This window comes from Manacus candei, unplaced genomic scaffold (genome assembly GCF_025592945.1).
Source record: "Manacus candei isolate 608988 ecotype Guabito, Panama unplaced genomic scaffold, ASM2559294v1 h1tg000067l, whole genome shotgun sequence".
In the NCBI taxonomy this organism is placed as follows: Eukaryota; Metazoa; Chordata; class Aves; order Passeriformes; family Pipridae; genus Manacus; species Manacus candei.
Genome location: NW_026138115.1, coordinates 1,787,107 through 1,904,770, shown reverse-complemented (window position 1 = coordinate 1,904,770; position 117,664 = coordinate 1,787,107). Strand labels below are relative to the sequence as shown.

At 41.7% G+C, this 117,664-nt stretch overlaps 1 protein-coding gene, 1 long non-coding RNA gene and 1 other non-coding gene across 11 annotated transcripts; 1 reads left to right on the top strand and 2 right to left on the bottom strand.

The window, feature by feature from the left end:
- The first annotated feature begins 4,408 nt into the window (after positions 1-4,408).
- On the top strand, positions 4,409-35,009 carry LOC127479466 (uncharacterized). 4 transcript variants are annotated; one of them, XR_007907575.1, is made up of 4 exons: positions 4,409-4,706; positions 10,691-10,749; positions 19,552-19,670; positions 23,185-24,026. It is a non-coding gene; the product is annotated as an uncharacterized LOC127479466 (long non-coding RNA). The 4 variants fall into 4 exon arrangements; XR_007907574.1 differs by lacking the exons at positions 10,691-10,749; positions 23,185-24,026 and adding an exon at positions 34,745-35,009; XR_007907572.1 differs by lacking the exon at positions 10,691-10,749.
- Positions 35,010-35,882: 873 nt separating this feature from the next.
- Positions 35,883-102,700, bottom strand: SYNE3 (spectrin repeat containing nuclear envelope family member 3). 6 transcript variants are annotated; one of them, XM_051806431.1, is made up of 19 exons: positions 91,488-92,469; positions 80,660-80,817; positions 77,475-77,647; positions 76,735-77,044; positions 71,487-71,648; positions 70,395-70,739; positions 69,103-69,239; positions 67,009-67,156; positions 66,066-66,248; positions 65,667-65,810; positions 64,663-64,797; positions 63,547-63,708; positions 62,650-62,813; positions 61,573-61,696; positions 61,245-61,400; positions 60,465-60,614; positions 59,167-59,205; positions 46,555-46,771; positions 35,883-38,855 (listed from the first exon to the last, which is right to left on the bottom strand). In XM_051806431.1, the coding sequence occupies exons 1-18, from the start codon at positions 91,540-91,542 to the stop codon at positions 46,574-46,576; spliced, it is 2,943 nt and encodes a 980-aa protein (XP_051662391.1). In that variant the 5' UTR covers positions 91,543-92,469; the 3' UTR covers positions 35,883-38,855; positions 46,555-46,573. The 6 variants fall into 6 exon arrangements, with proteins under 6 accessions (XP_051662391.1, XP_051662394.1, XP_051662392.1 ...); XM_051806434.1 differs by lacking the exon at positions 91,488-92,469 and adding an exon at positions 102,527-102,700 and having other exon boundaries at positions 35,883-46,771; XM_051806432.1 differs by lacking the exon at positions 91,488-92,469 and adding an exon at positions 101,814-102,450 and having other exon boundaries at positions 35,883-46,771.
- Positions 102,701-116,064: 13,364 nt separating this feature from the next.
- Positions 116,065-116,338, bottom strand: LOC127479593 (small Cajal body-specific RNA 13). The gene has a single exon (XR_007907614.1). It is a non-coding gene; the product is annotated as a small Cajal body-specific RNA 13 (non-coding RNA).
- Between the last annotated feature and the right edge of the window lie 1,326 nt (positions 116,339-117,664).

Here is a 117,664-nt window from a genome sequence, read left to right as displayed (position 1 = left end):
TTCAAGTTGGAAGTGTTTTTGTGATCCCAAGCAAACACTTATTCCACACAACCAGTTGTTTCACCCAGCTCAGGAATGCAGTGCTCTTCCCATAGCCTGCTCTGGTGATTTCTCTATTACTACTCAAAATCAGATGGAGATGGTAAGGAGGCAAAGTCATCCCTTTAACATCTAAGAGGGATTCATCACCACTATAACATGCAGCAGTCAGCTATCCTAAAATGCGGTCTCCAAGAGTGGAGCAGTCTTCAGCTGCTTATATACCCAGACTGGAAAGTTTTGCATAGGTGTAAGGACAGATGGGTGCCACGACGAAGAGTTTATAAACCTGACTGCAAGGAGCAGAAAAAACAGCTTGTGAAAAAGAAAAAGCATCTCAGCTCAGACAGATCTGCAGAAATCACAATGCTGTGCTTTGACTTCATTTTGCACTGGGAGGACCTGTTTGTTCCAGGAGTTGTCTGAGTGGGCTGAATGCATCAGTACCACATTTAGAGGTGGAGCTGGAAATTGAGCCAGTGTGGCTGTGGGAAAAACAGGCGAATGACTTCACAGCATCAGTGAAACAGTCTGCAAGAGGTGGCTGGAGATCCCCAGTACTCACTGCAGCTCGAGGCAGGACTACTGCCAGTGCCATATGGGGACAGCTGAGGCTTTGTCCCATTGTGTGTGGGCACACTCCAGGAGCTGGAGTGTCATGAGCTCTCTAGAGAGCCTGTCCCAGTCTGCACTGGCCTGCTCGTGAGACCTCCCAGTGGCCATTTGCTCTGGTCAACATGCCAGCTGGAGAAAGCAGTATGACATGAGGGGAAGGTAAATGAATGAGGAATAATGAACCAGTGTGCAATCTTCAGCATCAGACTCCACCACTTCTCTGGGTGCCCTGTTCCAATGCTTGACCACCCTTTCAGTAAAGACTTCTTTCCTAATATCCAATCTAAACCTCCCCTGGAACAGCTTGAGAGTATTTCCTCTTATCCTATCACTTGCTACTTGTGAAAAGAGAATGACCCCCACCTGGCTATAACCTCCTTTCAAGTAGTTGTAGAGAGCAATAAGGTCTCCTCTGAGTCGCCTTTTCTCCAGGATAAATACCCCCAGCTCCCTCAGCCGCTCCTCATACAACTTGTGTTCCAGACCCTTCACCAGCAACATTGCCCTTCTCTGGATACACCCCAGCACCTCAATGTCTTTCTTACAGTGAAGGCCACAAAACTGAAGAGGACTCCAGGTGCAGCCACAGCAGTGCCAAGTACAGGAAGACGGTCACTGCCCTGGTCCTGTTGACCACACCGTTTCTGCTGCAACTCCTCACTGCCAGCCCCACCTGGGGTGTGATGTTGCAGCTGTGATTCACTGTTCTTGCATATTTTCCTGGAATTAATTACTGCCTTCACCCTCCTTGCTATCCTCATGCAAGAGCTGCCCAGCTCCCCTGTCATGGTGGCTGAGGGTGCAGCCCATGCCGCTGACATCTCCAGGCCTGCCAGGTGGCTGCATTCGACCCGCACAGCCTGGGTCTCAGAGTCAGGCTGGGTTTAGGATGTAAATGATTAACACTGTAGGCATGGGGAATTTATAACTTCCCCTTAGAGAGAGGAGAAGGGCATTAAACCTTTCTTATCTGGGAAAGCACCTGCTCTATGCTGCCTTGCCCTCTGAAGGCAGGATGGCACAGATTGGTGTGGTCCAGCAGCAGCACAGGCTGGGGCTGCCTGCTCTTCCTACACCAATGGAGGTGAGACTGTCAGCACAGCAGCCACCCCTTCTGCTGTCAGAGAGTCAGGCTGGACCTCAGCAGGGGGTTCAGGTCCATCTGCCAGGTCTGACCACTCTAGTTTCTAGCCCCACACATCAACATAAGCTGCAATGACCTCATCTTAATACACTGGACTGCAAGCTGCTGTGAATGAAAGCCCTGGTCCAGTTTCACTTAGCAGGTGTGCATCTCTGTCCAGGGAGGCAGCAGCCCTGTCACCTGCTTTTGTCAATCCGAGACTTTCAGATGGCTCTTTAGCACCTTCACCAAACTAACTTTGTGGTTAGCAGAAGGCCTCATAGATAGAACCTCCTCCTAGATAATTGTAAAAAAAAATTGCCATATATGCAGAACCAAATGCTCCAAAATGGAAATGTAAGCCTCTAAAATTGTAAGGACATTAAAAAATTGTGAGATCCAAAAGGGCATCCTTTATAAACATTTTTCTTTAATATTTTACATTCTTCCCTGCAAGCTGGGGTCTATGAATCAGCTCAGCAAGAAAGTATGAAATCTGAGATTCTCACATAAAGCCATGTTACTTGTTATAAAATCTGTAAATGCTTGTGGGAAATTATCTGTGAAAATGCTATATGCCTTCTAGGAATTAACTGACTGTATACAGCGAGGAGTAAAGAACTCTTAAACAAAGAGTGATTTCAGATTTTATTAACAAAGTCCACTTGCCTTTTGATGTTTAAGGACTATTCTATAACTGAAAAAGCAGGTTACATTTAATTAAGTCCCTTGGCTCAGACTTGTTACTTAGGGCAACACCGTAAACACTTGGCAGAGACTCTGAACTATAATAACAAGTTTATTAAAAATAGAGTTTGGTCACATATGAGAAGGCAGGGAGTCTGATAGGAAGTTCATGGGGAACCTACCACTGTTCTGCATAACCTTCATCTTTTTTTTTAGTGTATGCAGAATAAAGATGTTAAAAATCTTTTCATTTCCCCCCCTTTGCATATCTTACCTGTGAGTGATTTAATAAGTTGAATTCGCAGTTTGAGAATAAAATCTCTATTTGTAGATTGTGTGATAGTAGGAACAAAACAGCCAAATCCTACAGCTCAGCTTTGTGACTGTCCAGATGGAGGGTGTCTAGTGGCTCCTGCTAAAATGGCAAGGGAAGGTATCTGACACAAAGGACACTATTTCTGAAATTAAGGAAGATATTTATGCCATTGTAGCTAAATTGCTTTGCCTTTATATACAGGGTTCCCCATATGAACACTCATTCCAGGAATGTTTTTTTTTGGGCTTTGTTTAAACCAGTTCCAGACCAATGGTAACCAGAAAAAGATGTTGTCTATCGTGCAATAGGTACACCTGTGTGAAAATATTGTGTATATTTAACCCAAATCTCAGAGAAGTGTAACCTCCTATCCCTAGCCATCCATGACTGCTTTGGCCAAAGAGCTACAAAACCAGGTTCCCACTGATTCTTCCTAGATCTCCCTCTGCCTACAGTCCCAAAACATCCTTGTTGAATGCCACAGGTCTGCGAGGTGCTTCTCTGCCCACGACAAATAGTGTTTTGGGAAAGGTCATGGGCATTTGGGTCCTGCCTGCACTACTGGCATAGTCCTTGAGTCTTTGCATGATCCTATGGCTTGTTAAAGATGCTACAGAGAAGGTGAGAATCTCACTCATTTTTTAATCCTTTTAATCTTCTGAAGTCTTCCAGAAAGAGGATGGAAAAATCTTACCCTATAGCTGAATGAGAAAGAGGGAGGAAAGTTAGAGCTTGTAACACAGGAAAGTAATCCACATTCTTATTTAACTCTCATGTTTTACAGGTACATAACAATCTGAGCTGAGTGGTGACTCATTTTCAAGGCAATATTTATGCCACTATAGGTCTCATCAACACTTTATTTTCCTTGCTTAGCCCATATCTGAAACACCAAGGAGTGCCAGCCATGAGAAAAGACTCATTAGCTCTCCCAGATGAGTAGGTAAGTGAAGATTTCATTTCTATTACCCTGTCTGACAGCAGCCACCCCTTAGTCTGGCTCCTCTGCCCACACACATGTAAACAACGGGAGGGGTACCATGTAAAACAGACTTTCAAAGAAAAGCACCGGAAAAGTCAGGAGAAAAAAAGACAGTCTAATTCAACCAAGTAAACAGGAGACGCTCAGAAAAAGGTGCGAAAGGAACGAGAGGTATTGTAATAAGAGGAGGAAGTCAGGTCATGTACAAAATAACCCCCAAATAAGCTATGAAGTGTAAGTGCTTTATGACTTCTTTAAAGGCAAGAGGGAGTACTCTAAAATGTGCGTTCTACTTCTCCAGCCAAAGTTTGATAACAAGCAATGAATTAATTTATAAAATTTATAAAGTTTATATATATAATCAATAAAATGAAGACCAGCTTAGAATTAGGAGTGCCATGCCCTCTTGATCCCTTTCAGCTGCTAAGAGAGGAAGAGGGGGGTGACTCTTGGCCCTGCCTCAGTATACCACTGAGCATAAGTACAAACTCTGGATGTTGATCAACCTCTCTTCCATTACTCTGTTGTGTCTTCTCCTTCCTTGACTCCCAGAAGTCCACCATGTAGGCCACACTGATGAACCACACTGATTCACAACTGTTGCCAGGTGATGGCAATAAATAGACTATGGGACTTATTGGAAGGTCTCTATGTGCTGTGTATGTTTCATCACACAATCCATCAATAATGCCAGGAGTTACAGTGACTTCTAACTTGGAAGCTGAATTTGTTTTATTTGCTTGCTACCAAGGTAAAGTTTGTTTGAACCAACTTAATAGCAAAATGCACTTGCTATTTTCAAGACTTGGCCTTTTGGGGTGATGGTGTGACATCACAGATACAGCTTCCACATGCAAGAGCTCCGGAAATGAGGTCCTTCTGGTGGGAGCAGGGTTGTATGGATCACTCTCAGTCCTTTCTCTGTTGTTTTTTCATTCGCTTTGGTAAGCATGGTTTATTTTAAGGTGTGATTTATTGAGAACATGAATGCTTTATTTGACAGAGGCAATGGGAAAGGTCCTTCCCTGGCCTTCAGGCTGGTTGTCTTACATTCAGTTTGGTTTTGTGCTGTTCTTTCACTCAGATGGAGGTTGGAAAAAAAGGAGAGTAGTTATGTAAAACTCATTTGAATATTATGTACTTGTGGAGCTGATTTGTTTCTGTTGCCATGAGCATTTCATTCAAAATCTCCTCCCTTACTAGGGCAGAACCCTTCCTTGATTCAGAGAGGACTTGACGTAGCAAAAGCTCCATGCAGTTTTTGGAAACTTGTTTGTTATTTTTCCCCTTTATTCCCCTTCTATTTTTCCTCTGTTTCTGATGGATGCAGGATGCAGTTTTCTCATCCATGTGACAGGATTGTGTAATTCTGCCCCTTTGAGCCTGACTTACTCTCAATCATCTGTGACCAACTGAATTCAGGACCTTCAGATTCCCTTCTGTATGCTCCAGCACGCTATGAAGATTTGTTGCCCCAGTAGATACTGATCAAAGGTTACAATATTTACCAGAAAAGGAATCACTGTTCCATCGCTAGATGTTGTATAGTACCCTGAGGGCGAGGCAAAAGACCCAAGAAGTAAAGCTTTCACCTTGAGAGCATCCGAGTGTCTCCTAGGAGTTTCCATCTCTTCACGACCTGCTCCCATAATGTGAGCTTCATGGTTTCATCCTATCTGATCCCCATGCAAAGGTAGAGATGCCAGCCTGGTGCAAGCAGAGCCTTGAACAATAACCCAAGAAACAGAGGGGCCTATGCTGTGTCAGGGCTTACTGCATGGAAGGAGAGAGGGACAGCAGAGCAGTGACTTGGTGTGATGGGTATCTCTGCAGATCATGATGTCTGACAGTAGGGTCCACAGGGCTGTGTAAGCTGGTAAAGTTGTGCAGGAAGAAACAATCCAGCTGAAACTTGCTCAGGGCCAGCCCTCTCTGTGGCACCATGTTCAGCTTCAAGTGACCCTGGCTAGACAAACTGCCTTCTTCTGCCTGAATTATCTTGATTAGAGAAACTTTCATTGTGTACCCTAGAGATACAAGTCAAGGCCTCTGCAATAATATTCACTGGCAAAGACTATTTCTGAACATAACTACAAATATTTAATATGGGGTAAATTATAAATCAGCCTGCTCCAACACCAACCAGAAGTGAATGCTTCAAGTAGAAAATGGAGATTGCCTGGTCTGTTTTTTACCCCATGAATATTAGGATTGGAAGCAGAGCAGTAGGTAATTATTAGTGTTCAAGCACTGCAGTTGCAGATGCTATAAAAATAATGCTAACATTGCTGGCTTTTATACATAGATTTCCATCTGCAGATTTCAAATCTCTTGTATATTGCAATCTTCTGTAATTTCCTGGTATAACCTGCCTGAAACGAAAACTATAAACCCTGAAATATTATTTGATGTTTTAGAATACAACCAGTATATCTTTGCAATGAAATGTTTGTGGAAGAATGAATTATGTGTGATCTATTCTGTGTACTTCATCATAGTAACAAAATGAATGAGTTTTTTAGAAGCCAGCAAGCAAGAAGTCTCCTTTTGAACTGCCTGACCTCTTTCACAGCACTGGAGATATCAAATATTCTTCAAATGCAACAGTCAGCTAAACTGCCTGTTGATGCAGCACCCTACAGGAGTAATTAAACCTTTCTCCTATTTGTTTGTTACTGTTTGAAGAAGGGGTTTCAATTTTACATCCAGTGTGAAGTCAGCTTGACTTTGAAAGAGATGTGGGAAGAGATTCCTTCCCTGGCCTTCCCAAACAATATTAGCTTTGGAAGTAAAGTAGCAGAAATATATAAATGCTTCAAATGGAGGGCCTGTTCCCTGTAGCTGATAAATAAACTGAATAATTTTTTGCGGTAAGAAGTGGATGACTCTGATCCGTAACCTGCCAGGCAGAGGCTTTTGCAGTATGAGATGCACTAATGATTCCAAGCCCTTTCAGAGCAGGCATTTTCAAACCTTACTTGTATTTCCCTGAATATTTAATGTCACAGTTCTGCCAGAAGCCTCTGAAAATAGGGAGAATTAAAACCCATCGGTTGTTCCATAGCAGCAGGAAGTCGATGATTTAGAAAGTTTCTCTGTACTATATTTCAAAGTGTGACCTTGAGGAGCTCTAGAAATGTCAGACACGTCCTTGTGGTGTCTGTAGAGGCAGTTTAGAAGTCATAGTTAGTGATACTTCACCTGAGCATAGTGAACTGCAAGCATCTGTCAGGGTTTATCAACCTCTGACCAATATGTCATTAAAGACTAATCACTTTAAAAGTCATGTTAGAGAACACATAGTGGAGCTTTTGCTTAACCAAGTTTTGATGTCCTCCTGCTTTGCTGGGGTCAGCAGGGCCCTCAGGATTGGTTTGGAGAGCAGCACTCCAGTGAGGACATGTTTCTAGTGAGAGGTGGCTGCCTGCTTCCTTCTCATCTGTTCTTGTCCCCTTTTCCACATACATTTTCCAAATGAAGATCTGGCTTTCAAACACATTCTTTAAACAGAAATGCCTGGAGATAAAACAAAAAGTGGTCTCTGGCAGGTGTGGGTCACCAAAAAGATCCTTCTGTGCACGGTGTGTAGGTATTTGTGTGTGCACGAGCATAGAAATGCAGGCTGAAGTGATAACTTACCCCTGGTTCAGCATGGGGATTTCATCAAAGTTGCCTCTCCCCACGTCCAACCTTCCCCTGCATCATCCAGTCACACCTGTATCACAGAGATGAGTTGAGGAGCTAAAAGTTGGATGGATTTGTATGTATTTATTCATTGTTTTCCCATGTCTAAGTACTTCCTTGTAAGAATGACCAACAGTTAAAGAGGAAGGCAAGAGTATGAGCAATCATCACTTGGCAAATATTATTAGGTCAGCTTTGATGGAAATATCTATCCTTTGCTTTTGAGAGAGGTTCAGGAATGCATCCATTTATGTTGTAACTCCCTTGACTTGAACTGGCAGGTGATCATAGATATCGTAGTACAAAGTTCAACTGGTGTAATTTGAAAAGAAAGCTCGGAGCTGGAAAACACTCTAATTCTTCTCTTAGAAGAACTGCTAAAAAACCCATTTGGTGCAATCTCCTACCTCTCAAAACCAACACAGTAGTAAGTGATAGGTTTGAACGGAAGTCCCAACAGCAATTACTGTTTCCAATACTGAGAACTGTTGAGGTAAAAATGTGACAAATCTCCTAGTTTTGTTAAGATCTGATAAGGCTGCCAAATCGCCCAAAACTTGAACAATCAAGGATTTTCTTTGGTATAGCTCATGTGTTTTTATACAAGTCAATGGCTTATCCCATTTGATCAAAATGAACTTTTATGGGAGCTTTTCCAGATTCCAGGATGAGGTGAAAGTATGACCACATGTCATCATGCTGGAGAGTTCTGCCTTTTGTATTCAGTGATTTTTACCAGCATTTAAAAATCGTATTGCATTTTATTGCACAATTGGTTTAAAGATATGTATTTTTCCAGGAGCTCTTTCTTATGATCATTGGTGAGACACACCACTGAAGTGTTTCATGAAGAGGCAAAGCATTCAGGGCTCTGCATGCATACAGTTAATTTTCCTCTTAAGAAGAAAACACCAGGCCCCAAGGCTTTTTTAAATGCACTGGGGAAAAGAAAGACAAAAACCAGTGGCCAGAAGCTGAAGCCAAGATGAATCCAAATGAGGAGATTTTAATAGTGAGTCAGTCATCCAGAGAAATGATGATTTGCCAACTCTTAATGTCTTCAGAGAGGGAGCATGCCTTTCTAGAAGATGTGCCATACCCATAGTACAGTGTATTCAAAAGTGGGTTAATTGAGTGAAGTATAATGACTTGTAAAATAAAAGCCATATCAGAGGATCTGTTTAATGGTCCTTTGCCTTTAGTTTTGTGAGGTTTATCTTCTTTTCATTTTTCCAGCTCTTACACAGACTAGCTCAAAGAGTTTTAATTCCATTCCTTACAGATGTCTACCTAGGAAAATGAAGCCATTGAGCAAAGCAAAAGTCATAAGAGCAACTGTGAAGTGATAACAGTATGCAGTTAGTGCTCAGCCAGTGGGAACTAATTCACTCATTCACAAAGCTACAAAGCTGCCGTCAGACGGCATTTTTTGTTGCTATCAAATGGATTGTGATTAGATCCACTGACAAAGGTGAATGGTTTGATAATTATAATTTAATCCTCTTCTATCAATTCAGCAACACATTCACTAAATCATGCAGTCCATTTTTTGTGACGTTATCTGAATTCATAGTCAAAACTACTACCACAATGTTTGAAAATACATGTTGCTAAATATTTTTTGTAGCACAGTTCATACCTCTCTGTGTATCTAACCTGTATGGCCTCTCTGCCACATGTGTGTATAAAATAATCTGTGTATGTACCTATAAATACACATATATAAGGATTTAATGAACATGGGAGTCAACAGAAGTGTCGTTGTTGGAGCATGAACATGTGAACATCTGATTTGTTCAGCGCTGTTTCTGCCAGTCATGCACACCCATGCACAAGAAGCCACTGCCTCGTGTTCCTCTCATGCAACTTCACGAAGACTTGTAACATTGACATGGCATCATGGAGAGGCTCAGGGAGTCAGTGGGTACCCTGCTACCGAGTGATACTTGTCAAGGGCTCATCTTCCTCATTTAGGTGTGTTCTGAGAGTTAAAACACAAATAGTGACACACCTGAAGGATGTTATCATCGTCATCATTCACTCAATTCAGAGCACCTGAATTTGGAAAATCTGGACATTCATTTGTCTTTGGCTGTGGCATAGGGCATACATGATCATGTGTAAGACACTTTATTTCTCTGAATTCAGGACTGAATTTACAGGACTGGATGATCTTCATTTACTGTGCTCTACTTCTACCAGTTCTTATAAGCTGCTGCACTCATATGTCTTCATGTGGAGGAAGTTTCAGGAAAGCCATGTGGTTTCATTATTGCCTGTATAAACAGAAAGCAATGCCTGTATTTTGGCTGGTAAAAGTGAAGTAACAGTGATCAGAGTTTTTATTTGTTCATATTTTGGGGTAGGGTATCAGATGTACCTGTGTTCAATTCTTTTTTATATGTTCTTTTTGAGCAACTCCGTTGGTACTGCACATGCTTAACCCCTCTGCCCTCACCAGGAATGGTTCCAAAGTTCTTAACCAAAGGCCATCAGTAACCTCTCCAGATTATGGAAAGGGTTGCACATCCAGTATCAGAAATGCTCAGGCTTCTTGTCACTGCTCCTGCAAAAGATATTTGCTTAAAAGCCCCTTTTCCTGCTAGGAAGAAAATTTGGGGGAGGGATGAAGTATGTTTTTGCTTCAGCAGTAGTGGAAGAAACCTAATAAAACATGCTTCAGTTGTATCCTAGAGGTGAAAGTGCAAAAATGGAGAGGGGGGATAAAACAAACAAATAAACAAAGTACTGCTTATTGTTTTGAGAAATCTCATCATCTCTGAGCTGACTTCTGTGATTTTTGAGCAGCTGCAGGCACAGGGTTGCTCTGCCTTTCCTGCACAGCTGAACAGATGATACATCAGTTTTAAATCAGTTCCCAGCTGATAGGGAAAGGATTGCAATCTGCTTAATAGTGCCTTTGCTGCAGACAAGTAGAGGACACTCCTGAAAGAAAAATAAAAGGAGCACAGCTATTTTCCGAGATGGAAGGAGACGGGCCTGCAGCCATCAGTTATATTTGGGAGCACCATGTTGTGTGTGTGGATTCCACCCCGGAGCAGTGGCCTTGAGTGCACAGCCACAATCAGTGTCAGCTCTCACCTCATGCATTTTATGTGCTGTAAAAGCCACAGCTTTATTCCCACCCTGGTCCTCAACTTCTAACAGCTCCTCTTTCTCAGAAAGCTGGAGTAGCAGCACACAATGCACAATGTAACACCTCTCTCCCTGTTTCTTCCCACAGACCAGCCATTGAGCACTGGTCAGGAGCCATTAGCACCCAGTTCGAACACAATGTAAATTGTATGAGGACTTATTGTTTTTATAAAGATCGCATGCAATTTGTTGCCAAGCAGCCTCCACAAATATTTAAAGCCTGCCTCTTTCTCCACACAATTTTTCTTAAAAAAACCCAACAAAACAAAAATAACAAGAGCTTTACTTTGTGCCATAAAGGCTGAGACATAATTAACCTCTTCCTGCACAGGAACCAGACACTGGGATGATGGAATTATTGACATATGCATGTGTTCCATGGGGATGATGCTGGAGAGGACTTGACTTGGAGGCTGGCTATGTATAAATATATGTATTATTATTATACATTTTGCCAGTATGAAGTAATCCCCCTTCTCTTGACAGGTAACATTTTTCTGGCTAACGCTGATGTAATTATCTGATTTCTAATGACCACCTTCTCATCACAAATATCTCCAGGGTCCAGGCCCACCTAGGAAGAACAGCCACACTTGATCATGTTTTCCTCTCTCCTTCCATCCCTTCTCCATCCCTTCACATACCCAGCTGCTCTGCTGAATCATCAGACAGGAACAATGTCCATTCTGTCAAAATGTTATAGGAGTGCCAGCTCTAGATTTCTCCATAGAAACTTGGAAGTAGACAACATATTTATAAATACTTGATATTATTTTTACTCCTATCACACTTCAGTTTCACCAATATGAGTTATCAGACAGCTCCCACTGTCTGTGGGAACAGTGTCCAGACACGGAGCTGTCTAGTCACACAAGAATTATCATCAGTATCACACAGGACAGACCTCATGAAAAAACAGACCAAGTATAAATATAAGCAATGGCTCAAATCCCAGCTGCACTTTTTTGTAGGAGCAAGCCTTCATACAGTACATACCTTTGTGTGTGCAACTGCAACACTCAAAAGGAGACAATTCCCAGCCAAATGAAACTTGTGTCAGTGACTCCAGGGTGTGATTGCAAGGAGATGTCTGTGATCTCTGAGGAGTCAGGATTATGAAGGTGACGAGCATGGCCCTAAGAACTTCATCAAAATTTTGCCATTCATTCAAGCCATACATACCTATAACATAAGAGAAAGACTGTTTCCAGGGCATTTTCTGCCCAGCTCTTTCTCACACTTTATTTCTTATGTTCAGGTGTTATTCTGATTTTTGAAACCAAAGTTTCACGCTTAGAGCAGAATCACATAAACGCGATCTGAGTTCCCTGAGCTTGCAATTTTTAATGATACATCTCATGTAAGTTTTAAATCAGTTCCTCCAAAATTATTTCGGAATTGCCTGAAATGCCATTTAGTGTGACCTGACCTATTTTTTGCTAGACAAACTTTAAAACTGGTTGGAAAGTATCCCCATTTTAGCCATGACCTTATTATTTATAATCAGGTCTTGATCCTATAATATCTATTAATTATAATAATTTTCCTCAAAATGCTATTCATCCACACATTCATAAGGACATAATATCCTGCACCTTGCCTAACTGAGGCAAAACTGGAAGATCTTATCATGGCTTCTTATGGTGGCTTTCTATAAAAATGCAAATACCTACAGCTAATGGGTCACAATGGGATTGTCAGGTTGGTAACATTAATTATATGCATAATTGTTTTCTGCATCAAGACATTAGTGTGTAAAAGCACAGACAGTTTTTTAAGATTTTTCTTGCTTTTAACTGTATTTACCAACTGTGATTTACTATTTTTTCTTCTGTGAGAGCAAGAAGCATAGATCATTAGACAGGTTTTTCTTTTGTTGCCAGTTTGCTTCACCTGTGGTTCTCATGCATTGCCAATGAGATCTGCAGTACACACAAATGAAAAGAACCATTTAAACTCACAAGAAGCAGCTGAAAGAAACCAAATAAGAGCTATTTAGAATCATAGAATATATTGGATTGGAAGTGAACTTTAAAGGTCACCTAGTCAAAACTCCCTGCAATGAGCAGGGACATCTTCAACTAGATCAGGTTGCTCAGAGTCTAGTCCAATCTGACCTTGAAGGTTTACAGGAATAGGGCATCCACCCATCTCTCTGGGCAACCTGTGCCAGTGTTTCACCACCCACACTGTAAAAAATTTCTTTCTTATGTCTAATCTAAATCTACCCTCTTTTAGTTTAAAATCATTACCCCTTGTTCTATTACAACAGGCCCTACTAAAAAGTTTATCCTCATCTTTCTTATGAGCCTCCCTTAAGTATAGAAAGGCTGCTATAAGGTCTACCTGAAGCTTTCTCTTCTCAACTTTTTCAGCCCTTCCTCACAGGAAAAGTGCTCCATCCCTCATTGTGGCCCTCCTCTGGACCCACTCCAACAGGTCCATGTCCTTCCTATATTGGGTGCCCCAGATCTGGATGAAATACTCCAGGTGGGGTCTCACAAGAGCAGAGTAGAAGGGTAGAATCCCCTCCTTTGACCTGCTGGCCACACTGCTTTTGATGCAGCCCAGGATACAATGGCTTTCTAGCCTGCAAGCACACATTGTTAATGCAAGTCCAGCACCCCCAAGTACTTCTTGGCAGGGCTGCTCTCAATCCATTCATCCCTCAGCCTGCATTGGTATCAGGGATCCCTGAGGGGCACAACTTGTCACCCATCTCTATCTGGACATTGAGCTGTTGACCATTACCCTCTGGATGTGATCATCCAACCAATTCCTCACTCACTGAACAGTCCATCTAATAAATCCATCTCTCTCCAATTTAGAGAGAAGGATGTTGTGGGGGACTATGTATCACAGGCTTTACAGAAGTCCATGTAGATGACATCCATAGCTCTACATTTGTTCACTGATGTAGTCAGTCCATCTGAGAAGACCATGAAGCTGGTCAGGCAGGACTTGCCCTTGGTAAAGCCATGCTGGCAGTCTCGAACCACCTCCCTGTCCTCCATGTGCCTTAGCACTGTTTCTAGGAGGATTTGTTCCATGGTCTTCCCAGGTACAGAGCTCGCAGGTCTGTAGTTCCCAGGCTCATTCTTTCTACCCCTTTTAAAAATGGGTGCAAGGTTTCCCTTTTTCCAGTCAAGCAGGACTTCACCTGACTGCTATGACTTTTCAAATATCATGGAGAGTGTCTTGGCAACCATGTCAGCCAATTCTCTCAGGACTCTGGGATACATCTTGTCAGGTCTCATAGACAGGTATGTTCAGGTTCCTCAGGTGGTCATGGACCTTGTCTTCCCTTACGGTGGTAGGGCTTTGCTCCCTCAGTCCCCGTCCTTCAGTGCACCCCTTAAGGGATTGGAAAGAGAGATTTCCTGTGAAGGCTGAGGCAAAAAACCTTGTTGAGTACCTCAACCTTTTCCTGATTCATTGTTACTAGATTGCCAGTGCAAAAAAACATACATGGCAGTTTTTCTTCACTATGGAAAATGGAAACACAGAACTGGTCAAATGGGGTCAGCCAGGAGGGGCATCTTGTCCAATGTCCTGTCCTGGAACCATGAGTAGCACTGGGTGAATCAGAAGACTCAAGAACCTCTTGCCAAGCAAACATGAATGAGTCTGCCCTGTGTCAGAAGCCTTCCTGGTTTCTTGAACAAAGATTGGCATAAAAGCTGACACGTTATTTGAATGTTTCTTCTGATTTTTTTTTTTTTTTGTTAATGCTAACTAATGCAATTCTGGGTATTAGTGCTACCTATGCCTTTTCAGGCAAGATGTTCTCTTCTGATATTACATGATGGGAAAAAACAGTTCTCCAGCAACAGCCCTGATCTGTAGTTAGCTTTGTTATATCCACCCTATAACCCTTTGGCTGTCAGCCTGGCCACTTTTCTGGGAGAGTGGTCTTTGTGCTGGCTAAAGATCACTTGTTTTCTCTTTCCCTCCTATATTGCTCCTTTCCCTGCTCTACACATGCACATACACTTTCCCTGGCTGGGAAAGGCCAGGCCAAGCTGGTGGGAGCCCTATGGGGACTAGAGGACATGCTGTCATGAGGAGAATCGTCACACGTCCACTAACTCAGAGGACAGGTCTCCACTGGGCTCTGTGCTGTTTGCGGGCATCACGATCCAAGGCCCGTTTCAGACAAGAGATGGGACTACCTCCCTGTAAAGGTCCCTTCTGGCCCTAAAACCTGCAACTCCTTAAGAAGTGGCTTGTACTGCGATCGGGGGATTGAAGATGAATGCCTGTGTGTGTGATGGTTAATGTGCCGTCTGACCGTCACGGGAAACATGAACCGCAGCCAAGAAGCACATTTAAGCCCCGACGGTCGATAGAGAAAATCTCTTTTAATGCTCGTGTGTGCACACCCTCCCTGGTTCGGGGGCCGGACGAGGGGCGGCTCCGCGGACCCTCCGCAGCCCCCGCACGCTCCGCTCCGCGGGCAGCGCCGAGCCCTGGGCACCGCTGCCCTCTCCTGGCGCCTGCCCGCATCTCGGGATGCTTCGGGTGGCCTGTGCACACTGTAGGATGGAGCACCCGGGAGTGGGTGGAAGTGTGAAAGCCACACCACCAGGGCACACGAGGAACGGCGCAGAATGAGGTTTCCCAGTGAGAACCCAGCTCACCGGTTTACGAATAACTGCAGGTGGATGTTAAAGACAAAGACTGTGGCAATACTCAGAAAGATGGTTTTAGTGCTTCCCTGCCTTAGGGGACTAGTGCCACCTGTGCTCCTCTCCCCACCTTCTTGCCCTCCCCAGCAGGACATGCCAGGGCTACCCACTGTCCTGCACCGAGGAAGGCAGTGAATAGGAGAGCTTTTCATTAGACAGAGCCCCTAATTTGAGGATTGTGTGAAGCATTTCCCCTTCCTGTAGTTAACCCAAAACCTCTAACACATGCACTACCAGTCTCAGTGGAAAACAAATCACATGTTGAGTGTTGTAATGCTTCACTGAGATTTCGGGGAGAATTTGTCAGCCCAGGATCATAGAGATACACAGGGCCTTTTTCTTATCTCAACTTTGAGCAGTCATTTGTGCCTGAGTCAAGAGAGCATAAAGCTCTGCCGCCCATGTTTTCCAGGCACTCGGCACAGGCACCTTTGCCTGTACAAAGTACATGGAACTCAGATCAGGGCACTGCAGATTGGTCCCCTGTGCTCATCCTCTGAAGGGCAGGACTTTGATTTTTACCACATCTCTCCCTTTTCTCATCAGTGTCCATTCCTGAGGAACTTCTGAGGGTACAGGAGTACTGCACACCCGCAAAACAGTTGGTGATTTCTCTACGGTTAAGCCCATCTTCAAGGCTCCTGCCTGGCCTGGGGCAGCTTTTCCTTGCAACACAGGGAATAAAACAAAAAGAGAGACAAAAGTCCCTCATGCCTGGCTCTGGCCAGGGCTGGAACCACAAGAACAGGAGCAGCCTGTGCATTCGAGAAAGATCAGAGGAGAAGGCACGAAAAGTCACAAATACGGTACATGGCTCTTGAGAGCACCTCACACCCCTAACCTGTTGAGTGGTAAAAGAAATGTTCTCCATTCCCTCTGGTTTTATTTTCTTTCTCGGGGAACTTCACATAGCTGGAGGAGGAAAAGAAAAATAACCTTCTTAGATATTATTTCAGTACTTTAATTTCTGTTTCAAAGAATCCAATTTATTAAGCAGCAGTACCTGAGATTATACTCACCAAACAAATTCTCAAAGGAAGCCTCACCATCTAGGTGTATTTTTCATTACACAATAAACTCTGAACTCTACCAAAGGTGTTTTCTCATAATGTTAAACTCAGTGCCTGACAATTATTGTCCAGCTCCATTTGGTGCCAGAAGTGCATTCAGTGAAGAAGTAATAAATCCTTTCATGCTGTTTAATAAAACGAGAAAATGTGTTGCTCACACTTGGATACTAGACTTTATTACACAAACACAGCTAAAAAAATAAATGGAGTATTTCCTGTTTAGAAGTGCCTATAAGTCACATGATGTTGATTTTCTCCAGGTGTCACAATTCTAAATGAAATTTTCACTTAAGTTATTCTTAAAGAAGTGAGTTATTTCAAAATGCAATAATCAACATGTTGTTAAAGGTGCAAAAACCATTGTAAAAAACCCCCAAACATTCAATGTGCTGTAGTGAAATTAGATGTGGAACACTGCGGTTGCCAAATTACACAAGATATTTGTGAGACACTTTGCCATCCACTTGAGTGCTTTTTTGACTTTCCACTGAGAGAAAAAAAAAACAAGGAAAAATCCTATGAGGTCTGAGAAACTCTTTCAAGTCCTCGGTTGATTTTGTCTCTTTGCAGGGAGCTGGGGTTATTCTCTACTCTGGTGGCCTGGCTCTGGTTAGAGGTGCCACTGCCATTGTAAAATAAATGCCTGATATAAATAGATGTCTTCATCAAGGTGCTCAGCACTGAGTGGAAACAGGTCCTTAAGCAGGATTGTCTGTTCCTTCACTTTCACTAATTTAAATGAAAAAGAAGTCAGCCACACATTGTCTTTTAATGGATGAATCCTACAGTTTTGGATGTGTTCCATGCTGCTCATTCTTGCATGGCCCATGTGAACCTCATCCAGTAACGCTTTGAAGAACGTGGTGAATATCTGTCATACATGCTTCATTCCTCCTCTCGCTTGCTTTCCATTTACAGGCTTGTGTGGGTGAATCTTTCCCCTTTGGGGATTCAGGTGGGGGGCATTTAGAGGTGCCCAATAGTCTGTATTTCTGTGGGAGGCAGCAAGATTAAAAAGGGCTCCTAACATTTGTAGCAAGAAATGCTGAGCATTAGGATGGGTCTTAGATCTTGCTGAAGTTTCTCCCACAATTTCTGGACAATGACCAGAGCGAGACTTTTGCCCAGAGCCATTCTATCCACACTGTAAATTCTCTGCAGACCTGAGAAGGAGGGATCTCACTCCAAAACTTCAGAGACATCTAGACACTTTCTGAGCCCCAGGTGTCTGTTATCTCCATCCATGATAATTTTTTTATATACCATTATATGAACTTAGCATTGCCTCTTTTGTATTTAATAGCTGAAATTGTATCTCTCTTCTGTTAACCTCTTGTCCAGATCTTTTCCGGTTTAAAATGGCTTACACCACTGGGGTTAATAGCTCCTGTTGATGTTTCTTAGAGAAAAAAGCAGATCTCTATCATTGGGTAGGTCATGTCTTCTCTGCAGACTAACTGCATCCCTTATAGCCTTAAGAGGCACTGACACTGCACATCTGTGAATCTTCAAAGAACATCATCTCCTTAGATATCCTCCAAAAATCTCTTCTACCTGAAAGAATGACTCAGAGAGCCACAATTTCACACACAATGGAACAGATCAGAAGTGACTGCGAAGACTTTCCAAATGATGGAACTTTGTAACAGGCTTCAGAGCACATGTGGTTTCCCTACCAGCTTGACCAGCTGGTGACTCTGAGCCACCAGAAGAGGTAGGATCACCTCATCCCCTCACATCTCCGTTTTGTGAGCCAGTGCCTGCCACCAGATGAGTCAGGGAACACACCCATCTGAAAATGATTGGGTTTTTGGGGGGATTGTTTTTTCTCTAGATCAGTTTGCTGATGCAGTTGACCAAATGACATGGTTGGTTGCTGTGCTGGGGAAGCATGTCAGGGAAAAGAGGTGGGACATGCCTTTTTAATAACAGTGCAGTCATCAGATGGCTGGAAGGGCTTGTGAAACCATCTAGCATGGTGTGCATCTCCCTGGGTCCTTTCCTCCCAGAAGCCTCAGTTCAACATTGCATTTAAATGACTGAATTTCAAGCTCATGAGTAGTTCCCAAGGTATTTCATATTTAATTTCAATTTAATTATATTCTTAAATTCAGTGATAAGCATTGATTTACTTGCATGTGCAGAGTTAGGCATGTGCTCATGTTCTTCTCAGGAGGAATATCACAATTGCGTGTATAGAAAGTAATTGATTTTTCATAATAGGTGATTCCAGTTATGAATTTATTTGCCTCATTAGTTGAGAACTGATTTATTTACTCTTTCTCTTTACTGACAGCAGCAAGTTTCCTTCCACCTGGGTGTAACTCCAGGACTCAGAACTTTCCATTTAACTCCCTCCACAGATTTAGTCAAACACTCTGTTACCAGAGTTGATTTTACAAGAGGGTTTTTGTTGTTTAAAAATTTCCAACCAGAGTAGGCTCAAATGTAGGCTTTTAAATCTGCATTTCAGCTCCTCCATGTACTTTGGGGTCTGTGAGCTTCCCTCATCATTTCCAATGAGAGATAAAAAAGAAAACCTCTGAAAAACCTCCCTGTGAGTGTAGGGACCAGAAGGGCCATTTCACAGCATTCTTTCCTCCTTGTTGGGCAGTGGGGTCATGGCACAATGCAAAGAACATCCCCGTATCCTTGTGGGGTCAGATGAGCACAAGTGAGATGGGGAATAGTGATAATAATAGAAAAAGAAAGGTGGAAATAGCTGGGATTTAAAACGGATTTCAAAGACACTCCAGGAATACTAACTATTGAGTATTATGCAATTAAGTGAAACCTTCTGCTTGGCTACGATATATTAAAAAAAAATAGGTCTGTCTGAGTTGAAGTGTGATGCCATGCTGCTCACATTATATATGAATAGTAATTGGAAACAGGACATCTGCAGAAATTAACCATTAACTGTTGAGCACTAAAATCTTTAATTGAGTTTGTAAGCCCTTAATGGCACAGGTAACCTCAAACATAGCTCAGTGCACACACTACCTGGTTAACACTGGTTAATAACTCTAACAGCTGATAATATTTCACACCCATGAGAGCACCAGATTAGCAAGAGACTTGGTGGAATGAGCTCAGCTCACCACTCTTTTGGACCACAGACATAACAGCTTAACCTTTCTGAACCTAACCTTTCTGCTGTAACTGGTATTTTTGGGTTTTCTTCTTTCCAGGCCTGCACGTGATGAGAGCACCCCTGCACGTAAGGCTCGGTGAACTGCAGACAGCGCCGTGTCCTTGGAGCACTTCACGGCAAAACAACGGATGGAAGTGATGGATAAATCCACATCAGGTGGGCTGGAAGAAGGGGCTATAACTTGAAGTCTCCTTGGCAGGGAGAGACACTGTAAATTACCCAAGAAGGGCAAAATCTACCCCAAAGTATCTGTGGGAGCTGAGGAGATCAAAGCTGGGAGGAACAGCCCACTACATGCTTGGCTGAAGGTTCATGCGTGCATCTGAACACCACCATCCTCTACCATTAAACCACGTGTCCAGCAAACCCTGGGACTCTGCAGCCCAGGCAGCTCAGCTCAGAAAGGACAATTTCAAAAGTGTAGTTGGTTTAAAGTGATTACTGCAAGGAGCAGAGCTGACAAACATGTGAAAGGACAGTTGTTGAAAAAGCATGTACTTCTTTGTCAGCAATGAAAAGTAAAACTTGACAAGTGGATTCATGGGTCTAACTTAGCACTGTCAGCTTTAGGTTTCCTAATAGGGAGGTGTGTAAACAAAAATACTTTGCTACTGCCAACTTCTAGCACATTTCTAATCAAATTAATTCTGTTCCAGAAGAAGTATATATTTTATTTAAAAACAACAAAACCCCAAAACCTCTAGATGTAGATTGAATCAATTTTTGAAGAGATTCAGAAATCTCAACTGCAGACTTGTGTTATTCATAGCACAAGTATGTGCCACATCTCCTCCAAGGCTGGAATTTTTCTGGAGAAAACAAGGTGATGTTTGCACCTCAGGTTGTCCTGAGGGCATCCCTGCAGAACCCAGGCAGAACTGTCACATGCTGCCCTCGCCCACTGTTGGCAAAAACAGGAGCAGTGATGAGAAAGGTCTGTGGCAGACCTGCCTCTGCAGCAAGGCATGTTGCATTGCCAGCATCCAAGAGGATGTGCTGCTGAGAGGCCAGCCCAGACCTGTCCTGTCAGTGCAGGTTTTCTGTTGGCCAGGCAGGGGTGCAGGCAGCAGCAAAGCCCTAGAGAGCAGGTCCTTGCCTGGCGACAGGCAACTGCTCTTTTATGGTCATGACCTGCAGTGTGTGACTGAAACCAGGAAATGAAAATCACCTTCTTTCTCCATTTTCTCATTTGCTTTAATAAAAAACCTTGCTTGTTCCTACAAACCTTTCTTTTTTAAGATTTTCATTAACAGTACTTAACATGACAATGACTTTGATGATAACAGCCCGTTTTTCTGGCTGCTTTTGTGGTACAAGAAAATTCACGATAAGCAGGCTCAGATTGAACCCTTTGAGTGAGCGGACATCTCTGAAACCACTTTTGCCTATGCACTTGTGATAGAAATTTTCTAGCATTTTTTGTAACTACCAAAAAGTTTTGCTGACCAAGATAAATAAATCAAAAACCACAGCTCTGTGCAATGTGGGGTTTGCATTTAAAATAAATCTCTCTCCAATGCAGAGATTTAGTCCCTCTGAGGCCGCTGTTTTGTCACCTTTTACAGCCTTGTCTCCTAGGCACCCTCAGAGTTTACTGCAGCTGACATGGCTTCCTGTGGACTTTCGCCTACACGCTGCCCTTAGGTACCTGCAGGAGTTGATCACTTTGCAGCCATTACTCTTTTCCTATTTTCCCATGTGTTTTTATGGCAACTTGTGGTGATTTTCTAGACTAGCTGGGGTATCTGGGGCTTCTTTGTGCCTTTGTTAGATGTTTTGTTTTTCTTTCTTTTTCCCCAATGGCAGTTATTTTATTACATCCCAGACTGCGTCTCCAGGCCTTGTGCTCTGGGATTCTTGTTTGGTTTTCTCATGGAGCAGCCTTTTTCCCTTACCATTTCCCTGATGCCTTGTATTGCATTTTTATTACAGCAGAGGCTGTGTCTACAGGTCCTTCAGGCTATTTGTTCTGAGACTTTTATTGGATTCTCAATAAATATGTTTGCCATTGGGGGTCCTTAGCTGGTTTCCTTACCTATTTTTATTGAAGTTGTGCTTCCAGACAAAATGTTAACCAGCTATTTCAACAGCAATCTGGTTTCTCTTCTGAGCCCTCGCACAGTTTCTTACATGTTTGCATTGGCTGAGCTACATCTCCTCTTTTTTTCTTTTTTTTTTTTTTTTTTCTTTTTTAATGTTCCCTCATGTTTAGGACCTTTTGTTGATGCAGTCTGGGTGCTTTTCTGCAGCTGTCTCCATTTTACATGGCAGCACAACTATAACTTTGTGACAGGCAGCAGGTGGAATGAAAACTGTTCTCAGCAAAATCGAAAAATCCTCGGCTTTGGGTAAACAAAGACAAGCAGGTCACATTCCTGCAAAAAGCTGCTCTTTGCTGAATTGACCCGATGGTTTTTGCTTGGGCAAGCCCTGCTCCACTGGGGTATGTCAGGGTGCGTCATCTTCATTAAGAGGGATGGATTTGGTGTCTCACAGGCTGGTGAGTTCGTTGTCCTGGGGAAGGTCCTATGGGGAAACAGTGACATACCCTTGCAGACACATCACCAAGGTACTGACGCTGGAGGCTCCCAGCTGGCCCTGTCATGAGGATTTTGATCCAAATTTTGACAGAAATTCCCATCCAAGACTTGGATTAGTCCCATTTCCATGGTTATTTGTGGTATCAATATATGCAAGTTAGGGAGCAATGGCATTCTCTGGAGAGGCTCATGTAGAAAGAATGATGTGAGAGTTTAGCTACACAGGACAGGAATGGCACTTTTTCCTCCCCAAGGGCAACAACTGCACCCCTGTACTAGTCCTTTGGGAAATGAGGTTGTGGTACAACTACCCAGTATTCACATCACGGAAACCACTGCCAGGGTTGGTGGCTTACCCTGCACTCCATCAGCATGCTGAGGCTGGACAGCCAAATACTGATGGGTAATACTGGAGAGAAAAAAGTCTGTCACCAGCCTAAACTTTATTTTTAAAGTAGGTTTTGAGTATTTCACCAGTTTTCTATTTTTAACTTGGGTGAAAATGCTTATGTAAACACCGTGTATGTGTGTTTTTGTGTCTCTAACTGCCCTTCTCATAGTAACTTTTGAACTCACGGGCTGGTTTCAACCAGATTTGACCAAGAAGAAGAAATCACAAAGATAGGAAGCTCCTGCAATTTCTATACTAAATAAGCAGCTGGGTAGAGGAGAGATACCAGAGAATCCACACAGGAAAGAGCCATTCTAAATACTTTAGCTGCAGGAAAAGTTTAGATCACAGTTAATGCTTTACTAGACATAAAAATCCACCCATCATTTAAGTTGTCTTTCCCAGATGAAGAACATATCCTGTGTGTAGTAAAAGGTAATTCTGATTGAGCTTCTTCCAGTGCTATGGGCATTTGTAAAGTCTTCTCTCACAAACACATGCTGCAGCTTTAACTTAATACAGTTTAAAAAAAACTCCAACAACACGATGTAAATTCACTCAAAACCAGGATCTGCTCCTTATGATAGACATGGATATTTGCCTAGAGCTAGTTATAAGGCTGTTCTATGGCATTTTTTAATCAGTAGTCTCAAAAATATCAATAGATTGTTTTCCATTTAATGTGACACATATATTAATAACCTTATTTTTGAAGGGACTATTTGTATTTTGGGACCAGGGAATTTGTCTCAGAACAGTGAGACACTGATGGAAGAGAAATGAAGACAGGCCACATCAGATGAGTCCAATATCTTACCTGGAAGACCATTTCTCCTTGAGCATGAAGCTGTTTTCCAGGCATAGAGAAAGGTGGAAGTGTCTAATGCTACACTATAATTTACCTCAGAAAGAGAAAACTAGAACACAGTGAGACTGATATCCTTGATGTGCCTGGAGTCTACAGGTGATCTGACTGAACCATTCCCAGGTCAGCAGTGAGACTGGAAGGATCCTGGGGGTCACATCCACCCAGATGAAGCTACTGGGACATTGCCAATAGGAAAGAAACTGGGTAAAAAAATTAGTAATTTATATGCCTATTTTGCAAACAAGAAAAGAAATTTGAACTGATTAACAGAAATTTAAAGAGAAGTTGTAAATGCTTAATTTTTATCCACTGTATTCAGATCAACCAGAACTCTGGATGAGCTGTTGGAGACTGCTTGGCCCAATAAATTAATGGCTCTTCAACATTTTGCCAGAAACCCTGTTTCTGCAGAACCATGGGCTTGATTCCTTTAAGTGAGTCAGAAACTAGGTTTGTTTTGCCCATGTCTGGGGGAGATGTAGTCTGCAGTGCAGCACAGGGGGAGGAGCATTTGGCATCCAGGTGCCATCCCAGGCATTGCTTTTCCTAGAGCATGAACTGCCCATCTTCCTGGGGCAACATTAGCTCAAGAGGGATGCTGGACTCAGGAAAAGCTCTTCCACCCCCAAAACTGGATTTTTTGTGAAGGACCCATCACACCAGCTTGTCATCCTGAGGCCCTTGCACTGCCAGGTAACCCTCTGCAGGGCAGCCTGTGGCTTCTCTTTGTCCCTCTGTAAGTGAGGACAGTGACACAATCCTTGAAGGGGATTTTCTGCAAAAGAACTTTCTGGCCCCATCTGCAAAGAGAAGCTAAGGGCATCCCTAATCATACCAAGGCCCAAATATGTGCTGCTGAAGTGGACTGTTAGTCCACATCAAGCTTAGTTTGTCTAGCCTGTTGAGCAACAGCCTGGACTTGTATTAAAACATGCTCAGATGTTGCCTTCTTTCCATGTGCCAAGAGGGTGGGTGGGAAGTGAGGCTGGAGCTGGGAAGAGCCACGAACTTCAGCCTGGTGATGACACTGGACTTCTTAGGCCAACAAAAGCCTGAAACATCGCATGTGAGTCCATGCAAAACAGAGCAAGTTCAGCTTGCTTTGTGTCAGAATTTGGGGAAACCAGGAAATGACAGTGATAACGTGCCTTTCTCTGGGAGCACGGAGCTCGTGGGACAGCCATTAATGATCCTGGTGCGAACTTGAGACACTCAGTATTTCAGGACGCTGGAGAGGCTACTATAAATCTCAGTTCCTAGCAAGAAACATCTTTAAAAAAATTCACAACATTTTCCTGCATTTCTTGGACTCTTTTATTGCAAACACTTTTTTCTCTTCTTTTGTTGCAAACCTGCAATTGTCTGATAGAAAATGCACCACACATGGATGGCTGGTGTTCCATCCTCCATCAGACTGAAGTACCTGAATACTTTAGAGCAACAATAAACACATGAGTAGCATTATGACTGAATAAAATTTGGGACACAATAATAATAGCAATTTTAATTTTTTCTTAAATGAAAGCAAGTAGCTGTACTCTTAAGGGCACAACTCCAATGTATGAGTTATTTTGAGCAAACAAAAGGCTCACTCTCTTAGCCAAAAATATTGGATATTTCTTTCACTCTTAACAAACTTTTATTGTTGTATCACTTAATGGATCACGAAGCAAAGCCCTCAAATACAGGTTTTGACATCAGAGGCCAACAATATTTACCTGAATTTGTGACTCTGAAATGCATTTTTGCAGTGAAATTTCATATTGTGTGGTCATCTATGTGGACAACTTGTTAGGATGGTCTGTGGCCTGGTTGCAGCTGATGCCAACCAGTGTAGGTGGGCTAGATGGAGGGCTGGTCACGACTGTCCCCTGAAGGCATTGGGATGATGCTGCTTTCAGGTTGCTTCTAACATTTGGGGTTTATTATTTATCAGGCATTATTTTTGTCTGACTTTAACCTAAAGTTATTCTCTATCAGAGACCAAGGTGTCATGCTGTACAAGTTGTGTAGCAGCACAGCTGGCCAGGACAACTTGAGCTATGATGCATTTTTAAATTAGTTTCTAGCTTTTTGAAGTGCTTGTCCCAAATGTTCATTTTCTTTTTTCTGTTGATTCCTTGCAAAAGGACACTTCAGGTGGAGTGAATTAGCACAGTTCTGGAGAGACTTAGTCTCAACAACTATTGTTTTGTGCCTTCATGAAATGCTTCCATGAAATCAAGAGCAAACCTCAAACATATTTTACTGAGAGAAGAAGCAAGCCTAACACATCCCTTACTGGGGAACAGGAAAGCAATTCTCAAAGAACTCTAATTTTTGCTTACTGAAGTAAATTTGACATGAACTACTGAATAAGCAGAGTCCCATGACTAAAGGCATCCTGAAATGTGATAAGGGAGACAGAAGAGAACTTACTGCTTTTCAAAAGAGTACACTGGAACTACACAAGCAGAAAATGTATTACTTGATAATGGATACGCTTTTTGGCAGGAATATCTCACGAGTCTACAAGGTCATTTATGTTCTGCAATAGTTGCTTTATAATGAAGCGGGAGGAAAAAAGAGTATGCTTCAGGAAGGCAAAAGATCCCTCTTTACTGGCAGATTCCAGATTCTTTTATCCTCTTGTGAGTGCCTAAAATCCTCACATTTCTTTTATGTTAAGATTCTTCTCCTCATCCCTTCCACCTTTTCTCTTACAAGAAAATGCACATAGAACTTTTATCTGCTTTTGTCTGAGCTGAGCAACTTGATTTCATTTTTTGTGCTACTGACAGCTGTGCGTGACACTCTGTAGTTTTGGAGTGCATGGAAAATGAGGACTCCATCCCACAGATTATCTGTGACACTCTCAAGAATTAAAGTAAACACTGTTTTGCTTTACTATTTCAAACAAAAGAAGAAATAGCAGCTGGTTTTGGCTGGTTGAAACAGAAGAGGTTTTGCACGATGTGATGGAATTTAAACACAAATGTTTCAGGCTGTGATATAAAAGGGGTGGAGGAAATGGAGCCTGCCATCTTCCCTTGGGAAGCATGTACAGCCTCGTGAGTTCATGTACACACGTGTGCCCCAAAACATCTTTCCATAGCAACAGTGCAAATTAACGATATAAACTAGGAACTTGATTGCATCCAAGCTCAGCACATGGGCTCTCTGAGGAGGGTCCTACCAGCCAAGTCCTCCAAACAAAAAACATTGAAAAATAGATCATCTCTTTTTGTGCTGACCATAGTCCATTCCCGGCTGTTCTCGTTTGGCACCTTTTTACTGAGTGAATGCCCAGCACTATGGGAATACATCTCTCTGAGAGTTCTGGGCTCCCAGGAAGGTGGCCCCAGTTCACAGACCTCAGGGACTTCTCAGCTTGTGAAACTGCCCAGCTTTTCTTGCTGCTGCTTGTGCACTCAGGCTCCTCACGGGTAAGAAGCTAATACAAACAGGTTTAAGAACAGAAGTGATCCTTTTTCTGCCTGCTGCTGGCACTCCTAACTGTGCTTGCCAGAGCAGAGAGTGAGCAGCACTGTACAGACACATGGGTGTGGTTTTTGTTAGATACGTTTTAGGTGCCAATAGAAATGTTCTGGCTTTCTTCTCTTCCAATATCAACAGATTTGCACAAATGTGAGAGCCTGCTTGTGCCCTAAGACGGCTAGTGTTCATTTTTATGGAACCCAAGTTTTTCCCCAAGAATAGGCAAAAACACCAAGGACAGTGTAACATCCAAATAGTGATAGCTACCTTGGTTTACCAGTTTGACCAACACAGCTCTCCAGGACATTGGCTTCCATCTTCAGAGGCTGGGACGAAAGTGGAACCAAAGAAAATGCTTATATTTCTCCTCCTGCTTAACACAAGTCTTCTTTTCTCAGTCCTGTTTTCTGTCATAAGAAATTAGACCCTTTTTGCTGTCTTGAAGGAATGGCCCAGCAATGCACACATTGTCCATTCCCACTTGCATGACCCATCTGCCAGCTCACAGGGTCATATACTCTGCCACATCAGGTGAGGAGGGGACAGTGCTGCCAAATACACGAAGTGCCAAATGGCACTGTGTTGGTTCTTTCTAATTGCTCCATTTAGCTCTTCCCACAGCAAAACCAAGGTGGCTGACTAGTAGTTAAAATGTCATAAAAAAACTCAGACAGGGATTGGCTTTTGTCAAGGACAAATAAGAACCATTTGTCACTCTCTGAAAGAGCATGGCATACAGGAGTGGGAACAGCTGTTCTTAAAATTTGGCCCCATGAAGAAAATTGTGGCCAAGTTTGCCCATTCTGGGATGAAACAGCGCATTTTGGGACTGCTCTAAGGCTGAAGGAGATACCCAGACTCACCAGCTGCCCTTCCAGCACAGTGGGCATGCAGGTTTACTTTCATACAGAAATTTAACCTTACTCTCCATCAGACCTTTCCCTCCAGCTTTCCTGAAGCTTTGCTAGGTACCCTCTGGAGAGGACTGCACTGCTGGCAGACAGCCGTGCTGCCCCCCATCAGACTGTCCAAGGCAGCTGGAGACAGCCCAGGAAGCAGGGACACAGCCTGTTGTGTGCCCTGTGGCAAGGGGCATGCCCAGCAGCTGATTTCTGTTGGCCTCTGCCTTCAGCACAACACTGGAGACAGTTTTGGAAGGAAAATGGGTATAACTGCTGGTTATAAGGATCCTTTGGGTATGGGTTAGTTCTGCCAAACATCTGATGGAGACCAGCCTAACAGGTTCCCTGCCAGCCTGCCTGCCAGTGGGGCCAGGGCCAGCTGCTGTGCAGCTTCTGGCTCCTCTACAGGGGGTTGGGCATTCCCCTATGCCAGGAGCACTTTTTCCCCCACTAGCTGCCGAAAGAGAGCTGAAGAGCCAAACACAGCAAGACAGTGACAACATGAAAGATCAGTTTGGAATTTCTTACCATGAGCAATGTGATTCCTGATTGAAAGGGTTATTAAAAATTATCTCTAGACATGATTATTAGCAGCAGGCATTTGGCTTTTCTGCTGAGTGCTGAGGAAAAAAGCTGAGGCTGGGACAGCAGATCCCTGGCATGGCTGTGCCCCTCCAGGCTGATGGCTACGTCCAGGCTAAATCCTGACTGCCTGAGATGCTGCTTCCTCTGCCCTTGCAAAACCCAGTGCTGCTTCAGGGCATGGAGCTGGGGCACAAATTTGGTCAGACCCATAGGCAGATCTGACCATGGAGTCCTGTTTTTCCCCTTTTGCACATCAGCTCCCCAGAGTCTCACCACACCTTAGCTGCAGGCAGTGGATGGGAGGTGGCACCAGCAACCCCTGGCAGCGCCATGCAGCTCCCGTGCCCAGTGGGGCACCTGAGACTGTGCCTTCACTCTGCCCCTGAGCACTGTCTCTCTTGGGTCTCTTGCAAGTCAAGTACCCACAGGTGGTCATAGAAAACATCGAGTCTCCCCCAGTCCCTCTCCACTTTTGTGAGCTAGATTGCTAAAGTGAGAAATCACTATTGCATTGTGAAATCAAGGAAAGCCAAGGGGAGTTCTAGCAGTGATTTCCTGGGGAGAACAGGATTTGCCCCTGGTTCCCCCTGTGACCAGAGGACACCCATGACACAAACAGGCAGAATGGAAATCCCAGCCCCATCAGAAGGTGTGTTGTGGCATCAGGCTGCTACCTCTGTGCCACCCTCCCACTGGGCCAGCCCTGTGCTTAGTGTTGTGTATAGCCCCATCCTTCCTGCCCCCTCCCATTCCTCTCCCACTCCCACTTCTTCTCCCTGCCACGTTTTAGCTCTTACCCCTGGCACAGTATTTCCATCTGCAGCTCAGCCCACTTTCCCCTTCCCTTTCTTAGAAAGCTGCCACTTCATTTGTAATTTACCCTTTTTGTTTTCCATACATAAATTACATTATTCTTTGCTTTTAACCTTGCTAATGCATCTTTCCTTTATTTTAATTTCCTTGGTTTGGCCTCGGACAGGTTGGGTTTTGAATGATTTTTGGTTTTCTTTGAATTTGATTTTAGTTTTCTGGGACCAAATTGCCACTCTGTGTAAATTAAGTGATAATACCAAAGCAGTCAGTCACATTTCTCACCATCTTCCCATTTTTTGAAGAGCAGCAAGCATAGCTGAGACAGGGAGGAGCTTACAATGGTTTTACTTACTAATCTCTTGCCTAATGTCTGTATTCACCAAGACAAACCTGACACTACAAATGTTGCTGATCATGGGTATCATGATATATATATATATACACATACATATATACATGTAGGCATGCAAAAAAAGGTCTGTTGCATAGATATAGTTGCACCAGTAAAAGCATATTTCTGTCTTAGTTCTCCAATGGAAAAATAAATTGTTAAAAATACACAGTTTTGCCGGTGTTTACCAAGTCTTGTCACTTTGCCAGTATTGTATAAAAAAAAATACACTCAGCATTGTGGGCATGCTGCAAAGTGTTTTATCTGCTATAGATGTGAAAGTGTGAGCAAAAAAGAAATACAATTGTCAATTACTTCATCCCTAGTGAGCTGTGATGGTAATGTTGAAAGTAATAATGTAGCAGTATTAGCAGTATTTGGCTCACTCAGCCCTCAGGCAAGCGCACTTGGCTTGCTTTGCACAACTGAGGAGCTGTGAATCCTTCTCCAGAGGCTGGAAGCCAGGCTGTTAATGCTCAGCTGTACCTGCTCTTCCCCAGCCCTTTCTCAGTTCATACCCCAGAGTGCCCACATGGGTTAGGTGAGGTGAGTGTGTTCACAATCCCTTGAAGAGGAGGGAGAAGAAAGTAGTTGTGTGTGTCTTCTTCACTGCTGCGCTGGCTCAGAGAAAGGTATGTCAGGGCATGATGCACTAGGAGAAGAAAGCTGATGCTGGCTCTTGCAAGTGCCAGGGGCTGCTGGTGGAGGGCTTGGTGCAGCTCCTTTAATAGATTTCAGACTCGTAGCAAGGTGAAGTGCTCCTTTGGAGTCTTGCTCCTTCCCTTGCCTTCTCTCCAATCCTCTCTGCTCCAACATAGCCCCTTAATAAGTGTGGAGGTGAACATTTTCCTTCTTCAGCTGTAGCTCTTGATCAGATGTCTACAGAAAACAATTTTTAGAAGTTTGCACCATTTCCATCTTCTGCATTGTATCACTTTATGAAGGAACACAGAACCTAGTGCAGAATGAAAACCCTCCAGCGGGTACCAACGTGACCCACAGAGTAAACACAAACCCTGCCAGCTGCCATAGAGTGAATTAATTCCTGCTGCAGCTTCAGTGACATCCTTGGAATTACTCAGGGTGGAAATCTAATGCTTACAGCCACATAACCAATTGGCTGTTTGTGAGGATGTGTTACTAATTACAATTACTGAATGTTAACAGCCTTACAGAAATATTGAGATTGCCTTATATATAAAAATATTTTTGTAGCAGCTAAAATCATAATTGAACATACTAATTTCAATTTAAAAGCAGAAGCCAAGGGTCTGTAAGTTTGCTGTGAGGCCTCTTGTGGTCTAATGCAAATGAGGTGGGGGCTGTTGGCACTTGGAAAATAACAGATGAAGAAGAAACGTAACTGCTAGTCCTGACCTGTCAAAGCTGCTCCTTTGTGCACCATGTCCAACTTCCCCTTACACTTCCAAGTTATCTACAGCAAATTTTCTTCCAAACTAAACAAAATCAGAGGCTTTTAGGAACTTAGAAATGTCTGCTTAATTTCAGTGTCGATAAGCTCCCGCTCCAACTCATTCTTAATGTATCAAAATTAAATGTTTTAAGCATATTTATCTAGTTGCTATGGCTTTGCCTGGTGTGTCAGACACTTTATCCATCAAATATGACAATTGAATAATATTTTTACTTTTAGATATGGATCACAGATCCTTCTCATCATACTATTCCCTTCCCCCCCTTTCCCGAGTTTTGAACTCACTGGAAAATCTGTTCCATAATACGGTGGGTAAATGAATTACAGTCACAGATGGCCTCTGGAGATTTCATACATGCTGCAATTCATTTGTTCAGGAATGGGGGGGGGGGGGGAAAGAGGGACCCTTGTCTTGTGAGGGTATTATCAGAGACAGCAGATCAGACACTGTAATGCTGCCTTTCACTCTGATTTGACCCATTTCCTAAGCTTTTGTGACTCGGCATTTACTATTCCTGGACTTGAAATTTTTTTAAGAAGAACGTCAAAATCCTCAATGAAAATGATGGAATGCAAGGAACTATGGCCATTAGAAGCTACAACTTATTTTTACAGTCCTGAGTGAAACTATTGTGTGCCATTGTAGGGAGATGCTCAAGAACAGCAATGTAAAGCTCCGGCAGTAGTGTTTCAGCTGTAATTAGGAAAAAGAACTTAATACACAGATGACTGTTGAGAATTAGTCAAACCTTGCAGTGGGCCTTGAGGTCTTCGGGAGGAAAATGCTAGAAAAATAAGAAACATAATGTAGAAAGTGGTATATGATTTTACTGCTTGGGTGTCTTGTTCAGCATAAGTTATAAAGCCTATTTGCAGGCAAGCATTAGGATCCAGCCTCAAGACTCACTTTTGCCTCTGAATTCGGGCCAGTGATTATGGGAGAAAGGGATGGGATGGTTGATGCATCAGCCATCAGGGAAAAATTCATCCTGCAATAAATGCAGAGAATTCACCTCAAGAGTGGATCAGACAAACTCATTTCTGTTTGTGCAATGATATAAAAAGTATTACTAGGTGGTCAAATGTAGCATGTTGATTTAACTATCTGCACTCACACACCATGACTCCATTGCAGGGTCAAGCTTCAACAGACTGAAAGAGGGAACATTCATATTGTCTTAATATTTACTCTGCTCTCGTGAGACCTCAGCTGGACTGCTGTGTCCAGCTCGGGGACCTCAGCATAAGAAGGACATGGACCTGTTGGAGTGAGTCCAGAGGAGGGACACAAAGTTGATCAAGAGAACTGAAGCATGTCTCCTATGAAGACAGGCTGAGAGTGTTGGGGTTGTCAGCCTGGAGAAGAGAAAGCTCTGAGGAGACCTTAGGGCACCTTCCAATACTTAAAAGGGCCTTATAAAAAGGAGGGAGAGGGACTTTTTACATGGGTAGTTAGTGATAAGATGATGGGTAATGGTTTTAAATGGAACAAGAGTAGATTAGATATTAGGAAAAGATTCTTTACTGTGAGGGTGGCGAGGCACTGGAACAAGTTGTCCAGAGAAGTTGTGGATGTCCTGTTCCTGGAAGTGTTCAAAGACAGGTTGGACGGGGCTTTGAGAAACCTGGTCTAATGGAAGGTGCCCCTGCCCATGGCAGGGGGGTTGGAACTAGGTGATCTTTAAAAGTCCCTTCCAACCCAAACCATTCTATGATTCTATGAGTGTTTAGCCCTTTCTGAGTGACATTTCGCACATTTTGTCTGCAATTAGGCTGCACAGCTAAAGTAGCCCACTGGGTGCCATAATGAAGGTATTTGTCCAAACATCAGATAAACCAGCCAACACCACAATTCGAGTGGAATGGTATCACTCAAGACACACTGTGCCAGTGTGTGCTTTGGATTGGAAAGAAACTGCTCAAAACCTTTGTCCAGCATGTCCACAAGTCACCTGAGGGGAGACTGCATGTCCCAAGGAGGCTCCTGACCTCCTCCTCACCTCTGCCCTGTGAATGGAGGTCACTGTGTGGAGCTGGGTCACCTACATGCTTCTGGGGCAGGGGCAGCACCTGCTGCCAGAGATGCTGAGTGCCCATGGGAATGCTTTCACTCATCCACCTCAGTGGGAGTTTAGGGAACCAGGAGGTTAAAATGTCAGCTGAATCCTCCCAGAGCTGTTCTCCCCCTCCCTGTAAAGGAGAGGTAATTAAACAGAGTTGTTGCCCTGTGGTTTAATGGATGGCTCTGGCTGCAGTGCTTGGGGACCCTCTGACAGGGCGCTGTGAAAGGGCAAAGGGGGACTAATAGCTGCTGTGTTTTCCAGCAGCCCCAGCCAGAGATAGCTCTCTATATAGCTGACAAGAAGTCAATGTCTGCTCCCTGTCTCTGTTTGCACTTCATCGAGTTATCTCCTCGCAAGCAAAGAAATCCCAGCTGATTGAACAGCACATTCATCATCTGGATTTCCCCCGTATCTTTTCCTGTATCAATGGTGCCATAAAAAGCCCACCAGAAAAGTCAATGGAAATCTGCTCTATCTTCCGTTAAAAGCTTTTGCAGAGATCTGAAGTAAAGAAAAAAAAAACCAAACCAAACTCAAAACTTCTTTTTTTCCTCCTTGAAACGTCGATCAAGGAACATTAAACAAAAAGATTAGTTTTGCTCTTACTTGTTTGTAAAACAAAAAGCATGAAATATTTAGCAGTATTGTAATGAAAAACAGATGGGAATAATGCCGGCTTTCAAGGCCTCTGGTAACCACCTCCTTTTCATGCCGCGGCAGCAGCAGGATGAGGCAGGCAGCCCATTAGGACAATTTATGAACTGGACTTCCACAGAGGGAGTTCTAGCAAGAGGTCCACAGCTCATACAGAGCAACTCTGATAACATCTGTTAGGGTTATTCATTGAAGAGGATTATATTACAATCCCTCTTAATACTACGAGTGCTACAGTAAAACCGGATGAGCCTTCAGTTTCATTTGCTTCAGCAATATGTGTTTATCAGAGCATTTTTCTGAATTTGGAAACCTAGGTTGCATTCATGGCATGTCACAGAATGAAATTTAGAAAGCTTGAAATATTAACCTAGAAAAAACCTCAGTCCCTGCTTTTAATTCCTCATGGTCATAACGCTCAGCTTCTTTGTGCAGCATCAACAGAGCATCAGCCTTTTTCCACAGAAAGCCACTCCCCATTAACTCTCCAGGGCTGAGATTGATTTCATTTGAACAGTTCTCACTCGCTAACCTTGCTCCATCCTTTATTTAAGACTTTGCTAATGATGTATTTTTTCCCTTTAATTTACCTAAGCATATAATGAACACTCACATCCGAAATGACCTCATTATACCGGCAAGGACTTTCGTGTGGATACGATTTAGTGCACAGGCATAAGGCAGAGGAGAATTCTCTAAATGGAGAGGTTTTAAACATTCTAAAAAATCCCTGTTGACTACAAGCCAGATTCTTACTGCTGTAAATTGACTTAGTTCCAACAGCTTCAATGAAGCTGCACTGATTTACTCCACTTGAGGGTCTTACTCTATTATTCTTATTTATTGAACTTGCCACCTTTTGCTGCTACAACCTAAACTTCCATCCTCTAGCAGCAGGGTTGCTATCTAAAACAGGTGTTCCTCCAATAATATATGACTTAAGAGATTTATAACTGCCTGGAGTATTTCATTGTCCTCTGAAAGTGTTTATAATAATTCTTGTTGACTGTCCCAACTCCCACCAATCAGCTGTAGATTTGTTTACACACTAATCCTGGTCAACAAAATATTCATTCCCCATACAAACATGACCTGTTTTATCTGTTTGTAGGCACTTTCCCTCCCCACCGGATGAAGGACTTTCCTGGTCTCTGTACAGTGTTTAGGACAAAATGAAGCCAAAATTTTTTCGCTGGTTCCAGAAGAACCCTGATGTACACAAAGCAGCCCACTTTCTGGCTCCACAAAAAATAAACTGGAAGATGAAAAAATGCATTGCAAAGGAAAAATAAAAACCTGTAAGAGCAGAAATTTCCTCTGTGCATCAATCGTAGCCCTAATGGGAATGCAACTGTCCACTATGACAGTCTGCTGTTCCTACAGCCCTGGGCTTGTTTTACCCCGTTCTCTTCTGGGAGGGATTTGGGCTGCTGCTCTGACCTTGACACAGCTGTGATCAGCTGAAGTGTCTGCATTTGTACTTTTGGGGGCTTAGCAGGACACATCTCATAGGAAAGCACAAGATCACATGGTCCAAATACTGGAGAGAAGTCAAAGACCTGGATAAAGCTCAGTGTGTTCATAAAAACAACAGGGAACTCAGCCCACAGGTTCACCAAAAAATTGTAGAGGTTTTATACTTGTCCAGAAATAACTGCCTGTGGAGCCCTTTGATGTCAGGGATCCTGGCAGTCTCTGTCTCATAAAGATTCAGGAAAAAACCCAACAATTACCTGGATGTTAATGTGAGTTGTGCATCTGTACATACATGCTGCAGTGATTACTCTTAAGAGAAATCAGCAGTGGTTATGCTGATACACTGCTTGTTTGCTACATGTGATTGGTGTTAACTTCAAAACTGAGGGTCTCAAAAAACCTCCTGTTTGTCTTAACAGGTTTGAAATTAGCAGGTTTGGAATTGAGGAGAACCCCACAAAGAGTGTCACAGACCAATGCCATAAGAAATCATACTGAATCATAATATGATTTAGCAAATTCACATTTTCTTTGAGTCCAGCAGAATTCTATTTAAATGACTGAAGGAAAAGCTGACATTTTCTGTTAAATCTCAAAGGACTAGAGTGAAGTAGGTACATTGAGTACAACCATCTTCCAGTTTTACCTGAGCACAAGTGCAGACAGCAGAAAATTTTATCCTTGCTTCACTTATTCTGGCTATTTCTAGGTCAGTCCAAATATTCTGATGGTAAGAAATAAGCAAGGTAAAAATGCGCAACCACCTCCCAGAATAATTTCAAATTCCTTAAAAAGAAATGCACATGTGTTTATTTACTGCATTATAACTGCAACATCGAATACAACTATATTTTCATTTCAAAAAAGGACACATGCAATAAAATACTCTGATTTTATAATCTGATTCAACATAGTTCATTGGTAACGGTGGAGCATCATAGAACAGTCACAAGGCTAGGGCTTGGGGTGATGAATTTCCAGTCTCTTTATCCTACTTGCAAACAGCACAGTCACATCACATTTTATTTGTCATCGAGGGATAAACTTTTGGAATAGTTTGGCCAGATCACAGAAGGTTCCAGCTGCCCCTTAACTCCTGGACGACTCTTGAAGAATCAGATTTTTTACTTGAGAAAATATTATGCTTTGACAAGGACAAGGAATAGACAGTATTTTCCAGGCAGAGAGCAGAAATCCTTCCATGTTATACCACAGCTGAGGTACAAAGCAAGGGCCTCTGCTTCACAGGTGCAAAGAAGCCAAGGGTGTGAGTTACTTTAACTATGGCTCCGAAGAAGGAAATCAGGCCATTTTCTGCAATACTTCACCACAGCTTTCTATTATGTTCATCTGCACATGGGGCTTCAATCAATTTAATCTGGCATTTCAGCTATGGATTAAATCCAGAATAAACAGGAGTGCACAGCTCAGAAAAAAAACACAAAAAGTTGTCCTGAAACACTCAAAACATCGCCTCTTAACTAGTTAAAAGGCCCTGTTCTTCACTAGAAAAGGTCCTTTTTCTCTCACAGCTATTCACACATCATAGGCTCTTATTTTTAATGTTTCCCATGAAATTCCATGGCACTAATTTTGAAATAAGGTTCTAAACAGTGTGAAAAAACTATAGAATCAGGGCCCAAAATAGTCCAATTTTTAACATAAATTCTCCTGACTTTCAGTCAAGACTTTTTAGGAAGTGTCACGTAACACTGTCCAGCCTTCAAAACAATGACCTGATTTCTTTCCATACATCTCACGTGGCATAACACTAAGGATGACTTAGCTCTAACAATTTACATAAAAAATAAAGTCAGTCTTTTTATGCAGCTGCATTTTTATAGAATTTCATAGAGTCAATATACAGAAGCTTACAGCTTTTTGAGCTAATTCTAGCAAATAGGAAGATATATATGAAAAAAAAGAGTTCCAACAGTACATGGAAATCTGTAGAGTAAAATATATGTCTATATATCCTTTCCCAACACAAACAATAGGCAGTTTAGAAAAATATGATTGTTACAGTCTTTCTGAATCAGAAAAGAAAGGATTTAAAAAATAAGTTCAGCTTTTCACAAAGCCATATTTTTAATAAGAAAATAGACTGGTCCACTTTCCCTGAATAAGCCAGAAAGGTTAAAGAAAGGTCCAAGCAAGACAAGGAGTCTGACTTGGACTTGATATCAGCTGTGATAACAAGCACATGTACAGAGGCAGCTGCTTGGCTCCAGTATTGTTTATCTTAGAAATGAGCCTAATTTATCACAATTGTATTTAAAAATCATAAATAACATGACAAAAGTAGAGCTGGTCCCTGCAAGGCAAATAATTATATTCATACAAGCAAAAAGTGACATCAATCCAGTTATTTTCTTGTGACAGTTAAAAGGTATTTTGTACCCAACTGTTACATTAAACAGCACATGTATAAACACAGATTATTATTGCAGACTCTGCTATCAGCTACTATACATAAACAAGAAGAGATGTTCATGCTGTAATTGCCTCTAAGGTTTTTGGTCTACTTGAATATTAACATTTACAAGAAGCTGAGGTGGAGACCTGAATTCAAGCCAGGATTTCAACATGCGAAATGACAGGGTTCACAGGAAGGTTTCTGATCCTCCCCATCACTGACATTTGGAAGTGGATAGGAGCTCTGAAGAATTTTAAAACCATTCATAACATGAGTTTCTCTTGTGAACAGCCTTTGGTTTTCCCTCTGCCCAGAGGCGGGTGATCTAACATGGGACAGACTGGTGCAATTCAGATCCACAACAATAAACCTCCCGTTAGGGAGGATTCAAATTTTAATTTCAGGCCACTTCTAAAAGAAGGTGGCAAAATGAACCTCATTTTTATTTGGTGATTTTTAAATTAAAAGCAGAGAACACTTTGATTACAGAAATTTCAGGCTGTTCTTAATAACTTTTTAATATTTCAGTTAGAACTTCTTATTAGTTCTGTTCTATGTGAGAGCAAATCCCTTAATTTTGTTGTAATTTTTGTGAAACATATGGGATATTTACTCACCCTATATGGGAGTCTTAGCACATTTCTTTAAACTTTCTTCTAGCTTGAAACTGAACAAAAGCACAAAAACTGATGGAAGCAAGATTGATGGACTGTTGGTGAAGAGATCCAAAACTGTTTATAATCCAGCCTTGTGAATTAAATTGGGCCTGAGACAGCCAGCTGCTCTAAAGAGTGAGGACAGGCCCTCTGTAGGAACACTGTGCATTGGTTATATTGCTAGTAAACAACAATGCAGCTTCTGGGTCTCCCACCACTTTTCAATGTCAGTGGAGAGTTGTGTCTTACAAAAGGCAATGGCAGAAAAATGCAACACCTGTGTTATTGCTTGTGTAATTGCTTCACAGTGGTCCAGTACAGTCAAGTAAACAAATGAGAAGAAGGTATGTTGCTGGAAGGGAAGCTCTGATGCTGGGCAGACGGAGTGTGCCTTCCTGGAATCACCTGATAAACTTACTTAACACAAATTAAAAGTTAAAAAAAAAGTGGAAGGAGTTACACTGATCAAAGAGAAAACATCTGCTGAGGCAAATATTACCATCAGGGTCTTGGAGCAAGACAAAGGTGTGTCTTTCACCTCCCTGTCAAGCCCATGTACAAAATGGAGGCTGACACTTGAGGACAGACACACAGCACATGCAACATCCAAATACCTTCAGGAACAGCCAGCGCTCAAGCAGTGCCTCCCAGGTTAAATTCTTACAGGGTGTGATCTGGAAAGGTGATGGGAAAATCATCTTGGGTGCATTTTGCCCTAGAGACTGAAACCCAAACTCAGAGCTTATTAAAGCTCATTAAAACATATACCTCTAAACTCTTTCGGCTTCCCTTTAAGACACAGTTTCTCTTAAAAGCTGCACTTGAAAGTTAGATTGAAGTGGAATGTCACCTTTCTTTAGGTAGAACAATAATTATGCTCCCCATTACATATATATATACACATATACATACATACATACATATATATTTCATAGCAATGGAAAGTACCGTACAGAGGCGTTCATTCATACCTGTAGTGAAACAAAGTCTGTGGTGTTCAATGCTTACTAGACCTGACAAAAGAAATAATTTGATTTTGAAGGTGGGATTCACCTCAGGAGAAATAACAGCTCCTACCCCTGAATTCTAGTGGAAGGCCTCCCGGCAAAGCACTGGTGAGGGCAGATCAGTTCCCAGCCCCTCAAAATTCACCTCTGCCTTTTAACATACAGCTTTTGATGGAGGAAAAAGGAGCTAAAATAAATGGTTTGCTATAGGGCTTGATAAATGAGTTGCGAAATCAGTTTGTTAAAAGCGCCCATTTTAGTTTTCTATTTTTTTTCTTTTTTTTTTCCCCAGCTCAAAAAAGGGTCCTGGCTTATTTAGCATGTATGACAACAACATTCAAACACTCCTGGCAGCTCAAGGGCACAGACCCTGGAGCACTCAGCCTGGCCCAGTAGCACATGTGAGCATGTACACTGGCAGTGACAATGTGAGGGTAATAGAGCTAAAACTGAAACACTGGCCCTCTGCACTGATTAAGGGGCAATTTTCTGCACTCAGTAATTGGATTACACATCAAAACCTGCTTAGAGAGGAGAAAAGGGTCTGGGAAGGCTATGAACAATGCTAATAGCAAGGCTTTCTTTATTAATTGTTTGTTAAGCAACATCCTCACACTCCTGTCTGCAGATGTGAATATTAAGGGCAGTTCCTGAGCCAAAACAGAAGGCAGATGAAGGCAGGACATGGCCAGGAGACTTGGAAGAGATGGCTGGTCAGGACCAGAGTCCCCTCACATAGTGATGAAGGCTGTTTTGACAAAGGGAGCAGCAGAAACAGGCAGAGCATCTGCAGGATGAATTGCAATGGGGGAAAATTTTATTGAAATTAAATTTATTGAAACCAGACCAGATTTTTTGCTCTAGGTATTGAGGAAGAACTGCCACTGGAAACACTTAAGAGAAATGATCTAGAATCATAAGAGGAATGACCTAGGGAGTGGAAGAACTGTAATAGGAAAAAAACTATAAAAGACTGGTATAATTTACTTTGGGAAGGAGACAAAGCCAAGCCTCCTCTGTTCTCATAAAAGAAGGAAAGACAAAGTATGGCCTGGAGAGGGTAGTGCTGGTCTTTCTACTTCCTTAGATTCAACACAAAGGGGCCAAAGAAGGAAAATCAAACCATGCCCACCCCCCAACCAAAAAGTTTTTGATTCAAAACCAATTCAGGGATTACCTTTACCACACAACTCATAGGAAGAATGTGGAGTTTACTGTTATAAACAGCTTTGAAGCCAGAAAACCACTAGCATTCAGCAAGGCACTGAACAGGCTCACCCACGAAATTCAGAAGACTAAAGACAACACCTGACATTTACCTGCAAAGGAACAGAAAAACTCCCACTTCAGCTCTACAGTGAATTTCTATCTCCTAAGGATTGAAGAGAGACCATCATGACTAGTTTTCTTTCTACAATAGCATTTCCTGTATCTTTTTCTGGAGCGTCAGGGCCCACTATCTACCATTAATCTGTCACTGAGGGCTTTAATTTAGCAGTTTATTCTGTATTTAAGGAAAAGAAAAAGCTACTTCCAGAGCTCAAATCTCAGCTAGAGTGAATCACCCTGAGGGGAGCCTCCTTCCACAGTCAAGGACATGAAACTGAATAGTGCTGATGGCCACTGTCAAAATTTTGTCTGGCAAAGCAGGATGGCAAGCCCTCGTTCCTGTGTCATTATTCCTGGGCTGCTCTCATCATGCCAAATGTACAAGTTCCTCTCTTGCATCAAGATATCAGGCTGCCTTTTGAAGACCTAATGTCTCCTGCTGCTTCCACTGGGATGCTGTACATTAACCTGAGCAGTTTTATCTTACTCATGCTTTACTAGGAGGAGGGTGGTTAGCTCACGGTACAATGAGGTAAAATCTGGCAGTTGCTGAAGCAGGTTAGAGAACAGGGGTGCCAGTTAGGTGCCAGTTAGGCTACTGTTTGAATTGGTATATTCCTGATATATATTCCTTTGTTTCCAGATCTACTGATAAATCTCTTGTAGACACATAATCATATTTTAAATTGGATAGACAAGAGATAATAAAAAAATCAACTGTATGACAGATTATTCCATCCTGCATTGTTGTTTGGTTTTGAGTTTTTTTTCAATGCTACGTTGAAGAATCTTTGGTTTGTTTTGTTTTACTATGGAACAAATGCGACATGAACCCACAATTCTTAAACAGACATGTACAAGTCAGAATGCCTTGTGTCTAAAACATGCCACACAGTTTCCCAACATCTACAACTTAACTGTTTATATTCCAGTATAACCAATAGATATCTTTCTTTAAATATGGCAGAAGTAATGAGAGTGGTTACTGAATGAATCGTGTTGTCTGTAACAGAAATATTATCTTTGGTATTTTAATAAACTGCTTTCTGAGAGTTGCCGAACATTGACGGATCGACTAATGCAATAAACTTGTAATGGCTCAGAGCAGGTCAATGATCTGAGAACTGCTAAGAATACCCTTGACAGCCCCCAGCAACTCTGGAAGAAGCTGATATAGTTGGTTGGGTACACAAGTTTTCAGCTGCAGACTAGCAAATGATACTGGGTATACAACCTATGACTTGAAAGACAGATATGATGCCTGGCAAAGATATATTTATTGGGGGTGTTATACCAGAATTTCTTGAAAGGCAAAACTATTTCTTCAGTTTCCTATGGCGGACAATTTAATTTCAGTCTGTAATCTTCAGTTATTCCAAAAGGCTTTGTTTGCTCTGGGAACCTCTGTCACACAGCAGTTTTCATTTTTTTTTTTGAACAAAAGAGGAAATATACTCTCTTGTCGACACAAGTTAAAAGAATTCTTGTACATGAACTGACTCTTCAAATCTCTTTAGTGCTAATGAGATGTACATCAAAGTAAAACATTCCCTATTTAATATTGAAGAGGAGATCAGATGGAGCAAACTCCTGAGGTCCTAGAGCAACTAAAGAGAACATACTATTTCTTCTGACGTGCAGAGAGTACCATCTGTCTATCTAGTGATGGCCATTTTTTGGAGACATTTCTTCTCTCCGAGGTCTTCAACTATTCCAACAAAAGGGATTAAGGAGAAGTGTAAAGCCATTCTGAAAGCTCTTAAAATTATTCAGTGATCATTAGACGGTTTTATTAGTTAGGCTAGTAGCTTTATTTGCAGCCTCAAATGTTTGAGTTTTGTAAGTATCTCAGTCACTACAAATAAGGTAGCACTTGGTAGAAATCATGACTGCTCTGGAGATTCAGTGCTAGCAGAGGAACACAACATTTATAATGTGTGTGCTTAGAACTGAACATGTTTTTCATACAGAGATTTCTGAAGAGGGTATATATAAATAATATTTAATACCACTTAAATTGCTAGCTGGAATTAGAAAAAGGGCTGTTAATAGACATGCAGCACAATAGCAATTTTCTACCTCAATGTATTGCTGTCATGGAAAATTCTGTTGAAAGCACCTGGCTTCAAAATCAATTACAATGTACAAATTAGGCTGGCTTTCTTGCCAAAAGTTGTGTTTGAAGTGTGCCTTTGGGGCTGTGCAGAATTCTTATGGCAATGCATGGGCAACGGAGTGCAGGATTTTGCCTTCAACACTGAAGGGTCATTAATATGGTCAATCAAGCACCGGGTCAAACAGTGCAGGCAAAAGAGCTGGGAGAGATGTGTAAGGGCTCTGCTCTGTGAACAGACTGGGTATCTGTATGGAGAACAGGCTACGGGGCCTGAACAAAGTGCACAAACAGTTTACAACCTCAAATATATTCGATATATTTTAGAGTCTTTTAGTACCCTTTAACAGTGGTTGGATCTGGATTAGGGCAAAGGAGTGCAAGTCCTCAGTTTTGGACGCTTATCTATTTTGTGCATCCCAGGTTTTGGCAAGGGATGTCTTAAGGCAGTGGCCCCAGTCTGAACCTGAGCTATAACACACTTCAGTTACGTCTGGATGTCAGAGATGTATGAGCTGGGGATTTTATAGGCTCAAAAGTGAGAGTATAACTACCAAATCATCTGTGAGCAAAGATAAAGAACTGTGCTCAAGATTTTCAGGACTGATTTGGAAACAGTATGATTTAGATTGTGTTTTGAGGAATCTGAGATTTGTACAGTTTCCTGGAAGCTGAACTGGGCAGTTTGTTTTCATTATTCCAATTACCGACTTGATTAACATTTACATACACTTCCAGGAATCAGTATGACAAACTTTTCAGAAAAAAAATCACAAGAGAATAAAAAAGAAAATAAATTTTGCATCTACCTTGGATAGGTAAGGTCAATGACATTATGAAAGAATTAAATTGTTTTCAGTGACATGAACATTAAAGTCCTGTGCTTTGGAGAGTTTTCATGGCAAAGAAGTAGAAATATTCATCACTTATGTGAGATATTTAGATTACTTAATTTAATGAGAATGGATCGACTGAGATTTAAAGCAAAAACTTTCAAGGTTACAGACAGGGGACCTACAGAAGAAATTGATTGCAATCCCAGCAGCAAAAGTGTGTTTCTAATTTAGTTTTGTTTTTTGTTGTGTTTTTTTTTAAACTGCCACAACACTGAAACATCAAGGTGGTGATGCAGTTGTTCTCTTATGATCCTCTGTGCAGAAATTTTTCCCCCCAGTTGCACACTCCTGTGGTGTCAAATGCATTTGTGAACCCATACAAATCACCCAGATCAGAAAGGCTGGGCAGAAAGAAACCTGATGTGAGATTTTGTGCTTTCATAGAAAAAAACTTTTCTATCTCCCTACTGATTTCCACTTGCAGCTTTATTACTCCTCATTATTTTTACTTTCTCACTGGTATTTTGCTTTCATCACCTGGAACAGCTCAGCAAGACCCAGAGAAGTGCAATGTAGCCACGTCACAAAAAAGTGTGTGCACACTTACACGTATCCACAACCACACAGAGCTGGTTTTGTTACTGCCCCTCTTCCCCCACACTTCTTTTCTGCTGGAGGATTTAATTTGAAATGGAGATGTGTATCATGATTAGCTCCTTGCTGGGCAGCCACAAGGTTTCTTCCCTCAGGGCTGATGGCACTTGCACAGATAATCAGAGGAGAGGAAGAGGTATGTGTTCTGCCACCAGAAAGAACAGTTGCAAAGAAAGAATTAATTTGCCCCATCCTCTGACAAATTATAGCTCCTCTACACCTAACTCCGTCATGAAAGAAATCATAGGCCCTCCTTTACTTCCCGATGTCAATGTCTTATTGCTCAGCAGACATCCACATTCCTCATCTTTCTGCTTCCAGTCCCCTTCTGCCTGCTCTGAGAGCTCTTCTGATATCTCCTGACAGTCAAGTTTTAATCCACATCAGCTCAGCTCCTCCTCATTCTGTTCTTGTGCTCTGACTGATTACCTTCTCCATCTCCTTTAACTTCCACTCTCCTTTATATTTTTAGCAGAATTTTGGCATTTTAATCCAACATTAGTAAACCCAGTGTAGTCAGAAGCATTATTAGGAACACAGTGACAGGGTCCTGGTCGTGGAAGAGTCTCCTCAGAACACTGGTAATGTCCCTGTTACTTGCCCCATTTTAAATCTTACTGAAGAAAAGCTGTTTAATATGCAACAGTATCAATACCGTAGCAGGGAGAGGGAACCAAAAAAGATTCTGAGATTTTTCCTCCACAGAGCCTTTATTTTTGTCCTCTGTGTTAATTGTGACTCCTTTTCTTAGGCTTTATAAATTGTTGCACACCTCTCTTCTCTATGTTTAGCAGCTCCACTTTCACATTGCCTGTTCTCTCTCATTCTGTTCCCATAATGAGCTCCTTGCTGCTCCACCTCCCTATTTTACCCAAGTTTGCTTCTTTAGCAAAACTTTAATGGTTTTGTTAAGTAAGTGGCTGCCTCCTTCAGTCTCTCAGCTACTACATAATTTAGCTGCACAACAGCTTTTATATTCTTTTGGAACTTGCTTGGAAAAAACACAGAATACCCCATACTGATACTCAGAAGACAAGTTCTTCCTGCAACATAGGGGGGAGGCTGTTAAATTTTTTTTTTTCCATGATTACTACTGTGGCTAAAAACATGAGACAATAAGGGTTAGTTCTCAAAAATGGCACACATTTTTAGAAATTACTTTTTCTTTCAGGAATCAACTAGTTAAAACACCACTAAGAATGGCTTCATCATAATAAAGTGAGAATTGCTTTTACATTAAAAGGCAGTGTTAAAAGGTACATTCAAAAATTTGATAAATCAGGCATAAGGTTAGGTAAATAAATGACAAGTTGTCATAATTTTAGAGTTTAGACCATATGGAAATTTACACTTGACTCTCTTTGATACAATCAGTTTACATCATTTCAATAAACCATTCATATAAAAGCATCCTAGGAAAGATTCATGTTTCCAGGGTGGTATTATTAAAGTACTTCTGACTTTTGCTTTGCTGACATTGAGCCAGGCTGCGTCCCACTGTTCAGGCTTTATGATGCATTACTAAATGCCTCTTTATAAAGTAAAAAACTCCAACAAACCAAACCACAAAACCCCACAAACAACAGAAAAAAACCCATTGCTTTTTATATGCAAGATAGCTGATACAAGGTTTTGTTCAGTGCTCACAAATTTGTTCAGAAAATGATGACCTGATTTTAAAAGTTCTCCTGCTAAAGAGATGCTAAAAAAATATATTCTTTTTTCTCATCTTTCTTCCTACTGTATTCTACCTCTCCTGATTCAGGTGGGCTAGAGAACACAGTAATTGGAAAAGAAAAAAAATTAAAACAAGAGGAGGTCCACCCCCACTCCAACTGATGTCAGTAGCAACATTTCCATTAGCTTCTGAACTCCCTGTATCTAGATACTGAAAAAGCAGCTCGAGATTTCAAATAGAATAGTCCAAATCTTTCTTGGGCTGAATGTCAACCACTGTTTTCAAACCTGATTCTACTGTGCCTGCTTTCCAGTTTGCACTGTGATGCATGCACACATGTTCCCATACTTGCTCTGACTTCAGTTGTAAACAACAAGAATCCAATATTAAAAATCGCCCATAAAACCCCACAACAAAACCATCCTTCAGTATTGCTTGCTGAAAGATGGCAGAAACAGAAACATCGCAGGATTATCCTTAAACAGTGGATGAGTGGATGATGGGTGTTAGTTTGACCACGGATATGCATTTATACATATATGTACATACATACACATACACAGTCCCTATATACATATTATAAATATAATAATAAAATATTGTAAAAATATTAATTTTGCTCAAATACCTGATTAAATTGGACTAATGTTGCACCTATGTGACCTATCCAGCTGATATGACGGCTCTGTTAGAAGCCCTAAAACCTACAATAGTTGCAATTGTTAAAAACAAAGAGCCTGTATTTCTGCCAGTCACCTCGTGTCATGCCCAGAAGTTAGGTTGGGGGGGGGCCCTCGTATCTCAGCATCAGCTTGAAGGACCGAGCGAAGTTGTTGGCCAGTGTGCAGCTGTGGGTCTCTTCTGCCAGCGGCAGGAGGAAGGCCAGGAGCAGGAGGAGCAAGAGGAGGAGTTGCAATGGTAGGGCTGCCCAGCACACTCGATGCAGGTATGAGCACACACCTCCAGAGCGCTTCTGAAAGACACAAACCAAAGAGAACTCAGAGAAATGAAGTACTGGGGACATCCATTTCAATTACATCAAACTACCAGGTAGAAGGTTAGAACAACCCTTGTCCTTGCCCTAGGATCCAGCCTGGGTGCTTGGCACACTGAAACTGGCTGAGGCTGGTAGTTAAATTATGCCTTTGGAAAATATTTCACTATCTTCAAGAATTCACTGTGGCACACCTTTGTCTTCTAGAAGGAAAACACTGCTGACCCTTCGAGAAGAAAACAATTGCTTCCAAGTCCATTTTCCAGTTCCAAAGTGGTGGTTACAAATGCTCATGCCCAAGCATGGTTCCTTCCCAGCCAGCATACGACACAGCAGTTCTGCTTTAATTATTCTCCAGTCTGTAAAATGAGAATGCTGATGCCTGGAAGAGAGGAGCCAGCCTTCTGCTCTCTGTCAGCAGCAAGGAGCTTCTTTGGCAGCTCATCCAGCTCATAATCATCTCCCCAGCTGCAACATGCTCAGAACCCTGGCTTTGGAATCTACAAGGTCAGAAAAAAGGCCCTGTAGTGCAGCCTGACTCAGTACCTCTTATACCTTACCAGGCCTATCTTAAAATTTTGTATGATGCAAAATAGTGAAAGAAACACAACACCAACAGTGAAGAAGACAATAAAGTCACATCTATTGATGTGCACTCATGGGAGGGCCACACAAAGAAGTCCCATTACACTTCCTTTATGCTGGTGCAAATCTAGAGTAGTTCAATTAATCTCATGAATCTAATATGGATTAGCATGACTAGGAGATAACAAATTTGGGGCTACAGAATTCAGAAAAATTTAATTTAGAAGGGAGATTTCCACTGGCAAGATTCCTGGGTAACTCCTGACAACAAGCTACACCACATGAGTTTCCCCCCCCAAGAAAAGGTCAAGTCAATTATCTGTAAGGAAATCCTGAAGATGAGAGCTCAATAACCCATTCATTTCATCAAACAAGGAGTTAAACTCTGAACATAAATGCAGCCTTTAATGCAGCTACAACATTAGGTACCAGCCTATGTCACAAATATCAGCACAAAAATTCCACTGAAGTGAGACCCACATTTTCCACAAAAGGGAGTGAATTTGTTGTGTTCAAGACACGGGCAATGTCAGTGCTGCAGCAAAATTAGGGCTTCTGGCCCCTATGGGACTCTTAGCAGGCAATGTCTGTCCCACTACAGCACCACCATGGATAGTCCATGGTGAACATAGCAGAGAAGATAAGGAGGAGATTGATGATAGAAAAAAGTAATTATGCCTTTTGCTATTTTTAATGATCTCTTCTACTGCTTTCTAAATTACTCAGTCCCTTCTAGTGCTATATAAATGCTTACAGAATTAATTATGAAGACAAATATATAGCTGCAGTTACACATCATGAGACAGTTGTGCTGCAAAATCCTTCTGTTGTAGCTGGTTTGCTTCCATTATACCAAATGGCTGATGAGATTTAATTATTGTATCAGGCAGATGCAGAGGCAGCAGAGCAACAGCTGCTTGCTCTACCATTTCTGGCCCACGATATCTGGGTTGTAATTTGCTCGTTGAGGCCAATGAAAACTCAGATCCCCAACACTGGAACTGTCAGTGGGTAAAGCGTACACGCCAGGATGTGAGACTGACTTTGAGTACCACTGGGCAAGCTCCCTGGGTACGGTGATCATTTACTCACAAAATCAAAGCTTCACCAACCTGTCTAGCAGGAGTCCTCTGTTACCACTTTGACCTGTTCTTGAAGTATCAGGCATAAGTAGCTGTATTAATGAGACTTTCCCTTCTCTACTCCTGGAGTCCAAACCTGACATCCTTTATCTTCCTTGGATTTCATTAGCCTATTGGTTGAAAGATCCTGCAGGGATTCTTTGTTTACAGTCAACACTAAATCTGTTACCCATGAGGGTAGTGGCCACAACTCTTGGTTCCACCTGTCTGGGTTTGTCTCTGTAATGCCACAAAACAGCCACTCCTTGGTGCAGTCAGTGTAAACCAATGGACTGTCATCAACAGTTCGGTTTTCATTGACCATTTCTCATTATTAATTCTTCACTGCATCCACAATATACAGCCATATGACAAATACAGTTATCATAGCACCCCATCTATAAGGAAAAAGACCCTTTCCAAGCTCTAGAAGCTATGAACAAGTTTTTTTGTACATATTATGAGGTGTAGTTCTGTCAGTGGAAGATCAGATTTGAGTTACCTCTACCTTAGGACTATTCAAATCATGCTCTCTATTATACCACTAAGGCACAGTGAGTCTTAATGCTGATGTTGTTAAAGGGTAGGATCCTGTGACTGACTGCTCAATGGTTCATTATGACTGGAAGTCTCAAAAATGTTTGCACAATGTGGGAATTAGAAGTCCATCACACACTGATACAGTTGTGAGGACTACCAGTCTTCCTAGCAGCACCTACAACTTTTGTTTTACTGCTGTCAATCCTTTAGCATTGGTTTTGAAAGCCACTTTAATCTGAAACTATTATTTAATTGCCAGACCAGCTGCAACACCTCTCTTCCCAATTATCTCATTGTGTCTATGAACCGATGGGAAAAGTCAACTGATCCAGTTGTGCCTTGTCTCTTTTCCTGCCACAGCCCAGGGAGCAGATATGGTCACTCAGGTCTTGTCACTGCTTTCTTGTGGTGACCACACTGCCAGTTAGCCACTAACATTTTTTCTACCCCAATTCTTTTACCAATACAGCATTTGATTCAGAGCATGTCACTTACTCTGCCTGGATTTCTATAGCAAAGACTACTAATGCAATTCTAAGAAACAGGAGGAGATTGAAAAGCTATTTAAGTGCCTTGCTTTTAGATATACTGGAAGGACCTGTAAAATAGTATTGCTTTTCACAGCTCATCCTCCAGAAAGAATTAACGTGAAATGGCTTTATTAACAAGCTATTGTTTGCTCTCCTTGGAGGTTTCTGCAGGGGAAGATACTTATGCTAACCATAGCAGATCCTCGCATGAGAAAAACCTGTGGAGGGACATTTACCTTGAGGCAGAACTTCAGAGAAGGAGAAATATTTTATCTTTTATCTGCTGCTTTTCTCCCACCTGCTTGCTGAGTTTATAGGCATTTGTGTTTGGTGAACTTTTGTCTCTTTTGCCCAGCTTCTCTGTTTTGTTTGATCACACAGGAAGGTCAGAATCTTGTATTTCTGACTCCATTTGTTGTCATGGGAATGAATCAGTTATCACAAACATGGTATTATGATGTCTCTGCAGGACTGAAAATGAGGCACATGGGAGCAGTGAGGCTTTGGTGCTTTCAGCAAATTTGCAAAAATAAACCCTTAATATATAAGGGCCCCAACCTACACGCACTGAAATGCATAGGAGATTTATCATTAACTTTAGTGTCTGCAGCAGGATTATGCACAGAGACAACTAAATATAGTCAGGATTGGGAACTACTTGTCCATGGAGTTCAGTACATATCTTACAAATGGATTCATTACTTATATGCCCAGGTTGCTGTGACATGAAACCTACATTAGTTCTTGCTTTGTGCTTGCTGGAACAACTGGTGATATCTTTTTGTTGTGGTATTACAGCAGGTGCTAAAGGATAAAAAATTTTGAAGGAGACGCAGTGACTTTTAACGGGAATGAGAATACAGCTGGAAAAAGCAGGGCAGATTTGGGGCACTGACTCCCCCTCTGTGAAAAAAGCAGCCATTCAATTTTACTTAGTTAAGGTATTTTTTTAGGTCAGTGACATGAAAAAGAGATGCTTTCAGGCTGTGGTGACCTGACACTATGGCACCAACAGGAAATTCAGGAGAGGAAGGTTCAAACCTTTGCTCTCCTGGGCTCAAAGTGATCAGGGGCCTGGAATCAGGACCAGACTCCCAACCCTTTAGCACATCATTCTGCATTAGAAAAGGCCAGTCTAACACAGTTCCACCTTTGCAAGAGACAGTTTGAATATTTAATTTGCATAGGAGATCGAGGGTCAGAATGACAACCCTTGCTACACCATGGAATTTCCCTTCCTGAATCAGTCCAGCTACTGGCATCAGTACAGTTACTACCCAGCACCCACAGTGCTTGCAGTGCATATGTCAGACCTAGGCTCCACAAAATATTCTGAAATCAAATCTTCCTCTGAGAAAAACTGGCAAAGCTCCAGTGAAGTCAACAGAACTTTAATTTCCACCATCTTAGAATAACAGCTGGAATACCTAGGTACTGAGCCAAAGTGTCAGAGACATTTTTGAAACACACATGGAAAAGGAATAGGTTGGCATTTAAAAAGAAAATATACTTTTAAAGTTCACCATCAAGAATAAATGTCCTCCCCCTTCTCCCTCAAAATACCAGGACAAGCAAGGACTGTCAAGGGGTGGAGGGCTGTGTTTTGTGTAATGCTAAATGCATGCTTGTTACCAAATGAACTGCACTGGCTGTGAACATTCACATTTGTACTTGATTCATGTTGGGGCATTTGAATGACAAGCATCGGTTTAGATCTAGGGAGTCCTCAGAACTTAAATCTGTTTGCAGTTAATAACTCCTCACCAAACACACCATGAAAAATCACTTGGATGGGAAACAGCAGAGAAGCACTTTAGAACTTGCTCCATAATATTCCTGTGTAAGTTGCTGAAGTGTTTTACTAAAAATCAGTGCTCTCCCAAGTTTGCTATTGACCATGTTCCAGGGTATAAGAAAACACACAGTTAATCTAGCTATTTGAGGGAGCAGAGCAATATAGCATCTTACACCAAGCTCATTAGTGGGGTTTTGCTGCTGCTTGTATGTCACCAGTGTGCCTGACAAAAATCATACCTGCACCACTGACTCAGTGATCCAGTAGAGAAAAAATATTTAGTCTGGGTTTATTCCTCTGACCTCAGAGCATTTCCTGAAAAATGCACTGCTGCCTGAAAACTCCTGCTCTCCCTAGGGATAGAGACCAAGGCTCTAGTGTCCTACAGACACTATACAGACACCAACAGCCATTCCGCTTCATGCCAGTGCTGTATCCCAGCCCAAGTATCCTCTATTCTACAGCAACAGGCAGAGATGTATAGGTACTAAGGCAAGGATAGACAGTCTCTCCTTAATATTCTCAGCCTCCAGCTACTTTCAGCTCAGGCAGTTTCCTGAACCTGATGCAGCTTGTGCATCTATTTAATGCTCAAGGAATCTTTCTTCAAGATACTTGTCCAGTTTCCCCTTGAACCTACACAAACCTACACAGGCCCTGTGCTTCTGCCACTTGAGATCCCACTGGATGCTTATTCAGTTGTCATTCACAGAGGCAGATTATTGCCCAGAAGAAGAGGTCAGTTCCAGGGAGATCACAGGTTGCTCTCAAACCAAAGCAAATTGGGTTTTTACCTCAGTGTGAGATAATTTGGAGCTGGGCTCCTCATCAGTTCTCAGCTCAGAGTCACGAGTGTCCCTCTCTAAGATAAACAACATATTGCAAATCTCAACTGGTCTTTTCAAGGGGGAAATAATTTGAGGGAGTTGGATACTACTGTCACCACAGAACTGAGCATCCAACATGCTCTTGGGCAAAGCACAGTCCCATAAACCACAACAGGAACTAAGAGATGGATACCGTTGATCAGAGGTTCTACGGCCTTTGCAAAAGGACAGTGAGCCACTGCGTTCAGAATTGGATTTTCCTAAATGCAAACACTGCCCAGGTTAGGCCACCAGCAGCGAAGAATAAGTAAGGAATAATAAGTGGGGCCTCACTGAGTCCTGTGCTTATCATTCTCCATCTCATAAAGAGCTACCAGAATGAATGTGCTGAAGGGAGGTTAACTGTGGTCATACAAGCAATTTTAGCTCTGACATTTTCTATCTTCAGACTGCTTGACTCCGCAACCTTAACATTCCTTTCGATTCTGAAGAGCTAAGCGTACGTACGTAAATAAGTAAGTATATAAGCAAATTAAAGACTTTGTTTTCTTTCTCAGGAGGGATTCTGGGGTCCTTCAACACGTCTGGATGATAAGCTAGAAGCTTTGGTGAAGGCTTCATTTAAAAAACAGAAAACAAGAAGAGCCAGCAGTTTGTATCTGAGGTTTCAGCAGTCACATACAGCAGATATTTCAAAATTTCTACTGCAAAGTCACTTAGACCTAATTACTGTGCCATATGCTACTGTGACACAAGTAGGTTTGTAAAGGTTAGCTTCTGTGTGCATATACAACACGACACATTTTTAGGAGAAGCATGTCATAGGACAAGTTGTTTAAGTAACACTGATTTCTATAATTCTCTAGACCTAGGCAAGGAGAAAAGGTCCCTCGTTTGGTCCTGTCTTCAGCACATAAACAGTTGTTGAGGTTTAACTCCAGCTGGCAACTAAATACCACAGAGCCACTTACTCTGCCCCCCTTCCCTCATCCAGAGAAAAGGGGAGGAGAATTGAAGAAAAAGCTAAAACCTGTGGGTTGGGATAAGACCAGTTTAATAATCTAAATAAAATAATAATAAAAACTATAATAGTAATATAACTTTAATGAAAAGAGAGACAACAGAGAAAAATAAAACCCAAGTAAGAAAAGTGATGCACAACACAGTTGTTTCCCACCCACCACCTTATGCCCAGCCCGTCCCCCAGCAGTGATTGACTCCCCCCAGCCACCTCCTCCATTTTAAATACTGAGAATGATACTCTATGGTATGGAATATCCCTTTGCAATATCCCCATTTGCAAAAGGTTCACAACAGGGTAAGAGGGTTTTAAACCAGTTGTACTAGTTTTGGATGGGATAGAGTTAAAAGGGCAGCTTGTATGAGGCTATGTACTGGATTTGTGCTGAAAACAGTATTGGTAGCACACCCATGTTTTAGTTCTCGCTGGGCAGTGAGTACACAGAGCCAAGGCTTTTTCTGCCTCTCACCTCACCCCACCAGCGAGGGGGCTAGGGGTGCACAAGGAGTTGGGAGGGGGCACAGCCTAGACAGCTGACCCAAACTGACTCAAGGGATACTCCATACAATAGGACCTTGTGCTCAGCAGTAAAAAGGGAGTTTTATTAGGTCTGTCCTTGCCCTGGTTGGGTATCAGTTTGCTGGTGATGAGCCACTGGGATTTTTTTGTATCGCTTGTTTACTTTGTTTCCTTCTTTTAATTATTAAGCTGCCTTTATCTCAACCCAAGAATTTTCTCACTTTTACCTTTCCAAATCTCCCCCATCTCACGACAGGGGCTGAAGTGAGGGGCTGAGCTGCTCATTGAATTTAATTGAATTCAACTAAAACCACAGGAGTACTCCACCAGTTTTTAATATACTCATAAGGAATACAATTTGTCCCAACAAATATATCACACAGAATCACAGAATATGCTGAGTTGGAAGGGACCCCCATAAGGATCATAGAGTCCAGCCCTTAGCCCTGCACAGGACTTTCCCCAAGAGTCACACCAGCTGCCTGAGAGTATCCTCCAAATGCTTCCTGAACTCTGTCAGGCTTGGTGCTGTGACCACTTCCCTGGGGAGCTGTTCCAGTGCCCAACCACCCTCTGGGTGAAGAACCTCTTTGGAATATCCAACCTAAACCTTCCCTGACACAACTTCAGGGCATTCCCTTGGGTCCTGTCACTGGTCACCACGGAGAAGAGATCAGTGTCTGCCTCTTCTTTTCCCCTTACAAGGAAGTTGTAGCTGCAATGAGGTCTCCCCTCAGTCTTCTCTTCTCCAAGCTGAACAGACCAAGTGACCTCAGCCACTCCTCACACAGCTTCCCCTCAAGACCCTTCACCATATTCATTGCCTGCCTTTGGACACTCTCCAATAGCTTAATATCTTTCTTATATTGTGGCACCCAAAACTGCACACAGTATCAAGGTGAGGCTGCCCCAGTGCAGAGCAGAGCGGGACAATCCCCTCCCTCGACCGGCTGGCGATGCTTTGCCTGATGCCCCCCAGGACACTGTTGGCCCTCCTGGCTGCCAGGGCACTGCTGACTCATATTCAACTTACCATCAACCAGGACCCCCACAGCACTGCTATATGTTTTAAGAGCAAGGCTGTACTACTTTTAAGAGAGCTAGTTTCTCAGCAATGTATGTTTCCAGCTGCTTTACCATTGACTTCTCTCAAGTCAAGATCAAACTTTTCTTAAATTTCAGCAGTCATTATACATAATTTGAATGTAGTTTGCATTTTATTTAAATAATTCAAAATTATGACGGCTTACTTTTCAAAAACTAATACAATTTGAGGTAATAATTTGAAGAGTTTTTCTTACCATGCTTTTTATAGTAGTGTTAAAAACATTTTTCAGATAGATACTGAAAATTGGTTGCATTCTGCTATCGCTCAACAAACCCCTCTCTCTCGTTACCTTTCAGTTAGGAGGTAAAATTATATCTGCTGAGAAAATCATTCTGAGTTATCTCCTTGGTGAAAATCTGCAAATATTTCACAACATGGCAGGCTACAAAAGGACACATCTTTGAAAAGAAAGTAAGAACCAGATGTCCTGGGAAGCAAGATGTCTTCACCACCACTTCACAACAAACAAAGAGCCTCTAACATTTGGGAATACTGTAATGTAAATTGGTAAACAACTGAAACCTACAGAAATAAGAGCAGACAGGCAGGGAGTCTCACAGGTGCAGTAACATGAAGGGAAGCCTGTGAGCCTGCTGGAAAAGGAGGGGATGCTGCTGCCTGGCTCAGCATGCTTAGCAGTGTCGGGAAGCAGAGTCAGGAAGAGGCAGTCAGGATTTTCAGGGATTTTTTTTTTTTCTAACTAAGTTTCCTTTAGAATAAACATCACTGTTGAGAGAAAATAATTCTGTCTGCTAATTTTTAGCACTAAGATGCCCTTTTTTCTGTGTTTAGGTCATGGTATAATGCCTAAAAAAAGGTAAGCACAGGCTTATAGGCTCAGAGATGAAAAAAAAATAGAGAGATATTATCTGTACCTATAAAAGAGGTCTTGAAAACTGAGGCAAAGATACCTTTTAATAAGTCTTTTTCATTTTAATGAGAATGTAATTGTGCAGAAGATATCAAGTACCTAACACCTAGCAGGACTTCAGGAAAAAAAATGGGCCACATACTTGCACTAGAGAGGCACTACTAACACAGGCACTAACTCACAATGCTGTGCTTTTTTGTAGTCTGACTTTCTGCCATGAGGAACTCCTGTCATATCTGCACTTGAGCAGAGCAGAGCACATTACTGTTTTCTTCCTGGCAAGCTGTGGCAGCTCTTGCTTCGTACAGTTTCCTGAATGACTGCATTAATTTGATTGACTCCAGATCAATGGTGTCTCTAAACAAGATTAAATTACATGTTCCTTCTGTCTGTATGTTATAGGAGATTACTCTTAGCAGAATCTCAAAGGAAGCAATTAGCTGACCACTGATGTAATGAATTCTAATTATTTTGTTTGTACAAACAATAAAGCCAGATCGTTTGTTTAGCAAGGAAGGGTAATTACTCTGAGCACTCAGGAAAATAAATCAAACAGTGCTACCTAGACCTGTAAATAATGAGGCTTTGACTTCCTATTTGTGCTAAAAATGCTCATGGAATATTTTCAGGTAGCTGGGAGCCAACCTTTGAAAGTAACATTTATCATAGTTATTATTGAGCATTTGCTTGATTATGTTCCTGAGTGTGCTAGGTACCCTGCAGAAATATCCATCTACATTGCCCTGTCACTGGCACCTGCTAAAAACTCACTGCAGCCAGTGCAATTTCCTGCAAATGTTTTTTGTTAATCAACAAGAAGTTGCTCACATCGCAGTCATTAGCCTGTACTGCTCCTAAGGGCACCAGTGGCTGGGGGCATGTCCTCAGCAATGGATGAATGATCAGGAAAAAAGCACATTACTATACATGGAGCAGGCTCTATTCTGCCCCACATTTGGCCATGTAGGCTAGAAATGGAATAAAATTGGAAGGCAATGGAATGAGACTGGTTGCAGCTGGGTCTTCTGCTTCTCCAGACTGATCTGCTGTTGCTGCAAAATATTCACAGCTCAAACAGGAGAGATGAGCAGAATCACTGGGGACCTTGTGTTGCAAAAAGCAGAGATCAGTCCAAAAACACCTGAAATTCTGACACTTCTACTGATTTTGTGTGGCTCAAAAGCATGAGGGAGCTGACATATTAGAAACAACCTGATCTTATTGCATGCAAACTCATTGGATGTTGCAAGCACAGTGATGCAGCCCCCAACCATGTGCTGTTCCTGCAGATAGTAACTGAGATCAGCTGCTCTCTCAGGGTAGTTGGTTTCCTTCACCACGGCTTTGAAAGGATATTCATGCATACAAAAATATTTGCCTAAACTTGCTTTCATTTTTAGCAACGTTTTAAGTGTTATATCTGAATTTAAAGTGAATTTAAAGTGAACTGCAAAGCCATGAATTCTGCAGTTAGCTTGCTTTTCCTCTTCTCTTAGCCCAAACAGTGATGCACTCAAAAGGAATCAACATTATTTTCTGGCTTTCCTAAATAGTGCTCAAAAATCTTATGGCCACACAGGCTCACATCCTGATAAAACACTTAGCCTGAATGAAAAAGAAAAAAAAATAGACGTCTCTGCTTAGAGCACTTGGATTCCCACTGTAGTGATACTATTTAAACACAGAATGAAATCTCTGAAGTCAGCAAAATCTCCCTGAAGTGAGCAGGGTCTAAGTTACCACAACATCTGTACAGGCTGAAGGGAAACTGCAAATCACTTGTTGGTGAATAGGAGCCATTTCCCTCAAGCTTATGAGCTATTTCAGTTCTTCATTCCTTCTCACCCTGAGCTGTTTCTCTTTGTTTCTGTTCAGTAGCTATTAAAAACTTACAGAATGTGGTTTTTGTGCTCTTGCTGTAGGAATAATTGACAAACATTTGCTACCTGCCATTATGTTATTCCAGTATCCTTGAAAATTAACTGAAGGCTTCAGTCTAATATGGAGAATTTAAGGATGAATAAATATACCATGTACCCCCCAGGCAGATGAATTAAAAAATGGCATCTAACTGTAGCAGAGATGTGCTTACACCTAAAGCTTTTGGTTTGTTTTTCACTATAACCAACTTGACTCAACCAAATCACATGAAATCAGAGAATTCCTTGGTCAGTCTTCTGGAATATCCCTTTAGGCCTCTTCTAGGGAAAAGCAGCACTACTCAATGTTTGGCTGCCTCTACACCAAGTATTAAAATGTCATATTGTTTTTCCAGCCTGAAAAATTCTGGTGACCTTACTGAGTGAAACAATTAATGCTGAGCCAGACAGGCAAGAACAGAAACTCTTTGGGGGTTTTCGGGAAGGCTGAACTGAGGCCAAAACTATTCAAGAAACATGTGAAAATTACCTTAAAACTGGTCAGTGTTTTGCTGGGGAAAAATACTGGAGGAGCTACTCCACATTTGAGTATCAGGAATATCTCATCTGAATGAGAAAAATCTTGCCTTCTGGCCATCACTAGAAGAAGTGCAATGTACTTCATCCTTTAAATATTGGTCTCCTCTGAAAAGATGTTGCAAGAGGACAAACTGAGGGTTTGATTTAGCTTAAAATGACTATGTGATTATGTTCCTGTGACACATTATTCATTCAATCTACTTCGTGTTGGGTAAATAGAGCCTTATTCTATTCCTTCTGAAAAGAAATGGAAAGTGAGATGACAGTACAAAGTAGAACCTAACAGCGTCTGTAAACAAAGCAAATCAGGACAGAGAGAAAAAGACTTGGTTCAACATTAAGTTCAACAGAAAAACTTGCTGACTTTTTGAAAATGGGATCAGAAGTGCTGCTTGGTTTAATAAGAAACTGGCAGCATTTTGTTTTCTTTAAATTTCTCCTTATCATCTCCTGTACTGCTTCTGTTTCTTATGTCATCACTTTGAAAAGAAAATCCTTCACAGGAGGAATTCTGCTGCTTAGAATAAGGATTTAGTCCAATAACATTAGACAAATCTCTTGCCCTTCTCTGGTTTTCTGCATTAGAAAGAAGGTGGGCTGAATGATCGAAAGCATTATTTTTCACAAGTGTCTAAAGAATTAGGAGTCCCACTTTGAAAATTATTTTAGGCACTTATCCCTTAAATGCTTCAGAGAGATATTTAGGTTCTTCCTCTTTTGGAAAATGAATTAAATTCATATAGACTGTAGATATATAAGAATTGAGTTCCCCTCCTCTTGCAGGAGATGGATATTTAGCTTCTAGAGAAACAGTAAGCATAGCTCAAGAGAAAAAACTCTGTAATATCTTTCCTCTTAAAATCTGGAGAAAATCAACAACTTTAAGAGTGGCTCTTAATAAGCAAACTAATCTCAAGACTCTTTAGAAAACTTTAAAATAATTTTCTGCAAAATGTCTGATTTAACATTTTTTAGCCAGTGATAGAAAACTGTCATACCTTTCTGAACCTGTCTGGTTCTTCCCAAGATCCAGGAATCTGTTTAAAAGAAAAAAAAAAAAAACCAAAGAAAAAAAAAAAAAGCATAAACTTAAGATCCCAGTGGAGCCTATAAATGAGTATTCACCTCACAGGGGATGTTTCTTTCAAATTTGTGATCACCTGGATAGAGTGAACCAGCAGGAGATTTTTTTTAATGAGCTTTTTAACACACCTTAGGCAGAAAGATGACATGTTTTTAGGTTCTTGACTATTAGAATCCAATGAGCAGTTCTCCCAGCAATTGCTTTGATTTTACTGACACCTATTGACCATATTTATGCTTACAGAAGGTTTCGGTTAACAAAGTGTAAGTCATTACAATCAACGGCAAACAATTCTCAGAAATGTAACTCTTTATTGATAGAGGTCATGCTTGCCTTCCATGCACTTCAAAGAATTTGTGTTCTAAATAAGCTTTGGATTCGAAGACAAGGTTTCCAAGGCAGAAATTTTTCAAATGTCTCAAATTTTAGGTGTTTGAGTTCAGATACCTTACAAAGCACTTGCATACAGAAAGTATGCAAACCTGTAAAATCTAATCCTCTGATTATGGTAGCTTGAAGTTGAGCACAAAATGTGAGTAGTTTATCAAGAAAAGTATTAATTAATAATTATATACGTTTATCCTAAGAACATGGGAAGATTTTCAGCATGCCCTGGAATATCTTATATATGGGTATGAATTCTGCCATCCTTAGCATGTCTTACATACAAGAACTTGGTAACTTCTTTAATAATTTGGTTCTTGCACTAATAAACCTCCTCTTTATTTCATTCCAAATCATTAGCCCATAAAGACAGTTTCGAAAAGGACTAGGTCCTTCTGTGCACAGTTACTTTGAGTCAGTGACTATTCTGATCGCTCTGTCTCACAGCAGGAGACACAAATAACGAACAGCAAATATATTCTTATTGAAGGAACTGTCAAAACAAAAAATCAATAGAGAATGTTGTGTGGAGAAAGGGCAAAAAAATAGAAATCCACGTGCCTAGAACTAGGCATATATCCAGACTATTCCCACACACAAATATCTCTCAGTCCCAAACTTCATCCTTCTTTGACAACAGCCAATTGTCATTCTGTTCTGAATCTTCCATTTTGAGAAATATTTTGAGCGTTGCTTGGAAAGGGAAAAAGATAGCACACAACTCCTTTAAGTAATTAACATGTGTAACGTTGAATTAAGACTAGCAATGTGAAGCAACATAAAAGAGCAATGGCAGAGGTCACCAATGAATTGTAAGTTGTCACCTACCGGCAAACTCATGGACTCTTTCAGTTTAGATTTGTAGAGCATCCATCGGTAACGCAGGTCCTCCAGATCTTCAGAATTTCCAATGACAGAGTGAAGATGAAGAAGATCCTCAAATTGACGCTGACCATCAGGCACACGAGACTGCAGCTCCTGCAGGCAAACAGAAGGTCAGCAGCAGCTCAGAATTATAGAAGGCCCCAATTTTTAAACTAGCATTCCAAAAACCAGTGGTACTAAATCAAACTACTGGGTACTCTGGAACAGCACATTTATTTTTGTTATTGCTTTTTTGGTCTGAAATTATACCAAAGGTTAATCTGCAGGACTCCTGCAACCTTGGATATTTCTGTTTGTTATATTTCTTACAGCTTCCATTGCCACTGCATCTGGCCAAATACCAGACACTGATTTTAATCAGCTTCTTTCAATGAACACCTTTACCATCCCACACTGGAAATGTCCAGCCCAACAGGTAGATGCCAGGTACTCCCTTCCCTTCTACCACTCTGGCTCTGGTAGACCTTTCTTAGTAGAAGAGATGAAATTTGTCTTAAGTTTCTGAGCTTCATCTACTCTAGAGTCTTCTAAAGCAGCGAGTAGAGCGTTTGAATTTTTTGTCTGTTTGGGGATTTTTTAGGGGGTTGTTTAGTTGGTGAGGTGGTTTGGGGTTTTTTTGGTTGTTGTTGCTGTTTGGGTTTGGTTGTTGGGGTTTTTTTTAGTTCTGAAAGAACTTTCACTTGTTGCAATCTTTGTCTCCCTCTTCACTCCCTAAACACTAACCTCAAGTTTGCTCTGGTGTGCCTTAATTTCCTCTGTGGAAGATGGAGTCCCAGCAAGAATTTTGGTCAGTTCAGTGTTTTCTCCTCGTAGCCACTCTTCAAAGTTGTGTAGGAGCTTCAAGTGGCTGCTTGTGTTTTGCCTTTCTCCCATCTTCTCCTAGGACACAGAACAACAGCAACAAAAAACCCTTTACCGTTATGTCAGATGTATCCTCTGAAGGCCTGATTGCAAGATCTCAACCTCCATCCAACTTTGTAACCCATAATATCAGATCAAGGCAATAAAATTGTTCTTGTGAAGCTGATATGAAGGCAGATACCCATCTCACCTGCTTATGGTTGGGATCTACATCTAAAAGACGGAAGGCAGGTCTAGACATCCATCTGCTGTCCACAAGTGCTCTTTTCTTCTTATCAGCCACTGGTCTATCTAACTGCCACTTTTTAAGAAGACTTGAAAACACAAAACAAGAGACATCAGTGCAGTGGAACATCTAATGGTAAGACATTCATATTTTGACTGTGGTTATGGAGAACAGCTCTGGTGAAACAGCACTATTATTATTATTATTATATTGTTATTACTATTACTAGCACTATTTCTACTACAGTTATTCCCAACATCTTTTTAGCAAGATAAGAGCAAGACAGGAGTGTCTCAAAGCAGCACCAGTACCCTGGTTCTAACATTTCCAAGTGTTTTGTTTTCTTTTATTCAGGGGAATAAAAATATTACCTTGACAATATACTTTCCTTTCTATTAACAGGAGGCAGTACAATCAAGCCTTCCTCAACTTAGTCATTTCATTTTTATACCTATTTTGACACTATATACAAATATAATCGTGCATGCAACACAGTATTAAATTTTAACACAGACTAGCAAATATGAGCAGTAGTTTGACACTGCACAGTGGAGGCAAAATAAATTAAGTCTTCATTTCCCAGCTAAGTGAGGATTTTAGCTCGGCTTATACTTCTGCAAGTTTGCAAAAGGCACAAGTCCCATTGCAGATATACCCTCCTGGAAGGTATCTCCGGATAAGAAAGCAAGGAGAAGAGGAAGGTGAGACAGAACAGCAGAAATCACTTAGTCTATGCCCGATTTCCTCCAACATGGACTGACAATGCAAGGGTAAGCCAGGTCCTAAGAGGACACTGCCTACTCCAAGCATGAGGTAAAGGCAGATTCAAAGACTGGCTCATGGATTCTCTAAAATAGTTTTCTTGAAAGTAACGATTTTCAGTTTACAAAGTATTAAATAAAATCTCATCCTGCTTCTGGCATTGTAACATGGCTGTTCACTTTCACAGCACAAAGCATAAAGCATCAATTGTGTCTGGTCATATAGCAGGAAAGAGCATCCCATGGAAGGGAGATGAGGTAGATCTACATGAACACTTACCCAGTTGCCATCTCCTTAAGTGATTTCCATGACTCCTTCAGCTGATCCAGCTCTGCCTGGACATGGGCAGTTTCCTCTGGAGAAGAATTCTCCATGACCATCTGGCCATGAGCTTCCACAAGGTGCAGCTGGATCTCCTTATCTGGAAACTCAGCTAGCCATCTCTGAAACGCACAGCCTTACAATTACTTCTAGGTATCCTGGGTAAAGCAGAGGCTATGTCAGACTGAAGGCCATGTTCAGTCCAGGACTATGCTGGTTCTGTTGGCACTAGCTAGAACATACCTAGCGGGAAAAAAAATATGCTGTGGATTCTTGCAAAGAGCCAATGCAGGTCAAAGAGCTGATGGCAAAACTTAAAGGGTGCAAGTTGTCCATGCACCTCCTTCTGTAACCTTCTCATGAGATCTTTTGGTTTCCCATAGGAAGACAAAAGCTGCCAGCTGAAGTAACCTACCAGAGTAACTCTAGCACACAAAGTACTGCTATTCAGGGAAAAGCTGGCAGCTTTGGAACAGCTCAGTTCAACAAAGCCTAAGGCTGGCTAAAATGGCAGTAATGTTCAATGTATCGATGACTACACACAGGCAAAGGCAGGTATTGTCCAGGAAGATCACCCTGACAGGTAGAGCTCTTTTTAAAACCACGTATCCTTTGATAATACTTTATCCATCTCAACAGTTTTAGCCATTTTTCATTGCTCTTGTCTTTTACCTAGCTCCATGCCCCACAACAGAGGGCAAAGCAGGAAGGCAGCAGCAACAAATAGTTATCACAGGAGGAACAAACCATCATTACTCTCCCAAACCAGGAAATCCTCACTAGAAACCCCCATTCTCAATGTCTGAATGCTGCAAAGTGAATCATTAACATCTTAAACTAAGACGATTTTCTCACCTCAAGGTCTTCTATCCTGCCCTCGATGTTCTGCTCTCCATCAGCATCCTGGTAGGAATCAATCTTCTCCGTGGTTACTGTGATCCACTGCTGGAGGTCTGACAGTCTGTCATTATATGCCCAATGCTTCTGAACGTGGTCCTCACTCTGCTGTATCATCATCTACAAATTATAAAAATATGTCAACAACTAAAGACAGTGTCTTTACTGGGTCTAACACTATGATAGGCACAGAATCTCATGGGCAAAGACGAAAAAGCCAGCTAATAACAAAAGACAAAAAACTGTCCTTTGGCACCAGTGGTGGGGAAAACACCTTTCAAGCTCCTGCAGGCCTGAATTCAACCACACGGGGGGGCATTAAGAACTACAATAGCTCCCTTCCTTCTCCGCTGAAACAGAATAAAGACTATATGCATGTTTGGATTTTTTGTACATCTTATACTCCCTGAATCAGAAATGACTGTACCGACTTTTCTGGCAAAAGTTCAATTCAGTGATAAATGGGATTATTCAGATTGAAATTAGAATTCCACAGTGCATATTTGGGTAGCATTTTAACATATGTAATTTTATAGTGAACTGCATAACTAAGATAACTTAATAAGCTCTTCTTCTGAGACTGCTTCGGAAGGTCAGTTTATAGGTATGTTTACAAGCTACAAATTTCCTCAGCACAAAACAAGTATTTATGAAATTGCAGCACTTTTCTCTCATCAACTTTTAGGTCACGAAGCTATAAAAAAAAATCAAACACTTTGGTACAAAACCCTTATCCAGGAATCTGTGAAGTACAAGCACCACCATGATAATATAACTATGAGGTCTTTTGGTCAGAAGTGGTAGGCCTGCTCCAGAAATAATTTATATAGACATAAAATCTGTGATAAAATCTGTGTGGATGGTATCCTATCCCAAAGGCAAATCACATGACAGATAATCAGAGAATCCTGGAAGAATTATCAAAGTCATAGGAATTCAGTGCCTTCTTCCCTTGCAATGAAAGTATCTGTCAGTCAAAGCATTTAATGTCATATGCTCAAAGATTTTTTAAACATTTTTAAATAGTGGCAACTAACAACTCCTCAGGCAACTAAGAACTCTTCTTTATGTTACCTCCAGTGATCTTTTCAGGGCCTGAGAGTCAGATGAAAGTTGGTTCATTTCATGCCTGTGTGTGGTATTTGACTGAACAAGCTTCTCTACCTCCTCCATGTGAATCGCAAGTTCTGCCAAGTCATCTTGGATCATCTGCAGAGGAAAAGACAGATTCGATATGGGTAGTGTGCTAGATATGGCATGGACCTCCACAAAACATACACTACAGGTAGCTCCATTTGGCAGTGTGAGGACAAAAAACCCCAGCAGCAAGCACTAAGAAATCACTAAGAAAGTTAGTTGTTTTGATGTCTAGGAGTAAATGTTTCTGAAAAAAACGGTTGGATGCCCTTACACGTTACTAGCACATAACAAAGAAGGTAAGTTGCTGAGAAGCTGCCAAAGGATACATAGTATAACCAGCTAAGTACTACAAAGAGCCGTGGTGATAACACCCCTGTGTTCACCAAGGACAAAGTGGCACAGTATTGCTAGATCACCACAACTCACCATGGCAGAGTCACATCCCCTCTCTCTTTCCCTCCTGCTCTTCTCTGTTCTCTCCCAGGCATGTAATACCACTGCATGCCTTGAACAGGCTCTGTATCTTGGACCCTGAATCAGTTCAAAACACTAACCAAAAGGAACATTTTGATTCTTTTTTTTTTCTTTTTTTCTTTTTTTTTTTATTATTTTTTTTTTTGTCTTGGCTGGATGAATCAGCCCATGGAGTAAATCAAGCATCTGTCAAAGCTGTAACAAGGTAAAGAGTGGAAAGGGGGTGCTACTAACAGCTTCCAGCTGCTTATTCCTTCCCTCAAGTTCAGTTTGCCAGTGTTTCATCTACCTTGCTTTAAATTAAGTTTACTTCATGATATAAACTGGACCAAATGAAATTATCTAACACACAATCAATTGAAGCGACAGGTACTGAATTCCTAATGCTAATAAAATATGACAATATAAACAAACGAGACCACAATTAGTTGAGGATCACACAGATGAGCAATACTGTAATGTACCTGGAGTCTCTGGAGCTGTGTCTTTCTACCCAAGAGGTCAGGCCGTGGTTCCTTCTCTAGATCTAATTTGGCTTTGATGGCAGATAATTTCTTCTGCAAGGGTGCAAAACCAGCATCAAAGTTCTTGTGTTGCAATATCAAATTCTAGATGGACAAAGAAGAAAAAAGATCCAGCATTTAACATATATCCCTTGGCATTATCTTTTGTCAATGTCCACCTCACGTTCAGAACAAACACCAAGTTACACTACGCCACAGACCACGAATTTATTTGAATATTTGATCAATCTAGAAAAAGGGATTGGGCTGGTTAGTACTAAATTTATATCTGTAAAACTGACTTAGTAAAGAATTGACCATTGTCACAGGCAAAGACAGTATATGGGTTTTGTAGTTCACCTGGAGTTTGCTCTTGCTTTGCAGCAGACTTTTGTGTAGAATTTCTCTCTCCTTTGAAGCTTCAGCTACTTCTTGAAGGAAAGACTCTGCTTTTTCCTCACCAAGGACATTGTTTAGCAAATCCTTCTTCAGCTGTAATGTCATGAACTTCTCTTTGAACTGGGAGCTTTCAGCTAGAGCAGCCTAAAGGAGAAAAATCCTTCCAGTGAAATCTTACCAAAAAAATAAAAACCATATAATCATATTATTCTCACACAAGTCACACAACCAAAGCAGTATGACAAAGTCAAGTAAAAACAGCATGCTGGGCCAACAAGGGGTAACAGAAGGTACCTGGACAGTGCCCAGTTAAAGGAAAAGTCTTCCTGATAATGTTAGAGGCACCAGGGCTGCATCCATTTTGTGAACAGAAATAGAGGAAAGCTGTACTATGGAAAGAGTTGTCTGTGCAGAGGAGAGGCCTAAACAACCAACAGAAAGGACAGCTTGAATGCTCATCCTGAGGATAAATTCCATCCCTGTTCACAGACACATTTAGTCTGAAGATCACAGGGATGACAAAATAACAAACACACCTTGCTGGGCACATGCAGAAATCATGCATTATAATCCCATGGCTATATCACTACACAATTCTTAACAGAGTCTACAGACTTCCCACCTGGGGAGATCTGGCCTAATGCTAAACAATGTTATCACCATTGTCAAAGATATCTAACAATTTAATGCAGCCTACTCAGCTGGCAACTCCAGATAAACAAATGGAGGGCAGAAAGTAAGACAAGGTGCTACAGCCAGAACTAAGTAAAGACCTCCATCTGTACTGTGGGTTTTCCTGCCATACTGGAAAGACCCTTCCAGCTGCGGCTGACTGGCAGCTCTATGCAGGCTTGGTCAAACACAAACCCAGTATCCTTTCTGAACTTAGTAACAGGTTTGCTACCTCGATGTGAGCCAATGCTGGCTCTGGAGTCTCCAGGAGCATCTGGACCGATGGCTTCCACTGTTCAAAATTTTGCAGGGGATTTTGGAAGAGTCTTCTCAGTTGGGTCTCTGTATCAGTGCTCATTTTAGAAGTCTTGCCTTTTACACTGCAAGGATAAAGTGACAACCAAGGAAAGGATTATGAAGAAATCCAAGCCCAAACATCCTATTCACCAAGGCATGAATTAACACAAAACTCATGTGTAAACCACATCCAACACAAAAGCCTCAGTCTTTTTTACTATCTGAGCCTAGTGTTGCACACCAACAGCTGCTCTGTCAGTCAAAGACATCTGACAAAACTTTATTTAGATGCTGTAAGACACATTTGTCTCTTGTGCAACTGTGTATCAGGAATTACTTTGCCTTTCTGGTAGCCAGCAGTCTACCCATGTTTATGACCTTTCTTGGCTGCTATCACCAGGGTGATGTAACAAATCATATTATCAGAGCAGTCTAAGTTACTGACGAAGGAACAAGCTAAGAGTGTCTAGAATGTAACTGCAGTTGCCTGTATTGTTTTACGTGTTATAGAGTCTTTGTTCCTTTAAAAAATATATATTAAGAAGTCTTTGATCACCCTATGTTACCCACAAAAATGTGGAAAATACATTTTTATTTCAGAAACATTATTTTAAATTTTGCAGAACCACTTGAACTATCCACCTATTAATACATATAGGTGATTCTGATTAAAGCTTTGTATTTATGAATATGTACCCACATACATGCACAGCTATATTAAGTGTGTATATATATTAAAAAAAAAATTAAAATCAGCAAGCATTCAATAAATATCCAGGCTTCTCTTATAAAGGCTTATCCAAAACAGAGCTGAGTAACAAGGCCCAGCAGTGACACACCCCATGCAGCTGCCTCCTGTTTTTCTCAGCTTTCCTGACCTCCCAGTCTGCAGAATCCTGTCTGATATGGCAAAACACAGCCCAAAATCTATATTCATATGGGAACAGTATCCTGCGAATTCACAAGACAGGCAGGTGAGAGCAGTGTCAATCAGGGTCAATACTACCTTTCTATAAAAACAGAAACAACAATCTTACCTGTGTCACTGGGACATGACAGAGCTAAACAAAGGCAAGACTGTAGAGGCCAAAAGCTCCGCAAATAGAAAGTCCCGACTTTACACGTCCTCTGCCATTTGCTCTGCTGCCCCTGCCAGGCTCAGTGTGAAGCTGCCAGACTTCCCAAAGAAGCTTTGGAGAGAAGCTGGCAAAAGAGCAGCTGCCATTTTCTACAAAGAGACAAGTTCCCTGCCTTCTCTGCTCCTCTTTGCTAGTTTTTAAACTGAAATAGTTTCCCATAATGACGTATAACCCTTTCAGCAGGACAGCATACTGCGCACTGGACAGAGGGAAATAAGCTTGGATACAGGAAAAGAACTAACCTTTTTTTTTCCCCTTAAAAAAAAAGATCCTTTCTTCTAGTTTGCAAATTTGCTGCAGCTTCTTTACTTCCTGATTCCAGGCAGCCTGGAAACGGAAACACTGAAGTCTGGGGAGAGGCTAAACTTTCAGAGTTTCCAACCCAAGGCAAGTTGAAAACAGGAACGTGCACATAAGCTGCCAGGAGAAGGAGAATAAACTCTGCCAAATAATTCCTAAGGCTGGTGAGTCACCACAACAAACTCAACAAGGGAGGGCCATAATTCTTCTAAACCGTTTACTACCACAGCTTCTGTCCTGATTTTCTAGTTGCTGTCATGAAAGACAAGCAAAATACACAAATGATTATTATAAAATGCTAATAAGATCAAATTAGCTGCCAACAATCTAATTTCCTTCAAACCATACACAGCTTCAATGATGCAAGATCACTGCTTGAAAATGACCAGCAGCCTACAGCTCCCAGCAAATGGCTGAAATTACAGCTTTACTGAAACATAGAGGCGGATGTAATTAGTAAAAGCTTTTCATTTCTACCCATCATGTACAACTGGATGGCATATCACTTTTTTCTTAGGCCCCTGTCAATCCCTTCAATATCTGAGAGAAGACTCCCCCCACCCCCTAACCATAATCAGACTTCCCAGTACCTTTGATACTGCTGTATCGCAGAGACAACGCTCTCAGCGTGTGGCTGCACATCTTGGGAAAACCGTAGCAGTTCCTTAAGCTGAGCCTTCAGCCTCTCAACCTTTGACTCTTCTGCAGCCAGAGCTGCTCTCGTAGCCTTAGTCATAAAAATAATGAACAAATTACATGTTAAGTAGTGTCTGACACATGAAGTGCAGAAGTAAGGCTGTCTCTCAGGGTATGCACAAATCCCCTTTCAGTAGGTTTTTTCCTAGTTGTAAGGAACGAGTGGACTTTGCTAAGACAGAAAACATTATCAGGAACAATTTTGTTCCAGCAGGTTCTCTCCTCTCCTCTCCTCACACTGTCCAGCCTCTGCATTTGATCTCCAGGGTTCACTGTTTAAACAGAGTGAATCACAGGCAGACCCAGTTTCAGTTTGCTGATTGTAGTACATAACATGAGATGCATTTTTGGAGCAGTCTTAGCAGTGTCTGTTTGCATGAACAGATCCTTCTCAAAGGCTCACATATGCTGAACATTAATTCTAGGGTGACTCAGGGAAACAAAACAACTAAAACTCATGCAAATGTAGCTGGATTGAACCAGTCTAAATTTTGTGGATCCTTTTTGCATATGCTTTTCCCAGCTAGTCCTGCTGAGTTCTAGACATACAAACAGCAGGGAAAGGCATTTTGAGAACAGATAATAAATGCAAAACCAGCCCTTGAGAGGAAATGAGTGGTAAAGATTCTTATCTACTTTATGTGTGATGAATTTTTTTGCACTCATTTTTTTGAGACATTGATTTTGGTGTAAATACTGAATTGTTTCAATCTTGGGACTTCTTAGTCATGATGATGTGTCTGCCAGTAAAGGAATACAGATACTCATCTCATACAGATGAAGGATATAATGTAAAAATGGTCTTACCAAATACCTCAAAAATGTGTTTATGTCTGTGTATGCTTGTATGTATTTATATATACAGTGAGGCATTAATTTCCTTCTTTTTAAGTGGAGCAAATTGTGGTGTTTGCTCTGTATTGTGCTCTTTTTGCATATGGTCCCTTTGAACTCTAGACATAAACTCCAACACATCCTCCCGCCCTGCTCCCTCTGTGCAGTGTGAGATGAAGGTTGGGGCAGTTGATTCCACTGTTGTTAGTCACATTTTCCTCAGTCTGTTTCATGCACATTCATACTCCTTCCTTATCACTTTTAACCAATGGGACAGGCACCTGTTGGATGTCACTATAAATGTTCAGTCTGTGGCTGCACTTGATCCTCCGTACGAAAGGTAACAACTTACATTGCATTTTCTCCACAGAGTTACAAGCTCATCTTCAGTCTTTTCCCCTTCCCCAGGGTTCAGGTCATTTTCTAGTCTCTGTAGATCTTTTCTCAGCTCCTGGATGTCTGCTTCTAATTGTCTGGCTTGGTACTTATAGGCACTTTCTGACTGTTGGATCTTGAGCAATCTCTCCTCCTCCTCACTACTTAGCAGTTTCAACTTCTCCAAGGCTTTTCTTAGCTTTTCAAGTTCATCCTTTAATCTCACAGCTCCGAGTGGAGAAGTATTCTCAATCACCTCTGCACACTGATTTTCAAGGTGCTTCCATTTCTTTCCACCACTCCTAATGTCTTTTGCAATTTCCTGCAAAAATAAGTTAAATAAAGATTATCTGCAGGAATGGGAAGTTGGGGGAAAAGCTGAAAGCAGTAAGAAAAAAAGACTACCTCTCCTGGTTATATGTATTTTGTTCTTCACTTCTTATTTAAAAATATATCTTTTTTCAAGTGACCAGAAGCCAAGATTGATAATTTGACTGATTTCTGAGTAATACTAACTGCCATGATTCTGAAAATATTGGCTTGATTTTCATAAATGATTGTCACCTGAGGTCTCTGACAAAGAAAACAGAAGCTGCAGATACTAGAGAAATATTAATAGTTAGATCTCAGAGATTTTAAAGCTAAATAGTTGAAGTAGTGGCACCAAAAAATGGATATTGTTCTCAAAACTGGTATTTTCATCACCAGCTCTAAACTCTCAAAATCTGTGAACCTTTAGGGTCTATTTGGGTCATGTTTAACAAATACCATTTATTTAAACAAGTTTAAAGGACAATATTTTCAAAGAATCACATAACTGTAGGAGATCAGGCTTTAAGAAAAACAAACCAGACCAGTTTGTGACTCATGCTGCAGTTGGGAGAACCATACGTACTACGAGTTTTAGGACCTGATACAACTCTTCTGCCCTAGCCTATGTTAAAATCATCATTTTATCTAGTTTGCGTAATTCTTTTCTCAAGTACAACCTTGTGTGGTTTGAGCAACACATACAGGCATGAAAAACACACAGTCCTAACTCCTTTTTAGAGTTATATTGTTCAAGGACCTTCAGTGCCTTTAACTTGTCCTCTGCTGAAGACTTGGTTGCTTCTCCAATGCAGCAGTTCAATCTTTCTGTCACACCATTCAGCCACGATTGAAACTGGTTGACATTGGCGCTGTACTGTTCGTGTTCCTTGGTTATCGTTTCAAGCAGTTTCACTCTGTTCTGTAACAAGAGACATCAGAAGTGGTGAGGACAGTGCTTATCTGGCTCTTTTTCCTTTACATTGTAACCCAGAACTTATAAACAAAAGTCCCTTTCCCTGAGCCCCCATGACACTTGGCCTCCACAGGAATTCAAAGTTCCTCTTGAGAAACAGAGTACAAAAATACATAAAGGCTTGTCCCTATTTGTGTTGTGCTGCAGGCTCTCAATGTCTAGTCTCTGAGAAGACACACTGCAAGGTGAATTTTTGGCCTCTCCTACCCACAACATCTTATTCTCTCATTAGAAAAGAAAAGAGACGGAAGTTTGTTTCTGGTTTTTACTTTAAGACACAAGCAGTTATATTCCCCTTGCTGGTTAAAAATAGAGATGAGCACACAACAGATTGACTTTCCTTATCTCTGAAAACAAAAATAAGAGAGATTGCATTAGGGGCATGCAAATTGTTTTAAAGTGTTCATTATCTGAACAGGCTGCACAGAAAATGACCATCATCTTCAATTGTGTAGTCCAGGCACGTTCACACTTACTCACTTAGCAGGTCACAAACTACTCTGTGGTGGTATCAAAGACGCTGGAAGCAAATTCAAGCCTATGGAAAGCAGGCTTCATTTTCCAAGTTGCTGTGTGTGCACCCTATAACCGACAATCCCTGAATTTACAGGGGCCTAGACGTCACGAGTTGCTCCCTGCTGATCCAGTCTGGCACTCCCCACAAGACAGAGTCACGTTTGCTCAGACTAGACTTGTTTGCTAGCTGAAGTTTAAGCCTTTTTGATTTTGACACAAATCACAAGGAATCCTGCTCTGCTATTTCATTAGTATAATATCCAACTTAAGTATTATTTCCTGGAAAATCAGACTGATTTTTTCTTGCCCTTTACCAGTTGGCATAGAGAGCAGCTGAGCTACGCTATGGGTACATTAGAAAAAAACAAACTCTTTCCTTGCATAATCCATTAGTGCCTGCAGCACCCTTGAAAGGCTTTGCTACCACAGACGATGGGACGAGTTTCATTTTGTGTAATATAGGACACATCACTTGCCTCTGAGCAGAGCTTCCTCACAGTTGCCCTCCACAGAGAGGAGTAGGGTGACAGCTGCAATTGTAGGCAGAGTTACTAAGTCCCCTCTGCATTTTCCTTGTCTCTGTGATGCTCTGGACACGTCCCCACACCTGTCAACCTACCTGAGGTGGCAGTGAGCCATCACCACTCTGTCAGTCTATTCTCCAGCCAGGCCAACAGGAGAATGGCATAAGAATCAGTCACCATAGGATCTCCCATGTGCTGGGGGTTGTGGTCACTCTTGGACTTTGCTGTTCACCTTTGGGACAGGTTAAGCCCGTGGTTAAGCCCAGGTTAAGTACAAAGCCACCACTCTCCATGTGGCACAACACCGGTGTGTTTTCTACACTGCCACTGCAGTCTCTGGTGACTTGTGCAAATGATGAGTGACTCCCCTAAAGTTAGTTGACTCACTGTGGGACAAAAGAGTGACAGCTAAGGGACAACTGCTTCTCATGGAGGATGAAATGCTGCACCACCCATAAATGTGTTTGGATGAGAGCAAAAGGCAGAATTACGGCTGCAGTTTTCTGTGGCCAAGATGTATCCAGCAGAATATCTCAATTATTGAATCCCCTTGCCTTGATTCTCACATCTGCAGAGGTTAAACAATTCACTCCTGGACCTCAAGTTAGGGACTTGAAGAAGGCAATCTTGTAGCAGCATAAATAGGCCACACACCCATGTGAACCAAGTCAGGGCAAGCTTATTGATTCCAAGCAACTAGGCTAATTTGTTGCCCTGAGAGAAGCTCCAAAGGATGTAAATCAGAATAACAAAGTGGAGACATTAAGCTCAAAAATCTTATGCTAATATATAGGGGGATTAAAAGGAAGTCAAAATGACCCACCCTTGGCCAAGGCTGTTCAGCCAAAACAAAGGAGTGCACAATTTGGGTGTGCTGCTGGTCTATCAGGTCAAGGAGTAGACACCATGGATCTGAACAGACTGGGCAAGTTTTCAGACAAAAGGCTTACAAAGAGCTGGCTGAGTTGGCCCCCCAAGAGGTTAGGCAGGAAAACTTTCCAATGATGGAAAATATGGTATCATTTGCTCCTGTTAGGCTAATTGTTCAGGGAGCAGGACAGTGTGAAACTCAACGTCCACATGCATTTGGTTAATGTGAGGAGACATTATGAAGGACATGGCCCTGGAAAGAGTGAGAGCACTGACAGGAAAAGAATGGGTTTGCCATGGGCTGCAGAGAAAGAAATGTGTCCTAGCAGGATATGCCCAACCCTGGGTACTCAAGGAAGGTGGATAAAGGCATAGGAAACCCTCTCCCCTAAGATCCCCCTACAGTCAGCAAAAGCAAGTGAGTCTCCTCCAGAAGGCAATCTAGACCACATAAGGAAGTTCCTGCTTTAAACCTGCTGTGGATTTTCAAGCAGAGTACAGAAAGCTCCTGTAGCCCTTCCTGGTGCTTTTAATCTTAGATCTAGGGTGCCTAAGCAAACCCATTATAATTATCTAGGTTTCAGTTAACAGAGACAACATGGATTGAAATTAATTTGCTGTGCTCAGAAATATTTTATATATTTGTCTAAATATCAACATACTGTATATCAACTTTTCTTACCATTTTCAGACACTATTTATGCTAAAACACACAATCACCTACCTCTGCATATAGTAAATTACTAGGCAAGGGAAAGCACATAGGAAACGGCTTCCACATCTAAAAATATTCCTGCCGATGCAATTAAAAGAAAATTATGTGCTTTTAAAATTTGGGAATGTTAAGAACACATGTTAGCACTAAGAAAATAAAAAAAATAAAATAAAAAAAAAACCAACAGAAAACCACCATTTGCTCATACCAGAGAAGCAATATCACAGGCAAACTATTTAAGAAACACTGACCAACAGCCTGCCTTCTGATAGAGCCGGACAACTGCACAGGATCTAAAAATGCTCTTCAAACACAAGTGTAATCTACAAACACCAGAGAGCCTCCTCTGGGAGGCAGCTCAGGCATTCAGCTGGCATCTGCAAGGCACATTTAGCCTCGCCTCTCATCATGTGAGGGGCGGGAGCAATCCCCTTACAACTCTGCGTCTCTTTCATTCACTCTTCCCGCCTGTTGGAAGAGATGTCAGGGTTTCTCTAACTAGTATTATACTTTCCAACATGATTCCCAAGGTGCCTGTAGCCTTGGCATTAGATGATGAACTCTGCATTTACTTTGGTTGCAAAATCCAAGGCCTCCCACTCCCTTTTGTGTTCCATATCTCCTGAAAGAGGGATTTCTTAACTGGATTCTCTCACTCCATCCTTCTATGAAATGTGCTATTTATAACCAATGCCAAAGAAAAGCTTTTTCTGGTGTCTCAGTTGACTGGAAACATAAAGATGTATTTTATCTAACTACTATGAGCCACTTCCTGATCTCATTTACACCAGCATGTATCCAAGTCAGTTAGAGAAATCACACTACGTAAAACCAGTCTCAGACAGGTCAAATTCTGGCTTTGAGTATTCAAATTACTGGATTGAAAGAACAGCCTTATTAAAATAACTAATGACTGTCTCCCGCTTCAAAACCAAAGACAAATTTTGGTTAGGAGGGAGTGATGAGAATTTTAAACGGTAATCTAGATTGACAACACCTAAATTTCCACAAATCTTCTTATTTGTAAAACCAGTTGCCTTGTAATCAAGATCCACCTTCAAAAATAAACAATCAGTGTAGAGGCTCGAATCTGTTGGTGGCTTCTCTGTGGAAGCTGCAGTTACAGAACTTCAAAATATACTCCCAATTTTGGAGAGACATTAGCAGTAGTTGTATATTTATGGCTAAAAAATACCTGAATTTCATGCTCAAAAAAGGTGCCAGCTCAGAATTTTTTTGTTGTTTAGAGGTTTGGGATATTTTTCATTAAAAGTATCCATAGAGCAAGCAGGGAAATGGCATGAGCATCCCAATTTTGTTCTTCCAGTGTGATCTGAAGTTAAATTTGTATGACAGCACCCAGGGAGGGAAAGCATACATCGCTGTCAGGCTCCAGTTCTAGACTCAGGTGTAGGTGTAGGAATAAATAGAAGGCAGAATTATAACAGAGGCAGATAGCAGAACCAATGTAATGAAAATTATTTGTATTTGCAACAGGTAACTCTAGACTATGAAACTCCTGGAAGCCACTGTGAGACAAAAACCAGGTTTTAATTTCTTTGTTTGGTATAGATGTGTCTATACATATATTTAAAATATACCTTTGAGCCTTTCTATTGATTTGTTAGTAAGAAACTGAATTCCTCTAACCACCCACAGGTGTCTACCCCTCAGCCACACTACAAGGTCTAGTCCTGTCTTTACCTGACTTTCAAAAGTGAAAAGCATGAGCTTTTTCTGAAATCTTCACTCAGGAATAGGGTCAAAGGAAATCACTGGTACTGAAAAATGAAGTAGGATGTCTTACACTAGCCTATCTAATGACTGTTGAAACTGGAAGATTAGCATCAGGCAAGAACTAGTATATGTGTGCATGAAAATCCTTCAGATACTGGAAATGGTGAGCTGAGCAAAGTGTTGGGCCACAGCTGACTCCTACCTCCACGTTTCCCAGTTCTGCAGGCAGGGAGTGCAGCTCTGGATCTGGGCTAATGTTACTTCCTCCAACAAGGGTGCATGGTTGTAATATTCCCTGGCTCTAGGAATGGGTACTTTGCATCTGGTTATACAAGAATCACTAATGTGCTGAAAGACTAGGAACAATTCAAACTTTATATAGAGATGGCCTAAAGCAATATTCACTAGGACACAGTAAGCAGCTTGCAGTTACTTTTCAACAACATACTATATGGCACTGTGTAAGAGCATCCCAATTAACAGCTCATCTTGAAACTTGACAACTCCTGCAAACAGTTCACTGACTGAAGGAACAGGGGTCCTCAGCTTTGTTTCCTTTTGCAGTCCTACCAAGCACCATGACTGAAGGAGCAGAGAGCAAACAATACTGTATGGTGAAATGTATGAATACTGGTGTGATTTGAACACCTCCCACTCCTTATAAGTGTACCTGAGCTTCTTGTCTGATTCCTTCATATTCCACTCTCATTTTCTTCTGAGCATCCTCATCAACACTGGGGTCACCTATCCTGCTGAACAAGGAAGCAGCTTCCTCCAGCAGCCTTTCCAGCAGGACTGACTGATTTACGACATCATTCAGCAGAACCTGAGCATGGCTCAGCTGCCACTGCTTCTCCTTCAAGCCAAGCTGCAACTCAATGTCAGGCTCCAAGGTCACCCTCATGTTGTGAATCCATGCGTAAAACTCATCTTGGGCTTTCAGGTACTCGCTCCAGTGCAGCCAGACCCACTCAATACGGCTGTTGGGAAAGCAGGAGAGATGCGTTAGTTGAAATGAAAGATGGGAGCAGTGGAGAACAACAAGCTCAAAAGGTCTTCAAAGCAACAGATAAGGCTCTCAACAATTTTAAGCTGCTCTGATTTCACAGGGTCCAGATTCACTTCTCAAACCTTCCCTCCTTTGGGGAGGAAATATTTTGTGCAAGGTCCCTGTGCCTGACCAAACTCATCATGCCAGACGATGAGGCGGCTGGGCCAGTCTGTGAAGGCAGAGCCCTGAGGTCCCACTGACCCTCTCTCCCTACACAGTCCCCAAAATGTTCATGGGACTGAGATTATTAGCAGGAATTTCTATCTACAATCCAGGTAGCAGAGAGAGGTAGGAAGTGTTTTAAGAAAGCATGGGATGAGACAACTGCCTCAGTACACCAAAGAGTACGTTTGTCTTACCTGTGACAATGAGTAATGTATATGGCTGTCTCTTCCCACAAGGCTTTAATGTCTTTCAGTTTAGATAGTACCTCGTGCTTCTTATCCTCACTGATGCTGCGAAGAGCAGCATCTGCCTTCACAAGAATCAAGTCCATTTTCAAGCTGCCTTCTGGCTCCAGGGCACGTATTTTCTATGAGAAAAAAATGATAACTGAAAGCATGAAAAGAAAGTAAGTGTAATTGATGAAATGTAAACTTTGGTTTTACCCAGGAATCATGAATTCATTGAATCATTTAAGTTGGAAAAGACTCTTAAGATCATTAAGTCCAATCGTTAACCTAACACTATGGTGGGATGGAAATGTTTCTATACAACACTGACAATTAATCCTTCTCACCTCACTCCCTGCTGCAAAGCTTCTCCTGAAAGAAAAATATGAACTTTTCTTCAGACTTGTTTATTCTTAAACATTCTAAAGAACTGAATTTAAAGCCACACAGTAGTTGAAAAACATTTAAGTTAGCTAGAAAAAACAGATAATCTTCTATGAAATGCCTGTGGCTGTGTTTCCACTGCTGTTATAAATTATAGCACTATGTTGCCACATGCCAGCTGTTCTCCCCCACCTGCCAAAGCACGTAGAGCCAATCTCCACAGGGTACACTGCAACGTCTCAATTTTAAGGTCTACTATAAGAAATCATAAGGCATATTAAAAAGGTTTCCTAGTGCAAATAAAAGTTGGCTTAGAAAACAAGCCAGGAGAAATTAACTAGTGGAATTTTGTGCCTGCTACCAAGTTTTGCTTTGACCCTTAATTGCTAAGTTACAGATTGGTGAAAATGTGCATCTTGCACAAATAGAAATGCCAGGAGCTGAAAGTTGAGTCATCTAATTTTAAGTAAACTGTCTTCCTCTATCCAGAAATGGAAAAAACAGAACAAGTTCTGTACAATATAACAGATTAATTATGCTCCAATTTGGATGTCAGCTTTCAACATCACTTTATCCAAACTTCCGATACCATCAGATTAGCTTTTCTTGCTGTTCTTCCATAAACTCCTGGCAAACTGCAGGCTTTTGCATTTGAAGAAAAAGGCTTCTATAATAAAAACACCGAGAGGTTCAAAATCAGCAATTACTTCTGGAAAAATTAGACCTATGGGATTTGTTAAAAAAAAAAATCATGTCAGTTATTGCAAAGGTGAGACCAAATAAAAGACCTTCAGATTTCCAGTCTCACATTCTGGGCAAAGGCTGTTCTTTTGGCATGTACACAGCACACCTGCATGTGACATACAAACAGGTGTTTGGACAAATTATCTACTATGAAAAGTGTGATTAACAGAATCCAGGAAAGCATGGCAAAGGGTACGGCAAAGAAAGAAAATACAAGCCATAGCCATCATCCAGCAGGAAAAATTTAAGAGTAAAGCTGTTTTCTGAGCCTGACATTTTTCAAGCAACAGAAAGCAAACAACAGCCAGAGAGAAAGCAGTGGCTGTACAGTCATTTTTCTTTTTCAAATCTGTTTTTTACATGATTGCTATCATTGGCTGGCATTTTCATTAACAAATTAACTGAAAAAAAACCACAGGAAGGAAGTATGAAAAAACCTGACAAGCCAGACGCAAAAAAGGAATTGAAAATTGATCACTGGATTTGAAAACAGCCAATAGTGAAGCAGCAAGCACATCACGAGGACACACGAGCTGGAGAGGGAAGCCAAGCTCAGGAAGGGGGCAGAACAAGGGAGCAGGAGGTGATTAAAGTAAACACAGGAAGAGAGAATAGACACCTGTTAATCTTTAGAATGATGAATTTCCCAAGTCTGAATTGAAAAAATCTCCTAACATGACTTTTTGCATGTTATAGAGCTCCTCTAAAGCCCACAGAAGTCAGTGGGCTTTGGTCCTGGCCATATCAAATCACCACAAACCTCTAGACCTTACTTCTTATCTCTGCCATGAACGCACCCCCTTTTCCAAACTACCACTCTTCTATTCAAGTTCCTGTGTTTCTTGACTGTTTTTTGAGACTACACATTATAGATTCCCAGACAAAAGGAAAGGGTAAAAACAACTTAGGGGGAGAAAAATAAAACTATAGACCAAGAGGAAATGCTTCAGATATTCAGGACTGACATGTAAGTCTAGCTACCATCTACCTCTCCATGAACAGTCTCCATATTACACCAGAGGCAAGATCCATCCTCCAGTAAACCACAGTTAAGTAAAAAGGCTGAAGACGTCACTGTACCATCATGTAAAGTATCTTGTCCTCCATGTATGCCTGCAATTTCTTTTGAATTGTTAAACTTTAGAAGAGGCAGGCCAAATATGAGTAGACACACACAAAAAAAGGCTTTTGGGTAAATAACAACAGGAAAGATTTTGCCATTTAAAGAACAGACTAGTTGGAATTAAAGGTAATAAAGGTATAAAAATAGTTTGTGTTAATCACAGAAATATCACCACTCCCTTTAATCTTGAATGGTAGAGATGGGACAAATAGGAGTGTTTCCTTCTCTGAGATTACAAGACCTAGATAACATCTAATGAAACTGAAGTTAATGAATGTGAAATCACAGTAAGAGAGCAGGCACAATCTGCAACAGGATCTCTGCGAGAAGAGTTATACAAGAGATTAAGTAAAACCAGGAAAAAATGAAAACATTTACCTTTTCATTAGAGAGAAGACAAAGGGGACCAGTAAACCATCTTATTATCAGGGTTTATGGAAAAGAACAAAGGGATTACTCTAGAACAGCCATTACCAGGACACTACAATATTTCCCTCTCAGTGCCAGAGTCCTGGAGGAGACGGAACACCAACGTGCTCTGATTCTCTTATACGATATGCTGGTCTTCTGCAAATTACTATGGTAATTGCAAGCAGTAACGAAACTGTTGCAGGTTTGAGCATGCTCACTGTAAACATTTTAACCTGCCAAACCCACTGCTGGTCTTGGAAGCCTGTGATATAAAATTGCAATCCTCTTTTTCTACGTCTGTAAACATTTTGCAGATGGAAAAAATTAGAAAGAATACTGATGTGAACCCATCCATGCAGGACCAATGCTCCAAAAATGAGGGGCAGCTGACAATTTCTTAATGTACAGCTCCAGAGCTCACAGTAATAACTGGTCTAACAACGGCAGCTGTGATTGCCACCTCTGAATGGCTACATCACTCCCCCCTTACCTCAGTTTCTCTCAGTCTGGCTTCTAGGGCAGATCGAGGTCCTTTGGTGTTGTCATTGATCCTCAGTCTCTCCTGGATGGCCTTCATCCAAGCTTCTGCATTCTCCACGCTACTGTCAAATTCATCCTGTAGCTGCTGAGTCATCGCATTTGAAGAAGCTGAAAGGATAAGAACAGGGAGGTAAGTAGGTTTTGGTTAAGACCTAAACAGGAACGCAAGGCAATCTAAAGGAGCAAGGGAGAAAAGCTAATGATGTTGTGGCTTTCCTTTTTAACGATAATACCAAAAAATGCAGCAGTATTGCTGTTCAGTTGAGCACAGAGAACACATTCACACTGCAGCTTTCCCAAATGAAAATATACCAGGAAACAAAAAGAAGGTGGGGAACTGTGGGAGGCTCCATCACAGTAAACAGATTTAATTCAAAGCTTTCAAATGAGATTAATTTAGTGTTTGTGGTATATTCCAGACTGGCTACACCAATCACAAACACTTTCTGTTTCTTCACAGAGCCTAGCCAGTATAAAATTCTCCCTCTGCCTTTCCTGGCTCAGGTACTGAGCACCTGACACCAGACTACTAAAGCACTTCAGCAAATGCTTAATCGAGAGGTGTATAAACCCTTTAAGGCTGTTGAGATCAGAATCAGGTACTTAGGCCTTCAGTTAACTTCTCCTCCTGAGACCACGCAGAGGTTACCTGAATGCACATGCAGTGAGTCTGGGGTACACACACAATGAGAACTGGCCAGCAATTGCCAAGCAGTTGCGAAGACAAACCATTCACAAGCCATCGCAGGGGAATATCAGCGCTGGTGGATGTCGTCTTTTGCCATCTCTTTTACTCCATACCAAGGCTCCAAGCTTTTAATTTTCCCCTCCCTCTCTCAGTGAGAAGGTATGATGGTTGGTTGCTCTGTTGATGTCTCTGTTTAGAGCACAAGCCCAGACGGCCTCCTTTGTGCCTGAATAATAGAGCAGAGCCATCCTAGGCTCACCCCTAAGCACTCCCAGACTAAACTTGACTAATAAGGATGAACCAAAACAAAGCTCCCTGTAGGTCAGCTCCGCTGAAGTGAACAGAAAGATAGTCACTGACATTCAATGGGTTTGGATCACATCCTACAACTACTGCCAGACAAGCAATCAGTGTAAAATAAAATATTCTTCCCCTTTGTTATTTGCCACTGAAAGATTTTTGCAGCAGAAATTTTGAGACTTAATTACTGAACCCAAGGTCATTGCACAGAATTCAGTTCCACAGCAGCCCCTCAGTTTCCATGAAATGATTCATGTGGAAGAAAGCGTTCAGTGAGAGACTCAGCGCACAGCTCTTGGTGAAGCTGGACCAGTGACATTTTGTAACCCCTATAGGTCTCAGAAGTTTAGTCTTTATAAGGGAGAGCCATCCTTCTGCTCACAAGCAGAAAGTTTCCCACCATCCTGCTGATATTCCTTTTCATGAGGTAAAAGTATTCATGCAATGTTAGATGTCCTCCCCTGCAGCACCCAGTGCATTTTCTTCCACATCAGACCAGAGGAAACAAGATGTCAGTATTCACAAGTCTGAATTGTTGCTTCCCAGCCTTCAGCAGGCTTTCTACCCAACAGGTTCCAGAAGAGAGTGAAAGAACTGCACCTACAGCTACTGCACTACCCACAGGGACAATTGGAACAGAGGATGGGGTCAGACCTCCATGCACAGACCAGCGGAGCTGCATTTGCATGGAAGAGGGAATTCCTCCCTAAGTGGGAGGACAGAGCAGAATCTAAGGCTGTAACTCTCAGAACTTGAGGGCAATTTTAAAAAGTGTGACCTCACCTTGAAAAGATTTAATAAATAGAACAGGATGTACTGGCTTTAGTGAGGGTGGTGTGGTATGGGGCATTTACTCCCTCTCTCAAATATAAAAAAACAAGACAGGATATATAATTACAGCTAAAACCATTGACTTACATCACAAGAATCCAAAGGATGAAGCCAGCTAATGGAGTAATGTTATTCTCAGTGGATTGCTAGATAGCTGTGTCCTTCTCCAACTATGACTGGTCCAGAACTGACATTTCTGAATTGTAATAATCCAACTCTCAGAAGAGAGCACGCATCTCGTTGTAGCTGACAGATCAACTCATTTTCACATTAACTTTTCACATTATATCTGGCAGTTGTAGAGGGACTGTCCCCTAAAACTTTCCTTGTTACATACATACATTTTCTAGGCAAACAGTTTCTGAATGCACAAGTATAAGCTGTGGTGATTCCAGTTATGCTCTTGTGAAAAAAAAAGTCACAGTACACTTGCTGGATAGACACTGATGAGGAGTGGCATTCATTTCCCAGGAGAGGTTTCTATTCCCAGCAACATATATTTCAAATTTGCTTCACGACTCCAGTCATGGAGTAGCCAATACAGAATGTTATGTTGTCCTGGTCATATTTCTTATAAAAAAGCAGAGGGTTAAGAAGCAGTGGAAAACCTACCATCATCTAACAGGAAGAAAACCACATTCACACTCTGCCCTCACGCTACTCTCCTTTGAGTGTAAGGAATTTCTGTCCAAAACCCACAGTCACAAAGATCTCTATCCCACACACAGTCATTCCACATAAGGAGTTCCACAGGAAGCCACTAAAAATATTATTTCAATGTTAAGATCACCAGTTTGCAAAGGAAGAGAAACACTTTGTTACTCCAACTGCCTGCGTAACATAGACTGATTTTGACCAAGTAATTCCTACATCAATTACCATAAAGATGATTAAATTTAGCATGTAGTACAACTCAGTGCCCAGCCAGATTTCATGGTAGCTATGACCTGCTATACCTCATATGAATTTGGGCAGCCCCTTGAGACCTACTGTCCTCCCTCCACACAGGACAGCCAGACACTGTCAGCTCCAGCGCCAATCTTTTGTTCTGGAACACTTCCCAGGCACTAATGGCATGCTTGATACCTGTAAGGTAAAATTATGTTTTCTGACTTACTGTCTACCTGGGAAGAAGAACAGCAGTTGACTGTGAAATATGACAATATCTGTAATTTCTTTGCAAATGCTTCTAAAGCTGAGATAAATGATTAGTCAGTAGGAGTTAATGAATCAACAGTATTCACCCCATTCCTGTTGCATCATTGACTGAGCAATACTTCTGGACTCTGATCAGCACAAAAAGGACAAAGAAGACATAGGAGGTCCCGGAAGAGACCTGAGTTGTTCAGCTATGCAGAGCCAGTATTAACACACCAACCTGCAACAGCAGCAGACCATTAGGGCCCCCTGTCCTAGGCTCTGTCTCTGGGACTCACTGTGCCAGGGAAAGCCTCCCCTCAATCACTGGTGTGATCCTCTGAGCAATTTGGACAAAATTGTTTTTGTCACAGTTATTGTCAAATGCATGTGGCTGTTCAAAAGAGCTTTTCATTTTAATGCCACTTGAATCAGTGTATTAATTCATACTGTGGAAGGAACATTTACAGCGCAGAAAACACTTAGTATCTCTATATATATGTTACTAAATGAGGTTAATAACTATGCATAAGAAATTCTGACATAGATAATGAGATGCTGAGCAAAACTGAGTTTTATTTCTCCAAATGCAGTCACACAGTTATTTGGTAGAAGTAACGAAGAAGAATATTTCAGGGTGCTGAAGAAAACTGACCAAGGACAGCTCCTGCAGCATGTCCAGAGGCTATAAAAAGCACATTTCAGGAACAGGAGAATATAAGACATGGATTAGCTCCAGAAACCTTTAGCTGAATCTCTCCCACAGCACTAGTCTTCCTGCCTTTTCTGAATCACCCTCTGTGGCCCCTAAAACACCACTTGGCAATGTCTGGGTAGGCACACGTGTTTCAGTGCCATGGAGGGATGATGCCTCAGTCCTGGCCCAGCTGCTCTGCCAAACCAACTGCACACCCACGGTAAAACCAGGGCTTGTACTGTTTTGTCTGTGGCTTGGTTACACCCATGGGATATCTGTACCTTTGGAGGAGGGTAAGATGAAACCTGGGACAACACACATTTATCTTCTCTCTTGTCCAGGCACAAAACCGTTTAGCAAAGAGGGAAGTCAGAGAATTGCAGTCTTCCACCTTTTCCCAAAATCCTGGAGGAGAAGAGGCATGTGCACGTGCACATGGGAGGCACATGCACTCTACCCTCAGCTTCCCCCCATGCTGAATACTCTGACAGGAAGGAATGAGATTCAAAGCAACAGCAAGCTAGGGTTTGCTTTTAAAATGTGCCCCGTTTGTGCTGGACTAGGCTGAAGAGATGTGGAGGCAGCCTTGTTTCAGCTGTGGTCTTGGAGCCATCTGCTAAAAGAGCACGTAAATTATTTGGCTGACTGCTCTGCATTATAGTTCTTGACCCACTACATGGGAGCAGCACCACTGAGAGATGTGGACATGCCTGGGTTTCCATGACAGACCCTAACACAGAGGCAGGCAGAGGTCATCCTTCACATGACCCACACAGCACTTGCAGGGCCAAATTTCTCTGAGTTCTTCCCTAAGTACAGCCACTGCAGCAGTCTTGCTAGTGCATCTAATAACTCTGCTGGCATATTGCAAGGTTTACTCATTTAATAATTATAATACATGACTGGGAGCTTTTAAAGTTCTTTTTCAAGTGCAGTGTCTTTTTCATAGGATTATCTTATTATTTTGTAACATTTCCTAACATACTATTTTCTTTCTATGAGGTCATGCTGTTTTGCTTTGTTTTATTCTTTTCAAATTTAAATCTCTTAAACGTTTCTTACAACCACTCCCATTTTACAAATTCTTTAAACCCTACATTTACAGAACACAGGTTTTTAAATGGTTTCAATATGTCTTGGATTCCTATACTTGACTAGTTTCCAGAACCCAGTTCTTACAAAAATAAAAGTACAAAAATGTTCCAGGAAAATTCAAACCACTCATCATTAGGGACACTATTTTCCAATTATTGAAATAGTTCAAACTTTTCATAACTCTTTTCATTTGGTTCTGGGATTGGATGTGAAAAAAAAAAGGATTTAAAAAACACTGAAGTGTATCAAATTTTAGACAAATGCATGAGTGTGCAAGGAATTCTGGCTCTGGGAATTGTATCTGGGATAATTTGGTAACTTTTCAGCTTCCCTAGATACTGTAAAGGGAGCTCTGAGAAGACACAGAGCAAGGAGCCCTGACCTGTCTGCTTCAGACTGGAGCAGAGAGTCAGTCATTGTCACAGACCACAGAGGCACAGAGCACTGACCCTTGTCTTTCTGAATATTCTTGGCCTACTCTAGGAGGAGCTACTTTGAATTTTGAATCTAGCTAATGCTTCACCAGCCTTACTGAAAGCCTCCAGGGTAGTTGCACCCATGCAGAGCTGTGTCAAACCACCTGAGTAGGTACAGAAGCCCTCAAGGTTTCAAATAAAAGGTATAGTTTTTTCCAGCATAATCTTTCAGAGACTCAAAACATTAATCCTATCACCTTGGCCATCTTCCAACACAGCCCTCTCCAGTGTTATTGGCAGTGAATGTTTATGACAGTCAACAACTGTTTGTCCTAATTAATGAGCCAGAGTATGAATAGGGGTTTTTGGAATAAACACATCCATATCTTAGTTACAAGCATCCTCTTCAACCAAGGAATGCTAACGTCCTGAGTACATACAGCACTCATGTATATCATAACCACTTCCTCTCCCTCACAAAACAATCCATAGGAAGCCTATGGCTAATGCAAGACATTCTGCCACAACATGATCACACCTGACAGTTTTCTTTTTGTTACTAAAACCTGAAAAGCAGAGACATGCTGTGCAGGCTCTCAAAAAATGCCTGATTTTTTTTCAGCCATTTTTTTTAAAGATTAATTTCAGACTTTGGTGAGAGCCAGTACAAATGTGATTTTTTTTTGTTTCAAGACTGCTGTGGAAACTACATGATTCCCAGGTCTAAAAAGCCATTTCCTTAAAAAAGGGACTGAAATTTTAAAATACTTTTCTACCTGGATGGAATCACCATGTACAAGTAAGGCAGAGTTGGGTCCTGAGGCTATCTTCCCTTTTAGGGAGCAACAATAATTAGATTTGATCACAGCATTTTGATTTTTTTTTCAGTCTTCAAATCACTTAGAAGTAAAAAAGAATACATGAGGACTCTTAATTACAAATCTCTCCCCACTCCATACACACTGGTGCATTTCCAGGTCACACTAGGAGACAGGTTGGTCTACCATGATTCCACTAGATAAGTAAAATGCAGGTTTTAGCACTTCTCTAGAATTTTTTTTTATCACCAAGGAGACAGAGTATCTAAATTAGATAGCTGTCTGGTTTAGATTTTGATTTTCTATCTCCACATTATTGAGGTACTAAACAATCTTTAGAGCATTTATTCACTCAGACCCCTGGGAAGTAAGACTATCTTATCCCCTTTATAGATAAAACTTGGGTTCAAAGGCACTTTGTTTCTTGCCTTTAAACAGTAAGGAAATACTTGAAAGGACAAGAACAAAGTCAAAGATTCAGTTAATAAACACTCCAGAGAATGATTGTCAACCTTTTCTAATCTATACCCCTTCAAGTGTCTCTGCTGAGATGCAGATATCTGTTTAGTGACTTTAAACTTAATGACAAGAGACTTCATTCCTAGTTACCATTCACAGACTCTTTAGTCTGGGAAGTCACAGGTTAAACACTTCTGCTCTACCACTTCAGAGATTCTTCAGATCCAGGGAATCTGATTGGGAAATTACCCCTGAAAGGTATCAGTGGGTCTACCAGCAATCTACATCTTGAGCAGCTGGGGACAAGTTCACACCTAGGCTAGGTTTCAGCTTTGCTCAGCTCCCTATGAGTTTTACCATCAGTCAGGCAATGAAAAAAACCCACAAGCCAACAGCATTAGTTTCACGGTCTCTGGAGACTGGAATTTATGTATTTAATTATCTCCTGCTTGTCTTCCACAGAGTGTATGATCCTTCAGTACTGGGTGCCAGTCACAGCGCTGATATACTGACTAATAAACCTCTGTGTATCTGGCTCTTGGTTAGAGATCAGTGAACAGTTCAAAATGAATAATACATCTGATAAACCATTCCTCTTTTGCTGGTCATATTATTGTGTACAGACAATCTCATTTTCTCAAAGATGTGGTTATTTGTAACTATTTGCCAAACATATTTTGCAAATTAGTTTTGCTCTGCAGACTATTCCCAAGTAATTCTTCCTGGCAATTCTTAATACCCCACCTGCGTTGCTCAGTTTCGGTTTGGCATCATAACCCCATTGGGAAACTGTTCCCTGGCTAGCTGGCAGCAGCTCTCCTTGTTTTTGTGCAGTTTGTCACACGGTAGCTCCCAAGGGCAATTGTCAAAATCAGGACTCCAGTGTGTTAAGCCACATACAGAGTGTGCCTTCACAACACCCCTCAGTGAGCAGAGGTTAAAAGCTTAATACCTCTGTCCCAAAGAGATTACAGAGGACAAGTAGGAAGGGGTTTGGCAAAGAAAGCAAGGCATAGATGTGTACTTAGGGACACAGAATGGTGGATGGAAGAAAGGGCTGTCAGAGCCTGCATCTGCATTTCCAGTGCTCTCTGCAAGCTGGGGTGGTTCCACCACCCATGTCCTCTGCCCACCTCTTGAAGCCAGAGATACCCAGAAGGAGATCCCTAAGCCCAGCTAGAGCATGTGGCCTCAGCAAGGGCTCTGCAAACATGCTGGATCTTACACCAGGAGAGGAAATTCACTGCACTGAACCTCAGGCTGTCAATGGGACACCTTGGAATAGTAGCCCTGCAATTCCCTAGGGAATCAGTGCGAAAGACAGGCACTTTCAGGCAAGGATCCATACCAGAAGTGGGACAATTTGCCTTCTGCAGGAATCTCATGTCCTGAAAAGGCCTACAGTAGTAGTGTGGGTGGGCACTCAGGGGTACAGGATGTCAAGCTGTCTACAAGCTGGCACTCCATCCTCTTCCACATCCTTTCCTCTTCTACATGACAGTTTCCACATTTGGATCTAGGGAGTTTTTACACATGCAATTTTTTCCCCTTACAAAATCAGTGTTAAAATGTTATTCGACCATCAGTCAAATGACTGCCTCTGAGTGAGCAATTGTGTGCAGCCTGGGAGGACTAAGCACACATCTTTCAAACTAATAAACCTTTAAGTCAAGTATTTACTAGAAATATTTCTTAGAAACAAAGTCACTTGCAAGTACTTTACAATTATGCTCTAAGGGCACAACGTCTTTTGTCCCATTTAAAACAGCTGAAGGACTAACTCTTCAAAACATAAAATTTCTTAGATATATCTTTCAAAACATTATCACTCGGCTGATGCTAATGAGATATTTATATGGTGAAAATGAGACTTATGGAATTCAAAACCACAGTAGTTAGCAAGTAGGACAATACTAATTTTAGATACTAAAGCTGTTGATTAAAATAAGAGTTATTTTCACGGGATCAAAGCATATGGTTATGGAAAAATTAGCAGATTTTAATTTGCATGGAACAGAAAGATCTGTTTATATAATGAAAGAGAAAAATGACCACTGCAAGAGAGAAACACTTGAAACACTGTCAAAAACATACAGCAGGATAAGTAAAGCTATACCTAAACAGCAGCACTCACATAATTAAAAGTAATATTTGCATTAATCTGATAATGCCAGGCTTTATATTGCAAAACAGCACTGGTTTGTGTTCAGACAAACCCACGGGCAAACAAGGCCAGTCTGTGTCACAAACAAAATACAGTACTGGAACTGCCAGCAACCTCATCCCCAAGCTCAGAAACAAAGTAGACCACTGCAAAATGGTGCTTATAAATTAACTTCGAGTGGTTGAGAACATTTCTGGAATTTAATAAAACAGGCTGCTTTCTCGTGACTCATTTTTGCCTGAACTATTGCAGTTTCCATGTCTTCGTCACCCTCCCACAGTGAGCGCTCGCCAGGCACTGTGGGTTAAAGGGCAGGATCACATCTGTGGTTTCAGTTGCACAGACCCCTCCTAACAGCCAGGAGCACAGGCACTCTTTTGGTTCTGGGAATAGGCCAGCGCTGCCACAACTGCAGCACTCCGATGGCCCAGGGCTTCACAACAGACATGAAGAACCGAGATGAAGCAGCACTGCCTTTTTGGTAGTCATTTTAGCCTGACTGTGGACTGAAGTCCTGTAGTTTATAAACCTAAAGGGGATTTGAACCTCCTCCTACTGAGATCCATCAAAACTAAAGCAGAGTAAAACAGCAGGCAGACCCAGCAGACAGCCGTGTTTGTCAGCAGTCCCCCTCCAGTGAGGGGAACCTGAGAGGTATTTAAACCTGTGATCACAGATAATTACCGTGCTGAGCAGCATGAGTAAAGCCAATGCTTTTTCTCTCACTCTTACATCATCCACTAGCAACTGCCTTTTAGAAATGGAGTACTACAAGAAACCAAAGCTCTCTTTCTTTTTGTGAACATCTGAAAAGATCAGGCAGCTCAGCTCTCTTCAGACTCCAGTGGGGCCTCAGGGCTTACTACTTATCAGCAAGTTTGGAAATTCCACCCTGAATATTATGGGACATATCCCTGGAGCTGCCAGCGAGCTAACACAGAGATACATTTAGAGCAACAGGCATTTGCATCAGCTGAGGATTTGTACCCAAACAGTAAGGTATTTGACAAACATGTCCTGACAGATGCGTAATAGCACTACCTATTCTCAAATACTTGAAAGAAGGAAAAGGTGTAAAGATACAGATTTGTTTAAACCAAGCAATATATAATTCTTCTACAAGGAGTAATATACATGATGGCACAAACTTAACTTTGGTCTAAAAGAAGTAGAGGTATTTCCTCAGAAGTCTCCAAAGCCATCTTTTAAAGATAACGCAAACACTTGTTATATTTTACATCACTGGAATTTTTCTCTGCTATTTCCGTTTTGAATTTATAGAACAGGGCTCAGCAGGTGCTTTGCTAAAGGTTGATTCAGAAAACAGGAGAAGCTGGTAATCATCTTCCTGGAGGAAAATGCATCCGACTCTGATGAGGACCATTGCTGAACCGCCACACAGCAGAGCCTCTGATGACCTTGTTTGAGCTCAATGAGCACAACACAAGCAATAGTCCTTGCTTGTGCAAATTATATTTTCTACTTAAAAAAAAAAAATATTGAATTTCTTTAATCCCCTTTTTTACCTATTGCATAGCCCCAGATCACATTTCAACAGTCACATATGGGGCATTAAACCCACACTATTTCACAAACTTCAGGGAAGGGATCTCAGCAGTTCCAATTTGGCAAACATGTTGGGGTTGTAAAAGCTGATATCATGTCTTGAGTGCAGCAACACTCCCAGCTCCCAGCAGACACTCTCTCTCTATTAACTTCACTGTCTGCCCCTTATCTCCAACCCATAGTGAGCACCATGGTGGGGATATTTTCGCTTCTTTTCTCCCGCCTTACATGAAGGAGTTCCCCATCCTGGTCTGCTGCTCACAAAGCAATTTATGGACCTTATTTCATTGCACAGGGCCCTTACCCTTGGACCCTCCCACCCTCACCAGGCAGGAGGCAAGGCATGGGCTTGCTCTGAAGACAATGAATAGGCTGGTCTTGGCTCTCCTGCAACAGGCCACTTGCTTCTACTTCCCTTTTCACTAGAATTCAAATCCTTGAAGTTTCAAGGAACTTGAAAGCTTTAAACTTCTATCTCTCTGGCAAATTAGGGGAAAGCAGAAAATAAGTTCAAAAGTTATTAGGAGTCAAAAAGATACAGACACATCGACTGGTCACAACCATCTCACTTCATTACGAAATAAAAGTAACCTTGCAAAAACCTTACCAAAAGCCTGGGAAATCTGGAAGAAGGGGCAGGTAAAAGTCTGTGGTGATTCCATCAAAGTTCCCTGATGGGTTCCCAACACAGCAAGAAGTATCCAGCCTGGCCTCCACTGGATATTACAACAGCAATTCGCTCAGTTGGCAGTACGAGCAAGTCTGGCACGAATAGAAACTAGTAGCTTCCTCCTCACTCATGTCAGAGGCAGCACAGGACTTCCTTTCTGCCTCCTTCCGTGCTGTGAGAGCGAAAGAGGGGATGGCAATCTAAAGATATATCAGGCCAGGAAAAAAAAAAAAAAAAGAAAGAAAGGAAAGAAACCCAGAGCAGAGCATGTCGCCACTGTTTAAAAGGTAGGTGAGATTTAAATAGCAATAATCCCCAGAAACTATCTAGTTCAGGTCATCAACTAACAAGCTGGTTAATTCCTGTAGGGATTAATGGTTGAAATTATTATGCCTGACAGATGTTTGCTAAACAGGAATTAGTCCAGAATAAACAGCATGAAGACCAGCAAGAAGTAGAAGTGCAGACAGGTACATGTCAGAGCTGAGATTTTTAGAAATCATTAGCTCAGCCTCTAACATAATTATAATTTTCCTTTATCTTTCACTTCTTTTTCAGTCACAGCTCTGTAGCAGGAGATTCCCTTTGCAGACTGACACAGTAATCTAGATCCTGCTTTCAGTTACAATCATGCAAGGGAAGAAAGAGGTTAGCTGATATTTCCAGGAAATACCTCTGCTGCACAGTTTGGCTGAATGGAATACACTCTGTAGGCGTCAGCTGTCTCTCGTGCCAGAGCACATGATGAATTCTCCATTCCTAATTCCCCAAAACTGTTGGAAAATATAAAGCAGCATTCTCCCCTGATTAATTATGATCCTGCTGGGTATGCCTGCTGTTAGACATTCAATAAAACCCACTGGTTTGGTCTATCCACACCACTACCATTTGCATCATCCTTATGGTGTAGATGTAGTTAATACACTTCAGGACCAAACAGATCCCACTTACTCAAGTTGGTGTAAATCCAAAGCAAGCCCGTAAGGCTACCAATCTCTCTAGTTGTTCAGTTGCTGTGTATCATAATTTGTACCACACTGAGCAACATTTCTAGTATTACAATAAACATAAAGAGGAGAGGTGAAGAAATCAGTGAAAGCAAAACATGGGGGGGAAGTTGGTTCAAATTCTACTGCCAAAATAGAAAGTACAGTTACAAACAGGGATAAAACTGTGATCGTCTCCACCCATTTCAGAATTGGGGAGCACAAGTGAGCAGCATGGGTAAAAACTGAAGAGAAGAACAAAGATGGATGAAAATCTAGGTGGAAGAACAGCAACAGAATAGAAACTGTTGATCAAGCTAACCCTGTGAAGTTGCTAATACAGAGGATTAACCGAAGACCAGTAGCCTCAGTGAGGCTGTGACCCCTACGTGTAATAGTGACCTCTGCACAGCCAACCAAACACAGAATTGGAGGAACAGAAGAGGAGGAACATCTTAAGAGTTAGTAAACTGACAGTACCTCTAGAGAGGGAAGTGATACACCAGTTATTTTCCAACTGCCTTGTTAGCCTTTTGCTAACATGAATGATCCTTAGAAATGATAAGAACATCTCAAAGCACATCAGTGTGCAGACTAAAATATACAATGCCTGGAGGAACAAAAACTGGAGATGGGTCCACTTATCTGAAAGTCAAATCAGGGTTGGTTTAGAATTGTGTTGTTTGAACAGTAGAGTTTAAAGTGCCTATAAGTGAACCCCTTCACTGCTTTTCTCTTGTTCTCTCTCTGCTGTGATATATCCACAGTCACTGTAAATTTGCCATAGTCCTGTTAAAAAAAAAAAAAAGGACTGAAACTAAGGAAGAAGAGCATATGAGGTTAAAAGCAGCTATGCACAGCAGTTTCTAAAACATGGTAAGAAGCAGTCTCTTTAGATGACTAACCTAGAAAGCCAAAGAGCTCCCCTAGAAAGCCAGAGAGCCACAACGTGGAGGCAGCAATGAAAGAATCAAACTAACAGTGAAAAATGCAGCATTCCCCACAAAACTTTCCATAAGTTAGTATACCGACATACAGTTAAACATATTTGAAACATATAAATATCAGATTACCACTTGAGCATAATTCTCTTTAGAGTAAATTTGATTTTATATTTTTCCATATTTTTAAAGGAAACCAGATTCAGTAAAATATCCCAAATATTCCCACATCTGACCTGTCATTCTTTTCTCTACCACACAAAGAACACTATTTTCAGTTTCAACAGGGGGTGGAACAGGTTTTTTCCCACTTTTCTGGCCAACTATCATTTCTGTTGTGACAGTCAAAAGCATTTGAACGGCCCCTTCTTTAGCCCGACATCTCTGTTCAAATATGGATTCAGTTACATCCGTAACTGTGGTAACATCTGTTGTAACTCTAACTGTTGGAACATTTGTTGGATGATCTTAGATTACCTGGCAGCCTCTAGGCACTGCAAAGGAAACATTTCTGCAAACCCAGTGCAGCCCATGGAGTTAAATGACTGCGCTGTCCCACCGATTAATCTACTGTAAGTGATACTCTGGACAGACTGGCCTCATTGCCCACTAGCACGAGCAGCTAGTGATGTACTAGTCCACTATCTGTTTAGGAGACAGAGGTTGTCACCCTAGTAGGGTTGCAAGGGTTTTAAAGTATTGTCTGAGCTCTGACAAAGAGCTATGAAACCCCTCAGATAAGAAACAGAGCAGCAGTATAAAAAATTTTCTCCAAGGACAACCATTACAACTGTGTTATGTATTCTTACTACCCTGCAGAGGCTCAGGTTCTAAATGTGAATCAGCACTACACCACACTGCAGGTAGCATGTGTGGAGCAGTGGTGGCATCCCCAGTTCACAGAGGGTACTGCTGAAGCAGAAGAGAACAGATAGAACATGGATACAGACAGAGGGGACACACATAGGAGAAATGAGAAATATTAGCATGAAAAGCCACAGGCAGAAGAGCAGCTGCCTAACCAGGGCCAAATTTCCACAGACATGGTAGCAAAAAGGTGTTAAGGAGGAATCTGAACAATGGTCATGATGTGGATTTGGGAAGGATTACGTGTGAGGACAAGACTGGGAGAAAAAGCATGAAAGTGGTCAGGTGAGTCTGCCAAGTTAGTGCAGGTTGGTGCCATAGGCTGGCCAGAGGTGGAAGCTGCTCTCTCAGTAATAAAGGAAATGCAGCTTGGGCATGTATGGGAATCAAAATTTCCACATTCTGGGAAAGATCATATTTCTAACTGTATTTTGGTTCTGAATTAGAATAACATTGGTATAAAGGGACTGCCCAAGCAATTGCTACTTGCCAAAGAATCTGGTTTGGAATTGCTGTGAAAGGACTTTTCAGAAAAGAAATACCCACATCAAGCAATCAGGTTGTCTTAAGTACTGGGTTTGGAGGTACTGGCACAGATGGCACAGACAGTTGTCAAGCTCTTCATCCCTCTTTCTGGTTTTACACAGTTTCACTATGTGTAAATAATGAATCATAATGCAGAACCTAATCATTATGCACAGCCTAATGATGCAGGTGTCCCACCTGCAAGCTGAGCATCTGGAAGATCAGGCTTGGGTCATCTTTATGCTCTGTCCCATTGAACAAGTGGGAAAAAAAAAAGGATTTTGACTTAACAGCATAAAAAAAACCCACGAAAACAAAAAAAAACAACAAAACCCAAAAAACCCCCTTAATCCACACATAAAACCAAACTCTGAAAAATGTCAGATCTGATCTGGACAAGACTAAATAAACCAAGAAGAGGGTTAACTGCTGATATAGTCGCTTAACTGGGAAAAACATCTATTTGCAAATCCCCAAACTAAGGTGTAACCTGCTAGTAGCAATAACCTAACAGCTCTTCACAAATACCAGACTGATAGTTGACATGGGAAGGGCACACTGTAGAAAACAATTATTTGAGAAGCACTGAAGCACATCCAGGTAAATTCCTCAGCACTGACTAACTACAACTATCCAACAACAAAAGGACTTAAAAAAAAAAAAAGGCTGTGACACTTTAAGTATTGGGATTAAAAGTGTTCATGTAATTATTGGCAAAAATGTTTTTTATAAACACCTTCAGCTCTTTCATCAGACAGCAAATGCTAGTTTGCTCCGCAGACAAGAATAACAGCACCAGCTCTCTGTCCTCCATCATGAGGTATTCACAGAATCACAGAATGGCTGAGGTTGAAAGGGACCACTGGAGGTCATCTAGTCCAACTTCCCTGCTTGATCAGGGTCCCCTAGTAAAGCATGTTATTCAGGATTGTGTCCAGATGGCTTTTGAGTATCTCCAGAGAAGGAGACTCCAAAGCCTCTCTGCACAACCTGTATTCTCACATTATGCAATAGTTGGACAAGCAAACACCTGAGGGGAGAAATAAAGTAATGCTGAAGGCAAGAATATCTTTAGGGTTGCTGGTAGCTCTGTCCTGGATGGGAATTTGTGTTGTAGAAAAAACCAAATGAACCCAAACCAAACAAATATCACCCTCTCCCTCTCCTCCCCCTAAAAAAACCCCAAACAAACCAAACACCAAAACAAACAAACAAACCATAAAACAAACAAACAAACAAAAACAACACAACACCAGAAGGGGTTGAAATATTTTCCTTTTTTCTTAGGCTGAAGACATTTTCTGTAGATTGGCGTTTCACACCAGCAGCATGCACCCACTGACAAAACAGCTAATGCAGTCGGCAGCTCTATAATCTGAGAATACAAGAGAAGAACTCAGGCTCTGGTGAAGCCAAGGGCAATACTGTCACAGAGCCAAGATTTCTACCCTGACTCCTGTGGACTTAAAAGACAAGGTAACAAGTAAATTTTTCCTTGGGTGCTCTCTTAATCTGCAGATCTAAATTAACACGAGCGTCTCTGGTGTTTACTGAGCTTGTGTAATTAGCTGTTTACTTCGCACAAAGCCTGTGCTTAACCAGCTATAAACCAATTCTGCTGACTTACATCACCTACATTTGTCAACCGCTGTCATCTGCCATTCGTATAACCACTACCACATTCCCACGGAGGCTCGAGAGTGCTCATGCAAAGACACTTTTGCATTAGGAAAAGTCAGTCACCTAAGTCAAAGGAAATGCACAGCCTGGGGAAGAATTGACAGCTTCAAAGATTTCTTTTATTTACTCACAGAAACTTTCAGGCAGGGGCATATTTCCTCACATGCCCCTGGCTTTCCATCTAACTGACTTGAAAATGCAGCGGGTACAGTGTCTGTACACTTCCAGTTCAGCCTCCCTGAACTTCTTCAGGCTGCACCAACAATGGGGTACAGAGCCTGGATAAAGACCAGCTGTTATATCTCTTAAACTACTCCTCAGTCAGGCAACACATGTTTTTCTGATACAATTGGCTCATTATAATAGCAGGATTATTCACAAGGATTACAAGGATGTAATGTTCTAAATCACATATCACTTCTATGTGAGGTGGAAAGAAAACACAGCCAAAAGTAACCCCTACGCTTTTTTCACAGCTTAATTTATTACTGCTGTTGTGTCAGTCCAGCTGAGTGAGCAGGTGAGTTGGTGTGTGAGGTAATATCTTGGGGTGAAAACTCTACTCTTGGTTTTTAAATAAACCCAAATATTGAGATCCACTATGGGTGGTTTACTCTGTCACACCTATGACACCCTCCAACCTAATACCTTCAACACAGCTGCCACACACAAGTGTAGCCTATGAGATGAGATATTAGTGTACCATTTCACACATGGAGACACTGATGCTCTCAGCAGCATCTATCTTTCAAATGTAGCCTCTGACAGACAGTGCCAAACCCAACAACACGAGGCATCCAACATTACTGCTCCCATTTTAAAACTCTGTACATGCTTCTTCAAGATTGCAGAGCAAACCTGCGGCAGGAAAAGCTGCATTAAGGGAGATTTAGACTGGCTACTAGGAAACATTTCTTGACTGAGAGGGTGGTCAAACAGTGGAAAAGCTTCCTAGAGAGGTAGTTGATGCCTCAAGTCTGTCAGTGTTTAAGAGGCTTTCGGTGCCCTTAATAAGGTGCTTTACTTTTGCTCAGCCTCAGTGGTCAGGCAGTTAGACCAGGTGATGCTGTAGGTCTCTTCCAACTGAAGTATCTATTCTATTCTTACTGTTATTATCACCATATCAACTGTAAGGGGAGCAGCATGTAGCCTTATGTAAAGTGTTTCTAGGATTCCCTAGTGAGAGGCAGGGAATACTAAGTATAACAGTAAGTCCCCCAGCACATGCTATCTCACATGGGCCTCTCATTCAGCTTGTGCTCCCAAGTATTACTGTCACGTTTCTCAAAAGGCTTTCTGCATAGCACAACTGTAACAGCAGTTATTTCATCTTTTAATACCTCTAAACAAACACTAATCAAAAGCAAAGCAAGAAAGCCATGGCTTGATACCTGAGTTCAATTCAAATTACAGTCTCCTGGTTCTCCCTCTCTCCTGCAATTTCTCAGTTTCTTCCAGTATGTTTTATCATGCACCTGTTCAGTGATATCCCAAGGCTGAGACTGCCCCTTAATCCTCAGCCTGTTACACTCAGAGCAGAAATTCCCTTGAAATCCCTTCATACGGAAGACTTCATACCAAGCCCGTGTGTTTTGTTTAAGTAACATAGAAAAGAAGCTTGTAACAACAGACATGAAAAGTCAGTTCTGCTAAAGGGAAACAAATTATTCCACATCCTCTTTAAAATCAATGCACTGCCATTGGAATACAATTAAACTGTGTGCACAGACACATCAAAGATTATTTATTAAACTGTCATGTGGTGTCAGTGAGAATGCCCTTCCCTGTCAGGCCTGCCGTCCTTATCTCAACATTGAGGTGGAGCCACTTCAGATACCTGAAATTAAATTCCCCAGGGGTCACAACTCTGAGTAATTTTTTTGTAATGCAGGCAGTACCATCCGGTGATGCAATTTATTAGCAACACAGGAACATATTACAATAAGCAACAGTTTGTGCTACTTTGAGTCTATGAAGCAGTGAATCCAGCAGCAATGCCTAACAGACAGCAAGTTGCAAAGCCATCAATTCTTGTGGAAGGCAAGGACTGACTTCAAGCTCCAGCTCCACAGAGGAGTGAGTAAGGAGAGATCCTTAGGTAAGTTTAAAAGACTCCATTTCTTTAAAATTCTGTCAGTTATGCCCTCAACAAACAGTAGAGAACAAACAAGAAAAGTAAATTTTCAAACAAAAGAACAAAACTGTATTTAAGTTGATGCTTACAATACTGCAGCTAGTCACGGAAGTATTGTTATAAGAAAAGTCTGCATTCCTAAATGCATACGCCAATATCAGCCTCAGGCAATGGAAATATATTTCAGATCAAAACTTAAGCAAAATTCAAGGATGTATAGCTTGGAGCCTATCACTTAATCAATATCAGGCTCAGTTTTGAAGTTTAAACACTGAATTTTAAACACTTTTCAGTTTTTCTTGTGTAATTCCAGAGTATTTTAACCAATATTAACTGAAGGCACAAATCCTACCATTCAGTTGTTTGCAGAGCAGACTAGCATGATCAAAAGACACCCTGAACGCCTGTTTGGATTTTTTAATTTCACAGAATTGTAGCTTGAAGAAGCTGAGACATTACTGACTACCAGTAAGCCCTGCCCTAAGAGATATTTTCCTTCAAGAATAAAAGTGTTCCACTTCCTAAACTTCAAAGACAGTAAGAATATTTTCAGCCAGACTCAAAATGGTATTTAGGAACCTGGTATTTATTCCTGTTGATTTCAGATGCCTCAATATCTTTGCCTTGACATAGAAACTGTGCCAAGTTAAAAACTCTCTTGCCAGTTACACCCTCTGTTAACAATCCTGGAGCTCAAGAATTCTTCTTGTAACAGTGTGGCTTTTTCCTTGCACATGGCTGAATTACCGGGATTCACATTTTGCTCACAGTCCTTAAATGGACATAACCAATCCAGTTGTAAAGGTACCCTTTCTAAGGATGTCATAGCATCTGTATATATGGTAGAACAAGCTTGCCAGGACAGGTTGAAGCTGTATCACGAAACCCCATCTACAGCTGACAAGGACTAACAGTTTAAAAAAAAAATCCAATCCAAAACAAGATTCAGTGTCTTGTCACTGCTACAAAAGATCTGGGATTTGTTCTACCAGCCATGTCAAGAAATACATTATTCTGAGTCAGGATGAGTGATCATTGCTTTTGCTTGGTTTCAAGGGAATTACGCTTACATGATGGCATTCAGTAAGTCTTGAAACTGTTGGCCAATTCTGTCAAAATGAAATAGATCTAAAGACACTAGCTGAGATCACAGCCCATCTGTACGTGGTGTACTTGCTCAAATGCGTGCCTGGCAGAACAAAGACAGGAGCTGTGCCCTGGAGATGCAGGGACATAAAAACAAAGCACTTTGTGACCAGCTGAACTCAAGAAATCAGATCTCCTACAGAACTGTTCCTTGGTTGATTAAAAGTTTACACTGAGCTGTACAAAGATTTTCTGTTCCCATGTTCAAAATGCAACATATCAAATCAGAGTTGTGTTCTTTGAAGTTTTAAGGGAGATGCCCGTTCAGGGGCATTTGCCCAGAAAATCCTTCTCCCTTTCTCTTTACAGCTTCGTTTACATACAATATCTTATTACCAAATAGAGGTTGTCACATAAAAACATATCACTCAGTCACTGAGCTAAAAACTGGGGAAACCTGGCAAATGTCTGATTTTAGACTTGCTTTTTCTCAGCTGGCCTACAAAATTTGCAGAAACTTAATTACCTTGGAGCTGTTCTCCTTATGTCAGCTTGGTGTGAAACTGGGAAATGGTGATAAAATATTATTTAAGGGACAAATACATGTGTACACATACATTAAGGAATGGCAAAAACCTTGTTTCCAATAGAAGCTAGTTATCTTTTTGATCTATGCAGGTGTGTAGCATCCCCTCAGGCAGTGGAATTGCTCTCCAAAGTCATGTGGATGCAGGTACAGCCACATTCTGAGGCTGAGCATCCACACAGCAGCTTTTAGGATGATTTGCAAGCCACAGATAAGTAGAGGAGCACAAAAAATGGCTTACTCCCAAGGAAAAGCTAGACACTCTTTTTAATGAGGTTAGTGCACAAAGGCCACACAGAGGACCTTTGCACCAGTAACAGACTTGGAAGCATGGTAGAAGTCTTGACTAAGATAAGAGGGAAAGAAGGAGCAGTGAAATACATGTCTGAAGGAAAGAACTGAAACTATCAGAAGGAACACAGGAAGAAAGTTAAGCACCACAGTGTCGCACCCTGAATGGTAGCTAATTCTGCCTTCCTTGGAAATTTGAGATCTGATGATTCACAAACAATGGGAAAGCAGCACTGGGTGTAGGGGAAAGCTGTTTTTATAGAGACCATCAGCTTTGTCAGACTCCATTTCCTGACAGCTAGTTTGTAGGGAACAATGTTGCTGTGACTCACCAAAAGATGTTTGTTTCTTGTGGAAAAAAAAGTCACCACGGGACTGATTGCATTAAGTTATATTTCCTTGAGATCCAACTGGCTCACACACTTGGCAGCCACAGAGACCATGTTCATTTCAACATCAGATTTGAGACATTTTTAGGAAAACAAGGAAAACACTTTAAGGCAACCAATCAGCTTTCAAAGTTTTGTGGCATTTTTTGAATTCTTTCCCCAGAAAACAAGCACTGCCTACAAAGATTTTCAAATTACACACAGCATGCCAACAGCTTAAAAGTAACATCCAAAAGTAGCAGCAAGGAGCTGGGTAAGAGTGGCAGAGTGACATGACTTTTCATTAATGATTCAAGATAGCCAGGATTACATTTAAAGCAAAGGAGAAGGCAGGCGTCCTGCTCTGATTAACTTGCAAAATAAAGTAGTCTTGCAACCATCATTTTCACAATTAGTCATCATATACATGCATAATTCCTGCAGATTTCAATTTGTTAACCTATTTGAATAGACCTATTCCTAAGAATAAAATTCTCCTGGACTCACACAAGCCAAACCAATAGGGATTTAGGAATAAAAGAGATGGCAGAAAACAAGTGTATGAGAAACCAAAGCCTTATGACACATAGGGGCAGGGGGACTTTACATACAAAAGTTGCACAGAATCTAAAAATGAGGGTAGAGGGCCTTATAATATTAAACTGGGAAACTTTCTAACAGTTTAGGAAAAAAACATGTGACGAAGTCAGACCTGCTTAAGGGCAATCAGAGCCAAGCGAAGATATATCTAATAGATTTGAAGGGGGAAGAAGCAGGAAGGGAGAAGAGGAACAGGGACCTTGCAAACCGCAGTGGCGTCCTAGCAGTGGGGACCTAGAGATGAAGAAACCTCATAGTAACGCTGAGCAACCGGCTTTGGCAAGAGCCCGACACCTGTCTGGGGAGAAAAAGTTGCAGAATTGCAGCTGAACGCTGAACCAGGCTGGCACTCGTTGGCAGATGCGATTCTTTTTTTAAAGAAGCTAAATAAAAGGCTTTACCCGTTTAGCTTATATTATTTAGGGAGATACGCTGCAGTTACTGCAGCTACGCTATTACTTGTATCAGGACTAGACAGGGAGCTTTCGGACTACCCAGGGAGCTGTCCTGGCAAGGACAAGCCCTGCCGCTGTTCCCGCTCTGCGGCTCCGGCGGTGCCGCTGTCCCTGTTACCCGGGGGGCCGAGCGGGGACCGGGCTCCCGTTTGGCCCCGCCGCGCCGGTCCCGGGCCAGAGGGAGCGCCGAGCAACAGGAGGCGGGTCTGGAGCCGGGCGGGCTGTCAGAGAGCCCCGCCGGCCGAGCCGCGCTCCCACCCGGCGGGAAGGCACGGGATCGGACGGGACGGGACTGACGGGACGGGACGCCGCAGTCCCAGAGCTCCGCAGTCCCGGGACGCCGCAGCCCCGGGACGCCGCAGTCCCGCCGCTACTCCCTCCCCGCAGCCCCCCGAGCACCGGCAACAGGCCCCGCGCAGCAGCGCCCCGGCAGCGCCGCAGGCCCCGTCCCACTCACCGCCGCGGCACCGCCGCCGCCTCCCCCGCGGGCAGCCCCAGGGGCCGCGGTGCCTCCTTCTCCCCCGCCGCGCTGCGGCCGCTCGGGAGCTCGCTCGGGCTCGGCGGGGCCACCCCGCACCGGCCCCGCGGCTCCGGGGGCTGCGCGGGACGGCGCGGAGGGCCCGCCCTCGCCGGCGCGGCCCGGCCCGGCGGGCGGCGTTATGTAACGCGGCCGGCCCGCCCCGCCGGCAGCAGAGCCCTCGGCGAGGGACCGCGGAGCGGGACCGGCCTGCCCGGGGCTGGGCACCGCGGCCGGGCTGTCCCCGCGCGGCGGCCGCGGCCACGGGCGCCAGGTGAGCACCCGCATTCTGCTATTTTTAGCAAGAGTAAAATGCACCAGAAGAGGAAAAGCTGAGTTTCTCACAGTATCGTGTTCTGCGGGGCTTGGAGCTGTGAGAGTCACCGACCACCGCGGGCGACAAGCCCCAGGCGATCCCCACGCGTGCCGGTAGCCCCGGTGATCCGCGCCAGCACGTGGGCAAGTCTCTTAATGTTTCTTTAGAATGCCCTGCACCTCAGCAGTTACACGTGCGTGAAACAACCCCAGCTCATCACAAAGTAGTGCGACCGGGAATTCATTTGGATGCATGAAGTGACATTTTGAGAAAAAACAAACAAACAAACAAACAAAAACCAACGAAAACTTAAGAAACAAAGCCTGTTTCCACTGTAATACTGGCTGAGCACAAAGTCTACTGCGTGTGTTCAGGTAATTATGGGAAAATCAGATAGAAACAAAAGGAGCAGCAGCAGTGGTGCGTTGCCAGCCACAGCGTCGGTTCTGTAGCCCAGGGAGAGAAGCCAGGAAGTCATCAACATCTTGTGCTCCATCTGCGGCATCAAAAAATTACAATCATATGAGAGCCTGTGCACTGAGCCACAGGGAGGGAAGGAGGGAAAGAATGAACAGCCTCTTCATATTTGAACAACAATATAATGTAAACAAACTGAATGAGCATGTGAAGAGGTTTGTATTTCATAAAGCACGAAAACGTCCTCTTTGGCAGGGTTTATATTGCTGCCCTCTGCTGCTGGGAACTTGAGCGGTGCGTCTGCCTAACGAGCAGAAAAACGGGCTATTTGCGATAAAAATCTGATTACACATAACAGTACTGTGGTCAAGAGCCTCGAGATATGTAGTTCGGAAGTGAAGAAAGGGTGAGCTCCCCGATTCTGCGAGAGGCAGGGGGTGACAGCTCTCGACCCTTTAGTACCGGGTGGATGGGATGACTCACATCAACAGTGGTCTCTGGTTGTATCAGCCGGGGGAGCCTTCGTAGGCTCATTTCTGCCCATAGCCAGAAAGGTGATCTGCCATTCACGTGCCAGCACAGTCTTAATTGGAATAGCTCTTTATTTATATTGCTCCCAAACCATCAGGAATCACTATCCCTCACCAGCAGTGTTAAAGGTCAAAAGACAGACTATTTACCTGGAGTAAAGTTCATATTGCCAGTGTGTAAAATTGAATCTATGGCTATGCAACTGCTCTTGCTCATAGTAATTCAGAGCTGATTATCTCATAATGACCTTCGGAATAGCGTGAGGAAATGGATACAACCCAAAGGGGCTAGACTCCAAGGGAATGTCTCTAGAATAGGTAGATGATAGAGAATATCAAATCTTACCAGTGAATTCACCTTGGGAAAACTGGCTCAGTTATCACAGTGAGTACATGAACCACTGTCACTGGCAGCAATTAATTCCTTAAAACCATCCCTTGGAAATTACTTTGCATACATAGACCTTTTAAGCCTCTTGTATTCAAAGAGTTTGCTGGTTGGGGACAATGCATCCCTGTCTCTAAAAATTGCTTGCACAAAGTTCCTCTTCTGCATTTCCCTATGTGGATGCTTTCATGGCTCTGATTTTACTACCTCAAACAGCTTGTACATGCTGAGGTAGAAAAAAAATCCTATACATGGGCAAACAGCAGGCATTAAGTAAATGAGCATTCAGTGCATTACCCAAACAATACAAAGCTGCCCACAAACCACACCTAAACGACACAGGAGAGGCTGGAATGACTGCAAGCAGTGTGGAAGCGTGGAGGGGCTTCTGAAAAAGAAAGAGCAGCAGCACTAGCACTCTTTCTTTGGAAGAAAGGAATATATTTTTAGAGCAGTTGGCCCAGCCACTAAACCAAACCACAAGTATTTGTCAGTGAATGTACAGCATTTTCAGCCATTTCCTGTGATGAGTAGAATACCCAAGAGACTGGGTGGAAAGCACAAAATACTGCAAAAGTAACAATGGTGTTGGCATGGTTTACTCCACAGGAGGACCTGCCTGACGTCTCAAAGGCATCAGAAAACCACTTAAAATGCTGCAGGGTAGCTGCTCTCTCTTATTAGCCTAACACACCCATTTATTCATGCTCATAACTGATGACAAACAAGTATTACAAGACATTAGGATGTTTTCCTTTATGTTTGCTTATGTACAGCAATGTTGTTATTCAAATAATGAGTCACATGGCAGTTAGGGTGGGAGGAACAGCATTTATTGGCAGAGTAGCATTTCTGTGCAGCATACCAGTGACATGCCTTTGGCACGACAGATCTCAACATTGGGACTTATCAGCATATTTTTGTGTATTGTTTTATAGCTACTAGAAGTTGTACATTGCTTGACAGAAAGCTTTTGTGGGTGGTGGTAGGAGTTGCTACAGAACTCTCAGTCAGTGAGGAATGAAGAACTATAAACTCGAAATGCTGATGTCAAAGCAGCTTATCTTCAGGAGCACTAGGACAAGGATCACACTGGCAAACCAGGCTAACTTCCTGTCCTGTATTCACCTGGAGATCACACTGACTTAACCTGGCATTTCACATTCTCCCTGCTGCATATTTTGGATTTTACCTTTTGTCTAATTTGGTTCCACACGTGGGCACAGACTGACTGCCTCCACAGAGAAGTGAGACTTTGTGCTACTATATCAGTTCTGACACCCTGTTGCATTAAGAGGTCAAATTTTTCTGCATTAAGGTCAATTTTTCTGTTGCGTTAAATTTGGCAGAAAATAAATCCTCTTGCATTCCAACTGGCCTCAGGTATCGGAGGGGTTAGGGGAGGCTGGGCTTATTCTGAGTGACAGCCAATGCAACATTAAGGAACAGAAATGCAGGGCCAATGTGGCACTGTAATTCTGATCATGTTCAATAAGAATTACCATGTTTTTGAATTCACAAATAGTCTGGTCGTGCCCAATGAACTCTCAAGGCTAGCCTAGAAGTCCAGTCCTGTTCAATAAGTCTCACAGCCAGGTGCAAACCAGTGTAGTTTACTGAGCAACAGACATGCAGGTTCATATCTGTGATATTGGATTGCCAGAGATAAATACATTGTCTGCAGAAGCACATGTGAATACCTGACGTATGAATAATGCAGCCAGTGACAAGTACATTAAATTGTGATATGACTATATAGCTCTAAAAGTACGGTCACAAACACAAGTTTGCTCTCCGAATTTCCTGAAGAAGCATTTGGTATAGCCAAGAATTCAAGTCTTACCCAAGGCACCCCTGTGGCAGGGAGGATAGGTACAGCCTACAACTATCCCAGGATACAAAGGTGGAATCTCCTCTGACCTCTTTCCCCACTTAAGCTATAAATATATAGTTTTCTTTGAAGGAGTGGAAAAGGTAAAGTTACAGTTGATGTAATTTCACATTTAGGTGGAGTTTGAGTGACTTTAGCCACTAGCATATGTGGTGGTGTGAAAGGTGATACGTATTTTCAAGTTAATGAAGCAAAGTTTACCTTTTGGTCACCATTTGAGTCATTCCCTTGGCTTAGTTTCCATCAGCTGCATTGTCTTCGACAGAGCATGACCCCAACACCTCCATGCCACTCCATCCTTTGTTTCATGTCCCCCTTACACCAAGCTCCTTCAGGGTTCCTGTTCCTAAGGTGTGCAGGAATTTGGCCCTGGTGAACTATAGCCAACACATGCACTCTTGTTCTTGCTGAACTTCGTTTTTCAGTATTTTCTCCACACACCTCTGGCCCTAAAATGGTCCCACAGTTAGGCACTTACTTTTCACCCGAGTTCTGACTCATGGGCAAACTTCAATATTTTAACACTCCAAGGACACTAGAAATTTAAGCACAGAGTCTGTAAGACAGATAACAAATTAATTAATTTTAGGATTTTTTTGTGCCAGTATGTTTCCACGTGAACAGAAAAGTGATAGTTGGTGGCCCTTTTTTATTAGCTTTTAAATTTGGAATTTCCTCTCAAACTAGAAGTTAGCAAATACCCCAGAAGATTGCAGTCAAACAGAGCCTGTACAATATAAATAGACAAAGTGTTAACAACATCCATTAATCAACTGTTGTAAACCAAGCCCCTTACACCTGTATATTCTTCTGAGAATAGGAGCCTTCAGCACACAAGATATTTAAATCTGGACTTCTTACTCCCAGTATCACTTCTGGAATCATAGTAAGCGTATGCAATTAGGAACAGAGGAAATTTACTTCAAGTTTTCTATTAGATACAAGATACTGCCAAAAAAGCCTCAAATCTCTGTAGCTTCTACAGTTGACAGAAGCAAGCCTGACAATGAAAAGAATGTGGGATCAAGGTTAGCATACAAAAATCTACATAAATTCACTCAATTCAAAGGGACTTAAGCCACTATTAACCAGCTGAGGCACTGCTCCATTTATTTGTGAGCAGAATAGACTGTATCACACACATTGGACATATCAGGATTCTTCATGTGAACATCACTTGCTTGGATCACACCATATTATTTGGAACACATGCTCTAAAGGAACAGTTGCCACTGATGATACTGGATTCCTCCATCACTATCAAAACATCCATAAATAACACTTATCATATGTGTTAATACCAAACAATTTTTGTAGCAAGAGCAAAGCAGCAACTAGGGCCACAAAGATGAGTAGAGAGATGGAACAGGCTGAGAGAGTTGGGTCTGTTCAGCCTGGAGAACAGAAGGCTCTGGGAAGAACTTATAGCCCCTTCTGGCATCTAAAAGGAGCCCACAGGAAAGCTGGAGAGAGACTTTATACAGGAGTGTGTAGCGACAGGACAAGGGGGAATGGCTTCAAACTGAAAGAGGGCAGGTTTAGATTAGATATTAGGAAGAAATTATTCACTGTGAGGGTGGTGAGACTGGAACAGACTGCACAGAGAAACTGTGGATGCTCCTTCCCTCAAGGCCACGCTGGATGAGGTTTTAAGCCACCTGGTCTAGTGGAATGTGTACCTGCCCATAGCAGGGGAGTTGGAACTACATGGTCTTTAAGGTCCCTTCCAACCCCAAACATTCCATGGGTCTATGAACTTCCTTTCCCAAGCATCATTATTCTGCTACCTGTTTTCCTTGCAGGTTCTCTTGTTTGTTTTCAGTCTCATGCCTACACATCCTTTAGCAATATGAAAACTTTCCTTTTCTCCCTAAATATAAGAAGAAACACTCAGTGCCCAAACGCATACACAAAGGGTGTTAAAAGCTGATAAAGGAATCAGACTGGAACTTTGGAGGCAGTATCACTTTACAGTTAGTGAAGAGAAAAAACAGTAGAAAAAGATCACAGAACACTTAAACTACACTGGTACAGTTTTTCTGATGCATCTGCAGTAGTCAAAATCTTTATATCTGCTTTACTAAAAGGAAGGGGGTTTTTCATACTGCTTCCATACAGAAGAAAAAAACAGACGTTGTATCTAAGTACCAGTATAATAATTTTGCTTTTAAAAATATTCTTTTAGCAAAAGTGTCAATGAAAGAACAACTGAACATAGACCAAGTCAGAGGCACAGATGGGAGCAAAACACGTAAGACACGACTCTCCTTGCCCAAAGGAGCATCTTCAGTAGTGGGCTATGAAGCCCCACACTGTTTGCTCCCTGTGTCTGCCATTCACCAGGGTCACTCAGAGGTTTTTTTCTGCAAGTCCTCTAACATTTAGGCATCAGCAAGGTTAGCAGCTGTGCAGGAAATACAGTTTCTAATTTGTCTCAATTTTGCCACTAGAACAAACTATTGAATTTATTTTGTTTCTTTGAGAAATATTCCCTGCTTTCAGCTACATTCTTCACAACATATTTTAAAGTGCACTATTCTGCACAGCTCTCTTTTCCTAAGTGTCTTTACAGTACTTAGTGACTTATTCCAGTTAGGAAGATACATTAATATGAAAATAGGAGGCTGCAAACTGGAGGAGTGAAAAAGTATCTTTAGGAGAAGGCAAAAAAAAAGATTATTGTTGCTGCACTTGTAAACAGGAATACAGAAGCTTGCTGATACAACATGTCTGTCTCCAAATGAGAGAAAACACTGGGCTTGCTGAGGCTCATGCTGTTTGCAGCACTGCACCTACCAAGCACACACCACTTGTGAATCCCATGCAAGCTACAAGCGATGAGAATGAGTCTAAAATTCAAATTAATTGTATCTGGTATATTAAAATCAGAAGCCATTTTTTTACCTGTAAATCTTCATGTTATTCATCCATGAGAATTTGATTAATATAAGTGAATTAAAGAACACAGACTTGCCATTCCTGATAACCTGGTATAAGAATAAAGACAAGTCCAAATGTCTCCCCACATTTTGAAATGAAAGATATTCTGTTTTGCATTTATTTTTTACTCTATTTCAACCAGGGGAAAAATCAATATCTATCCACTTTTTAAAAATAAATCTATGAAAGTTAATTAGGTTTATGACTAATCCTACATATAAGCAGCACTTTTAATCTTTTTTAAGAGAGCAGCTGAACAAGACTCATAACTTATGCAAAGATTAATCTATGCTGTGAACTCTGTAGACCAAAAAAGGTTTACTGACTGTATTATGGCAGTACCTAGAGACCTCTGAACTGCAGGCACACAGTTTGCCAGCGACTCTGAATGTTCCTAGGGAAAAACACTAGATGTTCTGGAGCAGCAACAATCTAGCCACACCAGTGTGACTGAGGAAAGTGTTGACTTCTGCTTTGAAAGCGTCAAGGAAGCAGCAACAAAATGGAAAGCTGTAGGTCTAGGAGTATGCACTGCTAACTTTCGTAACTAATGGCAATGCCCTCATTGACACTCAGCAGGAGACCAGGGGAAGCCAGGGCACAGTGCAAATCAGGATTTGTAGCCAAATCTCCTGTGTCCAGCATCAATGGACTGAACTTTTTTCCTAGCTCCTCTCTGCAATCTCTGGATAGATAGCAAAGACAACTGTTGATATATAACATTCCATAAACTTTTTAGTATTAAAATTATTCCTTGCTTCCCTTCCCACCATAAACGCAGTTTTGCTATTCTGATTTCCCTGAGACTCAGTAGTCTGGAGCTACACTTTCACCTCAACTAGTTTCCCTGCTCCTAGGCATGCCAGTTTTGTGAAACAATTTGTTTGCATCTAGTCTTTTAAGGGATGGGAAACACATGCTACACCAAACAACCCTTGCATGCCAGTGTTTAGAAGACTGTGGGTCTAGGAAAAGTCTTTAGTTTTCCTTTCCTCCTTCCATGGAACACAGACCTTAAATCATTCGCCACAGCAGTCAAGCATGAAACTACAACAGAGCATAGATCAACTTACTTGGATTGAGTGTCTCAAACTAAAGCACAGTGACAGAAAGCAGCAGCAAGGGTGCACCTTTGCCTCCTCATGTCTCCCAGGACTAGCATCGATTGAAAACTAGTATCTAAACAAAGAGCAAAAGGGCTACTGATAGGAAAGGGAGTCCAAGGATGATTCAGAGTGATCTGAGCATCACTGTCACAGGGAAAGTGATTGTTCTGAAACTCAGAGCTTTTTCCCAGGGTGAAAGTGCTTTTGTTTGTTTGTTTTAAATGAAGTCGAGCTGGTTATAAAGCAGGCCTTTATACAAGCCCAGCACCTGCTACAGTTAAATGACACACAACTTTCAGGGCCAAGTTCTTTATCTTGCAAGTTGCTAGCTATGACCAAGGAGGCTGGGGACCAATCTCAGCTACCATGGGTATCAGCAAAGGAGGAATGCAACTATGAACTTCTGAGGAAGAGCTTAGAGTACTGCAGGATTAAAATTTCAATCACTGAATTGCAAGAAATTAACTTAACAGGAAGCATTAGAAAGCATGCAATTATTTTAATGGAAATTTAGGAAAGGTGCATATGCATGTATTTGTGGGGAAGCTGCCTATTCTGTGAAAGAACTGCTCACCCTCACCAAACAAAACTGTATGTTTGTGTGATGCAGTTATGAGCATTAAAACCATTGTATGTGCACAGTCAGAATAAGGAAAATCACCGTATTTATATGGGCTATTTGGCAGTGCTCTCTCAGTTCACACGTTCCTAGAACAGTCAGATTTTCAGGAGATACAGGTTTTCATATTTAAAAAAAGGAGAGCAAAAACATTTCAGAGTATCAAACCCACCCCAACTTCCCTCATCTTTATATTGTTATTTCTAGTTTTACAAGTTTTTCTTTTTAAGTAAGTGCAGCAACCTAAAAATTCAAGTTTCTGGGCTCTCCTTTAAGAATTCGTATTTTTACCTCCCACAAGTGATACTTTGACTCTTTTCTTGATTTGACTCCACACATTACAAATGCAAGTATGCCAACACACCCACTCCTCCTCTCCCATTTTAAGTTTTTTCTAGATCTTTGGGTCTAATTTTCTTCACATCATATAAAAACTCCCCTAAAAACCAAGTGATCAAACATATCCCTGCTGTACTCATGGACACAAAGAGACCTTAATATATGGGAGGAACTCACAATTTACAGCTGTGACATCAGGATCTGTTCTCAGCAGGCAGCAAGTTGAAAGCACCCATTCATTTCAGAAACTCAGTTTAAGACACCTAACTTTTCACAGTGATTTTTGCAGTATATATACTCTTTGCTTCATTGACTCTAATTACAATTGCAAGGACCAAGAAGTTTTCCTAGTCAGCCTTCAAACTGCATCAAGACAAACACTCAAACACCAGCAGTGAGCACTGTTGAGGACTGTACTCTAATTTTCCAGGTTTCCTTCCATAGGAGAGATTAAAATAAAATCAATCCAAGGAAGGCATATTAAAGGCCTAATGCTGTCCTCCTGCAAGCAGCTTTCTTTCTTTGAGCGTCAGGGCACACCAAGAAAATTAATGCCTACTAACTGAATATGTAGGGTTTCTGGGGAAAAAAGATGTCATAATGAAAACTCTGGTGTGCTATGCATGCAATTTTGAAAGTTGTTCAGCCTAAAACTAGCATTTCTGGAGTGTCCTATGTCACAACTCTGAGAACATTCCTTTAACAACTTGCATCTGTGCTTGTTTCCTTAGAAACAATTAACAATAAATTTACAACACAAATTCACATTGATCCTTGCACAAACCACCTGGTAACTTCTGCACTGAGTGAGTGTAAGATCACAAGCTGGTTGCTCTTCACCATAGTGTGGTCACTAAGGTGACCAGTGGCACAGAAGGCCAAGACACACTGCCACTAGATTCTCCCCTAAAAGCTTTGAGGACTTATTTCTCTGCTCTTGGAAAAGCCTATTCTGCATGTGTCACTAAACTTTAGCCCTTTCAGTCCTATCCCACCCTTTTTCTTCACGGTACAGATTTTTTAAAATTTATTTTTTACCTCAAACTCTTCCCAGTTTTGTTTCCAGTGGTTTCTGCTGTCAGTACCATCAGACCTAGTTGCTACAGTCTTACTAACGCTCCTTGTCAGCTCGACTGTCTCTCCCGTCCATACTCAAGTATCCCTCAGATACTCACCTATCTGGTCTGAAAAGCTCCCCAGGGGATATCCCTGAAGGGACAGTGATTGGAATACACTTGGAAAGACACTGCCCCATCCATCTGTAGGATCAACCACTGTAGCTGTCTGCATCAGATGAGAAGTACAATTCCCTTCTACCTGAGTTCCAGCCTCCCACACCTTTGCACACACTCTCTTTTGCTACAGGAAACAGACCCTAGCTCAGCCCACGCAAAATCAGAAAAACAGGGATAGTATCACATACACTGGGGGGGAAAAAAAACAAACAGAAAAACCAACAACACAAACAACCGAGATACTTTTACCTCAATTTAGTTCGTACATATAGAAATGGTTTTGCAGAACCTCATACCACAGCCAGACATGGGCACATTTCCATGCACAGTTCCTGTCAAAGTCAGTTCTCAATTAACTTTCAAGCCCTCAAATTCCACATCACAGCTCTCTTCTCAGAGGTAACACACTTTACACCTGCCTCATTCAAATTCAAGTTCTCTTTAGTAGAGGATAAACCTTGTGCAGCTCTTCTGGGAAATTTTAGTCAAAAGAACTCCAATGGGCATAAAAACTGGAAAGCTTCATTCTACACAACAAGATGTAAGTCAGATGAGAGTCATTTTATTCTGCACAACACCTTATACACTAGAGACTAGAAACATCTTTTTACAAGTATTATTGGTTGCTATGACTAATTTTGCTTTAGTTACTCACTTTTCTTCATCCCTGCTTTGAAATAACACCACTGCACTTCCACAAACATTCAGTATATAGCTAAGAATTACACTCAATATTTTTACAGTAATGAGAGCTTATTTATATTAAATTACATTGATAACACTAGCTACTAAAGACTAATGTTTCAACAAAAGTTTCCAGGCTCCCAGAATGACTTTCGGATTTGTCAAGTAAAGATTAAGAAACAGCAATTCATGTGGTTTCTGGTTGCAACATTGGTTAGACTATTGTGCCTTTCCAAAGGAACATTACAAGAGCTTAAAAATGTTAAAATGTATACATGCATTCCTAGAAAAAACCTGAAAGACTAAAGGATATGTGGTGAGAGAAATAACATCTTTATTGAAATATCATAGTACCAAGTTTAAAACCAGTAAGATATATAAAAAAAATCTTATTAAGCTTCTCCATAACAATTCCATCTGTTTCATAAATACAGTGATGTGTGCAAAACTCTTGAATTTTGACCTGGAGAAATAGTTCATGCTGTTGAAACATGGAGAGGAGATGAAACGGTCAGGGATATTTATTAAAGTTGAGGAACGTTTTTGTAATATGAGAGGTATTTCTCAAAGTTACATACCAAAATATCGCATCAAAAATTATATAGAAGAGGTAAGGAATTCAGAAGTGCTGAACAGATGTAACTGAGACAAGCACTCAGTCCTGACCCCGCCCTTTTAGCACAGTATGTAACTCGGGGCTCACTCGTCGCCTGACCGGAGCTGCCAGGGCCCCCTCGTGGTCACGACAGACACGATAATCGGAGCTGCTCTTGTCCCACTCCATCTGCACGTTCTCAAAACAAGCCAAGCCAAGGAAAGCACCCCTGTCACCGCAGGTATAGAAAGTATGCCGACAGACCTTAACTGGGGCACAAGAATCTTTCTTACAAGCAGAGACTGCCCTGGGGTTTTCCAATCCTGATGAAAGACCAGACACCTTCAGCATTTTAACTAAATTACAATTTGTACAAATTATCATATACCATTTGGAAACTCAAAGCTCAAGACACTGTTCCTGCAACACTGTACAAAAGTGAGTGCACAGGAAGCAAAGAACAGGACATGCATATAGTTACAATCCCAGTCCCCAACCTTCTATGGCTCAGGACTTGATACCATAATGGTATCTTTAATATTTAGCAGATCAAGTTATCTCTCGAGTTTGTCCAGTCTTCTCAGACTCGTGAAAAGATTTTTGCATTCCTAACTCCTAGGTTAAAAGAGGCAAGAGGTGTTCTTATTAGACGTAGTATTTCTCAGTTCTGCATGTAAATAGATGTATATAAAATTATGCTTCCTCTGTAATATTGAAAGACTCAAGCACCACTACCATCTGCAACTAAGAAACAAGGATCTAACAGATTTTGATCAGGCAGAACAGCTGCAAGCAGCTTGCTTATCACAAAGAATAACTCTGCTCCTCTATTACAGAGGTCATACTACGTCCTTGCTTCAGGACAGTGTCACAACTCACAAAGCAGAGTGAAAATAGGAACATAGTGAGATCAATGTCACTAAGAAGCAAACTGCAAGTCTAAAGAGTGCCTCTTTTAAAGGTCCACATTCAAGCCTGAACTTGATCTTGCATTCTACTTGTTGAATGTGGAGCTCAGACGTTTTTTCTTTACCCCTCTCAGCCAAAGGCATCCTTACATGATCTAAGTCAAAAAACTGCCTTAGGTCATGTTTATCCCCCATCAGTTAAACTGATGTAGGTAATTTTGTACATATTCTTCACCTCTGTCCTTTATGAAATGGACTGTTGTATTTCAAAGCTATCACAGACACTGTCTTGGGAATATAAATCCATGGATATTATGTAATTACCTACTCAGTTCAGAAAAAAGCTTGATTATAGATCTCCAGGTTAGATCAGGTTACATACAGCCTAAATTCCAAAATGTTAATTTCCCACAGGACCTGATTTTCTACATCAGTAAAACCCTCACAACAATTCTACATATCTGCTGCTTGTTGCACAACTTTTTCAAACTAGCTCATCTTCAAAATAACCAAGAACTTTTCACAGATGTGTCTTCAGTGTTCACAATTTAGGCAGCCCAGAATTATAGGTGCATTTTAAGCGTTCATAATGCTCTGAAAACTGAAGATATGTCAGTGCTGCCAGATGTTACCTTTATGGTATGCTGAAATTTTATTTACCTGGCATGCAGAACAGCTGGAGCTCAAGCCAACCCACTAAAAAACTTCAAGAAACAAAAAAACCCCGGCCTAAGTAGAGCTCAATTGTTAGGGCACAATAAGGGACCTCATTTCCAGTCACTATCACAAGTCAGAATGACACACAACAGATATCAGGCTTGAACACGAAGAGGTGTGCTGTTCTGATAAACTGAAATGAGACTTTTCTTTCTCACCAGCTAACTTAGCTCTCCTCTTCTTAAAAACAAAAATAAAAACCTTACTGCTGACAGTATCATTCTTGGATGTCCACCTCCTTGTACACCATGTAAGAACATCAATCCATCAATTTATAACTAATAATTCTGTTCAGCAGCAGAATGTCTGAAAGTAAACTAACTTAGGACTAACAGTGAGCATTTGAGCCCTGCAGCTTGAATACTGGTGCTTTTATTAGTGTTTTCAAAATGAGGTAATAGGTCTTCTAGCAGGAACATCATCAAACTGTCAGGAGTCTTATGGGAGTCCCATTAATATTTCTTCTGAACAGATGATTTAAATCATTATCTGGAAAATACAAGAAGTTTCACTTAGACTGATAGAAGATAGGACCTGGTGACATAATTATCTCTGTGTCTAGAGTGTACATGGGCTAATTGTTCTAAGTCTTATCATCAGGGAAAAGTGTTTATCCACTAACAAACTGCTGCATATTGCATAATCCAGAAGCATTTGACTATACTAAATACCTTATTAAAAACCATTCTGTTAAGCTTAATATTAGCTCACAGGCCAATCTCACAAAACTACAGTGAGTAATTACAAATTCAGGTACCTCTATTTAGCCCAGACTTCTGAGCAGCTTTCCAACACTTATAGCAGTTTTTCAGTGTTCAGCAGACATTACTTTATTTGCCAAACAACATCAGACTGCAGAATTGCTCTTACTGTTGGTAGATCAATAATGACATGGGACAAGTCATTATCTCCGCGGCAACAGAATGGCAGCTGTTGGAGGAATATTGCGCATGTTGCTGCTGCTCCTCTGACAGGCAATGCCTCGGCTTCCTCACACGGGTGCTCTCTCTGCAAGCCTGGTGTGCCCAGGGTACCAACAACCAAGGGCACCTCTTCGACTACAGAGGATTAAGCTACAGCTGTGGTTGGTTATGTTATACTGGAAAGAGCATATCCTCACATGGCTTTGTTACTCTTGAGTCTGGTGTCCTCGTGTCACTTATTTCTAATGAACCATCCCCTTGTAGAAATAGTTGGGACAAAATTCAGGGAGGCAAATACTAGAGCCCTGTTCAGAGCTGAATATTTTGTTGAAAGAAAGCATTTAGTTGTCTTTAAGAATACAAAGATATCTTTCTTTTTAATCAATTTTGATTTCATTCCACTCTGACTCCCCAGCATCTAAAACTGGCAGGAGTCTTTGATTAAAATTACAAAACAGACCACTTGGGCTGTTACACTTAACACTTGTTATGTCTCTTTATATTAAAACAGTTAAACAAATAGAAAAGCACACCTATGCTCCTCATAAGTTACTGCAGTTTCATCTAGCACAAAGTGGACACATTTTTCCTCATATTGCACAACATTTGCCATGTTAATCACGACACATTAACTGCAGAAAGCAAACACTTCTCTGTGTCTTTATCAACACGACTGAGCCTGGCTTGTGATGTTCTGCTGAAATCAAAATGAACTGACACACAAAATACACAATGTTCATCAGCTACACAACATGTGAACTTGGCCTTCAAATTAGAAAGTATTTCTTCATAAATACATCTACTTTCAAATAGTGCAGCAACACTTTTATTATTCATAAGCTATTGACATAGGATGATAAAATGCAAGTTTGGCACAATTCCCTTTGGAATGTGTTCTAATTAAATTTAAATAAAAGGAAACAGAAGTGATGCCTGAGGGTGATTTAATAAAAAATGAAAACAAAGTTGTCACTCAAGCATCATCTGGATACCTGTGATGGTTTCACTCAGGCCTTCCTGGAGACCAGCTTGTAACCAGGAAGGAACTAGGAAAGTGATCACAGAAGTATCCCATGCTATTCCTTTACGGAACTTGAGGTATAAATAAAGCCAGCAGGAGGGACCTCGCGCTCTTCCTTTCCGGCGAGGTTCCAGAACGGTGGGTCCCTGTCTCGGTCTGGCTTATCTGGAGCTGAGGCCTGCAGTGACTGCTGTTCTCTGCCACACGTGAGGGGAGAGCGCTGGGCCGTGTCCAGCCATCCTGCTTGTTCAAAGGGAAGTGGTGAGATTTTGCTAATTTACCTTCAGTTGGCTGGTTGACTTGCTTGGTCTTTGTCCCTTTTTTTTGTCCTTCTCCCTTCTCCCTCCCCCTCTTCCCTTTTTGGGGAACTGTTTGGGATTTCTGGAGTTGTGGTGTATAGTATTCTCATTGTATATATCTGTCTCATATGTAAAATATATATATATATA

Coding starts and splice junctions, on each gene's coding strand:
- SYNE3 (XM_051806430.1), bottom strand. CDS start 91,542: ATGGAATCACCACAGACTTTTACCTGCCCCTTCTTCCAGATTTCCCAG. Junction 71,649..76,734: donor GAATCAGACAAGAAGCTCAG/GTACACTTATAA, acceptor CTCTTGTTACAG/AACAGAGTGAAACTGCTTGA. Junction 61,697..62,649: donor CTTAAGGAGATGGCAACTGG/GTAAGTGTTCAT, acceptor TGTGTTTTCAAG/TCTTCTTAAAAAGTGGCAGT.